Source organism: Alosa pseudoharengus, unplaced genomic scaffold (genome assembly GCF_046254945.1).
Source record: "Alosa pseudoharengus isolate Yale_2024_CS ecotype anadromous, Long Island Sound unplaced genomic scaffold, YU_APseudo_1.1 YU_APseudo_1.1_scf_7, whole genome shotgun sequence".
NCBI lineage: Eukaryota > Metazoa > Chordata > Actinopteri > Clupeiformes > Clupeidae > Alosa > Alosa pseudoharengus.
The window spans coordinates 30,687,393-30,831,571 of record NW_027468859.1 but is presented as its reverse complement, the minus strand read 5'-3'; the positions used below and the strand labels follow the sequence as shown (position 1 = coordinate 30,831,571).

Genomic DNA, 144,179 nt, shown 5'->3' with positions numbered 1-144,179 from the left:
AACTGTTTCAAAATAAAAGTCCTCACTACAATATTTCACTGTTAAACAATTTAACCCTTTAAACTACTGAACTTTTATCTGTTCAGCCATTGTAACTGTTACTTGTCATCAACTATGACTCCTACCCACTGTAGCTAGTTAGCTAAGATAGCTAAGTAACTTGGTTAGCATAGTTAGCATGTTAGCATGCTAGTTAGCATGCTAGTTAGCATTTTTAGCAAAACTGTTAAAAACGATTAGCTAAGTTAGCTAAGTCACATGGTTAGCATAGTTAGCATGCTAACATGTTAGCATGCTAGTTAGCATTTTTTGCAAAACTGCTAAAAATGATTAGCTAAGTTAGCTAAGTCACATGGTTAGCATAGTTAGCATGCTAACATGTTAGCATGCTAGTTAGCATTTTTTGCAAAACTGCTAAAAATGATTAGCTAAGTTAGCTAAGTCATATGGTTAGCATAGTTAGCATGCTAGCATGTTAGCATGCTAGTTAGCATTTTTTAGCAAAACTGCTAAAAATGATTAGCTAAGTTAGCTAAGTCACATGGTTAGCATGTTAGCATGCTAGCATGTTAGCATGCTAGTTAGCATTACTGTTAAAAATGATAAGCGAAGTTAGCTAAGTCACATGGTTAACATAATTAGCATGTTAGCATGTTAATTAGCATAGTTATCATAACTAATAAAAATTATTAGCTAGGTTAGCTAAGTCATATGGTTAGCATAGTTAACATTTTAATATTGTTAGCATGCTAGTTAGCATAGTTACTTGGTTACCATTATTATCTTTAACATAGTTAGCATAACTACTAGCAAACATTGGAGCCATTCCAAATGTTAGTTATCGTCAACTATCTGCCTAAATAATTTAACCATTTCAATTATCAACCTATTTAACTGTTCAGTCATTCCAACTATAGTAAACCTTATCTACCAAGCAAATAATTTAACCATATGAACTCATCATATTTTTGCATTTTCATGCACTGTATTTCCTTCAGGAAATGCTTTTCTAGTTATTATTACAGTGCATGAAAATGCACTGTACTGTTATTCCAAGGCATTTTATTATTATTCTTCTTCTAACGCACTTAATGCAGCTTCAACCGTTTAACGTAGAAACTTCATTCAAACTATGTTACGTAGGTCTTACTTAGGACATGGGTGCTATGTATTTTTCATCTTTGTAACTTTTATACTTTTTAAACTATTAATTAAAAACTAATCAAAATTTCCCCATAGACTTAACATGGGCTGATGACATCACAATAGAGCCGTTAAGCAATTAGAATCCTATGGCAGGTGTTCGGGCCACCTGCATCAACTGCCAGTCTCAGGCTTTAAAGCATACAAACTGGCCCTATTAAGACTACACATCCTGTTCAACTGCTTCCTCTGCCAAAAACTGTTTCAAAATAAAAGTCCTCACTACAATATTTCACTGTTAAACAATTTAACCCTTTAAACTACTGAACTTTTTAACTGTTCAGCCATTGTAACTGTTACTTGTCATCAACTATGACTCCTACCCACTGTAGCTAGTTAGCTAAGTTAGCTAAGTAACATGGTTAGCATAGTTAGCATGCTAGCATGTTAGCATGCTAGTTAGCATGCTAGTTAGCATTTTTAACAAAACTGCTAAAAATGATTAGCTAAGTTAGCTAAGTCACATGGTTAGCATAGTTAGCATGCTAACATGTTAGCATGCTAGTTAGCATTTTTTGCAAAACTGCTAAAAATGATTAACTAAGTTAGCTAAGTCACATGGTTAGCATAGTTAGCATGCTAACATGTTAGCATGCTAGTTAGCATGTTTTGCAAAACTGCTAGAAATGATTAGCTAAGTTAGCTAAGTCACATGGTTAGCATGTTAGCATGCTAGCATGTTAGCATGCTAGTTAGCATAACTGTTAAAAATGTTTAGTGAAGTTAGCTAAGTCACATGGTTAATATAATTAGCATGTTAGCATGCTAATTAACATAGTTATCATAACTAATAACAATGATTAGCTAGGTTAGCTAAGTCATATGGTTAGCATAGTTAACATTTTAACATTGTTAGCATGCTAGTTAGCATGGTTACTTGGTTAACATTATTATCTTTGTTAACATAGTTAGCATAACTACTAGCAAACATTGGAGCCATTCCAACTGTTAGTTATCGTCAACTATCTGCCTAAATAATTTAACCATTTCAATTATCAACCTATTTAACTGTTCAGTCATTCCAACTATAGTAAACCTTATCTACCAAGCAAATAATTTAACCATATGAACTCATCATATTTTTGCGTTTTCATGCACTGTATTTCCTTCAGGAAATGCTTTTCTAGTTATTATTATTCTTCTTCTAACGCACTTAATGCAGCTTCAACCGTTTAACGTAGAAACTTCATTCAAACTATGTTACGTAGGTCTTACTTAGGACATGTGAGCTTTGTATTTTTCAACTTTGTAACTTTTATACTTTTTAAACTATTAATTAAAAACTAATCAAAATTTCCCCATTGACTTAACATTATGATTATGACATCACAATACGGCCGTTAAGCAATTAGAATCCTATGGCAGGTGTTCGGGCCACCTGTTTCAACTGCCAGTCTCAGGCTTTAAGCATATAAACTAGCCCTATTAAGACTACACATCCTGTTCAACTGCTTCCTCTGCCAAAAACTGTTTCAAAATAAAAGTCCTCACTACAATATTTCACTGTTAAACAATTTAACCCTTTAAACTACTGAACTTTTTAACTGTTCAGCCATTGTAACTGTTACTTGTCATCAACTATGACTCCTACCCACTGTAGCTAGTTAGCATGGTTAGCATAGTTAGCATGTTAGCATGCTAGCATGCTAGCATGTTAGCATGCTAGTTAGCATTTTTTGCAAAACTGCTAAAAATGATTAGCTAAGTTAGCTAAGTCACATGGTTAGCATAGTTAGCATGCTAGCATGTTAGCATGCTAGTTAGCATTTTTTATAAAATTGCTAAAAATGATTAGCTAAGTTAGCTAAGTCACATGGTTAGCATAATTAGCATGCTAGCATGTTAGCATGCTAGTTAGCATTTTTTACAAAACTGCTAAAAATGATTAGCTAAGTTAGCTAAGTCACATGGTTAGCATAGTTAGCATGCTAGCATGTTAGCATGTTAGTTAGCATTTTTTGCAAAACTGCTAAAAATGATTAGATAAGTTAGCTAAGTCACATGGTTAGCATAGTTAACATGCTAGCATGTTAGCATGCTAGTTAGCATTTTTTGCAAAACTGTTAAAAATGATTAGCTAAGTTAGCTAAGTCACATAGTTAGCATGCTAGCATGTTAGCATGCTAGTTAGCATTTTTTGCAAAACTACAAAAAATGATTAGCTAAGTTAGCTAAGTCACATGGTTAGCATAGTTAGCATGCTAGCATGTTAGCATGCTAGTTAGCATTTTTTGCAAAACTACTAAAAATGATTAGCTAAGTTAGCTAAGTCACATGGTTAGCATAGTTAGCATGCTAGCATGTTAGCATGCTAGTTAGCATTTTTTGCAAAACTCCTAAAAATGATTAGCTAAGTTAGCTAAGTCACATAGTTAGCATGCTAGCATGTTAGCATGCTAGTTAGCATTTTTTGCAAAACTACTAAAAATGATTAGCTAGGTAAGCTAAGTCTCATGGTTAACATTGTTAGCATTTTAACATTATTAGCATGCTATTTTTGCATTTTCATGCACTGTATTTCCTTCAGGAAATGCTTTTCTAGTTACAGTGCATGAAAATGCACTGTACTGTTATTCCAAGGCATTTTATTACAGTGCATGAAAATGCACTGTACTGTTATTCCAAGGCATTTTATTATTATTATTATTATTATTATTATTATTATTCTAACGCACTTAATGCAGCTTCAACCGTTTAACGTAGAAACTTCATTCAAACTATGTTACGTAGGTCTTAATTAGGACATGTGAGCTTTGTATTTTTCAACTTTGTAACTTTTATACTTTTTAAACTATTAATTAAAAACTAATCAAAATTTCCCCATTGACTTAACATTATGATTATGACATCACAATACGGCCGTTAAGCAATTAGAATCCTATGGCAGGTGTTCGGGCCACCTGTTTCAACTGCCAGTCTCAGGCTTTAAGCATACAAACTGGCCCTATTAAGACTACACATCCTGTTCAACTGCTTCCTCTGCCAAAAACTGTTTCAAAATAAAAGTCCTCACTACAATATTTCACTGTTAAACAATTTAACCCTTTAAACTACTGAACTTTTATCTGTTCAGCCATTGTAACTGTTACTTGTCATCAACTATGACTCCTACCCACTGTAGCTAGTTAGCATGGTTAGCATAGTTAGCATGCTAGCATGTTAGCATGCTAGTTAGCATGCTAGTTAGCATTTTTAGCAAAACTGTTAAAAACGATTAGCTAAGTTAGCTAAGTCACATGGTTAGCATAGTTAGCATGCTAACATGTTAGCATGCTAGTTAGCATTTTTTGCAAAACTGCTAAAAATGATTAGCTAAGTTAGCTAAGTCACATGGTTAGCATAGTTAGCATGCTAACATGTTAGCATGCTAGTTAGCATTTTTTGCAAAACTGCTAAAAATGATTAGCTAAGTTAGCTAAGTCACATGGTTAGCATAGTTAGCATGCTAACATGTTAGCATGCTAGTTAGCATTTTTTGCAAAACTGCTAAAAATGATTAGCTAAGTTAGCTAAGTCATATGGTTAGCATAGTTAGCATGCTAGCATGTTAGCATGCTAGTTAGCATTTTTTAGCAAAACTGCTAAAAATGATTAGCTAAGTTAGCTAAGTCACATGGTTAGCATGTTAGCATGCTAGTTAGCATTACTGTTAAAAATGATAAGCGAAGTTAGCTAAGTCACATGGTTAACATAATTAGCATGTTAACATGTTAATTAGCATAGTTATCATAACTAATAAAAATTATTAGCTAGGTTAGCTAAGTCATATGGTTAGCATAGTTAACATTTTAATATTGTTAGCATGCTAGTTAGCATAGTTACTTGGTTACCATTATTATCTTTAACATAGTTAGCATAACTACTAGCAAACATTGGAGCCATTCCAACTGTTAGTTATCGTCAACTATCTGCCTAAATAATTTAACCATTTCAATTATCAACCTATTTAACTGTTCAGTCATTCCAACTATAGTAAACCTTATCTACCAAGCAAATAATTTAACCATATGAACTCATCATATTTTTGCATTTTCATGCACTGTATTTCCTTCAGGAAATGCTTTTCTAGTTATTATTATTATTATTATTATTATTCTTCTAACGCAGCTAATGCAGCTTCAACCGTTTAACGTAGAAACTTCATTCAAACTATGTTACGTAGGTCTTACTTAGGACATGTGAGCTTTGTATTTTTCAACTTTGTAACTTTTATACTTTTTAAACTATTAATTAAAAACTAATCAAAATTTCCCCATTGACTTAACATTATGATTATGACATCACAATACGGCCGTTAAGCAATTAGAATCCTATGGCAGGTGTTCGGGCCAGCTGCATCAACTGCCAGTCTCAGGCTTTAAGCATACAAACTGGCCCTATTAAGACTACACATCCTGTTCAACTGCTTCCTCTGCCAAAAACTGTTTCAAAATAAAAGTCCTCACTACAATATTTCACTGTTAAACAATTTAACCCTTTAAACTACTGAACTTTTTAACTGTTCAGCCATTGTAACTGTTACTTGTCATCAACTATGACTCCTACCCACTGTAGCTAGTTAGCATGGTTAGCATAGTTAGCATGTTAGCATGCTAGCATGCTAGCATGTTAGCATGCTAGTTAGCATTTTTTGCAAAACTGCTAAAAATGATTAGCTAAGTTAGCTAAGTCACATGGTTAGCATAGTTAGCATGCTAGCATGTTAGCATGCTAGTTAGCATTTTTTATAAAATTGCTAAAAATGATTAGCTAAGTTAGCTAAGTCACATGGTTAGCATAATTAGCATGCTAGCATGTTAGCATGCTAGTTAGCATTTTTTACAAAACTGCTAAAAATGATTAGCTAAGTTAGCTAAGTCACATGGTTAGCATAGTTAGCATGCTAGCATGTTAGCATGTTAGTTAGCATTTTTTGCAAAACTGCTAAAAATGATTAGATAAGTTAGCTAAGTCACATGGTTAGCATAGTTAACATGCTAGCATGTTAGCATGCTAGTTAGCATTTTTTGCAAAACTGTTAAAAATGATTAGCTAAGTTAGCTAAGTCACATAGTTAGCATGCTAGCATGTTAGCATGCTAGTTAGCATTTTTTGCAAAACTACTAAAAATGATTAGCTAAGTTAGCTAAGTCACATGGTTAGCATAGTTAGCATGCTAGCATGTTAGCATGCTAGTTAGCATTTTTTGCAAAACTACTAAAAATGATTAGCTAAGTTAGCTAAGTCACATGGTTAGCATAGTTAGCATGCTAGCATGTTAGCATGCTAGTTAGCATTTTTTGCAAAACTCCTAAAAATGATTAGCTAAGTTAGCTAAGTCACATAGTTAGCATGCTAGCATGTTAGCATGCTAGTTAGCATTTTTTGCAAAACTACTAAAAATGATTAGCTAGGTAAGCTAAGTCTCATGGTTAACATTGTTAGCATTTTAACATTATTAGCATGCTATTTTTGCATTTTCATGCACTATATTTCCTTCAGGAAATGCTTTTCTAGTTACAGTGCATGAAAATGCACTGTACTGTTATTCCAAGGCATTTTATTACAGTGCATGAAAATGCACTGTACTGTTATTCCAAGGCATTTTATTATTATTATTACAGTGCATGAAAATGCACTGTACTGTTCTTCCAAGGCATTTTATTATTATTATTATTATTCTTCTTCTTCTAACGCAGCTAATGGAGCTTCAACCGTTTAACGTAGAAACTTCATTCAAACTATGTTACGTAGGTCTTACTTAGGACATGTGAGCTTTGTATTTTTCAACTTTGTAACTTTTATACTTTTTAAACTATTAATTAAAAACTAATCAAAATTTCCCCATTGACTTAACATTAGATTATGACATCACAATACGGCCGTTAAGCAATTAGAATCCTACGGCAGGTGTTCGGGCCACCTGGATCAACTGCCAGTCTCAGGCTTTAAGCATACAAACTGGCCCTATTAAGACTACACATCCTGTTCAACTGCTTCCTCTGCCAAAAACTGTTTCAAAATAAAAGTCCTCACTACAATATTTCACTGTTAAACAATTTAACCCTTTAAACTACTGAACTTTTTAACTGTTCAGCCATTGTAACTGTTACTTGTCATCAACTATGACTCCTACCCACTGTAGCTAGTTAGCTAAGTTAGCTAAGTAACTTGGTTAGCATAGCTAGCATGCTAGCATGTTAGCATGCTAGTTAGCATGCTAGTTAGCATTTTTAACAAAACTGCTAAAAATGATTAGCTAAGTTAGCTAAGTCACATGGTTAGCATAGTTAGCATGCTAGCATGTTAGCATGCTAGTTAGCATGCTAGTTAGCATTTTTAGCAAAACTGCTAAAAATGATTAGCTAAGTTAGCTAAGTCACATGGTTAGCATAGTTAGCATGCTAACACGTTAGCATGCTAGTTAGCATTTTTAGCAAAACTATTAAAAATGATTAGCTAAGTTAAGTAAGTTAACTAAGTTAAGTAAAAATGATTAGCTAAGTAACATGGTTAACATAGTTAGCATGTTAGCATTGCTAACATGCTAGTTAGCATAACTACTAAAAATGAAAACATTAGCTAAGTTAACTAAGTTAAGTATTATCCACCTATTTAACCGTTCTATCATTCCAACTATATTAAACCTTATCTACTAAGCAAATCATTTAACCATATAAACTATCCACCTATTTAACTGTTCAGTCACTCCAACTATATTAAACCTCATCTACCTAGCAACCAATATAGTTTGTTTTTACTCTGTATGATATTTTACATCATATTTTTTGCATTTTCATGCACTGTATTTCCTTCAGGAAATGCTTTTCTAGTTCTTATTATTCCTCTTCTTCTAACGCAGTTAATGCAGCTTCAACCGTTTAACGTAGAAACTTCATTCAAACATTGACGCGTAGGTCTTAATTAGGACATGTGGGCTTTGTATTTTTCAACTTTGTAACTTTTATACTTTTTAAACTATTAATTAAAAACTATCAAAATTTTCCCATTGACTTAACATTGCCCTTTATGACATCACAGCAATTAGAATCTTATGGCAGGTGTTCAGGCCAGCTGGCCCAACTGCCATTCTCAGGCTTTAAGCATACAAACTGGCCCTATTAAGACTACACATCCTGTTCAACTGCTTCCTCTGCCAAAAACTGTTTCAAAATAAAAGTCCTCACTACAATATTTCACTGTTAAACAATTTAACCCTTTAAACTACTTAACTTTTTAACTGTTCAGCCATTGTAACTGTTACTTGTCATCAACTATGACTACTCCTACCCACTGTAGCTAGTTAGCTAAGTTAGCTAAGTAACTTGGTTAGCATAGTTAGCATGCTAGCATGTTAGCATGCTAGTTAGCATGCTAGTTAGCATTTTTAGCAAAACTGCTAAAAACGATTAGCTAAGTTAGCTAAGTCACATGGTTAGCATAGTTAGCATGCTAACATGTTAGCATGCTAGTTAGCATTTTTTACAAAACTGCTAAAAATGATTAGCTAAATTAGCTAAGTCACATGGTTAGCATAGTTAGCATGCTAGCATGTTAGCATGCTAGTTAGCATTTTTTACAAAACTGCTAAAAATGATAAACTACTTAACTTTTTAACTGTTCAGCCATTGTAACTGTTACTTGTCATCAACTATGACTCCTACCCACTGTAGCTAGTTAGCTAAGTTAGCTAAGTAACTTGGTTAGCATAGTTAGCATGCTAGCATGTTAGCATGCTAGTTAGCATGCTAGTTAGCATTTTTAGCAAAACTGCTAAAAACGATTAGCTAAGTTAGCTAAGTCACATGGTTAGCATAGTTAGCATGCTAACATGTTAGCATGCTAGTTAGCATTTTTTACAAAACTGCTAAAAATGATTAGCTAAGTTAGCTAAGTCACATGGTTAGCATAGTTAGCATGCTAGCATGTTAGCATGCTAGTTAGCATTTTTTACAAAACTGCTAAAAATGATTAGCTCAGTTAGCTAAGTCACATGGTTAGCATAGTTAGCATGCTAGCATGTTAGCATGCTAGTTAGCATTTTTTACAAAACTGCTAAAAATGATTAGCTAAGTTAGCTAAGTCACATGGTTAGCATAGTTAGCATGCTAGCATTGCTAACATGCTAGTTAGCATAACTACTAAAAATGAAAACATTAGCTAAGTTAACTAAGTTAAGTATTATCCACCTATTTAACCGTTCAATCATTCCAACTATATTAAACCTTATCTACCAAGCAAATCATTTAACTGTATAAACTATCCACCTATTTAACTGTTCAGTCATTCCAACTATATTAAACCTCATCTACCTAGCAACCAATATAGTTTATATAGTATATATTTTTTGCATTTTCATGCACTGTATTTCCTTCAGGAAATGCTTTTCTAGTTATTATTATTCTTCTTCTAACGCACTTAATGCAGCTTCAACCGTTTAACGTAGAAACTTCATTCAAACTATGTTACGTAGGTCTTACTTAGGACATGTGAGCTTTGTATTTTTCAACTTTGTAACTTTTATACTTTTTAAACTATTAATTAAAAACTAATCAAAATTTCCCCATTGACTTAACATTATGATTATGACATCACAATACGGCCGTTAAGCAATTAGAATCCTATGGCAGGTGTTCGGGCCACCTGTTTCAACTGCCAGTCTCAGGCTTTAAGCATACAAACTGGCCCTATTAAGACTACACATCCTGTTCAACTGCTTCCTCTGCCAAAAACTGTTTCAAAATAAAAGTCCTCACTACAATATTTCACTGTTAAACAATTTAACCCTTTAAACTACTGAACTTTTTAACTGTTCAGCCATTGTAACTGTTACTTGTCATCAACTATGACTCCTACCCACTGTAGCTAGTTAGCATGGTTAGCATAGTTAGCATGCTAGTTAGCATTTTTTGCAAAACTGCTAAAAATGATTAGCTAAGTTAGCTAAGTCACATGGTTAGCATAGTTAGCATGCTAGCATGTTAGCATGCTAGTTAGCATTTTTTACAAAATTGCTAAAAATGATTAGCTAAGTTAGCTAAGTCACATGGTTAGCATAGTTAGCATGCTAACATGTTAGCATGCTAGTTAGCATTTTTTGCAAAACTGCTAAAAATGATTAGCTAAGTTAGCTAAGTCACATGGTTAGCATATTTAGCATGCTAGCATGTTAGCATGCTAGTTAGCATTTTTAGCAAAACTGCTAAAAATGATTAGCTAAGTTAGCTAAGTCACATGGTTAGCATAGTTAGCATGCTAGCATGTTAGCATGCTAGTTAGCATTTTTTACAAAACTACTAAAAATGATTAGCTAAGTTAACTAAGTCACATGGTTAGCATAGTTAACATTTTAACATTATTAGCATGCTATTTTTGCATTTTCATGCACTGTATTTCCTTCAGGAAATGCTTTTCTAGTTATTATTATTATTATTATTCTTCTTCTAACGCACTTAATGCAGCTTCAACCGTTTAACGTAGAAACTTCATTCAAACTATGTTACGTAGGTCTTACTTAGGACATGTGAGCTTTGTATTTTTCAACTTTGTAACTTTTATACTTTTTAAACTATTAATTAAAAACGAATCAAAATTTCCCCATTGACTTAACATTATGATTATGACATCACAATACGGCCGTTAAGCAATTAGAATCCTACGGCAGGTGTTCGGGCCACCTGTTTCAACTGCCAGTCTCAGGCTTTAAGCATACAAACTGGCCCTATTAAGACTACACATCCTGTCCAACTGCTTCCTCTGCCAAAAACCGTTTCAAAATAAAAGTCCTCACTACAATATTTCACTGTTAAACAATTTAACCCTTTAAACTACTGAACTTTTTAACTGTTCAGCCATTGTAACTGTTACTTGTCATCAACTATGACTCCTACCCACTGTAGCTAGTTAGCATGGTTAGCATAGTTAGCATGCTAGCATGTTAGCATGCTAGCATGTTAGCATGCTAGTTAGCATTTTTTACAAAACTGCTAAAAATGATTAGCTAAGTTAGCTAAGTCACATGGTTAGCATAGTTAGCATGCTAACATGTTAGCATGCTAGTTAGCATTTTTTACAAAACTGCTAAAAATGATTAGCTAAGTTAGCTAAGTCATATGGTTAGCATAGTTAGCATGCTAACATGTTAGCATGCTAGTTAGCATTTTTTACAAAACTGCTAAAAATGATTAGCTAAGTTAGCTAAGTCATATGGTTAGCATAGTTAGCATGTTAGCATGCTAGTTAACATTTTTTACAAAGCTGCTAAAAATGATTAGCTAAGTTAGCTAAGTCACATGGTTAGCATAGTTAGCATGCTAACATGTTAGCATGCTAGTTAGCATTTTTTACAAAACTGCTAAAAATGATTAGCTAAGTTAGCTAAGTCATATGGTTAGCATAGTTAGCATGCTAACATGTTAGCATGCTAGTTAGCATTTTTTACAAAACTGCTAAAAATGATTAGCTAAGTTAGCTAAGTCATATGGTTAGCATAGTTAGCATGCTAGCATGTTAGCATGCTAGTTAACATTTTTTACAAAACTACTAAAAATGATTAGCTAAGTTAGCTAAGTCACATGGTTAGCATAGTTAGCATGCTAGTTAGCATAGTTAGCAAAACTGCTAAAAATGATTAGCTAGATTAGCTAAGTCACATGGTTAACATAGTTAGCATGTTAGCATTGCTAACTACTAAAAATACATTAGCTAAGTTAACTAAGTTAAGTATTGTCCACCTATTTAACCGTTCAATCATTCCAACTATATTAAACCTTATCTTCCAAGCAAATCATTTAACCATATAAACTATCCACCTATTTAACTGTTCAGTCACTCCAACTATATTAAACCTCATCTACCTAGCAACCAATATAGTTTGTTTTTACTCTGTATGATATTTTACATCATATTTTTTGCATTTTCATGCACTGTATTTCCTTCAGGAAATGCTTTTCTAGTTATTATTATTCTTCTTCTAACGCACTTAATGCAGCTTCAACCGTTTAACGTAGAAACTTCATTCAAACTATGTTACGTAGGTCTTAATTAGGACATGTGAGCTTTGTATTTTTCAACTTTGTAACTTTTATACTTTTTAAACTATTAATTAAAAACTATCAAAATTTTCCCATTGACTTAACATTGCCCTTTATGACATCACAGCAATTAGAATCTTATGGCAGGTGTTCAGGCCAGCTGGCCCAACTGCCATTCTCAGGCTTTAAGCATACAAACTGGCCCTATTAAGACTACACATCCTGTTCAACTGCTTCCTCTGCCAAAAACTGTTTCAAAATAAAAGTCCTCACTACAATATTTCACTGTTAAACAATTTAACCCTTTAAACTACTGAACTTTTTAACTGTTCAGCCATTGTAACTGTTACTTGTCATCAACTATGACTCCTACCCACTGTAGCTAGTTAGCATGGTTAGCATAGTTAACATGGTTAGCATGCTAGCATGTTAGCATGCTAGTTAGCATTTTTAGCAAAACTGCTAAAAATGATTAGCTAAGTTAGCTAAGTCACATGGTTAACATAGTTAGCATGCTAGCATGTTAGCATGATAGTTAGCATTTTTTGTAAAACTGCTAAAAATGATTAGCTAAGTTAGCTAAGTCACATGGTTAGCATAGTTAGCATGCTAACATGTTAGCATGCTAGTTAGCATTTTTTATAAAACTGCTAAAAATGATTAGCTAAGTTAGCTAAGTCACATGGTTAGCATAGTTAGCATGCTAGCATGTTAGCATGCTAGTTAGCATTTTTTACAAAACTGCTAAAAATGATTAGCTAAGTTAGCTAAGTCACATGGTTAGCATGCTAGCATGTTAGCATGCTAGTTAGCATTTTTTGCAAAACTACTAAAAATGATAAGCTAAGTTAGCTAAGTAAAATGGTTAGCATAGTTAGCATGTTAGCATTGCTAACAGGCTAGTTAGCATAACTACTAAAAATGAAAACATTAGCTAAGTTAACTAAGTTAAGTATTATCCACTTATTTAACCGTTCAATCATTCCAACTATATTAAACTTTATCTACCAAGCAAATCATTTAACCATTTAATCTATCCACCTATTTAACTGTCCAGTCATTCCAACTATATTAAACCTCATCTACCTAGCAAATAATTAAACCTTTTAAACTATCCACCTATTTAACTGTTCAGTCATTCCAACTATATTAAACCTCATCTACCTAGGTCAGTCATTCCAACTATATTAAACCTCATCTACCTATCAAATAATTTAACCTTTTCAACCATCCACCTATTTAACTGTTCAGTCATTCTAACTATATTAAACCTCATCTACCTAGCAACCAATATAGTTTGTTTTTACTCTGTATGATATTTTACATCATATTTTTTGCATTTTCATGCACTGTATTTCCTTCAGGAAATGCTTTTCTAGTTACAGTGCATGAAAATGCACTGTACTGTTATTCCAAGGCATTTTATTACAGTGCATGAAAATGCACTGTACTGTTATTCCAAGGCATTTTATTATTACAGTGCATGAAAATGCACTGTACTGTTATTCCAAGGCATTTTATTATTATTACAGTGCATGAAAATGCACTGTACTGTTATTCCAAGGCATTTTATTACAGTGCATGAAAATGCACTGTACTGTTATTCCAAGGCATTTTATTATTACAGTGCATGAAAATGCACTGTACTGTTCTTCCTAGGCTTCTTATTCTTATGCTTATTCTTATTCTTCTTCTAACGCGTTTAATGCAGCTTCAACCGTTTAACGTAGAAACTTCATTCAAACTATGTTACGTAGGTCTTACTTAGGACATGGGTGCTATGTATTTTTCAACTTTGTAACTTTCATACTTTTTAAACTATTAATTAAAAACTATCAAAATTTCCCCATTGACTTAACATTGCCCTTTATGACATCACAGCAATTAGAATCCTGTGGCAGGTGTTTCGGCCACCTGTTTCAACTGCCAGTCTCAGGCTTTAAGCATACAAACTGGCCCTATTAAGACTACACATCCTGTTCAACTGCTTCCTCTGCCAAAAACTGTTTCAAAATAAAAGTCCTCACTACAATATTTCACTGTTAAACAATTTAACCCTTTAAACTACTGAACTTTTTAACTGTTCAGCCATTGTAACTGTTACTTGTCATCAACTATGACTCCTACCCACTGTAGCTAGTTAGCTAAGTTAGCTAAGTAACTTGGTTAGCATAGTTAGCATGTTACCATGCTAGTTAGCATTTTTAGCAAAACTGCTAAAAACGATTAGCTAAGTTAGCTAAGTCACATGGTTAGCATAGTTAGCATGCTAGCATGCTAACATGCTAGTTAGCATTTTTTGCAAAACTGCTAAAAATGATTAACTAAGTTAGCTAAGTCACATGGTTAGCATAGTTAGCATGCTAATATGTTAGCATGCTAGTTAGCATTTTTTACAAAACTGCTAAAAATGATTAGCTAAGTTAGCTAAGTCACATGGTTAGCATAGTTAGCATGCTAGCATGTTAACATGCTAGTTAGCATTTTTAGCAAAACTGCTAAAAACGATTAGCTAAGTTAGCTAAGTCACATGGTTAGCATAGTTAGCACGCTAACATGTTAGCATGCTAATTAGCATTTTTAGCAAAACTGCTGAAAATAATTAGTTAAGTTAGCTAAGTCACATGGTTAGCATAGTTAGCATAACTATTAAAAATGTTTAGCGAAGTTAGCTAAGTCACATGGTTAACATAGTTAGCATGGCTAACATGCTAGTTAGCATAACTACTAAAAATGAAAACATTAGCTAAGTTAACTAAGTTAAGTATTATCCACCTATTTAACCGTTCAATCATTCCAACTATATTAAACCTTATCTACCAAGCAAATCATTTAACCATATAAACTATCCACCTATTTATCTGTTCAGTCACTCCAACTATATTAAACCTCATCTACCTAGCAACCAATATAGTTTGTTTTTACTCTGTATGATATTTTACATCATATTTTTTGCATTTTCATGCACTGTATTTCCTTCAGGAAATGCTTTTCTAGTTATTATTACAGTGCATGAAAATGCACTGTACTGTTATTCCAAGGCATTTTATTATTACAGTGCATGAAAATGCACTGTACTGTTATTCCAAGGCATTTTATTATTATTATTATTATTATTATTATTATTCTTCTAACGCACTTAATGCAGCTTCAACCGTTTAACGTAGAAACTTCATTCAAACTATGTTACGTAGGTCTTAATTAGGACATGTGAGCTTTGTATTTTTCAACTTTGTAACTTTTATACTTTTTAAACTATTAATTAAAAACTAATCAAAATTTCCCCATTGACTTAACATTATGATTATGACATCACAATACGGCCGTTAAGCAATTAGAATCCTATGGCAGGTGTTCGGGCCACCTGTTTCAACTGCCAGTCTCAGGCTTTAAGCATACAAACTGGCCCTATTAAGACTACACATCCTGTTCAACTGCTTCCTCTGCCAAAAACTGTTTCAAAATAAAAGTCCTCACTACAATATTTCACTGTTAAACAATTTAACCCTTTAAACTACTGAACTTTTTAACTGTTCAGCCATTGTAACTGTTACTTGTCATCAACTATGACTCCTACCCACTGTAGCTAGTTAGCATGGTTAGCATAGTTAGCATGCTAGCATGTTAGCATGCTAGCATGTTAGCATGCTAGTTAGCATTTTTTACAAAACTGCTAAAAATGATTAGCTAAGTTAGCTAAGTCACATGGTTAGCATAGTTAGCATGCTAACATGTTAGCATGCTAGTTAGCATTTTTTACAAAACTGCTAAAAATGATTAGCTAAGTTAGCTAAGTCACATGGTTAGCATAGTTAGCATGCTAACATGTTAGCATGCTAGTTAGCATTTTTTACAAAACTGCTAAAAATGATTAGCTAAGTTAGCTAAGTCACATGGTTAGCATAGTTAGCATGCTAACATGTTAGCATGCTAGTTAGCATTTTTTACAAAACTGCTAAAAATGATTAGCTAAGTTAGCTAAGTCACATGGTTAGCATAGTTAGCATGCTAGCATAGTTAGCATGCTAACATGTTAGCATGCTAGTTAGCATAGTTAGCAAAACTGCTAAAAATGATTAGCTAGATTAGCTAAGTCACATGGTTAACATAGTTAGCATGTTAGCATTGCTAACTACTAAAAATGCATTAGCTAAGTTAACTAAGTTAAGTATTGTCCACCTATTTAACCGTTCAATCATTCCAACTTTATTAAACCTTATCTTCCAAGCAAATCATTTAACCATATAAACTATCCACCTATTTAACTGTTCAGTCACTCCAACTATATTAAACCTCATCTACCTAGCAACCAATATAGTTTGTTTTTACTCTGTATGATATTTTACATCATATTTTTTGCATTTTCATGCACTGTATTTCCTTCAGGAAATGCTTTTCTAGTTATTATTCTTCTTCTAACGCACTTAATGCAGCTTCAACCGTTTAACGTAGAAACTTCATTCAAACTATGTTACGTAGGTCTTACTTAGGACATGTGAGCTTTGTATTTTTCAACTTTGTAACTTTTATACTTTTTAAACTATTAATTAAAAACTAATCAAAATTTCCCCATTGACTTAACATTATGATTATGACATCACAATACGGCCGTTAAGCAATTAGAATCCTATGGCAGGTGTTCGGGCCACCTGTTTCAACTGCCAGTCTCAGGCTTTAAGCATACAAACTGGCCCTATTAAGACTACACATCCTGTTCAACTGCTTCCTCTGCCAGAAACTGTTTCAAAATAAAAGTCCTCACTACAATATTTCACTGTTAAACAATTTAACCCTTTAAACTACTGAACTTTTTAACTGTTCAGCCATTGTAACTGTTACTTGTCATCAACTATGACTCCTACCCACTGTAGCTAGTTAGCATGGTTAGCATAGTTAGCATGCTAGCATGTTAGCATGCTAGTTAGCATTTTTTCACAAAACTGCTAAAAATGATTAGCTAAGTTAGCTAAGTCACATGGTTAGCATAGTTAGCATGCTAGCATGTTAGCATGCTAGTTAGCATTTTTTGCAAAACTGCTAAAAATGATTAGCTAAGTTAGCTAAGTCACATGGTTAGCATAGTTAGCATGCTAACATGTTAGCATGCTAGTTAGCATTTTTGCAAAACTGCTAAAAATGATTAGCTAAGTTAGCTAAGTCACATGGTTAGCATAGTTAGCATGCTAACATGTTAGCATGCTAGTTAGCATTTTTTGCAAAACTGCTAAAAATGATTAGCTAAGTTAGCTAAGTCACATGGTTAGCATAGTTAGCATGCTAACATGTTAGCATGCTAGTTAGCATTTTTTGCAAAACTGCTAAAAATGATTAGCTAAGTTAGCTAAGTCATATGGTTAGCATAGTTAGCATGCTAGCATGTTAGCATGCTAGTTAGCATTTTTTAGCAAAACTGCTAAAAATGATTAGCTAAGTTAGCTAAGTCACATGGTTAGCATGTTAGCATGCTAGCATGTTAGCATGCTAGTTAGCATTACTGTTAAAAATGATAAGCGAAGTTAGCTCACATGGTTAACATAATTAGCATGTTAGCATGTTAATTAGCATAGTTATCATAACTAATAAAAATTATTAGCTAGGTTAGCTAAGTCATATGGTTAGCATAGTTAACATTTTAATATTGTTAGCATGCTAGTTAGCATAGTTACTTGGTTACCATTATTATCTTTAACATAGTTAGCATAACTACTAGCAAACATTGGAGCCATTCCAACTGTTAGTTATCGTCAACTATCTGCCTAAATAATTTAACCATTTCAATTATCAACCTATTTAACTGTTCAGTCATTCCAACTATAGTAAACCTTATCTACCAAGCAAATAATTTAACCATATGAACTCATCATATTTTTGCATTTTCATGCACTGTATTTCCTTCAGGAAATGCTTTTCTAGTTATTATTATTCTTCTTCTAACGCACTTAATGCAGCTTCAACCGTTTAACGTAGAAACTTCATTCAAACTATGTTACGTAGGTCTTACTTAGGACATGTGAGCTTTGTATTTTTCAACTTTGTAACTTTTATACTTTTTAAACTATTAATTAAAAACGAATCAAAATTTCCCCATTGACTTAACATTATGATTATGACATCACAATACGGCCGTTAAGCAATTAGAATCCTACGGCAGGTGTTCGGGCCACCTGTTTCAACTGCCAGTCTCAGGCTTTAAGCATACAAACTGGCCCTATTAAGACTACACATCCTGTCCAACTGCTTCCTCTGCCAAAAACCGTTTCAAAATAAAAGTCCTCACTACAATATTTCACTGTTAAACAATTTAACCCTTTAAACTACTGAACTTTTTAACTGTTCAGCCATTGTAACTGTTACTTGTCATCAACTATGACTCCTACCCACTGTAGCTAGTTAGCATGGTTAGCATAGTTAGCATGCTAGCATGTTAGCATGCTAGCATGTTAGCATGCTAGTTAGCATTTTTTACAAAACTGCTAAAAATGATTAGCTAAGTTAGCTAAGTCACATGGTTAGCATAGTTAGCATGCTAACATGTTAGCATGCTAGTTAGCATTTTTTACAAAACTGCTAAAAATGATTAGCTAAGTTAGCTAAGTCACATGGTTAGCATAGTTAGCATGCTAGCATGTTAGCATGCTAGTTAGCATTTTTTACAAAACTGCTAAAAATGATTAGCTAAGTTAGCTAAGTCACATGGTTAGCATAGTTAGCATGCTAGCATGTTAGCATGCTAGTTAGCATTTTTTATAAAACTGCTAAAAATGATTAGCTAAGTTAGCTAAGTCACATGGTTAGCATAGTTAGCATGCTAACATGTTAGCATGCTAGTTAGCATAGTTAGCAAAACTGCTAAAAATGATTAGCTAGATTAGCTAAGTCACATGGTTAACATAGTTAGCATGTTAGCATTGCTAACTACTAAAAATGCATTAGCTAAGTTAACTAAGTTAAGTATTGTCCACCTATTTAACCGTTCAATCATTCCAACTATATTAAACCTTATCTTCCAAGCAAATCATTTAACCATATAAACTATCCACCTATTTAACTGTTCAGTCACTCCAACTATATTAAACCTCATCTACCTAGCAACCAATATAGTTTGTTTTTACTCTGTATGATATTTTACATCATATTTTTTGCATTTTCATGCACTGTATTTCCTTCAGGAAATGCTTTTCTAGTTATTATTATTATTATTATTCTTCTTCTAACGCACTTAATGCAGCTTCAACCGTTTAACGTAGAAACTTCATTCAAACTATGTTACGTAGGTCTTAATTAGGACATGTGAGCTTTGTATTTTTCAACTTTGTAACTTTTATACTTTTTAAACTATTAATTAAAAACTAATCAAAATTTCCCCATTGACTTAACATTATGATTATGACATCACAATACGGCCGTTAAGCAATTAGAATCCTATGGCAGGTGTTCGGGCCACCTGTTTCAACTGCCAGTCTCAGGCTTTAAGCATACAAACTGGCCCTATTAAGACTACACATCCTGTTCAACTGCTTCCTCTGCCAGAAACTGTTTCAAAATAAAAGTCCTCACTACAATATTTCACTGTTAAACAATTTAACCCTTTAAACTACTGAACTTTTTAACTGTTCAGCCATTGTAACTGTTACTTGTCATCAACTATGACTCCTACCCACTGTAGCTAGTTAGCATGGTTAGCATAGTTAGCATGCTAGCATGTTAGCATGCTAGTTAGCATTTTTTCACAAAACTGCTAAAAATGATTAGCTAAGTTAGCTAAGTCACATGGTTAGCATAGTTAGCATGCTAGCATGTTAGCATGCTAGTTAGCATTTTTTGCAAAACTGCTAAAAATGATTAGCTAAGTTAGCTAAGTCACATGGTTAGCATAGTTAGCATGCTAACATGTTAGCATGCTAGTTAGCATTTTTTGCAAAACTGCTAAAAATGATTAGCTAAGTTAGCTAAGTCACATGGTTAGCATAGTTAGCATGCTAACATGTTAGCATGCTAGTTAGCATTTTTTGCAAAACTGCTAAAAATGATTAGCTAAGTTAGCTAAGTCACATGGTTAGCATAGTTAGCATGCTAACATGTTAGCATGCTAGTTAGCATTTTTTGCAAAACTGCTAAAAATGATTAGCTAAGTTAGCTAAGTCATATGGTTAGCATAGTTAGCATGCTAGCATGTTAGCATGCTAGTTAGCATTTTTTAGCAAAACTGCTAAAAATGATTAGCTAAGTTAGCTAAGTCACATGGTTAGCATGTTAGCATGTTAGCATGCTAGTTAGCATTACTGTTAAAAATGATAAGCGAAGTTAGCTCACATGGTTAACATAATTAGCATGTTAGCATGTTAATTAGCATAGTTATCATAACTAATAAAAATTATTAGCTAGGTTAGCTAAGTCATATGGTTAGCATAGTTAACATTTTAATATTGTTAGCATGCTAGTTAGCATAGTTACTTGGTTACCATTATTATCTTTAACATAGTTAGCATAACTACTAGCAAACATTGGAGCCATTCCAACTGTTAGTTATCGTCAACTATCTGCCTAAATAATTTAACCATTTCAATTATCAACCTATTTAACTGTTCAGTCATTCCAACTATAGTAAACCTTATCTACCAAGCAAATAATTTAACCATATGAACTCATCATATTTTTGCATTTTCATGCACTGTATTTCCTTCAGGAAATGCTTTTCTAGTTATTATTATTCTTCTTCTAACGCACTTAATGCAGCTTCAACCGTTTAACGTAGAAACTTCATTCAAACTATGTTACGTAGGTCTTACTTAGGACATGTGAGCTTTGTATTTTTCAACTTTGTAACTTTTATACTTTTTAAACTATTAATTAAAAACGAATCAAAATTTCCCCATTGACTTAACATTATGATTATGACATCACAATACGGCCGTTAAGCAATTAGAATCCTACGGCAGGTGTTCGGGCCACCTGTTTCAACTGCCAGTCTCAGGCTTTAAGCATACAAACTGGCCCTATTAAGACTACACATCCTGTCCAACTGCTTCCTCTGCCAAAAACCGTTTCAAAATAAAAGTCCTCACTACAATATTTCACTGTTAAACAATTTAACCCTTTAAACTACTGAACTTTTTAACTGTTCAGCCATTGTAACTGTTACTTGTCATCAACTATGACTCCTACCCACTGTAGCTAGTTAGCATGGTTAACATAGTTAGCATGCTAGCATGTTAGCATGCTAGCATGTTAGCATGCTAGTTAGCATTTTTTACAAAACTGCTAAAAATGATTAGCTAAGTTAGCTAAGTCACATGGTTAGCATAGTTAGCATGCTAACATGTTAGCATGCTAGTTAGCATTTTTTACAAAACTGCTAAAAATGATTAGCTAAGTTAGCTAAGTCACATGGTTAGCATAGTTAGCATGCTAACATGTTAGCATGCTAGTTAGCATTTTTTGCAAAACTGCTAAAAATGATTAGCTAAGTTAGCTAAGTCATATGGTTAGCATAGTTAGCATGCTAGCATGTTAGCATGCTAGTTAGCATTTTTTAGCAAAACTGCTAAAAATGATTAGCTAAGTTAGCTAAGTCACATGGTTAGCATGTTAGCATGTTAGCATGCTAGTTAGCATTACTGTTAAAAATGATAAGCGAAGTTAGCTCACATGGTTAACATAATTAGCATGTTAGCATGTTAATTAGCATAGTTATCATAACTAATAAAAATTATTAGCTAGGTTAGCTAAGTCATATGGTTAGCATAGTTAACATTTTAATATTGTTAGCATGCTAGTTAGCATAGTTACTTGGTTACCATTATTATCTTTAACATAGTTAGCATAACTACTAGCAAACATTGGAGCCATTCCAACTGTTAGTTATCGTCAACTATCTGCCTAAATAATTTAACCATTTCAATTATCAACCTATTTAACTGTTCAGTCATTCCAACTATAGTAAACCTTATCTACCAAGCAAATAATTTAACCATATGAACTCATCATATTTTTGCATTTTCATGCACTGTATTTCCTTCAGGAAATGCTTTTCTAGTTATTATTATTCTTCTTCTAACGCACTTAATGCAGCTTCAACCGTTTAACGTAGAAACTTCATTCAAACTATGTTACGTAGGTCTTACTTAGGACATGTGAGCTTTGTATTTTTCAACTTTGTAACTTTTATACTTTTTAAACTATTAATTAAAAACGAATCAAAATTTCCCCATTGACTTAACATTATGATTATGACATCACAATACGGCCGTTAAGCAATTAGAATCCTACGGCAGGTGTTCGGGCCACCTGTTTCAACTGCCAGTCTCAGGCTTTAAGCATACAAACTGGCCCTATTAAGACTACACATCCTGTCCAACTGCTTCCTCTGCCAAAAACCGTTTCAAAATAAAAGTCCTCACTACAATATTTCACTGTTAAACAATTTAACCCTTTAAACTACTGAACTTTTTAACTGTTCAGCCATTGTAACTGTTACTTGTCATCAACTATGACTCCTACCCACTGTAGCTAGTTAGCATGGTTAGCATAGTTAGCATGCTAGCATGTTAGCATGCTAGTTAGCATTTTTTACAAAACTGCTAAAAATGATTAGCTAAGTTAGCTAAGTCACATGGTTAGCATAGTTAGCATGCTAACATGTTAGCATGCTAGTTAGCATTTTTTACAAAACTGCTAAAAATGATTAGCTAAGTTAGCTAAGTCACATGGTTAGCATAGTTAGCATGCTAGCATGTTAGCATGCTAGTTAGCATTTTTTTGCAAAACTGCTAAAAATGATTAGCTAAGTTAGCTAAGTCACATGGTTAACATAGTTAGCATGCTAGCATAGTTAGCATGCTAGCATGTTAGCATGCTAGTTAGCATTTTTTGCAAAACTGCTAAAAATGATTAGCTAAGTTAGCTAAGTCACATGGTTAGCATAGTTAGCATGCTAGCATGTTAACATGCTAGTTAGCATTTTTAGTAAAACTGCAAAAAATGATTAGCTAAGTTAGCTAAGTCACATGGTTAGCATAGTTAGCATGCTAATTAGCATAATTATCATAACTAATAAAAATGATTAGCTAGGTTAGCTAAGTCATATGGTTAGCATAGTTAACATTTTAACATTGTTAGCATGCTAGTTAGCATAGTAACTTGGTTAACATTATTATCTTTATTAACATAGTTAGCATAACTACTAGCAAACATTGGAGCCATTCCAACTGTTAGTTATCGTCAACTATCTGCCTAAATAATTTAACCATTTCAATTATCAACCTATTTAACTGTTCAGTCATTCTAACTATATTAAACCTTATCTACCAAGCAAATAGTTTAACCATATGAACGCATCATATTTTTGCATTTTCATGCACTGTATTTCCTTCAGGAAATGCTTTTCTAGTTACAGTGCATGAAAATGCACTGTACTGTTCTTCCTAGGCTTCTTCTTATTCTTCTTCTTCTTCTAACGCATTTAATGCAGCTTCAACCGTTTAACGTAGAAACTTCATTCAAACTTTGTTACGTAGGTCTTACTTGGGATAAGAGTGCTATGTATTTTTCATCTTTGTAACTTTTATACTTTTTAAACTATTAATTAAAAACTATCAAAATTTCCCCATTGACTTAACATTGCCCTTTATGACATCACAGCAATTAGAATCCTGTGGCAGGTGTTCGGGCCACCTGGATCAACTGCCACTTTCAGGCTTTAAGCATACAAACTGGCCCTATTAAGACTACACATCCTGTTCAACTGCTTCCTCTGCCAAAAACTGTTTCAAAATAAAAGTCCTCACTACAATATTTCACTGTTAAACAATTTAACCCTTTAAACTACTGAACTTTTTAACTGTTCAGCCATTGTAACTGTTACTTGTCATCAACTATGACTCCTACCCACTGTAGCTAGTTAGCATGGTTAACATAGTTAGCATGCTAGCATGTTAGCATGCTAGCATGTTAACATGCTAGTTAGCATTTTTTGCAAAACTGCTAAAAATGATTAGCTAAGTTAGCTAAGTTAGCTAAGTCACATGGTTAGCATAGTTAGCATGTTAGCATGCTAGCATGCTAGTTAGCATTTTTTGCAAAACTGCTAAAAATGATTAGCTAAGTTAGCTAAGTCACATGGTTAGCATAGTTAGCATGCTAGCATGCTAACATGCTAGTTAGCATTTTTTGCAAAACTGCTAAAAATGATTAGCTAAGTTAGCTAAGTCACATGGTTAGCATAGTTAGCATGCTAGCATGTTAGCATGCTAGTTAGCATTTTTTGCAAAACTGCTAAAAATGATTAGCTAAGTTAGCTAAGTCACATGGTTAGCATAGTTAGCATGCTAGCATGTTAGCATGCTAGTTAGCATTTTTTGCAAAACTGCTAAAAATGATTAGCTAAGTTAGCTAAGTCACATGGTTAGCATAGTTAGCATGCTAGCATGTTAGCATGCTAGTTAGCATTTTTTGCAAAACTGCTAAAAATGATTAGCTAAGTTAGCTAAGTCACATGGTTAGCATAGTTAGCATGCTAGCATGCTAGTTAGCATTTTTTGCAAAACTGCTAAAAATGATTAGCTAAGTTAGCTAAGTCACATGGTTAGCATAGTTAGCATACTAGCATGTTAGCATGCTAGTTAGCATTTTTAGCAAAACTGTTAAAAATGATTAGCTAAGTTAGCTAAGTAACATGATTAACATAGTTAGCATGCTAGTATATTAGCATGCTAGTTAGCATAGTAACTTGGTTAACATTATTATCTTTGTTAACATAGTTAGCATAACTACTAGCAAACATTAGAGCCATTCCAACTGTCAGTTATCGTCAACTATCTACCTAAATAATTTAACCATTTAAACTATCCACCTATTGAACTGTTCAGTCATTCCAACTATATTAAACCTCATCTACTTAGCAACCAATATAGTTTGTTTTTACTCTGTATGATATTTTACATCATATTTTTTGCATTTTCATGCACTGTATTTCCTTCAGGAAATGCTTTTCTAGTTATTATTATTATTCTTATTCTTCTTCTAACGCACTTAATGCAGCTTCAACCGTTTAACGTAGAAACTTCATTCAAACTATGTTACGTAGGTCTTACTTAGGACATGTGAGCTTTGTATTTTTCAACTTTGTAACTTTTATACTTTTTAAACTATTAATTAAAAACGAATCAAAATTTCCCCATTGACTTAACATTATGATTATGACATCACAATACGGCCGTTAAGCAATTAGAATCCTACGGCAGGTGTTCGGGCCACCTGTTTCAACTGCCAGTCTCAGGCTTTAAGCATACAAACTGGCCCTATTAAGACTACACATCCTGTCCAACTGCTTCCTCTGCCAAAAACCGTTTCAAAATAAAAGTCCTCACTACAATATTTCACTGTTAAACAATTTAACCCTTTAAACTACTGAACTTTTTAACTGTTCAGCCATTGTAACTGTTACTTGTCATCAACTATGACTCCTACCCACTGTAGCTAGTTAGCATGGTTAGCATAGTTAGCATGCTAGCATGTTAGCATGCTAGCATGTTAGCATGCTAGTTAGCATTTTTTACAAAACTGCTAAAAATGATTAGCTAAGTTAGCTAAGTCACATGGTTAGCATAGTTAGCATGCTAACATGTTAACATGCTAGTTAGCATAGTTAGCAAAACTGCTAAAAATGATTAGCTAGATTAGCTAAGTCACATGGTTAACATAGTTAGCATGTTAGCATTGCTAACTACTAAAAATGCATTAGCTAAGTTAACTAAGTTAAGTATTGTCCACCTATTTAACCGTTCAATCATTCCAACTATATTAAACCTTATCTTCCAAGCAAATCATTTAACCATATAAACTATCCACCTATTTAACTGTTCAGTCACTCCAACTATATTAAACCTCATCTACCTAGCAACCAATATAGTTTGTTTTTACTCTGTATGATATTTTACATCATATTTTTTGCATTTTCATGCACTGTATTTCCTTCAGGAAATGCTTTTCTAGTTATTATTATTATTATTATTCTTCTTCTAACGCACTTAATGCAGCTTCAACCGTTTAACGTAGAAACTTCATTCAAACTATGTTACGTAGGTCTTAATTAGGACATGTGAGCTTTGTATTTTTCAACTTTGTAACTTTTATACTTTTTAAACTATTAATTAAAAACTAATCAAAATTTCCCCATTGACTTAACATTATGATTATGACATCACAATACGGCCGTTAAGCAATTAGAATCCTATGGCAGGTGTTCGGGCCACCTGTTTCAACTGCCAGTCTCAGGCTTTAAGCATACAAACTGGCCCTATTAAGACTACACATCCTGTTCAACTGCTTCCTCTGCCAGAAACTGTTTCAAAATAAAAGTCCTCACTACAATATTTCACTGTTAAACAATTTAACCCTTTAAACTACTGAACTTTTTAACTGTTCAGCCATTGTAACTGTTACTTGTCATCAACTATGACTCCTACCCACTGTAGCTAGTTAGCATGGTTAGCATAGTTAGCATGCTAGCATGTTAGCATGCTAGTTAGCATTTTTTATAAAACTGCTAAAAATGATTAGCTAAGTTAGCTAAGTCACATGGTTAGCATAGTTAGCATGCTAGCATGTTAACATGCTAGTTAGCATAGTTAGCAAAACTGCTAAAAATGATTAGCTAGATTAGCTAAGTCACATGGTTAACATAGTTAGCATGTTAGTATTGCTAACTACTAAAAATGCATTAGCTAAGTTAACTAAGTTAAGTATTATCCACCTATTTAACCGTTCAATCATTCCAACTATATTAAACCTTATCTACCAAGCAAATCATTTAACCATATAAACTATCCACCTATTTAACTGTTCAGTCACTCCAACTATATTAAACCTCATCTACCTAGCAACCAATATAGTTTGTTTTTACTCTGTATGATATTTTACATCATATTTTTTGCATTTTCATGCACTGTATTTCCTTCAGGAAATGCTTTTCTAGTTATTATTATTATTATTATTATTATTCTTCTAACGCACTTAATGCAGCTTCAACCGTTTAACGTAGAAACTTCATTCAAACTATGTTACGTAGGTCTTAATTAGGACATGTGAGCTTTGTATTTTTCAACTTTGTAACTTTTATACTTTTTAAACTATTAATTAAAAACTAATCAAAATTTCCCCATTGACTTAACATTATGATTATGACATCACAATACGGCCGTTAAGCAATTAGAATCCTATGGCAGGTGTTCGGGCCACCTGTTTCAACTGCCAGTCTCAGGCTTTAAGCATACAAACTGGCCCTATTAAGACTACACATCCTGTTCAACTGCTTCCTCTGCCAAAAACTGTTTCAAAATAAAAGTCCTCACTACAATATTTCACTGTTAAACAATTTAACCCTTTAAACTACTGAACTTTTTAACTGTTCAGCCATTGTAACTGTTACTTGTCATCAACTATGACTCCTACCCACTGTAGCTAGTTAGCATGGTTAGCATAGTTAGCATGCTAGCATGTTAGCATGTTAGTTAGCATTTTTTACAAAACTGCTAAAAATGATTAGCTAAGTTAGCTAAGTCACATGGTTAGCATAGTTAGCATGCTAACATGTTAGCATGCTAGTTAGCATTTTTTACAAAACTGCTAAAAATGATTAGCTAAGTTAGCTAAGTCATATGGTTAGCATAGTTAGCATGTTAGCATGTTAGCATGCTAGTTAGCATTTTTTACAAAACTGCTAAAAATGATTAGCTAAGTTAGCTAAGTCACATGGTTAGCATAGTTAGCATGCTAGCATGTTAGCATGCTAGTTAGCATTTTTTACAAAACTGCTAAAAATGATTAGCTAAGTTAGCTAAGTCACATGGTTAGCATAGTTAGCATGCTAGCATAGTTAGCATGCTAACATGTTAGCATGCTAGTTAGCATAGTTAGCAAAACTGCTAAAAATGATTAGCTAGATTAGCTAAGTCACATGGTTAACATAGTTAGCATGTTAGCATTGCTAACTACTAAAAATGCATTAGCTAAGTTAACTAAGTTAAGTATTGTCCACCTATTTAACCGTTCAATCATTCCAACTTTATTAAACCTTATCTTCCAAGCAAATCATTTAACCATATAAACTATCCACCTATTTAACTGTTCAGTCACTCCAACTATATTAAACCTCATCTACCTAGCAACCAATATAGTTTGTTTTTACTCTGTATGATATTTTACATCATATTTTTTGCATTTTCATGCACTGTATTTCCTTCAGGAAATGCTTTTCTAGTTATTATTACAGTGCATGAAAATGCACTGTACTGTTATTCCAAGGCATTTTATTACAGTGCATGAAAATGCACTGTACTGTTATTCCAAGGCTTTTTCTTCTTATTCTTCTGATTATTCTTCTTCTTCTAACGCAGTTAATGCAGCTTCAACCGTTTAACGTAGAAACTTCATTCAAACATTGCCGCGTAGGTCTTAATTAGGACATGTGGGCTTTGTATTTTTCATCTTTGTAACTTTTATACTTTTTAAACTATTAATTAAAAACTATCAAAATTTCCCCATTGACTTAACATTAGATTATGACATCACAATACGGCCGTTAAGCAATTAGAATCCTATGGCAGGTGTTCGGGCCACCTGCATCAACTGCCATTCTCAGGCTTTAAGCATACAAACTGGCCCTATTAAGACTACACATCCTGTTCAACTGCTTCCTCTGCCGAAAACTGTTTCAAAATAAAAGTCCTCACTACAATATTTCACTGTTAAACAATTTAACCCTTTAAACTACTGAACTTTTTAACTGTTCAGCCATTGTAACTGTTACTTGTCATCAACTATGACTCCTACCCACTGTAGCTAGTTAGCATGGTTAGCATGTTAGCATGCTAGCACGCTAGCATGTTAGCATGCTAATTAGCATTTTTAGCAAAACTGCTAAAAATGATTAGCTAAGTTAGCTAAGTCACATGGTTAGCATAGTTAGCATGCTAGCATGCTAGCATGCTAGTTAGCATTTTTTGCAAAACTGCTAAAAATGATTAGCTAAGTTAGCTTAGTCACATGGTTAGCATAGTTAACATGCTAGCATGTTAGCATGCTAGTTAGCATTTTTTGCAAAACTGCTAAAAATGATTAGCTAAGTTAGCTAAGTCACATGGTTAACATAGTTAGCATGCTAACATGCTAGTTAGCATTTTTAATAAAACTGCTAAAAATGATTAGCTAAGTTAACTAAGTCACATGGTTAACATAGTTAGCATGTTAGCATTGCTAACATGCTAGTTAGCATAACTACTAAAAATGAAAACATTAGCTAAGTTAACTAAGTTAAGTATTATCCACCTATTTAACCGTTCAATCATTTCAACTATATTAAACCTTACCTACCAAGCAAATCATTTAACCATATAAACTATCCACCTATTTAACTGTTCAGTCACTCCAACTATATTAAACCTCATCTACCTAGCAACCAATATAGTTTGTTTTTACTCTGTATGATATTTTACATCATATTTTTTGCATTTTCATGCACTGTATTTCCTTCAGGAAATGCTTTTCTAGTTATTATTATTCTTCTTCTAACGCACTTAATGCAGCTTCAACCGTTTAACGTAGAAACTTCATTCAAACTATGTTACGTAGGTCTTACTTAGGACATGTGAGCTTTGTATTTTTCAACTTTGTAACTTTTATACTTTTTAAACTATTAATTAAAAACTAATCAAAATTTCCCCATTGACTTAACATTATGATTATGACATCACAATACGGCCGTTAAGCAATTAGAATCCTATGGCAGGTGTTCGGGCCACCTGTTTCAACTGCCAGTCTCAGGCTTTAAGCATACAAACTGGCCCTATTAAGACTACACATCCTGTTCAACTGCTTCCTCTGCCAAAAACTGTTTCAAAATAAAAGTCCTCACTACAATATTTCACTGTTAAACAATTTAACCCTTTAAACTACTGAACTTTTTAACTGTTCAGCCATTGTAACTGTTACTTGTCATCAACTATGACTCCTACCCACTGTAGCTAGTTAGCATGGTTAGCATAGTTAGCATGCTAGCATGTTAGCATGCTAGCATGTTAGCATGCTAGTTAGCATTTTTTACAAAACTGCTAAAAATGATTAGCTAAGTTAGCTAAGTCACATGGTTAGCATAGTTAGCATGCTAACATGTTAGCATGCTAGTTAGCATTTTTTACAAAACTGCTAAAAATGATTAGCTAAGTTAGCTAAGTCATATGGTTAGCATAGTTAGCATGCTAGCATGTTAGCATGCTAGTTAGCATTTTTTACAAAACTGCTAAAAATGATTAGCTAAGTTAGCTAAGTCACATGGTTAGCATAGTTAGCATGCTAACATGTTAGCATGCTAGTTAGCATTTTTTACAAAACTGCTAAAAATGATTAGCTAAGTTAGCTAAGTCACATGGTTAGCATAGTTAGCATGCTAGCATAGTTAGCATGCTAACATGTTAGCATGCTAGTTAGCATAGTTAGCAAAACTGCTAAAAATGATTAGCTAGATTAGCTAAGTCACATGGTTAACATAGTTAGCATGTTAGCATTGCTAACTACTAAAAATGCATTAGCTAAGTTAACTAAGTTAAGTATTGTCCACCTATTTAACCGTTCAATCATTCCAACTTTATTAAACCTTATCTTCCAAGCAAATCATTTAACCATATAAACTATCCACCTATTTAACTGTTCAGTCACTCCAACTATATTAAACCTCATCTACCTAGCAACCAATATAGTTTGTTTTTACTCTGTATGATATTTTACATCATATTTTTTGCATTTTCATGCACTGTATTTCCTTCAGGAAATGCTTTTCTAGTTATTACAGTGCATGAAAATGCACTGTACTGTTATTCCAAGGCATTTTATTATTATTATTCTTCTTCTAACGCACTTAATGCAGCTTCAACCGTTTAACGTAGAAACTTCATTCAAACTATGTTACGTAGGTCTTACTTAGGACATGTGAGCTTTGTATTTTTCAACTTTGTAACTTTTATACTTTTTAAACTATTAATTAAAAACTAATCAAAATTTCCCCATTGACTTAACATTATGATTATGACATCACAATACGGCCGTTAAGCAATTAGAATCCTATGGCAGGTGTTCGGGCCAGCTGCATCAACTGCCAGTCTCAGGCTTTAAGCATACAAACTGGCCCTATTAAGACTACACATCCTGTCCAACTGCTTCCTCTGCCAAAAACTGTTTCAAAATAAAAGTCCTCACTACAATATTTCACTGTTAAACAATTTAACCCTTTAAACTACTGAACTTTTTAACTGTTCAGCCATTGTAACTGTTACTTGTCATCAACTATGACTCCTACCCACTGTAGCTAGTTAGCATGGTTAGCATAGTTAGCATGCTAGCATGCTAGCATGTTAGCATGCTAGTTAGCATTTTTTACAAAACTGCTAAAAATGATTAGCTAAGTTAGCTAAGTCACATGGTTAGCATAGTTAGCATGCTAGCATGTTAACATGCTAGTTAGCATTTTTTGCAAAATTGCTAAAAATGATTAGCTAGGTTAGCTAAGTCACATGGTTAGCATAGTTAGCATGCTAACATGTTAGCATGCTAGTTAGCATTTTTTACAAAACTGCTAAAAATGATTAGCTAAGTTAGCTAAGTCACATGGTTAGCATAGTTAGCATGCTAGCATGTTAGCATGCTAGTTAGCATTTTTTACAAAACTGCTAAAAATGATTAGCTAAGTTAGCTAAGTCACATGGTTAGCATAGTTAGCATGCTAGCATGTTAGCATGCTAGTTAGCATTTTTTACAAAACTGCTAAAAATGATTAGCTAAGTTAGCTAAGTCACATGGTTAGCATAGTTAGCATGCTAACATGTTAGCATGCTAGTTAGCATTTTTTACAAAACTGCTAAAAATGATTAGCTAAGTTAGCTAAGTCACATGGTTAGCATAGTTAGCATGCTAGCATGTTAGCATGCTAGTTAGCATTTTTTTACAAAACTGCTAAAAATGATTAGCTAAGTTAGCTAAGTCACATGGTTAGCATAGTTAGCATGCTAACATGTTAGCATGCTAGTTAGCATAGTTAGCAAAACTGCTAAAAATGATTAGCTAGATTAGCTAAGTCACATGGTTAACATAGTTAGCATGTTAGCATTGCTAACTACTAAAAATGCATTAGCTAAGTTAACTAAGTTAAGTATTGTCCACCTATTTAACCGTTCAATCATTCCAACTTTATTAAACCTTATCTTCCAAGCAAATCATTTAACCATATAAACTATCCACCTATTTAACTGTTCAGTCACTCCAACTATATTAAACCTCATCTACCTAGCAACCAATATAGTTTGTTTTTACTCTGTATGATATTTTACATCATATTTTTTGCATTTTCATGCACTGTATTTCCTTCAGGAAATGCTTTTCTAGTTATTATTCTTCTTCTAACGCACTTAATGCAGCTTCAACCGTTTAACGTAGAAACTTCATTCAAACTATGTTACGTAGGTCTTACTTAGGACATGTGAGCTTTGTATTTTTCAACTTTGTAACTTTTATACTTTTTAAACTATTAATTAAAAACTAATCAAAATTTCCCCATTGACTTAACATTATGATTATGACATCACAATACGGCCGTTAAGCAATTAGAATCCTATGGCAGGTGTTCGGGCCACCTGTTTCAACTGCCAGTCTCAGGCTTTAAGCATACAAACTGGCCCTATTAAGACTACACATCCTGTTCAACTGCTTCCTCTGCCAAAAACTGTTTCAAAATAAAAGTCCTCACTACAATATTTCACTGTTAAACAATTTAACCCTTTAAACTACTGAACTTTTTAACTGTTCAGCCATTGTAACTGTTACTTGTCATCAACTATGACTCCTACCCACTGTAGCTAGTTAGCATGGTTAGCATAGTTAGCATGTTAGCATGCTAGCATGTTAGCATGCTAGTTAGCATTTTTTACAAAACTGCTAAAAATGATTAGCTAAGTTAGCTAAGTCACATGGTTAGCATAGTTAGCATGCTAGCATGCTAGTTAGCATTTTTTACAAAATTGCTAAAAATGATTAGCTAGGTTAGCTAAGTCACATGGTTAGCATAGTTAGCATGCTAACATGTTAGCATGCTAGTTAGCATTTTTTATAAAACTGCTAAAAATGATTAGCTAAGTTAACTAAGTCACATGGTTAGCATAGTTAGCATGCTAGCATGTTAGCATGCTAGTTAGCATTTTTTGCAAAACTACTAAAAATGATTAGCTAAGTTAGCTAAGTCACATGGTTAGCATAGTTAGCATGCTAGCATGTTAGCATGCTAGTTAGCATTTTTAGCAAAACTGTTAAAAATGATTAGCTAAGTCACATGGTTAGCATAGTTAGCATGCTAACATGTTAGCATGCTAGTTAGCATTTTTAGCAAAACTACTAAAAATTATTAGCTAAGTTAGCTAAGTAACATGGTTAACATAGTTAGCATGTTAGCATTGCTAACATGCTAGTTAGCATAACTACTAAAAATGAAAACATTAGCTAAGTTAACTAAGTTAAGTATTATCCACCTATTTAACCGTTCTATCATTCCAACTATATTAAACCTTATGTACCAAGCAAATCATTTAACCATATAAACTATCCACCTATTTAACTGTTCAGTCACTCCAACTATATTAAACCTCATCTACCTAGCAACCAATATAGTTTGTTTTTACTCTGTATGATATTTTACATCATATTTTTTGCATTTTCATGCACTGTATTTCCTTCAGGAAATGCTTTTCTAGTTCTTATTCTTCTTCTTCTTCTAACGCGCTTAATACAGCTTCAACCGTTTAACGTAGAAACTTCATTCAAACTGCGTTGCGTAGGTCTTACTTATGACATGGGTGCTATGTATTTTTCATCTTTGTAACTTTTATACTTTTTAAACTATTAATTAAAAACTAATCAAAATTTCCCCATTGACTTAACATTATGATTATGACATCACAATACAGCCGTTAAGCAATTAGAATCCTATGGCAGGTGTTCGGGCCACCTGGATCAACTGCCAGTTTCAGGCTTTAAGCATACAAACTGGCCCTATTAAGACTACACATCCTGTTCAACTGCTTCCTCTGCCAAAAACTGTTTCAAAATAAAAGTCCTCACTACAATATTTCACTGTTAAACAATTTAACCCTTTAAACTACTGAACTTTTTAACTGTTCAGCCATTGTAACTGTTACTTGTCATCAACTATGACTCCTACCCACTGTAGCTAGTTAGCTAAGTTAGTTAAGTAACTTGGTTAGCATAGTTAGCATGCTAGCATGTTAGCATGCTAGTTAGCATTTTTAGCAAAACTGCTAAAAACGATTAGCTAAGTTAGCTAAGTCACATGGTTAGCATAGTTAGCATGCTAACATGTTAGCATGCTAGTTAGCATTTTTAGCAAAACTGCTAAAAATGATTAGCTAAGTTAGCTAAGTCACATGGTTAGCATAGTTAGCATGCTAGCATGTTAGCATGCTAGTTAGCATTTTTTACAAAACTGCTAAAAATGATTAGCTCAGTTAGCTAAGTCACATGGTTAGCATAGTTAGCATGCTAGCATGCTAGTTAGCATTTTTTACAAAACTGCTAAAAATGATTAGCTAAGTTAGCTAAGTCACATGGTTAGCATATTTAGCATGCTAGCATGTTAGCATGCTAGTTAGCATTTTTTGCAAAACTGCTAAAAATGATTAGCTAAGTTAGCTAAGTCACATGGTTAGCATAGTTAGCATGTTAGCATGCTAGTTAGCATTTTTTGCAAAACTGCTAAAAATGATTAGCTAAGTTAGCTAAGTCACATGGTTAGCATGCTAGCATGTTAACATGCTAATTAGCATTTTTAGCAAAACTGCTAAAAATGATTAGCTAAGTTAGCTAAGTCACGTGGTTAGCATAGTTAGCATGCTAGCATGCTAGTTAGCATTTTTAGCAAAACTATTAAAAATGATTAGCTAAGTTAGCTAAGTAAAATGGTTAGCATGCTAGTATGCTAGTTAGCAAAACTGCTAAAAATGAAAACATTAGCTAAGTTAACTAAGTTAAGTATTATCCACCTATTTAACCGTTCAATCATTCCAACTATATTAAACCTTATCTACCAAGCAAATCATTTAACCATATAAACTATCCACCTATTTAACTGTTCAGTCACTCCAACTATATTAAACCTCATCTACCTAGCAACCAATATAGTTTGTTTTTAAGCTGTATGATATTTTACATCATATTTTTTGCATTTTCATGCACTGTATTTCCTTCAGGAAATGCTTTTCTAGTTCAATTTGCTCTGTTAAAGGTAGATATTTAAGAAAATACAAATAGTACAGAGAGCTAGAGGGCCAAGGGGAGCAATATGCTGAATGTGAAAAATGCATCTGAATAGAACATGCATAAATACAAAGTGTAGTGCCAAATAATAAATCCAGATCTGATTCTGGCTGGCATACTTACTGTGAAGAACAAAAAGGGGGACTTGAGCATCCTCTCCATATTTCTGTCCATTTGGGTACTGCTGACAGGTGTAGAGTCCAGCATCCTCAGTGGTGACATCAGTGATGTGGAGAGAACAGTTGGGGAGCAGACTCAGTCTCTCAGCTCTGTGTGTGTTGTCTGGTCTGATCTTCCCAAGGGTGACTTCCTCAACAGCGGCTGTTGATCTGTTCCTGCTGTAGATCCATGTAGTTGATGAACAGTTTCGGTGACCATATTGCACATTAGCACAGGGCAGAGTGGCGGCCCCTCCTTTAGTAGAGAACACAGTTGGGTTTCCACAGGCATCTGGAAAACACACAATGGCAATCAACATCACTAACAGACATGCAGTACGAGTGTAATTTTGCTCAAACATGGTCTAAAATCTTTTTATGTCACATCAATTCATTCTACTTCAAAATACATGGAAATGTGCACATTTGTCAGAGCATTTTGCTGGGATATCTGTTAAGAAGCATGGAGTAAAAGCTGAAGTGATTACAACTCTCTGAATTATCATCTTAATGCTGGTTACATTGTTAAACTTCTATATCCTGCTTGACTTTTCAATGTGAAGATGTCTCTGTAGAAGCTTAAAAGATGTTACTGTATGTGGTGTGTTAAAATAACCTTGAAATCGCAACAGAATATGAAGAAACAGATGCTTTCACATGGTGTCCAAAACGCCATGTAAAATCCAGTGTCCAGTTTTAAATACCAGTGTCGCTGTTTTAAATACAATGTAAGTCAATTGAAGTGTGCTCTGTGTCTGCATTCAAAACAACTTGAAGCCTACATAACTCTGCATAGCTACTTTAATAGATATGAAACTTGTTGAGTCTCACCTTGCAGTAGCAGCAGCACAGTCAGCAGTAGTCCCACTGTTGGGTTGTGCAGCTTTGCCATTTCCTCTGATCTCTGAGCTGGTGTGTGTCTACTCTGAGCCTCACACAGGGGGTGATGAGAATTAATCTGCTCGTCCCACATACTTCCTAATACTCACTTCCTAATAAGATGACATAGTGCTGTGTGCTGACTGTACCCCAACCACAAGCCATAGCTATATTTTAACTTCTCCATTAAGGGCATTATGTTTGTGACTTCTGTCAGGCTATGCTGCGTGCTTTACATTCTGCTTCTTGTCCCCTCATGAGATACACTACTCAGTATAAAACATCTCTTATTTCCCCACATAAGATATACTCACTATAAAACATCTCTTATTTCCCCACATGAGATACACTACTCAGTATAAAACATCTCCTATTTCCCCACATGAAATACACTACTCAGTATAAAACATCTCTTATTTCCCCACATTAGATATACTACTCAGTATAAACCATCTCTTATTTCCCCACATGAGATACACTACTCACTATTTCCCCACATGAGATGAACTACTCACTATAAAACATCTCTTATTTTTTTCACGAGATACACTACTCACTATAAAACATCTCTTATTTTCCCAACGAGATACACTACTCACTATAAAACATCTTATCTCGGTAACACTTTACTTGACGGGTGAGTTCATAACACATTCATAGCAGCTGTCTATAAACTGCACATAAAGCATTCATGACTGTTTCATGAGACATGACTCAACACTCATACCAAATGTTTCATGAATGTGGAAGACTGTGAGAGACTTCTGGACCCAAATGCATGACACAGGGTTGCCAAAACACTTTATTAGGGCCTATAGGGACAGACAGAGGTGAAATCCAAAACAGGCAGTCTTACACATATATCAAACTAATATTTGCTCATATTTATATGTTTATGTTTGTATCTCTGCATTGAGACTCACACAGTGCATAATCGCTTTAGGCTGTGAGAGTGTACTGCTGACATGTTAAGGGCAGCCGTAGTCTACCCCTCACTGCTCCCCGAGCGCCGCTGTTGTAGCAGGCAGCTCACTGCTCCGGGTTAGTGTGTGCTTCACCTCACTGTGTGTTCACTGTGTGCTGTGTGTGTTTCACTAATTCACGGATTGGGATAAATGCAGAGACGAAATTTCCCTGATGGGATCAAAACAGTTTATATACTTACTTAATACTAAAGTGCTAACCATTTCAACACTGTGGTGTGGCAGTTTAGCTTTTCTTTTTCCCTCTGATTTGTCACTTCTCTCTTCTGTCTCTGTGTCTGGTCTGCCTGTTTGCCCCATGCAATGATGCATGATGTGAGTGGATTAAGTGTAAATCTCAATATTGACAAAGCAACCCTGAATAAAGTATCAATTGAGCATGTTGTACATTCTCCATGAGCCTGAAGTAGGTTTTACTGGATAGGGTAAGCTGCACACACAACAGTATAGTAGATTCTTTGGGCTTTTAAGCTTTTCATTATTCCAATTTTAACCCTTAATTTAGACCTCTTACAGTCCTATTTATATTCTTATTTTGGGGGGAACGTCTATTGAGATTGGTGATCTAAAGTCTTCTGTAGGGGTCTGTACTCACACTTCTGCCATAGAAATGTTTATTTACATTTTACTTGACTGAATCAACAGTGTACTTTTTAGCCCTAGACGCATATGTGTCTTTCACACGTTTGAATATTTTTAGAAGATTCTGAGAACGAGTACTTACCACCTCTACCACAAACACCCCTAAAACACAGTTCTGCAGAATCATGTGACAGGCTCTGAATGCAAATGCAACAACAACAACTTCCCTATTCTGCAGTGTTTTACCCGTGGTAATAACCTGGGGACTACAACACATATCAGGGCTCTACAGTGCGCCCATTTCACTCGCACATGCGAGTAAAAATTATGCCGTGCGAGTGCAAAAAAATATTTAGGCGCACTGGTGCGAATGACTTCTAACCATGTCAATATTTGTCTACAAAATACACCGCAACATCGAGAAACATTACTGGTGCAAACCATAGAATCACGTTGCGAATGCAGCATAAAAACTACACCTCCCATCAACATTAGCAGTTTCGCGTTGTGACTCGCTAGTAGTCACTTCTATCAAATCCAAGAGCGCGCAGAAAAAGCGGAAAGTTAGACTAGCCAGCCAAGATGCAAAGATTGAAGAAATTAGTTCTTCTATCCACCGAATTCATTGGATATAGGAGGAACAGGATGAGATTCTGACAATGCAGTGAGACAAGGGAAAGGTAGCCTAACATGCCTTTTAGCCCAGTTGACGTATTGGCTGCAATATGCAAAATATAGCTGTAGCGAACCGGCACAAAAGTAGCCTCCCGTAATACTCCCATTTTATTCAAAGGTAGAACGCTACTGACAACTCCAGGCTTCCACGCATGCTTGTTTGTTTACACCGAATACAAGCTGAAGTGCAAAACGAAAGTAGGCCTAACGTTTGCCTACTGCCCCAATCAATGCAGATATTTCAAATAAAAACTAAAAGTAGCCTATAAAATATATATCCTTGATTAGCCTATGTTGGGTTTTGTGGAAGAGAAAATGGACTGTTTTAGTAGTAGTATTAGGCAGTCAGATAGGTCACCATGGGCATATTTGGATTAGCTATAGATGGATTCACAAATAAATAAATTAGCCTACATTTGGCAGGATACTTGATATACAGGCTAAATGCAAATATGGCAATGTATTATATTATTTTACATTAACAAAATGTAGGAAAATAGAACAGACTGAAAATAAAGTAGGCACTGATCTTTAAAATCCTTCCTGTAGCCTAAATGTTGTCAGTCATTCTTAATATTCGCAATTGGTGCACTGGCATGTTTAACTGTTAGCTGCAGTATAATGTTAGATTATGTGTAAATTAAGTACAGAACTGACTGTGCGCCCATATTTTTGTCTGTGCTCCTAAATTTTTTAACTTGGGCGCCCTGCATATGTGCCCGTGGTAATAACCTAAAGACTACAACACATATGTGCCCGTGGTAATAACCTGGGGACTACAACACATATGTGCCCGTGGTAATAACCTGGGGACTACAACACATATGTGCCCGTGGTAATAACCTAGGGACTACAACACATACATGTATGTGCCCGTGGTAATAACCTAGGGGATACAACAATTACAGGTATGTGCCCGTGGTAAAAAGCTGGGGGCTACAACATATGTGCCCGTGGTAATAACCTGGGGGATACAACACATATGTGCCCGTGGTAATAAGCTGGGGGATTTCTCTCCATTTGTTCGAACACACGCAACCCCTCTTGTTAGAATGGGATTTCTGGGGATAGAACATAAATGTGATCTACTTCCATGCAGTGTCCTCGTTATGCTTACAACTGAACTTATGGGTACGGTCGTATATCCTACTGAAAGGTTGGTGGAAGGTTGGTACTCAACACCCAATCAAATCAGCCAATCCCCCTCTTAAGGGTACTACATACTCGCCACTCCTGACCGGTAGCGCAACAATGTGACGTCAAAATTGTGTCATTTCCTCTGTCGCATGAGAAATTTCAGCCTCGTGCAGGCAGGTCGTGCACAGGAGATGCACGCGGCAACCAGGATGAGCTTGAAGCCAAGATCAGGGAGCTTGCATGCCCCTATATTCTTGAATTTCCCCTGGGGATCAATAAAGTATCTATCTATACAGACATCAACCACATTCAGGCATTTCATATAGCCTAGCCCACATCTTAGCATGATGTTTGAATAGTCAGTTTGAGAAGAGAGGGAAATTAACCTGGCTAGGTTACCAGCGAGAGTTTGTGATTTTTAAATAGTTTGCTGGGTAAGTTAATGAAGCTACCAGAGAGAGATGTAACACAGGGAATTAAGATGAAAGAACTAGGACCCAGGGACATGCCAATAATCCAGCAAAAGGTATTTTCAACCAAAGGATATCTAAGACCTGAAACAAATCTCTTTCCACCTTAGGAAATTACACAAACTCATCTCTCAGTACCAGCTAGCTAAAATTTCCCTCGGGATGAATAGTGTATCTATCTATCTAGCTGCACACACTTTGGAAACTAGATGGTAATGATGGTAGTTGTGAATAGCAGCAACCGAAGTCTGATCACAGAGGGTAGTTTTTACTGCCATTGAGGCCAATGCCAATTCAGGAGAATATTGCAACTAGTGTCGCGACCACCACGCGCGATATATAAATGGTTACGGCGCTCCCGTGACGTCACATTGCCGTGCAACCAGTCGGGAGTGGCGAGTATGTAGGTGCCTTAAAGCTAAATCCACATCACCAATGTTCACTCCCTGGCGAACAAAATGGATGAACTGCGACTGCTGATCACCACACACAGAATTACGTTACGGCGCTCCTGTGATGTCACATTGCCGCGCAACCAGTCGGGAGTGGTGAGTATGTAGAAGCCTTTACTCTGCTGAGGGGTCTGCATTTGTTTTCCAGGACCAGGACTATGCAGGACTATGCAGGACTTTGCCGGATTGTGCAGGACTATTCAAGACTGTGCAGGATTGTGCAGGACCATGCAGGTGTCAGGATCCTGCCTTGATTGGAGTGACTTTGTGCCACCCTGGTGGCAACTTTGTATAGTGTCCTGTGTGTGCTGTGTTTGCCTGGTTCCCCATGTGCTTTGTGTTACCTGCCTGTCACCCATCTTTGTCTCTGCCCCATCTCCTTATTTGGTCTGTGCTTCCTGTCTTGTTAGTTTTTCTCCGTTTCTGCTTCCACACCTGTTCCCCGTTATTGTCTCGTCCATCGACTCTGTTCAATTGTCGGATTGGCTCTCTGTTTTGTCTAGTCCAAGTCCTGTATGTATGTATGTAATTGTCAAGTTTGTGTAGTTTAAGTGTGTTTTCTGTCAGAAAGAGTCTTGCGCATGGGTCCTATATTCGTAACCCTGACAGCAGGATTGCAGGATTGGGCATGGGACCCAAAATTCCCCATGTTCATGAAGTCCCTATATATATATATATATGTGTGTAGTGTGACCTTGTACTGTGTCATTTCACTGAGGGACCCCATTCATACCCCATGAATAACATAACCCATGGTACATGATTGAGTGGCTCTATTAAGACATATCCCATAACGCTATGTTATTTGACCTACTCACAGAAGCAAAACAAAGACCAAATACTCTTTAATTATTTAATTAAATTATTAAAACAAGGGCATTGTATATTTCTGATACTAAATGTCCTTTTGACTTCATAGACACATATGTTAACTCTGATGGATAAGAGTAAGTAAGCACACACAGAGATAATCCTCAAATATCCTCATCCTGACTGATAAGGAAGCGGAACAATCCATCAGCACCTTGGAAATCGCTATTGCTGTAGCTGTAATTCTATTAAAATTAGAGCTGTCAAAATAACTGATTAATTTCGATTAATTAATTTGAGAAAAAAATAACTGATTAAACAAATTATTGCAGATTAATCGATTCCGTATGACCTTTGACCCGAGCCGTTCTAGTCAGTAAAATTTAGACTGTAAAATGAAGGAGAGAGAAGAGAACGTGCTGCCTGGATCATTGATTGGAACATTTACTTTTTAAAAACGGCCTGATGGTGATACAAATAAAGTGTTGAAAATAAAGTCCTCTGCAATGTCTGCAGCAAGGAATTTGCATATTACCGGAGTTCATCAACTCTATAGTCGCACATCAATGCAAAGAAATAAGTGTTGACATAGAGGGGAGTGTTAATTTATTTTCATTGTGTCCCCTAGGTTATATCTGTGGCCTGAAATGCCTTGTATGTGAAAAAAAAAAACTTCTTCCCGAAGCACTTTTGAATTTATTTCCTCAGCATATTAGGTCATATCATAGATTATGGCCATTATTTGAACAGTGAAAATAATAATAAAAGAGTTTTTGAACGTTAATGTCACTAATGCTGATTATTCAATGATTCAATTGAATTTAAATATTTAAAATACTTTCACAGCAAAAATTATATATGCGATTAATTTAGATTAATTAATCACAGAGTATGTAATTAATTCGATTATTTTTTTTAATCGATTGACAGCCCTAATTAAAATGCTTAAATGTTCAAATATTTACATTTTATTCTATTGCTGTAACTGTAGCTCTATAGCTTAAATATTTAAATGCTTAAATGTTAATAGCTTACAGTAAATGTAAATCTGGAAAGAGACAGTTTTGCCCACTGTAGGTCCGCCACCAGACGGAGGAAGCTGAAGCCATGTTTCGATAGCCTGGCGGGCCATCCTATATCATTGAAATGTATAGTCTGGAATCGAATCATTCACCTGCTTAATCCAAGGGGCGGGCAGAGAATTGTCTTTCAAACTGCCTAGGCATGCAATAGGCCAGCGCTACGACCATATCCGTATCCGGTCGGCAAAACGGCAAATACATCCTTCTTCGAAAGGAATGACTTAAGTGCATTGTGTTGCTCTACTTTCAAAGAAAAGCACAAGTCCAACTCCTCCAAAGTTAACGCCAACGCCGATTCAAACAACCGCTCTTCGTTCGCCATAGCCACCTTCCTTGTTGTTCACCGTCGCAGGATGTCGTTATACTGTTAAGCCCGCCTTAAGACTCTCTAACGAAATAGAGCGCTGTGATTGGAGAACATCCACGGTGTTAAGCCAATAGAAGTTCCTATGGTTCGATACTAGACGTACAGGCTGAGCAAATTAATTCATCCTGGTGATGGTGTAATCCTTAATACATCACATTAATTCAGCACCTGCAGCTCAATGGTCTGTGAAGCCTCGGTGAAATGACAGGAATTATTGACCGTATAAAGTTTATATGAAATTAATACAAATAAAACCACTAAAGCAGTCTGACACTACTACACATCTAAAATATAATGTGTGTACTGTGTGTGTGGTGTATGTCTGTGTGCACTGTGTGTGTGGTGTATGTGTGTGTGTGTGTGACTGTGTGTGACTGTGTGTGAGTGAGTGTGTGTGTGTGTGTGTGTGTGTGTGTGCTACTCTCACCTCTACAGGTCTGCTTTCTCCTCCTCACTAAATGAACAGTTCCAATGAGTCCAGGTACAATTAGCACCATGGAGAAGATGCTGAGTCTGATGGCAGCCTCTGGCGAAAATGGATAGAAGATGCTCATAAATTACATAAACACATACCCCACACATACACACACATACACACACGCACACACACAGTACACACACACCACACACACACTCCCACACAGTACACACACCATACATACACACACACACACACACACACACACACACACACACACACACACACACACACTGGGCCCCTGGGCACAGATGTAAAAAATGGGGCCCCCTGCCCGCCTCAGAAAGTCTAATTATATTTTGAAAAATATAAGATTAGATACAGTATAAAAACCTCTTCTTCTGCTGCCAAGCGGTTTTAGTATCGCCTTGGATACTGTAATATCAGATGCGATGTTGATGAAAACATGTGGCCTAACCCTGAAGACCGCAGAGATTAGATACAGTAATTTTGTGCTTTTTTTAAGTTTCCCCCCTTTTTATCTGGGCTTTTTGCTGTTGTTTTTTGTTCAGAATGCTCTTGTGTGTTTCATGGATATTTTGTTCACTGTAAGCAATACTGTAAATTTGTTCTGTTCTATCATACTGTAAACAGTATTTCTGCTGTACCTCCTGTAATAAACACTAAAGGATAAAACTGATTTGCTTTTTACTGGAATGCTTTTGAATGTGAACATTACATGTGGACATACCGACCGATTTGGACATACAGTTCTCAACCAAGAAATTTAGTGTAAAAACGGTGGATTGCATGTTTTGCATGCAAATACCTGTAAAAATGAAATATAAAAGTCTATGCAGTTTTTGTAATGTCAACAATAGGCAGTATTTTGAAACCTGGTGTACTTTGATTGACTGAATGTACCTTGTGAAGTGAAAACAAGTGTTGTTGTTGTTGTTGTTGTGGTGGAAGTGGTAGTGATAGTGGTCGTTGTTGTCCTTTTTGGTGTTGGCCTTGCTGTTGCAGAGAGGAAGAAATGTTATTGTAGAGAAGATTGAAGATTAAAATGATTACCAGGGCAATCAGTAGAAAAAGTGAAGTCAATGTGTAGCATTTTGCATAGTACGATAAATTACAGGAAAAAATATCTGAAGAAAACTATATTATGTACAACAGTAGACCAACTACTGTATATATTGTGAAGTCTTCAGTGAGAAAATCCCATAACCACTCACTAGTCTCTCCAATAGTGTGGGACACAGAAGCTTGAACGTGCCCTCCTGCAGTCAGCTGGCATCTCCAGGTCCTCTGAATGAGAACGGGGTGCTTCAGAGTCAAATTAATGTCACATTGAGTTACTCTGCCAATCATGACGTTGTCTGAGTTCTCCTGCACAACTCCTTTCTCATTCAACCACTGCAGATTAAGATGCATATCCTGGCCTAAACTGTTGCAGCCATCAAAGATGTTCAGGAGGCAGAAGATGATCACATCAAGTCCATTTCCAGCCAGTCTTGAGGCAGCTACAAATCGAAAACACAATATAACTAACTGACTGTGCTGAAAAAGAGACTGTGGACTGCAATTGCATTGTATGGTTAATCTGTTGGTTATTTTAATGCATATGTATTTCTTAGCCGCATCATTTTCAGGGTCAATGACATTTGAAGGGTAGTATAAGTGTGTAAAATCTAAACTAATTATATTAATACAGCTCTGGTGGAAAAATAAGAGATCACTGCACATTTTTCTGATGTCATCCTACAGTTGCTAAGTGACATTCAAATGACTTGACAGTCATATTCAAAATGAAGAGACCACTGCCAACTTGAATATGACCGTCAACTCATTTGAATGTCACTCAGTAACCGTAGGATGACATCAGAAAAATATACGGTGGTCTCTTAATTTTTTCCAGAGCTTTAGGTTCATCCAGGAGGTATTGTTCAATTTGCTCTGTTAAGGGTAGATATTTATGAAATATGAATGTGAAAATGCATCTCATTAGAATGTGCACGAATTCAAATCTAAAACTGTAGTGGCAAATAAAGTATCTGTCTATCTATCTATCTGTCTCTCTGTCTGTCATACTCACTGTGAAGAACAGAAAGGTGGACTCGAGCATCCTCTCCATATTTCTGTCCATTCGGGTACTGCTGACAGGTGTAGAGTCCAGCGTCCTCAGTGGTGACATCAGTGATGTGGAGAGAACAGTTAGGGAGCAGACTCAGTCTCTCTGCTCTGTGTGGGTTCTCTGGTCTGATCTTCCCAAGGGTGACTTTCTCAACAGCGGCTGTTGAGCTGTTCCTGCTGTAGATCCATGTAGTTGATGAACAGTCTTGGTGACCATATTGCACATTAGCACAGGGCAGAGTGGCGGCCCCTCCTTTAGTAGAGAACACAGCTGGGTCTCCATAGGCATCTGGAAAACACACAATGGCAATCAACATCACTAACAGATATGCAGTACGAGTGTAATTTTGCTCAAACATGGTCTGAAATCTTTTTATATGTCACATCAATTCATTCTACTAAATACATGGAAATGTGCATATTTGTCAGAGCATTATATGCTGGGATATCTGTTAAGAAGCATGGAGTAAAAGATGAAGTGATTACAACTCTCTGAATTATCATCTTAATGCTGATTACATTGTTAAACTTCTATATCCTGCTTGACTTTTCAATGTGAAGATGTCTCTGTAGATGCTTAAATGATGTTACTGTACGTGGTGTGTCAAAAAATAAACTTGAAATGTCAACAGAAAAGAAACAGATGCTTTGATATGATGTCCAAAACGCCATGTAAAATCCACTACATCCCTTCGGGTCCTACCAGTGAGTGTCGCTGTTTTAAATACAATGTAAATCAATTGAGTGTGCTCTGTGTCTGCATTCAAAACAACTTGAAGCCTACATAACTCTGCATAGCTACTTTAATAGATATGAAACTTGTTGAGTCTCACCTTGCAGTAGCAGCAGCACAGTCAGCAGTAGTCCCACTGTTGGGTTGTGCAGCTTTGCCATTTCCTCTGATCTCTGAGCTGGTGTGTGTCTACTCTGAGCCTCACACAGGGGGTGATGAGAATTAATCTGCTCGTCCCACATACTTCCTAATACTCACTTCCTAATAAGATGACATAGTGCTGTGTGCTGACTGTACCCCAACCACAAGCCATAGCTATATTTTAACTTCTCTAATAAGAGAATTGTGTTGGTAACTTTTCGAATGCTATAGCTGCATGCTTTACATTCTGCTTCTTGTCCCCATAATAGGGCCCACACTACTCACTATAAAACATCTCTTATTTTCCAACAGAATGAACTGTTTAGTCACCAGAGGCTGTAAGGTGGCACAGACTTTACATTTATAATAATTTCTTTCAATTAATAATTGTGCAACTAATATTTGCTCATATTTATGTTAATATTTGTACCTCTACTTCGGGATTCTTGCAGAGCTTTAAGCTATGAGAGTGTAGGCTACTGCTGACATCCTAACGACACTCTGGTTTGGCAGTTTAGCTTTTCTTTCTCTGGTGTTAGAGGGTCATCTCATAACTGTACTGTCTGGTCTGCCTGTTTGCCCCACGCAATGATGCGTGATGTGAGTGAATTAAGTACAAATCTCAATGCTGGAAAAAAACACTGAATAAAGTAACAACTGAAACAAATGTTGTACATTCAGAATCAGGTTTACCTGGATCCATAATGTATTCTTTGGGCTTCAGCAAAGATTTAATTATTCTGATTTCAACCCTTAATTTAGACCTATTCTTTAGAATACTTTTTATATTGGTGTTCCTATTGGGGTGGGGGTGGCGTCTATTGAGATTGGCAATCTAATGTATGTACCCACTGTGCAAATGTGTCTATGAACATTAGAAGATTCTGAGAATGAGCATCTCACTTCACACACCCTCAAACATCCCCAAAAATACACTTCTGAATGTGAAAGGCTCTGAATGCAAATGCAACTACAAGTACCTCTGCAGTGTCTTACTGTTGGTGATAACCCTAATGGGGGGACTGGTAACATCTTCACTTGATCAACATGCAATTACTTTTGCCTCTTATAAAGGCTGTTAGGATGGAATTTTAAAGATACATCAAATTCCATGCAGTGTTTTCTAAATGCTTATAAGTACAATTGAACTTAAAGGTGCTGTGCTGTGATCTTATATACTGTACAGTATATAGACCTATAGTAGGCCCGCACACGGCAAGTTTTCACATAGATCTCTTTTTCTCGAGGTCACCGAGTACTGTTGATACAAAAAACAAATGTTTATTTATGTATTGTAACCTCTTTATTGTAATACTAATTTTTGGTTTTCATGAGCTGTAAGCTGTAATCATCAAGATTACAACAAAATTGGCTTGACATATTTCACTTTATATCTAATTAATCTAGAATATATGAAAGCTCCACTTTTAGACCCACCTGTGTACATAGTTCTGTGCTCACCACACTACAGGGGGCAACAACTGAACAGAGCTGATGTGACAAGACTATTACCCATATGAGGCAGCTGCTCTGCCCCCAAGTGTCACATCCTGGTCACTGCACAGCCCTGGCCCAAAGCAGGAGAGTGGGGGACCCGCAGTCTCCCATTCAGCCCCGCAGGACGTCATTCCCATTGTTGTGTCCGAGTGAGGGCACGCATACACATTGATGGAGGCGGACATGAAACAATAAACTTGGCTTTATTAACTACGGTATAATTACAATACACATAGGCTTTCTGAGTCTCCTTGCAGTAGAGAAGAGCGTTGGATGGGGGAGCTCTACCTTATATAGCCCCCGCCTAAACGCATGGCATTATGGGAAATGAAGTTTGTATATCCATACACAACATTCCTCCCCGGAACCTTTAACCTCATCCATTTATTTTAAATCAAAACAATAGTGTTTACTTACACTTATAAATCATTGTCCATCCATTTTCAACCATAACAAAAAAAACCTCTGTATCTTTTACAGGATAACTTCATTAACTCATAACATTTCAGTATGTCAAACGTTCAGGAGCTCGCTTGATTCTCTGTGGTCGGGTGCTGACTGGTTCATTCACAATTTCATTTAATTCATCTCCTTCCAGTTCAAAACCAGGTACAATCTCTGTTTCAGGAGGATCATACAATTGTTCTGCCATTACCTCATCATTCTCAGTAATTTTGCATTCACCAGAAATCTTAGTAGCAATCAGTTGATCAATGTGCTTTTTGCTTATTTGTCCATCTATGTTTACAAGGTAAGTAAGAGGACCCAGCACTCGCTCAATTACACCATGTTTCCATTTCTTTCCTTCCCCTCCCTGGAAATTCTTAACCAGCACTGCTTGATTTGGCTGTAACATTCTCACACGGGTTTGGTTGTTTTTCACATTTGCTTGTTTTTCTTGCACTTGTGACAACCTGGTTCTGACATTTCTCTTTAGGAACAACTGAGAAGGAGTTTTCCCTGTAGAGCAGGGGTGTCAAACATACGGCCCGCGGGCCGGATGCGGCCCGCTAGATGGTTTAATCCGGCCCAGACTTGTAGAGAATAAATTACTGACTATGTCAAAAAAAAAAAAATCTCTAGCCCATTCCTGTGAGGAGTTATGAATTTTCAAAGAAATAACCGAAATGCTCAATTCAGCCGCTAGGCGCAGCCAAAAAACAACAAAAAAGTTCGGAGTTGACTGGTCCTGTGCTTTCAGTTTGGCTACATTGTCGGGAGAAAAGCAGGCGTTGCGACAAAATTCAGAGACAAAGTGCAGCCTGCAAACGGAGGACAAGATGTTTGGGCATTTTATTGTATTTTGCACCAGGAAGTGTTGTGTTGTAAAACACTAAACTTGGATCATGTTAAAGTGTGGTTGTGCAAACTGTAAATTTAATCAGGTCGCGAGGTCTGACTCACCGTCAGTTTGACTGTTTTCTTAGTGATAATGGCATTCTGTCTGGCTTACCATACCACGCTGTAGTACGGTGGTTAAGCCGAGGTGCCGTACTCAAGCGTTTCTTTGAACTACGAGAGGAAATTGGACAGTTCTTGGAGAAAAAAGGCAGACCAGTAGCAATTTAAATGCCCGGAATGGGTGCAGGATCTGGTCTTTATGGTGGATAGCCTATTACACAGCACCACCACCTAGCCTACAAAATTATTTGATCTGATGTAACCTAATCGTATCAGTTGATCGTATTGCTCATGCACTGCTAACTTATGTTTGTTAAATTCATTTTATTTTTCATACATTTGCACATTTACATTTTTAAGGCAGGATGTTAACTTTCTTCATAGCTCCCACTTGAGTTTAGTGTGGTGAGTTGGTTGAGGTGGTCAGATGTAAAAATGTAGGCCTATCCACTCAACTATAACAATAAACCAGTTGTTTATGAGAGTGAAATGCATTTTATTTCAATTTCATTGGCCTCTCTGAATAAATGTGTAATAATCTAATATATCCCTTGTGATTATGTAGGCTACAAATGTAGGCTGAAGGGTAAAGCATAGCCTACTGAAAAAAACTAAGCTGGAGATTTTGAGTTGTCAAAGGATATTTTGCAATTATTTCACTGGTCCGGCCCGCTTGAGATCAGATGGGCTGTATGTGGCCCCTGAACCAAAATGAGTTTGACACCCCTGCTGTAAAGGAACACGGAGTGTTTCGGTAACTGAATAGAAAACTATCTATGCAGTGTTGTAATGATCGCCCAGCATCTTTCTGTTTATCCAGTGACTGCTTAAAAGTTTGGACCAACCTCTCAGCTAATCCATTGGATGCTGGATTGTATGGAGCAGACTTGATATGTTTAACTCCATTCGCTTCCAAAAATGTTTCAAACTCTTTTGACACAAGCTGTGGGCCATTATCTGAAACAACCACTTGGGGGAGCCCATAAGCTGCAAACAGACTCCTCATAGCTTCAATAGTAGCTGTAGCAGTGGTACTTGTCATTAATTTGACCTCTGGCCAACGTGAATATGCATCACTAACCAACAAAAACTGGTGTTTCCCTTTTTCTGCAAAATCTATGTGAATTCGCTCCCATGGCAGCTCTGGCCATTTCCACGGGTGCACTGGTGCTTTGTTAGGTGCATGTCGGTTGTTTTGACAGGTAGGACAGCTATCTACCATGGCTTCAATTTCATTATCCAAAGTGGGCCACCAAAAATGGCTTCTAGCTAAGGCCTTTGTCCTAACAATACCCAAGTGCTCTTCATGTAGTTCCTTCAACATCTGAGGTCTCAATGAGGTAGGTATTATTACTCTTAAACCCCACAAAACACAATCTGCTTCCACTGTAAGTTCATCACGTCTGTTCCAGTATGGTTTTAAGTCACCTTCACTCACATATTTTGGCCATCCGGCTTGTGTTAGATGTCTCACTTTGGTAAGTATTTTGTCTTTGTCTGTCTCTTTCTTTATGTCTTTTGCTGACACAGGGATTGATTCTAGCCACGACACTCTGAATTTAGGGTTGCTTTGTGGCGCCTTTTTCTGCAAAGGTAAACGTGATAAGCCATCAGCATTGGCGTGCTCTAAGGAGGCTTTGTAGACTATGTCATACTGATAAGCTGACAGCAATAAAGCCCATCTCTGTAAACGCGCAGCAGCTAATGCTGGTACTCCTGTCGTTGGTCCCAAAATTTTCACCAGTGGCTTATGATCAGTAACCAAAACAAATTTCCTGCCATAGAGATAATCCCTGAATTTTTTGTACACCAAAAATGATGAACGCTTCCTTCTCAATTTGTGAGTAGTTAATCTCCGTTTTACTCAAGGTACGTGAAGCGTATGCTATAGGTCGTTCACTACCGTCTGTCATTTGGTGTGATATCACTGCTCCTAGACCATAGGCACTAGCATCGCAAGCCAGTAAAATCGGCAATTGTGGATCGAAGTGTGTGAGAACACTAGACGATGCCAACTGTGATTTAGCTTTCTCAAACGCTGCTTGACATTGGCTGGACCAGTTCCACTGACTGTCCTTCTGTAGCAACACTGTCATTGGTTTGATAACCGTTGAGAGATTCTCAAGAAACTTCCCATAGTAGGTCAGTAAGGCTAAAAAAGCCCTAAGCTCTGTGACATTTTTAGGGACTGAAGCGTTGACTATCGCTTCCACTTTCTCAGGTACAGGGTGTAACCCTTCACTGTCAATTTTGTGCCCCAAGTATGTTACACTTGGCTGACTGAAGCTACATTTGTCTCTGTTCACCCGTATGCCTCTGTCTTGTAAGCGTTGTAACACCTGCTCCACATTTTCCCAGTGTTCGGCCTCGGTTGACCACGTAATCAATATGTCGTCAAGGTAGCATACCACTTTTGGTAAGCCCTGAAAAATCTGATCCATAATACGTTGGAATATTGCTGGTGAGCTAGCTATTCCATAGGGTAACCTGTTCATTTGGTAAAGCCCTTTTGGTGTGTTAATGATCAGGTACTGCTTAGATTCGTCATCTAGCTCCACCTGCTGGTAAGCTTGGGTAAGATCTAGCTTGGTGAAGTATTTTCCCCCAGCTAGCTGGGCAAACAGATCCTGTGTTTTAGGAAGAGGGTATTTGTCTACCTCTAACCCTGGATTTATCGTTACCTTGTAGTCACCACAGATTCTGACATCACCATTTGTTTTTGGAATGCACACAATTGGGGTTGCCCATTCACTGTACTCCACTGGAGTGCAAACTCCCACTTCCTGTAATTTGGCTAATTGTGTCACCAGCAGCACTAAGTGCATAAGGCACAGATCTAGCCTTGCAGAATTTTGGATTGGCATTTTCCATGACTCTCAGCTTTGCTTTCACACCTGAAATGACCCCACGATCTGCATTGAACACAGGAGAATATTTATCATACATCTCTGAGAGAGGATCAGTAACTGGTAAGTGATTCACTCTAGACCAGTCTAAACGCAGGTGCTGAATCCAATTTCTGCCCATTAGTGTTGGACCACTTCCTTTTGCCACTAATAACGTGAGTTGTTTTGTTTGCTCACCACACTGTACTTTCACTCTAATGTGACCCATGAGTACAATTGGCTCTGAGGAGTACGTTTTAAGCCGCACATCACATGGCTGCAGTTTACACTTTTTAAAACGCTTGTTGTACAGCTTCTCTGACATTACACTCATTGCTGCACCTGTGTCAACTTCCATCTTAATCTTAATACCATTGCATCTCACCATACCATGTATGGCTTCACATAGCCTACTCACTGTCACCTTTCACTGTAAACAGTTCATAGTCTTTTGTGACCCCTGGTAATTCAGTGTCTGCACAGTTCTCAGTTCCTGGTGGCTGTCCTGGCGCGTATGCCGCTCCCTCCAAGGGCGATGCTGACCGTTGGCTCCGCGTTGCACTTGTCCCCTTGTCTGGCGGTTCTCTCACGACGTAGAGGGTGTCTCGCTCGGCTGGCGCGCCCCTCGCTGACGGTCGCTGTCCGCCGCTGTGCTTGCCGGATTCCTTGGTTCTGCATGCTCGCTCCAGATGCCCTTTCTTGTTGCACGCTCTGCACCGGAAATCTTTGTATCTGCAGTTGGCAGGCGAATGCCCTTCTCGCTGGCAACGGTAGCACACGTTGTCTCCGCCGCTCGTCGCATTTGGCTTTTGTTTCCTCTCAGATTATTTTTGCCGCGCGTGAGCCTTCCCCTTGTAGCTGCTCACGCTGTCGGTTCTAAGCGGCAGGGGCGCCTGCAGGAATTAATGCTATGGTACGCACACTCGACCCATCGCCCCCCCCCGCAAAAAATACAATACAAAATACGCGTGGACAATATTTGTCCGTTTCCCGGTTTAGCCGTGCATTGGTCAGCAAAAAATTAGCCTACATAGCATAACAACATCCACATGCAATAATACAACAACGTCTACTACCCAGATAGCAAGCATAGTCGGCCCGATTCTGGCTGAGTGCTGGCAGTGTCGGCTGAGGTCCGAGTCGGCTGAAGCACAGTAAACACAGTCGGCCCGATCCTGGCTGAGTGCTGCCACTGTCGGCGGAGTTTCAGGTCGGCTGAGGCGCTGTCCCCTTGAATGGGCCTACACTGACACGCAGTAGTTGGGCTGATTACTGAGTGTCTTATTTGGCCCGATTGGGGTTTGATGGGCTACTGCCAGTTTTCGAATCAATCTCGGCAGACGGATTTCATACAGTGTGTGGCCCGATACTTCAGGTACGAACAATGATCAGTATCGCGGCTGTTGGCGGCAAAAATTTAGTGACAGCCGGACGCTAAACGTACATGGCCCAATTCTGTAAAGTGACTGTCGGCCCATTACATGTGGAAGAGCCACGAGCAGAGCAACTGTTCAGTTTGAAACCAGGACGGCGCGAAACTGTCTTGTTTTGGACACTGCCTGTGGTAAGTAGCATGCAATTTTACCTTTACCTGTTATTGCATGTAAATCATTATGAATGTACGTAGGCTTATTATTGCAGACAAAGTTTAACAAGTAGCATAACAAGAATGGGTGTTTCAACCCCCTTGACGATGACGAAGCTAGCGGTAACATAACGTTATGATTTCTTAGCCTACTTTGTTGGCCTAATTACCGTTAACGTCAGTGTTGGTGGTTAGTCAAAAACGTTCAGTGCTGTAACGTTAGCTATACTTGCATAATTATGTGGTTTTCAAAGAAAAGTGTGATCTAATCATTTTAGAAATAGCTTAACAGTTAACCAGTATTGCATGACTTAGAATATAGCGATTGGTAATTGGGCATTTCATCGTTATCTATCCAACTTCAGACACTAGGCAGGCAGGACTGAGACTGTATGCCTTAAGAGTGTGTGTGTGTGTGTGTGTGTGAGAGAGATGGTAGCAGGGTGGGTCCTGTGTCTTGCTCTTGGTGATTGTTAAATGCTAATATATTACCAATGACAATCACACAATGTCTTGTTTGCCCAAAATAACTACCGGTGTTACCAAGACAGCTACAGAGTGGCAAGACTGGGCTTTAGTAATATTTTGTCAGACAGTAAAGGATAAATAGTTTAATGTTTTTTTTCTTTTCTTTTGAAATGACATGCTGTCCATGCATCTCAAATTGAAGGATGGATGGAAAGAACTCTTTTATCAACCCCCAAAGAGAGCTGAGGTGGCTATCTGTAAGTATATTTGAGTGGACAAACAGAACTTCTCTGACAGATGACATGTTGAAATCTTGCTTTAGACCTCATAATGATCTTATAATATTCTTTTATACCTAAATGCAGTTTGGAGACACCCCCGGCTGGTAGTGCTGCTGAAACTGGTGGAGGCAACAATGAAGCGGCAACAGAAAGAGAAGGCAGGTGGCAAAGGTTACTGCTATTGAAAAAATACTTTGAGAGTGAGTGTGTGTGCATGTATGTAGCTGGGTAGGTCATGGTACATGGTACAAAAATACAGAATTTAAAGCACTAGCACAACACTTAACTCACAACCCACAACTACTGACAATGGAATTACTCTTTTAGAGTGAGTGAGTGAGGGAGAGAGATAGAATATTTCTGTAAATGTTTAATGTTAATTTAGAATAATTTATTTCTTTGAATCATTATACAGTTTTAAATTGTTTGTGTTTTTGTATATGAAAGATGTCGATTGTTGTAGATAAAAGTAGCTTGTATATTTTAACTTGCTTAATTTCTAAAGTGTATATATGTAAAAGCTTGTATAATTTTTAAATGTGTGTTTTATTTGCAAGGTTGTGTTTGTTAAACTTGTTAATAAAAGTAGCTTGTGCTTTTAATTACTAGTTCTGGATTTGTGTTTATTTTCAAGTACTTTTGGTAGTTAATGCATGTGGCCCGGGGACCCAGCCGACATTCAGCCAACACTCAGTCAGATCAGTTTTATAGTGCGTGGGCCAGTACAGGCCCAGAGGCCCAGCCGACACTCAGCCAACACTCAGTCAGATCAGTTTTATAGTGTGTGGGCCAGTACAGGCCCAGAGGCCCAGCCGACACTCAGCCAACACTCAGTTATTTAGTGTGTGGGCCAGACCTGGGCCAACAGAATGCATGACAGTCATTTCACAGTGTGTGGGCCACACCTGGGCCAACAGAAACAATAAGAGTCATTTCACAGTGTGTGGGCCACACCTGGGCCAACAGTTCCAATAAGAGTCATTTTACAGTGTGTGGGCCAGACCTGGGCCAACAGAAACAATGAGAGTAATTTTGCAGTGTGTGGGCCACATCTGGGCCAGAGGAAATTCTTTGTGTCAGTTATCAGTAACTGGGCCATTGTTGGGCCGGAGGCCCAGCCAGAACTGGGCCAACACTCACAAAACCCTGATGCAAGGTAGTGGGCCAGAGGTGGGCCGGTCAAATTTTGCTATCTGGGTATGACCTATTCATTTGGACAACTTGATACAGCCCTATACAGGCTAAAGTTACCTTGTTTTGTTCTTGACGTCTGGCTGTAATGCAGTCTAACGTTCTGACAAGCACACCAATTGCCTACCTTGTTCTTGCCCATCTGGAATAACTCCTCTAGCTTTGCTGCCTCCATACTTTCTGTTGTTTAAACTTGTGATCCACCATGAGTATTGAATTAGTGAATTAGCTCAACATTGTGTGCTGATAACCACATATAGATAGATAGCCGAGTAAAAGAAAACAAGTAGCCTACGTGCCTGCATGCGTATTGTGTCTCCTGCTCAAACAAAATGTGTGCGCGTTAATTTTGAAAGTGAAGTAAAGTGTTCACTAAGATACGTAGAAAATTGTAAATAGCTTGATGGCAGCTAATGGGATACTGTGCATAGTTGGGAAGGTATGGTGGGGCAATTTGGTGTGAATACACACACACACAGGGAAATTTTCTCTCGTTGTAGAGCCTGATTGTACGCATGCGTACGGACGTACACCTGCAGGCGCGCCTGCTAAGCGGTGTTTGCTGAATCGTTTTCAGACTGCTGGTGGTGGACTCAAAATTGTGCACAATGTCCATGACTTTTGCCCACTTCCGCTTTTCTCCATATGCAGCACTCAACAGCTTAGTTCGTAGCTCTTTACTGCTAATTCCATAAACTAGCTGGTCCCTGAGCTGCTCATCCAACTTGTCACCGAACTCACAGGTTGTTGCAAGTCCTTTTAGCGCAGCCACATATTCAGCTAGTCTCTCCATTTTGCTGCCTTCGAACACGGAATGAGTAACGTTTACTTAACACATTTTTCTTCGGCACATAGAATTCTCTCAGTGCTTTAAACAAGTCCTCTAATGTGCAGTCAGACAGCTTTTTCGGTGCTAGCAAGTCTGTCAGTAATGAGAAAGTTTGCACCTACCACGGATAAGAAAACAGCCCTTTGTTTCCCTTGCTCAATTCCGTTGGCTTCCACAAACTGTGCAAATCTTTGCTCATACGTCTTGAAACTTTCATTGCTTTCATCGAAGCACAAGCCCGTCTCGCTGCTGTACACTGCCATCGTTGTGCTTTTTCTGCTAATTTCACCGTCGTTCTAGCATCTTCGTCCCGCTTCCAAAGTCGTGGTTAACTATTCCACACCTCGTCGCCAGTATGTTGTGTCCCAGTGAGAGCACGCATACACATTGATGGAGGCGGACATGAAAGTGCTGAACAATAAACTTGGCTTTATTGCATTGCATGTAAATGCAATGGACTATTATCGCTGTTCTTCTTAATATTATTGCATTGCATGTAAATGCAATGGTCTATTATCGCTGTTCTTCTTATAATTGCATTGCATGTAAATGCAATGGACTATTATCACTGTTCTTCTTATCTGTTTTTACAGTGCATGAAAATGCACTGTACTGTTCTTCCAAGGCTTTTTCTTCTGATTATTACATTGCATGAAAATGCACTGTACTGTTTTTCCTAGGCATTTTATTACAGTGCATGAAAATGCACTGTACTGTTCTTCCTAGGCATTTTCTTCTTCTTATTCTTCTTCTTCTAACGCAGTTAATGCAGCTTCAACCGTTTAACGTAGAAACTTCATTCAAACTATGTTACGTAGGTCTTACTTAGGACATGTGGGCTATGTATTTTTCATCTTTGTAACTTTTATACTTTTTAAACTATTAATTAAAAACTACTCAAAATTTCCCCATAGACTTAACATGGGCTGATGACATCACAATAGAGCCGTTAAGCAATTAGAATCCTATGGCAGGTGTTCCGGCCACCTGGACTCAACTGCCAGTCTCAGGCTTTAAGCATACAAACTGGCCCTATTAAGACTACACATCCTGTTCAACTGCTTCCTCTGCCAAAAACTGTTTCAAAATAAAAGTCCTCACTACAATATTTCACTGTTAAACAATTTAACCCTTTAAACTACTGAACTTTTTAACTGTTCAGCCATTGTAACTGTTACTTATCATCAACCAAAGACACACTCTAAAAAATGCTGGGTTATTTTTTCAACCCAAACGCTGGGTTGAGGCTGTTGGGTCGTTTTGTTTGGTTGTTTTTACTCATATTGGGTCATTTCTGTAACCCAGCTTGCTGGGTTGATAGTTTATCACTGCTGGGTTGATAGTTTAGGGCTGTGCTCCCCCCTGTCCCCCACCTGACGTGGAGTACACTACCCAGCACCAGGGTGACTTCAACTGCATAGTTATTTGAAGGTTGAGAGAAAAAAATCGGCAGGCAGGCATATTCTTTCAACCGTCCAGTCCAGCAGCTGTCAACATGCAATGGAAATCAGGTGATTTCGGAAGGTATGTATCTGCTTTTATTTATTTATTTTTATCCAGACGGATTTTAAAAGTCCACCCAGAGACATACCCTTCGTGATATCAAGGAATATTCTGCCTGCCATTTCGTTCAGCTTCAAGCAGGTTAGCAGGTGTCATTCATTCCAGCTAATATTAGCTACTGTTAATGTTAAATCTACACAAAGACAGACTCATAAAACATATTTCTGTATTCACTGGGTAGGAACTGCTGAACAGAAACAAAACAAACTTTTACAACAAACTACAATTAGCATACCAGCAGCTGGTAGGTAACGTTAGCAGACTTGGAAACTTTATGCTAATTAAATATGCTTCGTGGCTAACGTTTGTCAACTAACGTTAGCTAACACAGTCGAAGTAGTCTCTTCACAACACACGTAACTTACGATAATAATCATGCCAAACAACATCTTATTAAATCATTCAGGGTAGCCTCATATTATAGCCATGTAACTTACTGGGTGGTTCTTGGTGGTAACATTAACTTGGATTCACTAAGAATGTGTTAACATAGCTAGCTAACGTTAGCACTGCTGACTGTCAGCCTAATGTTAGGCTAACGTTAATGGTAATGTTACCTGCTAGTGTTATCAAGCTCGTCTGACATAAACGCACGTTTTGTATTACCGGTATTATGTTTAAAACAACTCCATAATATAAGGTGGTCATGGTTTCCGAGTGTGTTGCACTAATAATTTGTCTCCTGGTGGATTTTTATGTCTGTCAACATCATTCACTGGTAATGGTTCATGCACGTCTTGATATAAAGTTTTGTAGGCTAACCATGATTAAAATGCAATCTTTTTTTCTTTGATTGACAGGACTGACCCCCAAAACGGACTTTGGAATCTGCCTGCCTTCATGGAAGTATCACATGCATTTTATACTAGGCTATCTATTCAAAAATAAAGAAAACTATCAAATAAATAATTATGTTTAACTGTTTTATTTCATTGCATGGCTTTTGATGGACATTTAATATAGACTGTCTATATCAGGCCTAAAGCTGTTAACAGAAGGTGTGACTTTCAAGTAAGTAAATACAAACTTTTAGTTATTACAAGTTTGTACAAGCAGAGTATTTGAAAAATCAACCAGTAGTTTTGGGGGGATTTGGTTACATAACCCAAACGTTACGTAACTTTAACTAAACAGTTGTGTCAACATAACCCAACATATTAGTTAAATGTCAACCCAGTTGTTGGGTTAAATTTAGTAACCCAATTTGCTTGGTTAAGATAACCCAATGCTGTGTTGGACCACATTTTACTCAGCGGCTGGGTTGAAAACAACCCAGTTTGGGTTGTTTTCAACCCAGCATTTTTTAGAGTGCATATACACTAGATGTCGCCTTGACTACTGCTGTTCATTGGAACGAATGCGTCAATCGAGACGCCATCTTGCTTCAGTGATCCACTCCTCTATAATGCATTAGCGTCAATCTGGGCAAAGATCTAGCGAAAATAAAATCACCATAAATCGTCAAAATCTCAAGCAATTATCTAGTTTTTTGGGTTGTTCCAACTGACAGGCATGTATTTATGGTTGAGTCTAGAGAAAACTAAGCTTAAGACGATCATAAAGATACATTTTACCCGTCTAGCCCCATAGACTCCCATTCATTCTGCACTAGCTAGCGGCGGCCCCTAGAGGAACAATGAGTAAACTGCAACCAGGTTCGATACAATGAAAGTAAACAGGCTCTGGTTGAGGCCACATACCCCTCGTCTCGTTTACTCATGTAAGTTGTAATCTCACCAGAAGTTGCTGTAGATCTGTAGAACATTTACCTCTGCTACTACATAGGCTACGCCAGTCGTTACTTTTATAATCATGATAATTAAGTTCATCGAAACTTAAACAACGTAACTCACTCATCAAGACTGTGATAGACGCTACCGTCGTTTTGTATGCATTCATTTTTGCATGTTCCGGTTCGTAAGAAAAATCCGGAATCATAAAAAATGATGCCCTAACTGCTCGCGAGTCGCGTGCATATCCTCTTAATAAAATCCCTGAGGACTTTAGATCTGCTACTGTCGCTAAACGCAAGCATTCATCAGTGTATTTAACACTGTTTGCACCTACCACGGATAAGAAAACAGCCCTTTGTTTCCCTTGCTCAATTCCGTTGGCTTCCACAAACTGTGCAAATCTTTGCTCATACGTCTTGAAACTTTCATTGCTTTCATCGAAGCACAAGCCCGTCTCGCTGCTGTACACTGCCATCGTTGTGCTTTTTCTGCTAATTTCACCGTCGTTCTAGCATCTTCGTCCCGCTTCCAAAGTCGTGGTTAACTATTCCACACCTCGTCGCCAGTATGTTGTGTCCGAGTGAGAGCACGCATACACATTGATGGAGGCGGACATGAAAGTGCTGAACAATAAACTTGGCTTTATTGCATTGCATGTAAATGCAATGGACTATTATCGCTGTTCTTCTTAATATTATTGCATTGCATGTAAATGCAATGGTCTATTCTTCTTATAATTGCATTGCATGTAAATGCAATGGACTATTATCACTGTTCTTCTTATCTGTTTTTACAGTGCATGAAAATGCACTGTACTGTTCTTCCAAGGCTTTTTCTTCTGATTATTACATTGCATGAAAATGCACTGTACTGTTTTTCCTAGGCATTTTATTACAGTGCATGAAAATGCACTGTACTGTTCTTCCTAGGCATTTTCTTCTTCTTATTCTTCTTCTTCTAACGCAGTTAATGCAGCTTCAACCGTTTAACGTAGAAACTTCATTCAAACTATGTTACGTAGGTCTTACTTAGGACATGTGGGCTATGTATTTTTCATCTTTGTAACTTTTATACTTTTTAAACTATTAATTAAAAACTACTCAAAATTTCCCCATAGACTTAACATGGGCTGATGACATCACAATAGAGCCGTTAAGCAATTAGAATCCTATGGCAGGTGTTCCGGCCACCTGGACTCAACTGCCAGTCTCAGGCTTTAAGCATACAAACTGGCCCTATTAAGACTACACATCCTGTTCAACTGCTTCCTCTGCCAAAAACTGTTTCAAAATAAAAGTCCTCACTACAATATTTCACTGTTAAACAATTTAACCCTTTAAACTACTGAACTTTTTAACTGTTCAGCCATTGTAACTGTTACTTATCATCAACCAAAGACATATTGGAATGAATGTGTCAATCGAGACGCCATCTTGCTTCAGTGATCCACTCCTCTATAATGCATTAGCGTCAATCTGGGCAAAGATCTAGCGAAAATAAAATCACCATAAATCGTCAAAATCTCAAGCAATTATCTAGTTTTTTGGGTTGTTCCAACTGACAGGCATGTATTTATGGTTGAGTCTAGAGAAAACTAAGCTTAAGACGATCATAAAGATACATTTTACCCGTCTAGCCCCATAGACTCCCATTCATTCTGCACTAGCTAGCGGCGGCCCCTAGAGGAACAATGAGTAAACTGCAACCAGGTTCGATACAATGAAAGTAAACAGGCTCTTCTAGACAGGCTCTGGTTGAGGCCACATACCCCTCGTCTCGTTTACTCATGTAAGTTGTAATCTCACCAGAAGTTGCTGTAGATCTGTAGAACATTTACCTCTGCTACTACATAGGCTACGCCAGTCGTTACTTTTATAATCATGGGTCAGTGCCATGGGCAAACGAGATGTAGCTGAATTCATAAATGACAAAGCCATGAGAAAGGTGATTTTCTTACGTTTCAACAACAAAGAAGCCGATCTGCCATCATTGTGAGAAGTTCCCAAATTTGTCGCTAATCGCTAAAAAGGTTTTCTATCGCTGGGGATGGCCAAACGTCGCTAAATAGGTAACGCTGACAATACAGGAGAACTAGTTTAGCGCTTCAGATCCCTGTACAAAGATGGCGGCGGTGTTGACGCATGCTGAGAAGCAGAAGGCGACATCTAGTGTATATATCTATGATCATCAACTATGACTCCTATCCACTGTAGCTAGTTAGCATGGTTAGCAAAACTGCTAAAAATGATTAGCTAAGTAACATGGTTAACATAGTTAGCATGTTAGCATGCTAATTAGCATGTTTAGCAAAACTGCTAAAAATTATTAGCTAAGTAACATGGTTAGCATAGTTAGCATGTTAATTAGCATTTTTAGCAAAACTGCTAAAAATGATTAGCTAACTTAGCTAAGTAACATGGTTAGTATAGTTAGCATTTTAACATGTTAGCATGCTAGTTAGCATTTTTAGCAAAACTACTAAAATGATTAGCTAAGTTAGCTAAGTAACATGGTTAACATAGTTAGCATGCTAGCATAATTAGCATGTTAACATGCTAGTTAGCATAGTTAGCATAACTGCTAAAAATGATTAGCTAAGTAACATAGTTAGCATGTTAGCATGCTAGTTAGAATAGTTAGCATAACTACTAAAAATGAAAACATTAGCTAAGTTAACTAAGTTAAGTAACTTGGTTAACATTATTATCTTTGATAACATAGTTAGCATAACTGCTAGCAAACATTAGAGCCATTCCAACTGTCAGTTATCGTCAATTATCTACCTAAATAATTTAACCATTTAAATTATCCACCTATTTAACCGTTCAATCATTCCAACTATATTAAACCTTATCTACCAAGCAAATCATTTAACTATATAAACTATCCACCTATTTAACTGTTCAGTCATTCCAACTATATTAAACCTCATCTACCTAGCAACCAATATAGTTTGTTTTTACTCTGTATGATATTTTACATCATATTTTTTGCATTTTCATGCACTGTATTTCCTTCAGGAAATGCTTTTCTAGTTATTATTATTCTTCTTCCGACCAAATTCGACGATTAATGACAGTAAAACCACTGAACCGTCTGACGTCATTCAAACACTCCTACAAAGGTCTTGTAACGGACAATTGTACAATATAATTTTTACATTTGTAAACTTTATACTTTTTGAGATATTTACGATAAAAGAGCAATAAATTCCCATTGACTTAACATTGACCGCCTTGGCGGCAACTTTTAGCATTATGACGTGACCTACAGCTGAAAGAAATAAGCAATCAACAGCTGAACGCGAGCTACCGCTGGAGCTGTGAATCTGCTGAACGTCTTCGCCTGCTGTGCCGTGGTCACTTTGTAAAACTCTCCTTCAGAGGCACATTTCTCTAATTACAGACAAGGTAAGTGTTCCGGTTTTTGGTATTTGAGTAATTTATGTCGTCAAACATTATGTAACGTTAGCGTTATATGTATGAAATGATGGGTCACACATAACTAAACTAACGTTATAACGTTAGGTAGCGTTAACGTTAGTGAAATAGTTGACGTTAGCACCTTGCTACGTTGATATGTATTATGTAAGGAAACCCACTGTTAATCAACGTTAATATGTCGTCAACTTTACAGTGACCTATTAGCTGTGATTTCGATAGCTAACGACAATCAAACGTAACGTTACATTTGTTCATAGGGAGGGAAAGTGAAAACCAGCGCCCCAAGTGGTTGCGTTCCTATCGAAGAGCAGCTCCAATGTTAAGTCCCATAGACCTATTTTAAAAAAAATACTGTGAAGCCAAATCAGCGATCTTATCCACCAAAAATATTTTTCAGTGTCTATACAGTAATAATCTTCTAACTGTGAAAATGTCAGACCCTATTTTGCCTTATTTAAAAAAATCGAAATTGCTCCTTTAGTTTCATAAACAAACTACAAAAAAGCCACGTGACTTTACCCTTCGACGTTACTCACGGTAGCATGGTTTGTTTATTAGCCTGGTTAGCATTGCCACTTAACACTTACTGCCAGCTCTTCATGTGAGTAGAACCACAACTCCAGTTATCCAGATATAAAGGTTATCACCACGCGGTTTACATCACCTACCGTTATTACAAAAATATGTAAGCCAGTTAAGCAAATTGCCGTATTGATCAGTTAGAGATTAAGCGCTAGGGCTGGGCGATATGGACCAAAACTGATATCCCGATATTTTGGGGCTGATTGGCGATATACGATATCGCTACGATATTGATATTTCAAACAGAAAGAGCAAAGTCCTTCATATATTCACTCAACACAGCCAGTTTTAATTATATTAATTTCAGACTGCTCTAACAGAGCTGTGCAAAAAAGTGTAAACAATAACATAGGCCTACAATAGGCATAGGCTACAGTTGCTCTGATAAAGCTGTGCAAATAACAAAAGACCAAAAGTTGACCCTGACTGACAACACAGGCCTACATTGTACTGCACAATGCAATAGGCTATTTTGGGCACAACAATATTGAAAAAACCTGCAGTTTTGTCACACAATGCAGTTTTTTTACCTGTAAGGATTTGATAGGGCCTAGATGACTATGATGGCCTAGACATGTTATCAACAACAAAAAAAGTTTTACAAAATTAGGCTACTTAAACAACGTAACTCACTCATCAAGACTGTGATAGACGCTACCGTCGTTTTGTATGCATTCATTTTTGCATGTTCCGGTTCGTAAGAAAAATCCGGAATCATAAAAAATGATGCCCTAACTGCTCGCGAGTCGCGTGCATATCCTCTTAATAAAATCCCTGAGGACTTTAGATCTGCTACTGTCGCTAAACGCAAGCATTCATCAGTGTATTTAAATCAACTAGGCTATGTACCAAAAATGACATTTTACCGTGAGTCGAAGAGCTGTATAGCTGCTAAACAGTGTTGTAACTTAAATCTGCGTACAAAACCGCTTGGAGCTCCAGTGGAATTTTGATTTCACAACGAGAATTCTCGGTCTAGCCGTTGATGTGCCGACGGAATAGGCATCAGCACCAACCTCTGATCAAGGTAAACAAAATCTGACTCAGTGTCCGTCATGTTTGAAAGTTTGTAGTGCTGCGAGGGAGAACGTGCACACGCAAGGGGCGCAGTTGAGCAGAGCTGCGGCTATCTGAATGGTCTGAACACAGAAGAGCAAGTGGCTTTGATAAAATGGCCCATTATTTGACATAATACCGGTATTACGATATTGTCTCAACTACATATCGTTTTCAAAAATATATCGGTCGTAGTCGTAATACCGATATATCGCCCAGCCCTATTAAGCGCCCAAACCTGTGACGTCACATGCAACTGTAGTTTGTTATCACCATGTTACGACAAAAACTCAAAACAATTCAACTGACCCTAAAAATAAGGTATGACTACTTGAAGCAATAGAGGTGACCCCAGTGCCTAACATATGGAAGCAATTCAATTAAGATCCCAATGTGCACCGAGATATATTTTTTCTAAAAAAAAATCCCATCCCCTCCGCTAAACTCTAGGAACGCAACCACTAGATGGCGAAGAGATTACTTTCCCTCCCTATTAGGCCTACTAACCAGCTAAGCAGCGTTTTAACTAGAACGTTAACGTAAACCAGAGAAGTAACGTTAGGCCTACAGATACTAGGCTCTGGTTCTATTCAACATCAGGTCACTTTCCACAGGTGTATAGAATCAAGCACCTAGAATAGATTATGAATGCAGATTGCGTGGTGCTTGATTATAGCCTAGGGCTAGGCTGTGTGAAGGGTCCTGATGAAACCCAGCCAAGTTAGCTACTTGTTGATGGTCATAACATTATAGCTTCTACCGTTCACATTTTAGTTAAAGTTAACAAATATATGCTCCTGTTTTTATTTTAACAAATGTTTAACGTTGTACACCGCTTGTTTGTGTATCAAATAGGCCAGGCTACGTGTCATTCTACGCTCCTGATTCTTACGTAGAAGCTAGCCTAAGTAAACACTAACGTTATCACGGTATAGTTCGTCTATTGATGGGTTTCATCAGGTCCCTTTCCACAGGTGTATACAATCAAGCACCTAAATTATGAATGCATTGGTGCTTTATTAATACTCCTGTGAAAAGGGACCTTATGAAAGCCGTGAATAGGCTACTGTTAGGAAATGGACAATACGACTAAGTCTTGTTAAAACACACAACAGAAGTTGAGCTAACTTATAATGTTTGTGTTGTCAACATAGGCTACAATGATTACTTGGCCTACTCATTTCTGCATTGTTCTGGTCTATAAATTAAAGTGTAGCCTGGCACGTGAATCAAACTTTTCAGTTGTAGTACATTGTAATCTGTAGGAAAAAATGTGGCTGACAGACCTAGCAAGCTGTTTAAGTTATAGGCCTAGCAGTTGGTTATCAAGATACTTAGTATCAGAATGATCTGTCCTTACTCATATGATTATCAACAGCAACAACAGACCCTTTGCCTGCAAAGTTTTCTAAGCTGTTTACGTTTTATATTTTTTAAAAAATTTGATTAGCTATCACCTATACTAAAACTGAAAACAATAAAACACAGAATTCTGCTTTGTCTGCAATTTAATATTATAGGCTAGTATTTAACTACCAGTAGCTTGATGGTGCAACAATTGTATTGTAGGCCTACTCTACCTTTTTTTAATTGTCCTAGAATTGTTGAGAATTGTTTAAAAAGCTTTAACTGTTTACCATGTTAGTCGTTAGGTTATAATGTGTCAGCCTAATGTAATGTAACAACTTCACTTAAATACCTTAGTTGTATTGAACAATTGTACAATTGCAGACATTCCTTGTTTTGGTATAAGTGTTAAACTTGTTTGCTTTTGCCTTTTAGGTTCCAGACCAGACCAGTGGTGATGACCGTGTATGACATTACGTGTGTGCCTGTCTGTGTGCACACCTGTCAACCATACATCTCTGACAATGTCGCTAGCAACATACCTACTAACATACATTCTTACAAACATGTGACCATATCTCAACATATCTGTGCACATACCATTTAACCGTACTGAGACTTATCTGAGATCTACACTGAGACATTCTGAGAACTATATTTACTATACTCACTAACTATATGGAACATGTATACCTGTGAAATCATATTAGTCAACCATTCATACCTTTGAATCATACCTGTGCTGTAACATCTGTGAAACATAGCTGTGCTGTTAGACCTCTCTTTTTAGACCTGAGCTGTGCTGTGTGAAAAATAAGATTCTAACCTAAGTTCTGTATAAAACTGATAATCTGAAGGGCTGACTCTTTTATTCTTCAGTGTATATATCACCATCAAATTTGACCTAATACCATTAACTGAGGCCTCTAGCTGTTGCTGCCAGTTCAGAGTTACCACTGATAAATAGATCTGTCTTAGGATAATATGATTGGTATTATCAAGTTCTGTACACAACTGTGATTTTTACTTCAAGCTTACATTGGTAAGTGTTCATTAGTGTATTCTGAGTATCATTCTGCTGTATTAAAACAAAGAATGTTGATCAATATGGAATTGACTATTTATTTTTACTGACTGTCATATACTCTAAGCTAACATCTAACCAAGTAAGTGGTTTTCAAGAATACTGTAAGACTGTGTAATCTGAATAATCATACTGTAAGTAATATAATGTTATACACAGCAGCTTTTTTGCATTTACATGCAATGGTAATTCCCTGGAATTGCATTTTCTAGTTAACTACGGTATAATTACAATACACATAGGCTTTCTGAGTCTCCTTGCAGTAGAGAAGAGCGTTGGATGGGGGAGCTCTACCTTATATAGCCCCCGCCTAAACACATGGAATTATGGGAAATTAAGTTTGTATATCCATACACAACACCCATAGTCTCCAGTAGCCTACTGCTGTCTTTCACTGAGACACACAAACGCTCTAAAATCAACAGAACACTAGTCAGTCAGGGAGCACAAAGGGCTGAACATTTTCTGTAGAGGAGGTCCTACACTAGATAGATAGATAGATAGATAGATAGATAGATACTTTATTGATCCCCATGGGGAAATTCAAGAAATACTAGCCTGGCCCCGCCCACCTAGATCTTCTTTCTGGGAGATCTGGGGCTCTGAGCCCTATTTTAGCGATCTAAAGCACATCAGTGTGTAGCTTAAATCAATTTAGTGGGTTGTCCAGTCCACATTGGGAGTGGTTTTGTTATCAAACATTATCTAATGTCGGGCGGATGACGCAACAAGGTGTTCCTATGTTTCTTAATCAGTCATGGGGGTGTTTTGGCCGTATTTAAACCAATGAGAATGACATCTGTCATTCCCTTCACAGCAAGCAGCGCAACTTCAATCAGCGCATCAGTATTTTGCCAGTCAGCGGCGCATTTGAAGGAATCTGCATGCATGCGAAACCATGTATAGATAACAGGGATTCCAAGTTTAGTGGAATCCCTGTGTTTTATACACGGTATACATGCATTCTGCACTCACCTATTATTTGAACTCAAAGGCAAAGTGAAACTCATCACCATGGTCTCGGCAAAACAGTTTAACACAGTTATTTACTTTCACTATTGACTGACAAGGGATTACAATCGAAAACGTTGCCTGAAAAATTTTCGAATGACTGAATAAAAATGGCTATATATCCTGCAGAGAAGTTGTTTGGGATTGCTTGCTAAGGGCTGTTTACATCTCATGACAGTGCGTCTTCAGCTGTGCTTTGCATGCGCCTTTCGCTAAAGACCAGGGTAATGATTTTATGATCAGTGGCATAATGATTTTTAGAGGGTGTAAGATAGCGATTTTTGGATCATGCGCCAGACAACACCTTCTGCCACACCCCTGGGTGCAAGGCTTAATAAAAGTGAAGTGCATGGCGCAAAATCTGCCACTGACTGGGTGTAAGATCAGAATAAGCTTTGTGTCACGCTTTGCGCCACTTTGTATCACGTTTCTGATCGCCAATATTGAGCCCCTAGTCTGAAACACCATAGTTTCTAAAGAAAAATGTCAAGCCAATCAGTAACAAGAGGGGAAGACGAAACCGAAACTTATTGTGATAAACAGTATCAGCAACACCTGCAAACATCAAAAAATGCAGTTGGGAAAATGCAGAAATGTATTTACAGCAAATGAAGACCCACATACATTGTTTCCTGACTATTGATGCTGTTTTTTGTCAGTTTGCAAAGTTTAGGCAAAGTAGGACGTAACGTCAGGAATCTCTGATCAATGTGATTGGTAAGGCTGGACCAATAATTTCAAAGTTAGTGCCTGACACGATGCGAAGTGTTGGAATCCCAATAATGAGTCACCAGACTTTATTCGCTTGTGAATGAGTCTGGATTCTTCCAGGCTAGTCCTCCACCCCCCACCAAATCCCTTAAAACAACAAACAATTGAAGGCAGTATAGGTGTACTCAGACAAGACAATATACAACCCCAAATCAGAAAAAGTAAGGACATTGTGTAAAATGCAAATAAAAATGTAATGTAATAATCTGCACATTTCTTAAACTCATATTTAGTTGCAAACTCATATTTAGTTGCAAAAAGGACACAAACAGCATATATCAAATGTCAAAAATGACAAATTTGACTATTTCATGGAAAATATGTTCATTTTGAATTTAATACCAGCAACAGGTTAAAAAAAAAAAACAGGGGTAACAAAATGCTGGAAACATTGTGTAATGATACATATTAGAGTAGCTGACAACACGATTGGGTATGAAAAAGCATTTGCATTTCACACAACATCCCAACTTTTTCTGATTTGGGGTTCCACTCTTTAACAAAAGAACCTTTTTAACAGAGATGTTATATGATAACATGTCATGTACACATTTCTGGCAAATTCTTCATTAAATACTAAATGTCTTTCTCACTTTGGTATAGATACATGTGCTGTAACTAACATGGCATGGGAACAGAAAACCAGTGAGATCATAAGAAATAAGATCAATAAATTCTGAAGCAGTACAATCCATCAGCACTCTGGGAAAATCAGGAGAGACACTGCTCTGCTCTACTGTGTGCCTGATGGAGCAATCTGTATCACACAAGTTTCAGGGAATATCATAGAAACACATTCACCCGGGTAACCTGTTAGAATAGTCTGATCCTGGGTTAGGGTTAGGGTTAGGGTTAGTCATCCTGAGTCCACCATAATTCAGCACCTGTAGTTCTATAGCTGGGGGATCCTATATGGAATGACGGAAACTAACACCGGTAATAAAATGAATTTGATTGTTTTATGAATACATCTACTGAAGCAATCTGACACTACTATACATCACAAATATAATATGGGAGATTACTCAGACCTGTGTGTGTGTGTGTGTGTGTGTGTGTGTGTGTGTGTGATTTAACTTTATTAGAGTGCATGAAAATGCACTGTACTGTTCTTCCAAGGCTTTTTCTTCTGCTTCTTCTTCTTCTTCTAACTCATTTAATGCAGCTTCAACCGTTTAACGTTTGTCGTTTGTCAGCTTTGTAACTTTTATACTTTTTAAACTATTAATTAAAAACTACTCAAAATTTCCCCATAGACTTAACATTATGATTATGACATCACAATACGGCCGTTAAGCAATTAGAATCCTATGGCAGATGTTCAGGCCAGGCACGGCGCTACGGGTGGGCCTGGATGGGCCTAGGCCCACCCACTTTTCAACAGGCCCACCCAAAACTTTTCTTAAAAAAAAAAAAACTTTTAATATAGTCGTTGTTTAGGTACCTTAAACGTGCACAAACGGTCTCGTTGTATCGCTGCAACCAGGAGATGAAGGATAGTTGAGATCCATAACACCTAGCACATCTCTATGGCTTAATAATGGCTTCTGAAATGTTTTTTTTTTTGCAATGTAGCTTGTTGATATTGTGATCGTTGATCCGATTTGCATTAAAGAGCCTAATGGGTGTGATTGATCTTTATGAGCTCTCTTGGAGCATGTTTTACATGACAGATGACGTTGTCAATGAACAAGTTCTGTGCCCGAGGGGTAGGCCTAGTAGCCAGCTGATTTTGCCAGGGCTTCAGCCCCGAATGTATTTTGTACAGTTGACTAACAAATATGAAACCATTATTCCGATCGCGCATTGAAACTTTGAGGTGAGATGGACGTATTTAACATACAAGCGGACACGGGTGAACTCACTCTTCTTCATGCAGCAGATTTAACATGAAAGTTACCTTCCATAACACATAATTTGGAACGTAGGCTACGTGCGTGCGCGAGGTTGGGCATGTCATTGTTTGCATTTAATATTTGGTATAGGCCTACGTTACAAGGAAATCATGAAGTCATCAATAACAAGGTGGTGGTGGAGTTATCCTGTTCTCGTCATTTAGACTAGCCTACAAGTTCAGGTTTGTTATCAGCCTCTAGCCTACAGTCTCGAGCTGCCCAAACAGTGGTGGCCTGCTTTGCCTAGTTCGAATTAGTCAGTCTTCAATGTTCCCTTCTCCCTAAGCTAAGCATAACAAACCATATAATGCATATTGCTATTTAAAAGCCACTCTGCTAGGTGGCTATAAGTTATAGTTAATAGTTATAGTTATAAGTTATATAGTTTGTTTCTAGCAAACAGAAAATGTCAAGATAGCTAAATGTCATTACATCCTCTAATTGTCAAAATTTTATTGTCCATAATATGTAATAAATGTGGTGCAAATGAGGCTTGAGTCAGTGGATTCATTTATGAAAAGTGAGCAGCAAGTCAGGCAAAATGGGAATTATGAAAACCATTTAGACTCTATGGGCTAAGCCCTGAATGTTTTCAACTGCCCTGCATATTGATTGAAACTATCGGGCAGTGTGATTGATCTGTATTGTTGAAAACCTAAAACAAATGAAATATTCGACTTCATGTTATACAAGCAGAGTTACCAAAGCGCTCTTATTTGGTCAGAACCAAGGACAGTGATCGAGGATAGGTACGTCCGTCCTTTTTACAATGCAACAACTATTTAAAGAGCATCAAGCTATTCAAATCTCTATTATGTAAGCACAAATAATATAACAGTATATTAGTCAGTCATTTTTATTAGGTTAAACAGTGATTTGATAAAGTTTTTTTTAAGGCCCACCCACAATTGGTCTGGCCCATCCAAAACTGGAACCTGGCGCCGTGCCTGGTTCAGGCCACCTGGATCAACTGCCAGTCTCAGGCTTTAAGCATACAAACTGGCCCTATTAAGACTACACATCCTGTTAAACTGCTTCCTCTGCCAAAAACTGTTTAAAAATAAAAGTCCTCACTACAATATTTCACTGTTAAACAATTTAACCCTTTAAACTACTGAACTTTTTAACTGTTCAGCCATTGTAACTGTTACTTGTCATCAACTATCCTTGTATCAACTGTGACTCCTAGCTAGTTAGCATGGTTAACATAGTTAGCATTGCTAACATTGTTAGCATTTTTAGCAAAACTGCTAAAAATGATTAGCTAAGTTAGCCAAGTAACATGGTTAGCATAGTTAGCATTGTTAAAATGTTAGTTAGCATAGTTAGTATAACTGCTAAAAATGATTAGCTAGGTTAACTAAGTCACATGGTTAACATAGTTAGCATGTTAGCATAGTTAAAATGCTAGTTAGCATAGTTAGCATAACTGCTAAAACGATTAGCTAGGTTAGCTAAGTCACATGGTTAACATAGTTAGCATGTTAACATTGTTAGCATGATAATTAGCATAGTTAGCATAACTACTAAAAATGATTATTTAAGTTAGCTAAGTCACATGGTTAGCATGTTAGCATTCTTAGTATTTTAGCATAACTGCTATACATTATTAGCTAAATTAGCTAAGTCACATAGTTAGCATTGTTAACATAGTTAACAGCATTAACATTATTAACATTTTTGAAAAAACTGCTAGAAAACATTAGCTAAATTAACTAAGTTAAGTAACTTGGTTAACATTATTATCTTTGTTAACATAGTTAGCATAACTGCTAGCAAACATTAGAGCCATTCCAACTGTCAGTTATCGTCAACTATCTACCTAAATAATTTAACCATTTAAACTATCCACCTATTTCACTGTTCAGTCATTCCAACTATATTAAACCTAATCTACCTAGCAACCAATATAGTTTGTTTTTACTCTGTATGATATTTTACATCATATTTTTGCATTTTCATGCACTGTATTTCCTTCAGAAAATGCTTTTCTAGTTGTAATTTCTGATGCATTGCATACATACAATAACAAAATTGCGTTTATCAAAACCCACCCCTTTGATAGAGACAGTATAAAAAGGCAAAAAGCTGTAAGCTTGTGAATAAATAATTTTTAAATATTCAATATAATTTAAAAAAGAGTCCTTTCACTCTAAATTGTGTATACATGCATTGCTATGCTTGTTGTGGTGCAATGTGCTGGGCTTTCAGAAGTCTAACAGCCTGGAGGAAAAAACTAGCCTGACGAGCCAGACCCACATTAAAATGTAGGGTCTGGGCACTCACCATTCGCAGTGCTCAGTCCGAGGGGCGGGAAAATCGGTTGTCTTTCAAATTCCCTCTGCACGCAATAGGACAGCGCTATGGGTCCCATGCATTTCCCACCAGCGGAGCTAGTTGGCTAGTTCAAACTTTTGCCAACTTAATAAAAGCTTAACTCATGTCACACTGTTCGCCAACAGCAACATCAATCTTATTGGTTTTCAAGTTGCAGGGAATTCAAGCCAAACCATTGCAACTCTGCCATCAATCATTATGTTAAGCCCGCCTAACGACTCTATACACGATTTGATTGGCCTGATAGAAGTTTAATTTTTCGAGCTCACAAGCCAACGGAGAGTTGCTAGACTAGCCCTGGCAGCAAATGTAATTTGCTGCCGCTAGGGTGCGTCTAGATTTCTAGGCTAGGAAAAAACTGTTCAGAAGCCAAGTGGTTCTGGACTGGGTACTCCTGTATCTTTAGCCAGACTGCATGGAAGAAAACAGGTTGTGAAAGATGGGAGGGGTCTTTGATAATATTGCAGGCTCTTCTGATGCAGCGTTGGTGGTAAATGTCCATCATGGATGGCAGGGAGGATCCAATGATTCTCTCTGCTGCCTTCCTGACCCTGTCTAGCTGTTTCCTGTCCTCCACTGTACTGTTACCATACCATGAGGTGACACAGTATAGGTGCGCAGGCTTTCAATAGTGCCAGATTGTGGCACTAAAGGCCTGATGTGGGGAGGTTTGCCATTTTCAGCCCGCGGACGAGGTGAAGCCGCTTATAGGCCTTCTTGCTGATGGAAGTGATGTGACTGTTGGTGGATAGGTCCTCCAGCAGCTGAACTCCCGAGAACTTGGTGCCCTTCACCCTTTCCACCACTGGCCCGTCAATGATTGGCGGCTGGTGATGATCAGAATGGGTCTTTCTAAAGTCAACAATCATCTCCTTCGTCTTATTTGTGTTTGTGGGCGAGATTGTGTTCTCTGCACCAAATTATGAGCTGCTCCACCTCCTGTCTGTAGGCGTCCTCCACCCATCACCTGCTGATAAGGCCGACCACCGTTGTGTCGTCCACTAACTTTATAATGTGGTTGCCATCCCACCTGGCAGAGCAGTCACGAGTCAGCAGAGTGAACAGTAAGGGACTTAAGACACAGCCCTGTGGCGAACCTGTGTTCACAACAGCAGGTCTGAACATGTGTGTGTCTGTGTGTGTGTGTGTGTGTTTGTGAGAGAGAGTGAGAGAGAGATAGAGAGAGAGAGAGATTATGTGTGAGCATATACTGTCTTCTGTCTGTGTCTCCCAGACTGCATTTTCTCCATAATGCTGATTGTACCTAGGCTCATTGTTCTTTTAGTAATGTAGCTTTGCTATTTGGGGGTCTGGTTTGTTCTCCAGTCTCAGTGAGGGATATAAAAAACCCACACCAGGGTACAGTGAACTGACTTTTTTTACTCAAGGACCACATCCAACACACCAGTCATACCGCACTCTCCAACTCCCTCTTTTCCAAAATGAAAGTTCTTTTTTGTATTAAAAGTAACCTAACAAAATCCTTTCTACAGTAGGAAGGAGGAAGCAAACATGTATAGGAGAGAGTCACACCTTGAATTATAGTATTATCTGCTTTGTTTTGTATGCATCGACGTATCCAGCCTGCCTATTTTATCACCCAGTGTTAAGTGAACAAACTGTGTGTTTGAATGATTCAGTAACATAAATATACAGAGAGATTGTGAGCCCAACTCCATTTGTCTGGTTCTACTGTCCACAGTCTGACTCTCTGTACATAAATAGTCATTAGGGGCTTTCACCTACAGCTTATGGTGACACCCGCCACTTGTATACCCTGTGACATCAGAATGTTTAGTCCAGTTCTCTCCATTCCTCTGTATGGGCTGGGCAGGGCTTGGTGACATATATGTTGAAACCAAATCAGCCTATTCTCCCTGTAGTTCTCTGTGCAAGTACTATGCTGATGTGCAGTTCTCTACTCACCACGCTACAGGGAGCAGCATGTGGTCTGAGGGGAGAGGATTGAGGCAGCTGCTCTGCAGTAGCTCCCTCTAGTGTCTGATTATGGTCACTACATGTCTCTGGGTCAGAGCTAGAGAAAGGGAGGCCCTTCGACCACCAGTACTCTACAGTGTCAGCCTCTTTCACAAACTCAGACTCACACACGGCCATCGCTTAAATTAAGGCCCTTGGAGTGAGACCAAGAAGATAACAAATGGTGACAAAGGGGACAAGCTCTCACCAATACCACAACCCCAAAAAATCACCAATGTAACCACTGGAAAAAACAACAATACCATCACAACAATACCATCACCACCACAAGAAAAAACGACCAATCCACATAACATAGCCCAGTCAAGTTGACTGAGTTACGTGTGTGCACGTCTGCCAAGTTTATGTGTAATTCTTGCCAATAGGATAACCACTGGATTGGCACCACCCTACATAAGCGCTGTGATTCCACGTTATTCCCTTTCTCAACCACATCAGCCCTCTGATGAGATCTGCTGTCTCTGCCCTCCCTTAGTATCAAGAGTTCAGTCAGGATTCTTTGTGCACAGCGCATGTTGTAGCCTACATGGGCCCTCAATGGTGAATGATCTATGAAATGCTGTCTGTTAAAAGTAGCCTTGGTAGGCCTATTCACCCTTTTTTTTCAACAAGGGAGAGCCATAATTGTTAATGTTGTGTTAAACTTCACCTTTCTTTTCTAACCACCATCTGTCTAATAACAGATGTAATTGAGCCTTACTGTAAACTTTACTGTATGGTTATTATTGTTAGGCTACTATGGAATATTACTGGGATTTAATTGGTTGTTTTTCTAATAACTGATTCTCTTAATGCATAACCATTTCAGAAATGGGAGGCCTCCATTTCTGTAATTAAGTACATTGCATGCAGACTATTCAGAGGGTGTTATCCCAATAATAATTCCAGATATTTTCCCCCAAACTAATTACTTTCCCGTTTAGACCAATTTCTAGACTTCGTTTTACCCACCCAACTTTCCTCGTTTTGCCAGATCTGGAAAACAATCATTCCTAATTCCGCAAGCCTACTTTTCTAGACTTTCCAGAGCCCTGTTTGCAGACCTGTAGCACAAACCAGACTTGCAGTTCAAACCAGTTTACCCAGACCGTCCAATGGGCCAATCTGTAACCACAGACAACACATTCTGACCATTTTCATATGCGCAACTTTAGCGATACCCAGTCATTCTGATCCGCTCCCAAATGTAATTGGTTCTTTCTTAGTAGTTTATAGGCCTAATAAGAGTTTGGTAGCTACTACTCAAATGTATTAACGTAGCCTAGGCTAAGTGTTATAATATCTAATGGGGTTAAAATAGCCTACAGCCTGCCTGTTTGCGTAGATTAGTCAAAAACGAGGACACGTGTTTTGTTTTTACTGTCGTATAGTGATAACACATTTTAATATGCCACACTCACACTTTCTGTCCTGTTCTGTCCAATGGAAGACACAAGTTTGCTGTGTGTGTGTGTGCGTAGCTTCTCTAGGCTATTTCATCCTCACCGACGACTTTTGCCACTTGACGATTTCTGAATGCAAACCTAGCCTACTTTGTAGTGTCGTCTACTTAAGACATGTTCATAATAATATGGGATGGCATTCACCAACAAAATGTGTTGTATTGTTGAAGCCTTTAACGCTTCTCTTCGAGACCTAGGCAGCGCTTAGTGGTCACTAATACAGTGGTAGCCTACGAGTCACCTCTGGAGGGAGCCTGCGTATTGTTCGAAAAGCCGCCATGGTGCTTCTTACGTCACTCCTTGTGAGCACGGATGTGTGTGTGATCTGTGTGAGTGTGAGCGAGAAAGAGTGGTGGAAGTGTGCCTAGTACTACTGCTAGTGAGAAGCACGGCGAAAAGCCCGTGAGATTGTAAACGACAGAAAATAACAAGGATTTGAACTTCCGACAACTTAATCCACAAGACATGTTTATGGGTAAGCAACACACGGTTTGTATGCATGAGTTTTTGACGGACTTTGGAGTGTGGGCGAGTGGAGCTCGGTGGTGGTGACCACCACGGGATGGACTCACGCTCCAATCGCGGCACTGCAGGAGGAAACACGCGCCATTGAGGTTGATGTGCATGCGCTCTGACTGGCCTTTGCAGCCTAAGCACGATCTGCGAGTGGCGGCCTCCATTGCTGAGTTGGAGGTGTTCGTCGAAGAACAGAAGTCAAGAGACCTTTCAGCGAGAGAACTATAGGCAACAGTTCGATTTGGTTTGTACCCACAACAACATGTAGAGAGAAATAGGGGCATGGAAGGCGAAGCGCGGTGATATTCTGGACTAAAAAGTTAGACCACACCTGGCTAGCTCCAGGGCGGGCCTGGCAAAGAGCTACACGACGAAATTACGCGGCCAGTGTTGGGGTTTCGATGGGAAATCTAATTGGGTTTACATTAGATACGTTTAGAACTTACTTGTGTGACCACTGCTGAAATTGACTGATTGCAACTCGCTTTTAAGAGCCCGTGACCTTGCATTCACCAAGTCTTCGTCAACACAATTTTAGGCCTAGCGTAATCGTGAAGTGGAGAGGCTTGACAGTCGAACAGGAAGTGAACTGAATTGTGTTTTGTATTTTAGCTACGCTTTGGTGACTTTTCGAACATATTCTTTTATTATGTCAGTATTCAACTTCTAATAACGTCTAATAACGAAATTGGTTTAACTGTCATTTCGGCGCTAAATTAGTCATAAATGAGCCTCAGGGTAAAGGCAAATTAGGAGAAATCCATGTTTACATGTTGTTATACGCTTATAGCAAGCTTTTCCCCAATGACTATTATATCGATATTTGCTCTCCATTGAAAATGGCACATGAACCTCAGTTAGTGTATGCCATAGGTGATATGGTTCCAGTGCGTTGGGGTCCCACAAATTTGACCAAGAAATTAAGTTGTTTAAACATGTATTCACCATAGTATTGGATATTTAATTGTGGTGTATGAATCACTCAGTGGGAAAAAGCATTCCACGTTAGAGGTAATTTCCCACACTATGCCTTTGCATTTAAGCGTGTATGCATTTACACTTGGCCTTAATTAATGCTATTTGTAGCGCTTAACTGTATAATGCAGACATCTAGCCTACACATTGTTTCAATGTTATGTAGGCCTTTGGTCAAAGTTGTTATCTGACATTTCTGTAAACTGATTTTCATTAATTACTCTCTTATGTTTGTATCTTTTCTCTCTCCTCTTACAGAATGAGTCACCAACACCTCTCAGGACTTCAGATTTGTAGTCCAGAGCTGAAGCTGTGTGCAGCTTTGAAGCACCATTAAAAACACTCCACTCAGCTCTCTGCTTCAGCCACAGACAACAGACTCGGAGACATGACTGTCTCAGGTGATGAGGAAGAGGTGTAGGACGTGCGCCTCTCATCCTTTTTCTCTCCTCTGTCTGCTGTTGCTACGCCACTGACAAAAAAAACAGCACTGTGATAACCAAGGATTAGCATCTGCTACTAAATCTAAGATGGCCAACCGAAGTGGCACTCTCTGGCCCTCGGAACACGACATGGACAGTGAAATCCGTGTCATGCTGGACAACGACTCAGTGTGGCAGGAGTTCCACAGCATCGAGACGGAGATGCTCTTGACGAGGAAGGGGCGCCGCATGTTTCCTTTCTGCCGCTACAGGCTGACAGGTCTGGCCCCCCGCGGCCTCTACTTCCTCGTCATGGACTTCCAGTTACTGGACGAGCAGCGGTACCGCTGGACAGTCGAGGGCCGGGTGCCATGCGGGCCGAGTGAGACGCATGAGGCGCGCGGCCGCGTCTACACGCACCCATCGTCACCCACCACGGGCTCGGTCTGGATGGAAGATCCGGTAGTGTTCCGCGCGGTGAAGCTGACCAGCAACCTCCAGAACAACGACGGCCTTGTTGTGCTGCACTCCAACCACCGGTACATCCCGCGGCTGCACGTGGTGCCCTTTGACCCCTATGGGAGGAACACGGTCGACCTGGACAGCCCAGAGACGCAGACGTTCGTGTTCCCGCAGACGGAGTTCTACGCTGTCTCGTGCTACCAGAACCCCAGGCTCATCAAGCTGAAGATCAAGCACAACCCGTTCGCCAGCCAGTTCCGCCATGAGGAGATGCAGTCGGACCAGCTCATGCAGTTACCAGCAGGTGGCGCTCATGAGTCCAGCGTTTCTCTCTCCCCCGATTCCAAGCACGCCAAAGGCAACAAGTGGTAAGAGGGGTCGCCACGCAACACACAAGCACAACAAACCAGACAGATGCTGGCTCTGTAGTGAATTTGTTATCAGGAATGAGGGCGGGGCACATTTCAGTCACACTTTCTGTGGGCATGAGCACATCTCTCATAGCAACAACTCCTGCGTCTGAGGCTAAGCAAAACAAAAACATTTTATTTAAGCAACTGATGTTATTTAAGCAATGTGATGTTATATTCTCCTTTTTCAAAATATATCAAACATATATGTGCGCTTGCTGCAAAGCAAAATCCCAACATGACATGCAGTGGGTGGTGGCTAGATAGTAAATTGGCTTGTTGTCGTAGCGGCAGGCAATTGATACAAACAAGCTATTCACTGTAAATGAACATGTCAACTTTTTGAGAAAGAAGCTTATTCACCATCTAACCCCAGAGTAAGATAGGAGGATACATACCCTTCTTGTCTCTGTGTGTGCAATAACCCAGTCTGACACCATTAGCCTAGCTTAGCATAATTCACTAGAAGTGGGTTAGTCCAGTTAGCCTACAGCCCCCTTTTACATTACATTACATTTGGCTGACGCATTTTAGCTATAGGCTAATTGGTCTAACCCACAAGTTGGCATGTTCCTTTAATCCATTTCACTGATATTGCAAAGAGTGTAAATCCACTGATGACAAAGTAGTTAGAGCGGACCTCCCAGATTCAGGAAGTAAAGAATTCCTGTGACATATTTGATTCAACCATTTACCAGCTAATCCTTATTAGTCATTATTAGTCTTATTAGCCAGCTAGGTTAGCAAATTAGTGATATCGCCTGTGTTAAGCACATAGGCAGATCGAATACACGGCAGGACTTTCTTTCTGAACCCGGGATACCTGCCTCTGAAAGTAGTGTTTTGTGTTTGGTTAAACAAGCCTTCCTCTTCTGACTTCCCCAGGGCTAAAAAGCGCTCATCTCTCCCCTCCTCTGCCGAGTACGGACTCGGTGCATCTCCGGTGTTCAAGAAGAGGATGCACCTCTCAGAGCGGTCATTAGGCAATGACTCCTCGCGACTCTCAGGAGGCCTGAACTGCACCGAGGAGATGTTCTGCACGGACGACGAGAGTCAAGATGGTGACGGTGACGACGAGTCCACTCAGTGGCCTCTAAAAGGCCGACCCAGCGCCCCCTCTCTAAAGAAGCAAGTCCCTGCTAAGTTCAAGTCGCGAGCCACTGCTTCCAAAGTGTCTGCACGCACCTTCACCTCAACGCCTCGGGTGATGAAAAGGCCCTCACTGACCTCTCAGAAAACACCAAAGATGCCCCCCCACAGGCGCAAGAGCACCGGCAGCGGGAAGAATGCCAGGGGTTCTAACGCAGTCACGGAAGCACCTTCAGAACCAGCGGAACCATTGGCTTGTGAGCTAGCTGTGGATGACGTAGAGGGCATGCTGTTTGTCTCGTTCTCTAGCAAGGTAATGAGCAGAGACCCTGTCTCCAAGGCTTATGAGAAATGCAGTACTGTGCAAAGTTACTTGTTTCCCTTGCATTAGACTTTCTATGTGTAGATTTTTATACATTTTGTTCTGTTGATTAATACAAAAAACTATTCATGTGATTTCTTTTCACAACTTGCCTCAAACATTTGCTCTTGTCGCTGTAAGTCGCTTAGGATAAAAGTTTCTGATAAATTAATTAATGTAAGCGTAATTGTAGGTAAATGGTAGATGACGTCTGTATACACTTGCTGATCCTGAACCCGTGGTTTAGTCTGTCTGCATTCTCAACACTTCCTCTGATGATTCATGATTCCTCTTTTGTGTAGCTTGCTACCTTTTTATTTTCTGAAGTTGTAAGTGGTGTACTACACGATTCTCTGAGACTCATCCATGATCATGTATGTGTGTGTGTGTGTTGTCTGCAGGATTCTCACGATACCCACGTGCCTTTGAAGAGGCAGCCACCTCCGTTGCCCCCACAGCCTCCGTTGCCTCCGCCACCCCCGTCGCCTCCATCTAAGTGCCCCCCTGTCCTGCAGGTCCAGGTGGCAACCAGGGCAACAGAACCTGAGGAAGTTACTGGAGGTAGAAACAACCCTCGGCTCTATTTGTAGCCCCCTGACCAAAGCATATCAGACCTGTTCTTCTTCCATCGCCTGTCGACATCTTCCTCCCCTGTTGACAGCTCACTCTTTTTCTCCCTTCCTCTTATTCTGTGTGTGTGTGGGTGTGGGTGTGTGTGTGTGTGTGTAGAAGGTCCAGAGGTCCAGCAGGAGAGTATTGTGCAGCTGCAGAAGGTGTTGCTGTTGGATCTGGGGTCTATCAAACACAGACAGGTCATCCATCCTGCTCTGCAACAGGGTGAGTCAACATCAGTTTCTGTTCGCTTACACACACACACACACACACACACACACAGGATGGTGCTGGTGGGGGCAAAAAACACCAAGGCCATCCTCGGAATTCTGCTCCAAGAAACTTCTTGCACACACACACACTCCCACACATGTATCTGCCACCCATTGTTGATATTGTCTGTGCTAATGTGTAGAAGGTCCAGAGGTCCAGCAGGAGAGTATTGTGCAGCTGCAGAAGGTGTTGCTGTTGGATCTGGGGTCTATCAAACACAGACAGGTCATCCATCCTGCTCTGCAACAGGGTGAGTCAACATCAGTTTTCTATCAGTTTCTGTTTGCTTACACACACACACACACACACACAGGATGGTGCTGGTGGGGGGAAAAAACACCAAGGCCATCCTCGGAATTCTGCTCCAAGAGACTTCTTGCACACACACACACTCCCACACATATATCTGCCACCCATTGTTGATATTGTCTGTGCTAATGTGTTGTTTTCTGCTTACACGTTGAATGGAATGTCCACTTGATAATGGACCCATAGTGTTGTACCTCCACATGCATTCAGGCTGATTAAAGGTGTAATTCATGATTTTATGGACACATAGTGCTGCACCTCCTCATGCCTTTAGACTGATTAAAGGTGTACTCCATGATTTTATTGGACCCATAGGATTTAGTAAACTACTCCTTGTGGCCCTTTGTCTATGCTGTCTATGCAGTATGAGCTGAAAAGATCTCAGGTGTTTGTACTGGTCTACCTCAGGAAGTGGCTTAGACCAAGTGATTCCAGCAATGAACACATTGCTCTAGGGGCACAGGAGCAGGGGGATTTAATTGGCTGTTGAGTTTAAACAGAGTGCATACTGAGGCCACTGGTAAATCACCCAGAGAGGGTAGAGGAGTGCCGCACGCTCTGGCTCCTTATCAAGGATTTTATTCATGATAAGGTTTTGGCTTTGGGCCTTCTTCAGATCGTCAGAGTTTTAAATTGAGGCGCTTTCTCTATCCTCAATTTAAATGTTCAAATGTCATATTTCAGAAGGATTGTAGATTGTGCCTGTAACATTTTAATAATCCAGCACACCATCACTCACATGCCATGAGTGTAAGAGCTTCATTTGTGGTGCTTCAATTCTCTCCCTCCAGTTGGCCTGAAGCTGAATCTGGTGGATCCTGAAGTGGCCATAGATCTGCAGTACCTGGGCGTGGCCCTGCCCCTGCCGCCCTTCCCACAATCCTGTGCAGGTAAGGACAGGGTGATGTCACCCTTCTGCTTGTATTGCAAATGTATGGATAGTCAGTTTATATTGCAAAAGTATGGGTTTTCAGTTTATATTGCAAAAAGAATTGATAGGCTGTTTGTGGTGTGACTGTATATATGGATAGACAATGTATAGTGCAATGTATGGGGAGACAGAAAGAGGACATCAGGTGGCTACTTGGGTGAATATAAATGTATGGAATGGAATAAAACACAGGAGAGTGTTTTAATTGGACACAGGGGTAAACTGAAGAGGAGATCATCATTTGTTTTCAGGCTAGACAGTATTCAGTCAGTATCACCACCGAGTTCCCCATCAACAGACACCAATATATAGTTTTAATTTTGTCATCTATTATGGGAGTTTTATTTGGTCTGCTTGACCTGGAAGTTGATTGGGCAACCCGGAAGTTGATTGTTTGTTTTTCTGTGAAACCATTCTATGCAGAAGGGACCATTCCATTTGTTTCGCGCACAGGGAAGACCAATGACCTCACTAAGATAAAAGGCTGGAGAGACAAGTATAGCAGCTCTTCAGACCTCCCCTCTGGCCCGCCACAAGGTGAGTCGGCCCATTGCTGCAAGCAAACAATTCTTGAAAAGAAAAACAGTTCAGTGTTTCCCACAGAATTGAATTCTATTTGTGGTGGCAGGTTTTCAGAATTAATTTGAACAGTTTTTAACAAATTAGCGCAGCATGGTAATGATACTAACTAGATTTAAGCACAATTTTTAGTACAGCCTGGAAACTCATTGTGTGGTAGTCAATGTTGATATTGTGGTTGGCCGCCACAAATAAGTCAATGTATGGGACTGCAGTTTGTGTTGATTTCAGAGACAGGATATGTTGTGTTTCAATGGGAGCTTTGCAGTGCAATGGTGTTTGTCACAGTGATGTGTGTGTTTAAAAAGTAGCTGTGTGAGTGTTATATATGCAGAGTGTTATCTATGTGCCTTGATCTGTGTGTGTGTGTGTGTGTGTGTGTGTGTGTGTGTGTGTGTGTGTGTGTGTGTGTGTGTGTGTGTGTGTGTGTGTGTGTGTGTGTGTGTGTGTGTGTGTGTGTGTGTGTGTGTGTGTGTGTGTGTGTGTGTGTGTTTCAGATGTCAGTGCTGTCTGTATTTAGCATGCTCTTTACTCTTTCTCTGTGTCTGTGTGTGTGTTTCCAGAGAGAGCGGTGAAGGTGCCGTCTGCGTTCAGCAGTGAGCTGCTGGATGAGTACCTGGAGAGTGAAGGCCAGAGCATCAGTGAGCGGGCCGAGACCTTCTCCTCCTTCTCCGACCCGGCTGCTGCTGCAGCCGCCGCTGGCGTGGCCTACAGCTTGCCCTCCACGGGCAGCAGCTACGTGCGCACCTTAGACAGCGTGCTCAAGAGCCACGCCGCAACCGCCAGCGCCATCGCCACCACCAGCACCAGCGCCAGACCAACAGCGGCCACGCGCAGTCCCACGTGGCCAGCTGGTCCCGGTAACGCCAAGCCGAGTCCTAAACCCGGCCCTAGTTCTCACCAAGTGCCCGTCCACTCACTCAAACACAGTCCCATCCCGGGCGGCATGTCTCCAGGCGTGTCGCAGTCGTGGGGCTCCAGAGTGCACCCTGGTGGCAAGGCACCGCTGAAGCGGGACGCCAGTTTAGGCGTCAGCCGCTACACGGGCTTCACGGTGTCACAGCGCCACCTTCAGGCCTTGGAGAAGCATGCGTTCTGCCGTGGACACACCGACACCTACATCACCACGGAGAGGGCCACCGTCGCTCTGAGCGTGCTCCTCACGGCACAGGTGAGGCATTATGGGAGAGTGATGGGGCAGTGTTTCCCATACATTGACTTATTTGTGGCGGCCCACCGCAATATCAACTTGTGAAAAACTATTGTATTCAAGGTAATTCTGCAAACCAACCACCACAAATGGAATTCAATTCTGTGGGAAACACTGTGGGGTGTAGGGAGGCTGTCACTACAGAACACGTATAACTTCCACCTCAAAGGACTACCATCAAAGTGTCTTTATTCTTGTCTAGTATAAGTTTTCCTCATATTTGTTTAGATTCCTCAGTTACTGCTGTGTTGTTCTCCACAGGACTCATAAAGATGTGCCTCATTAGTCTGGTGTAGTTCGCAAGCATACACACAGGCTTTTCCTTATAGTTTTACAACTTATTGCAACACAATGTCCTTCTTTTACCTTAAAATGACTTCAAACTCTTTTTAATGGCACATTGACTTACAACGAGGAGAATGGAGAGTCTGAAATGGTCATTTTGCACTTGGAATTCCTAGTATCGTAATGTTGTTGTCGTAGTGTAGGACCATGACCCTTTTCATCTGTTTCAGACAAAGTGGTACTAAATGGGTACACGGTACATTGACATGTGATGAAAAGGGGAGTTCCTACATTGATGTACTGTAATGAGTGACCCTGCTCTCTGTGTCCTCTCAGGGCTCCGTGAAGGCGGACCGCGTGAGCTGGACGACGGCGGACGTGCTGGGCCCGTGCCAGAGGGACTGCTGCAGGCTGGGGTGTGTGTGTCTCAGCCTGACCAGGGAGCCGCGCGGCCCCACACACTGCCGCAGGCCCCAGTGCATGTTCGAGTGCGCGTGCTTCAGGCACCGGGTGCTGCTCATGAGGCCTCATCCCGACAGCAACACCAGAAACAGCACCAAGACCGGCGCCCAGGGGTGGAGGAAACAGCACGTAGAGAAGACCGCCGACGAGGACCCGAAGTTACTGGCTTACCGTAAGTCTGCAGATATGATGAAGTTACTGGCTTACCGTAAGTCTGCAGATATGATGAAGTTACTGGCTTACCGTAAGTCTGCAGACGTGTTGAAGTGTGAAAATGTGTAGAACTGTATTTTAAGTTCTGAATGAACATAGTTTTCTCCTTACCCAATCCAACATGAAAACCGGTTTCACTGTCTTTAAAGACCCCCTCCAACAAAAATCAAGCTTTAACCTGTAAAATATGCCCATTAGGTGTGTTTATATGTTACAACACTTATCAACAAATTTAGCAGTAAACTTAAACTTATATATCATCATCCCCAAACCAGATACCCTCTCTACTCTCCTATTTAACTCTAGATAGATACTGTAGATAGATAGATAGATAGATAGATACTTTATTGATCCCCAAGGGGAAATTCAAGGGAAATTCAAATTCTCACCATCCCTCCCTCCCTCCCTCCCTCCCTCTTCCAGCCATCTCTGACGCTGATAAGAGCCCCAGGCCATCCCCAGGCCAGCGTGTGCGTGTGCTGTGGGAGGGCAGAGGCAGCGAGACGGACCCTGAGCCCCTGTACAGACCGGAGAGGCAGCGTGTCGACACAGACAGGACCTCCGTCCTCTCAGCAGCGCTCTCCAAACCAGCCAGCAGATCCCAGCCCAGGGTAAGAAGCATGGATGTTTCTGGAACATTAACTTGTCGGAATGTAAGAGTTACCTTCTTCTGTACTTTTAAGGCGCCTTAAGTGATGTTACTAAGCTAAAACACATTTTGTCACATACAGCAAACATCGCCTCACTATCCGCTAGCTGCCTGTGCCCTGAATACACTGTAAAAAAAAAAAACGCAGTGCCTGTGGACTGCCCAGGCTCCAAAAACGGCAACAAAAACAACCAGGTCCAGCCTGGACCATAAAAACATAAAATGTTCCAGACAATAACCGAGGAGATGCGTGTTTAGGAAAGTTTCAATTGCACAGGAGGGAGGGGGAGGGAGTAGTGAGCTAGCTCTCTGTTTTGTTTGAACGTCAACAGAAGTGACGTTACCCAACATCGCTTAGAGCGTCTTTAAACTCCTTGTGAGTGCTTAGATGATCATTTCTGACTTCCAGAATTTTAATTAGTTTAATTAGTTCAAATTATTACATAGTAGTAATTTTATGTTAATCAGTGTTTTTAATAATAAATCACAGTCAATTGTGTTGATTTAGAGTAGAGTAATGCACATATTTATCATTACTTAACTCTATAGTGCTCTCACCTGTGGCGTAATATTTGAAGCCCTCTCTCTGCTAGCTCCCATCTACTGCATGCTAGCCCCCCACCTACTTCACTGTCATCATGTGGTTAGCTTTGGTCAACATTTAAATTGAACTCCCATTGTGTGTACTGGTCACATATTGTATTAGTCCCTGCCTACTGTGATGTGTTGTTGCGGGGTGTGCTCTTGTAGGGTGGTGGTCGTAGGGTGGATGAGGTGGAGAAGGACAGTCCGGTGTACATGTACTTTGACAGCATGATGACGTGTGCGCGCGTGCGGCCCATCAATAGCATGCCGCCGCCCCAGATGCACATCCTACCTTTCGCCATGAACGACAGAGCAAAGGTGAGGTGACCAGTCCTCAAATGTGTTTTAAGTGTGTGTGTGTGTGCTCCATCGACAGTATGCCACATCCAGCATGCATATCTGGTCCAATGTCAACTGTAATGGTGCCAAAGTGAGACACACTGTGTGTGTGTGTGTGTGTGTGTGTGTGTGTGTGTGTGTGTGTGTGTGTGTGTGTGTGTGTGTGTGTGTGTGTGTGTGTGTGTGTGTGTGTGTGTGTGTGTGTGTGTGTGTGTGTGTGTGTGTGTGTGTATGTTTTTCAACAACATGTCATGGCCACAGGTACACAATTCACATTCAGTGTTTACAACAGGGCAGAAGTGAGACACTGTGTGAATATGTGTCATTGTGATTAACATATATGTTAGTGACACATTGATTGTCTTCTTCTCCTAGGAGAAAGCTCATCATTCTCCTGAGACTTCTGTAGGCAAGTTAGACGCTGCACCCTCCCAGAAGTCTGCACAAGGTGAGACATCATAACCCCATTGATTTGTTGAGTTGTCACAGACCAGCATTGGTCACACTGTGTAGGATCTTTTTTAATTAGGACATCCTAGAAGTAATGTAATCTGTGTGGAGTAGTGAATCAACTTTCTCATTTGGCCTTTATGTAGACAGCCAAACAATGTCAGTTACACAGACATTTGGACATACAGACATTCCCTGCTTTATAGTTAGACTACAGTAAAAACAAAACATAGTGATATGTTTTTAGTTAACAGTATTAAATCCAATTTAAAGGAATTATTATTAACTTCAAAATGCTTTAAGCTTTTGATGCCACACTGACTTATAATGAGTAATATAGTGGGTACCCCCTGATTAATATACACTAAATGACACTAATAATAATCACTAAATGGGTTCCCAGTCCATTGATAATTAAATGAATTCCTACATTGTGTGAGTCTCAAAACGAGGTAGACTTTGTGCTTTATGTGTGAATGTGTTTTCTTTATCTGTTGCAGTGGCCCAGAAGCAAGTGCTGGAGACGGAGGCACAGCCAACCAAACTTCTGGAGATCGTCTCCGAGTGCAACTGGGAACCGCACCGCAACCTGGTCCTGAGCGCGCTCAACAGGCGCCTGAAACTGAACCTACTGACGCCGTCGTTCCGGCTGGGGTTCTACCGCGTGCGTTTGCTATCCACCGACCGGCAGAAGGGTCTGAACCACTCCACCATCACCTACAAGCTCAGCATCTCACACATCGACAATGACAGTGACGACGCCGCGGAGAAGGAGAAGTCGCAGAAGAAATTGAAGCTCCAGCCGCCACAGCCCCCAAAGCCCGGCTACCTCAAGGCCTTCAAGCTCAGGCCCAGTGGCTCCCCCAACAGGCTGGTTGAGGTAATTGCTGAATGCTGATTCATTCTGATTATTTGAACAAAAAGATTATTTGGCAAAAACTTTGTTTCCTTGAAACTGTTTTATTTGAACATTATTAATGTGAATATTCCATTCAATAAGAAAATGAATTACAAAGGTTTGCCAAGTAATCAAGAAAACTGAATCAGAAAACTGTTTGTGAACGTTTGCGTTGTTCCTTTGGCGCAGTTGGCCGAGGAACTGGTGGAGCAAAGTGCCAAGATGGCACTCCTAGCAACACCAGAGGTGCCAAGCGTGCACTCCTAGCAAAACACCAAGGTGCCAAGCGGGCACTCCTAGCAAAAAAACCAAGGTGCCAAGCGTGCACCCCTAGCAGAAACACCAGAGGTGCCAAGCGTGCACCCCTAGCAAAACACCAAGATTTTCCAGGAGTGAGACAATCAGTGAGGGTCTCTTATTCTAAGTAGGTTATAGCAACTCAAAAACTGCACATAGAAGAAGGCTTAACCAAGTCCAGTCTATTGTTGGTCAGCTCTGATGTGTAGCAGGCAGATCATGGTGTGTTCTTGAAGCTGATGTTTTGTGTATTTCAGGTGAACGGGAAACACTATGCAAAAGCCAGACTCATGCTGGGTCGAATGGGAGCACTGCATCCAGCCAATCGGCTTGCAGCGTTCGTCACGGGCCGGATGGTGACCTTACCTCAGACGGAGGCTGAAGAGAGGCTCAGGGCAGCGGTCAGAAAGACCTCCGAGGCTCTAGGCTCCTCGGCAGCGTCCTCCCAAACCCAAGAGTCCTCCGTGAGAGAGAGTGCAGCGGTCAGAAAGACCTCCGAGGCTCTAGGCTCCTCGGCCACGTCCTCTCAAACCCAAGAGTCCTCCATGGGAGAGAGGGCAGCACCTGAACCACTGGGTGAGTGGGTCTCAGTGTAAAGGCCCATTCACACCAAGAACGATAACGATAGCTATAAAGAAATATCGTTCTCGTTAATGACTATGTTCACACACAAACTATAACGATAACAACATGAAGAACGATATCGATGGGGATCACTTTCAGAGCGATTTTCAGAACGTTAAAAAGCTAATAGCCAATCAGAACCCATCGGATTTTAACCGTCACATTCATTAACACAAGGAGAGACTTTGTTTATTGGGTCATTCCACGTCAATTGAACCAGGGCCCACGCACTTAGGTCTCAAAATATTCTGAAAAAATTACCAGGTGTACCTATGTTACCCAGGAGACACACTGTAAAATTACTCTTATGTAAGATCAATACTTTCCAAGATACAGCCAGTTTTACAGGGAGAGGGGGGTGTCGATTTTGGTCGGCCTCTTTTTTTTGTCAAAGTCTACAAGCCCACAGCGCAAGAACTAAACCATGTAGGAGGCTCAAATTTTGCATTCTGGTACATAAATAGGAATAGTACGTAGCAAAATCGTCATGTTTGGTCTGGATAATCCTGCATGGTCATAGCTGTCCCTCAAAGTTATTGGAGTTTTTGGCTGGGCTCTGTTTAGGCCTTCAGAAGACATATTTGTACTCAACATAGGCTCTTGATTTATTTTCCTTACTGAGATAAGTAGAAACACTCTCACAAAAAACAATGAACAGAAAATAAATTCCTTCAGGGTCTGAACAGCAGCAGACCTTACAAGTTTGAAAAATTATTTTGGTTCTCATTTTCAGAGCACCCAAACACCCAAACACCTTGTGGGTTTTTATACCTTTTATATTTTTTTCTTTATTCTCCATGATCCTTTCTTTTTAAAAACACCAATTTGACTTGTCTTATGCAAATCTTTCTTTTTCACTTTCCACCCTGAACATGGGCAAAATGTACCATTGAGATCAATATGTTTTGTATAGAGCTACCACAGGTGGCACTCTATACAACCACAGGTGGCACTGTGGTAACTCTAAATAAAACATATTGATGTCAATAGGGCATTTTGCCCATGTTCAGGGTGGAAAATAAAAAAGAAAGATTTGCATAAGACAAGTCAAATTTGTGTTTTTAAAAAGAAGGGATCATGGAGAATAAAGAAAAACATATAAAAAAAATATTTGTATATTCCCACAAGGTGTTTGGGTGCTCTGAAAATGATAACCAAAATGATTTTTCAGACTTGTGAGGTCTGCTGTTCAGACCCTGAAGGGATTTATTTTCTGTTCATTGCTTTTTGTGAGAGTGTTTCTACTTATCTCAGTAAGGAAAATAAATCAAGAGCCTATGTTGAGTACAAATATGTCTTCTGAAGGCCTAAACAGAGCCCAGCCAAAAACTCCAATAAAATTTTGATCAACTTTGAGGGACAACTATGACCATGCAGGATCATCCAGACCAAACGTGACGATTTTGCTACATACTATTCCTATTTATGTACCAGAATGCAAAATTTGAGCCTCCTATATGGTTTAGTTCTTGCGCTGTGGGCTTGTGAACTTTGACAAAAAAAAGAGGCCGACCAAAATCGACACCCCCCTCTCCCTGTAAAACTGGCTGTAACTTGGAAAGTATTGATTTTACATAAGAGTAATTTTACAGTGTGTCTCCTGGATAACATAGATTTTTTTGAGACCTAAGTGCGTGGGCCCTGGTTCAATTGACGTGGAATGACCCTATTGTTGTTCAGTGTGAACGCTTTTATCGTTATGGTTATAATTATCGTTATCGTTCTTGGTGTGAATAGGCCTTAACATCGGTCATTGTAGCATCACTGAGAGAAACTACTGATGGAAACATAAATGGCTGGCTGTGTATGTTGTTTCAGCAATCTAAGCAATGATTCCAGCTTTGCATTATTTAGGCTTTGTCTGTTCTAACATTCTATATGGAGTTGTTATTTGGGTCCATACCAATTTATTCAGATGCCTGATCATGCAGCCCAGAATAGCTGTCAAGATGCCTGCTAAGAAGCATTTTTCCTCAGATAGACATATCCCACCAAAGGAGAACTCGCGCTCCAGATGTTAAACAGTTCCAAGAATTTCTTGACCAAAAATAAATCGAAAAGTTGGTTTGGAGCTGGCAGTTATTGTAGTTGAGTGTGTGTGAACTGGAGTGGGCGTGCCATTCTACAGTTGATTTGCCTATGAACTGGAGTAGGCATGTAGCCTGGCGGGCCATCCTATATCATTGAAATGTATAGTCTGGAATCGAACCATTTACCTCGCTTAATCCAAGGGGCGGGCAGAGAATTGTCTTTCAAACTGCCTAGGCATGCAATAGGCCAGCGCTACGACCATATCCGTATCCGGTCGGCAAAACGGCAAATACATCCTTCTTCGAAAGGAATTACTTAAGTGCATTATGTTGCTCAACTTTCAAAGAAAAGCACAAGTCCAACTCCTCCAAAGTTGACGCCAACGCCAATTCAAACAACCGCTCTTCGTTAGCCATAGCCACCTTCTTTGTTCACCGTCACAGGACTGTCGTTATCCTGTTAAGCCCGCCTTAAGACTCTCTAACAAAATAGAGCGCTGTGATTGGATGAAGTCCACGGCGTCAGCCAATAGAAATCCCTATGGTTTGATACTAGACGTACAGTCTGAGCAAATTAATTTGCCGCCGCTAGGGTGCGTCTAGATTTCTAGGCTAGTAGGCGTGCCTTAGTTATGTACGCAAGACCCTCTGCTGATGAGGTATTCTTGGTTCCGTTCAAGACTGATGGAAATGCGGGCTAGTTCACAGGATTCTGAACGGAACCAACTCAAGAACCAGATCTCTAGAGGCCATTATACTCACATATGAAGACATTAGCTGTTACCATGTACGGTAAATGATAGAAAACTGCAGTGTTTAGATTAACATTGATGTTGATCTTCATAAACAATGTATAGATCTCAGTGTGTGATTTTGTTCATGTTTTGTTTCAGCTGATGCTCCTCCAAAAGAACCTTGTGCCTCTCAGCTTCTCTACATCCCCATTGGTTCTCCCGATGGAGTCACGCCTACTGCCCCATCGACCCTTGATCCTTCCGGTTTGGTGACCCACGCCCAGAAGGTCATGCTGAAGCCAGTGGGCAGCACCCAGAAGGGCGCCCTCTACCGTCAGCCCAACGGCCAGCTGGTGCAGCTGGTGCCCCTGAAGCCGCTCCAGGCCATCAGGCCCAAACCCACCCCAGGTTCTGCTCCAGGTCAGTTCAGTGGGCTTCATCACACAACCACAAGCCTGGCCTCGAATTCAACTGAATTACACAGTTGGGAATTTAATTGAAATTAATTGAATTAAACAAAATGTAACTGAATTGCACAGTGTTGAATTGAAGTGAGAGGCTGGTTCTAGAGCTGATCTAGTGGTTCTGCACTAGATTAGCGTAGGGGCCTTTAAAATGTTATGGAATGAATCGAAAATGAACTAGTTTTAGATTAAAATTCATGTTATTGATCTGATATTGCTGGCTTGTCACATCATTGAACGTGGTGTCAGATGTTAATGTCCGGCTACTTGTGCTTGTGCCTTTTGAACAGGCATTCAGAGTGGCTTCCTTACACCCAGTGGTCCTTGGCCAGAAAACTCCTCTTCCTCTCAGGACGGAAGCACAGACCCAGACACTCCTCCTGTCACTCCAGACGCCTCGGCTGTCGTAGCCAAGCGTTTCTCGCTGTCAGGGAAGAGCACCATGTGCATCTCTCAGGGTTCCGCAGCCGTCAGAACCCTGCCTGGAGTCGGAGCCTTCTCCTTCAGGATCTGCCCTCCCTCGGAGCAGTCCAAACCACAGGAGCTGGACTCGCAGGTGCTCGGGGAGGACCAGAACCCTTCTCAGAACATGAGCTCCTCGCTTGCCCTGCCAGGGGGGTTCACGCTGATTCAGCTGCCAAAGGCTTCTGACGGGGAGGTGAAGATGTCTGTGGGGGGTGCTAAGACCGCTGCAGCAGCATTCCCTCAGGCTACTGACAAATCATACGGAACGTTGTCCAGAAAGGGTTCTAAAATAGCTGGAATGTCTAAGCTGGATACTCAAATCACCGGAACATTGGCGAAAGAGAGGAAGACGATCGTTGCCCCTGTGGTGATTCCTAAGACCGCTGCAGCAGCATTCCCTCAGGCTACTGACAAATCATACGGAACGTTGTCCAGAAAGGGTTCTAAAATCGCTGGAATGTCTAAGCTGGATACTCAAATCACCGGAACATTGGTGAAAGAGAGGAAGACGATCGTTGCCCCTGTGGTGATTCCTAAGACCGCTGCAGCAGCATTCCCTCAGGCTACTGACAAATCATACGGAACGTTGTCCAGAAAGGGTTCTAAAATCGCTGGAATGTCTAAGCTGGATACTCAAATCACCGGAACATTGGTGAAAGAGAGGAAGACGATCGTTGCCCCTGTGGTGATTCCTAAGACCGCTGCAGCAGCATTCCCTCAGGCTACTGACAAATCATACGGAACGTTGTCCAGAAAGGGTTCTAAAATCGCTGGAATGTCTAAGCTGGATACTCAAATCACCGGAACATTGGTGAAAGAGAGGAAGACGATCGTTGCCCCTGTGGTGATTCCTCCAATGGTCTTGGGAACACCGAAGCCTAGCTACATATCACCTAGAACAATTAAACAGGCTTCTGAAACACCTCAGGCTAGTAACACATCAATTAGAACCTCCAGACAGGCTTCTGAAACACCTCAAGTTAGTAACATATCACATAGAACATCCCAACAGGATTCTGGAACACCTCAGGCTAGTAACACACCAATTAGAACCTCTAGACAGGCTTCTGAAACACCTCAAGTTAGTAACATATCACATAGAACATCCCAACAGGAATCTGGAACATCTCAGGCTAGTAACACATCAATTAGAACCTCCAGACAGGCTTCTGAAACACCTCAAGTTAGTAACATATCACATAGAACATCCCAACAGGATTCTGGAACACCTAAGGCTAATGTAGCTGCAGTTCCTCCCAAGGCCACCGGGACAATGCACAGAGGTCCTGAAATCCAGCAGTCCTCAGAGCGGGGCACAAAGGTCCACCCCACACCGGAGCCGCTAAATCACATCATTAAAGAACGGCAGCGCCGCGTGGTCCAGGAGAACGGCTTCAAGAGGCTCAAAGAGGTGCTGCGCATCAGCAACCTCAAGGTCACCCAGCAGGACATCCTGGACCAGGTAGGCTGCCATCCGTCCCACGCCGGACATCCGACACATCGCCCTGTGCTCTTCAACTCCATTTGCACATTCATGTGGCGGGTCTGTACACTAGAAAGGCTGCGAGGGGTCATTTTGAGAAATGACTTTCTTAAAAAAGAAAAAATAGTTCTGCTGCTTTTGAGTTTAAATTCCAACGGTCAAAATGAAAAGTTCTAGTAGTTTTGAAATTGTAGGCAGCTCTAGTGTTAAGTGTCACCCTAGGGCAGGGGTCTCAAACTCCTCAAATCCGGCCCGCGTCCGGCCCAATTCCGGCCCGCGACCTATGTCAAAATAATAATGTAATCCGGCCCTTGAGGGTACCGGTATTTTTAATTGCGACAAACAACGATACTGATTAAAATAGACGATAGATCCAAGTACGGTGACAAATCTCATTTGTACTCTCCTCCATTATTTGCTAGACATCCAGAGCTTGATTCAAACCAAAATTGCTGCACAACGTTTTCAGGAAATACTTGTATTACACACGAGAAACACGAAGACATGCATTTGTAATGACACGGAAGCGATGCAATAGTTTTGCACAAATTGAAGCAGACATAGCAGGCCTAGACCAACTGTTGAAAAACGTTCACGTGTGATGAAGTCTTGGGTAGGCCACGTTATTCACCTATTCTGATTCTGAGGGAGAATATCCTGTTGGAGATTATGATCAATCGTCTATTGACAGTGATGGTCACGATGTGAATGGAGGTGCGTCTTTTCGCGTATACCACGGTGTCCACTAAGCATACCATGCTTATTTCGACCCTCTGCCCAACATAGCTTGGAGGTTGCAGTGTAATCGTGATGATGGTGTCCGTAATGGACGTGGTACAGACAGCAGGGGTTGTAGAAATAGGGCTCTGAAGAGAACTACAAAGTCACCGGCGATATAGGAACTGATTTGACCAGGATACTTTATTGTAGGCCTTGTGGTTATAGGCTAGTAATAGTTTACTATCGTTGGTATACATCTTAGGTGTTTTCCTGTTAATTTGTTATGTGGGTAATATGACAAAAAAGAAAGTAAATCTGCTCAAATATGTTCATCCAGTATTTACTGAAAGGTGCATAATTTGCTTGCTATCCAGTGGCAAATTAGATGGGTAAATGTACAACTTTTGTTTATACTCAAAGATTTTTACATTTACAGTAGGACTTTATCTCTGACCACTTTCAAGCCATGGCCTTTTGAAGTTTTGATATAAAAATTCAATGGTGTTGCTTTCTTAACCCTGACCCCTAGTTTGCCAGGTTTAAAACAGTTGAGAGGGGAAAAAATTATTTGGTGTGAAACACACACATAGGCCTACTTGTTTTTATGCTTTTTTGTTTGTTTTTATAATTTGTATTAATATTTATTTAATCATTATTTTATTTATAAGCTAAGGTTGCTAGCACAGGTGAAAAATAGATAAAAAGTCTTGCACTTTCTGTTTGTAGTTTTGTGTTTGAAAATACAGTATTTGAAAAAAAAAAACATAGCATTTTAGGAAATAGCTGTTCTTTTTTTGTATTATTCTTTAACACTGACGTGGCCCTCCAATGAGATGACATTGGCAGAAGTGGCCCCCAGCTCATTTGAGTTTGAGACCCCTGCCCTAGGGCAACAGGCAGCATGTGTGTTTGACTGTTGTTTCCTGTGTCTCTCTCTCAGGCCCGGCTCATCATTGGCGCATTGAAGACCAGAGAGAGGAGCTTGGAGAGGAGGAAGGCTGCCCTGCGTGAAACACAGTCCGTCTATATCAAGACCATCTCAGACCTGTCCGGTAAGGATCTGTGTGTGTGACTAACAGGCAGACTGCACCAGGCATGTAACTGAAGTATTCCATTTGCGGAGCGTACAAATAGTTTTGGAGGACTGGTCTAATTTGTTTTAATGTTCTCGCTGCGGTCATGTCTGGTGTAGCCAGTTCCATTGATTTTAGTGGAAGCTGTTGTTGCAGCATATGAAGCAAACAAAACGCTTCAGCGGGGAACTAGCTGCAGCAGATTGACCCTGACAAACCAGCAGTAGCTTGACCTATTGGAAGCCTGCCTATGTGCTCAGCCAGCTTTAATCAAATTAAATAATACATGTGTAGCTGGTAAACTATTAAAAAGAGAAAATTCTCCCATGGTTAAATTAGATTCTGTCAAAGTTTAGGGTGTTCATCAAATGGGGTTTCAAAAACGGAGGCTCTCATGTAAAAAGATATATAGAGCAGCGGTCCTCAAACGTTTTCTTCATAGGGCCAGCTCACTATGCCTGGCTCTAAGAGAGGGCCAGAGACTCGGAGTATGTCAGTAACTGTAAATAGCTTAGTGCTGTGAACAACAGCAGTCTACCTTAGTTGAAAATTAATCCATTACGTTTAATCATAGGCTATTGCAATCTAATACCATTGTTAGCTGTGTTTATTTTATATTGCCATCATGCCATATCAATTTAAAATGCAGTTCAACATGGAAATAGCTCACTGTTTCATCAATGCCCTTGCACTGCTAACACCCAAAACTACACAATATATATATTTTGTATATTCCATAATCTGCCCATAAACATGTGCAATATACCTATTAATTATGTACAGTACAACAGTGTATAGTTAGGTAAATACAGGTTTTCATGTCTACAGTGACAGAAAAGGAGTATAGAGGGCTATGTACTAGTGTTGCACGGTGCACTGATACTACAAAAGTATCGCAATACCCTGAAATTAAAAATGTCACGATGCCTAATTTTATTAGTATCGATACTTTTGAGAATGACCGTGTTCTTTTGAAGTAACATGCGTGTGCACAAGGCATGCTTCTAGCACCTCCTCCCCTAACCTGTGGCTGTGCGTCTTTTCTCCTCACACACACATAAGCAGAGCTGTCGTGCTATAAACAGCGAGACATGGCTGCTAGTTCAAGTGATGCTATGGTAACACATAATAATAGGCTAATATCAAGTTGATTTGCTCACTTGCATCTCTCAAGTTTGTGTTGCTAACCTACCTAGGCTGTGGGATTTTGGTCATTTAGGCCTACTATTTGGGTTCAATGTAATTTAGAAATAGGCTAAGCAACCATCGCAAACTTTTACATCTGAAGGGAGATCCTTGCTAACTATCCCGCTAGCTCAGGTCATGTTTGACAATAGTGCTCGCTAAAATCATTAATGGACATTGCAAGACACTTATCTCTTCTCTGATCCCAGAAAGATTTTCTTGGACTTTTATTTTATCTAATGACATACAAAACATAATTAATTGCATCCACATATCCTTATGCGCTATGTGCAACTTTTATTCACTAGACTAAAACCGTGAGTCAAGGTCAATTACTCTCACGTATCTCTTAAAGTGACAGGCACTCAATTACACCTACACATCACCAATGTGCACTCAATTAGACCTACACACCACATTAAAGATATGCCTAAGTGTAATAGTTTAAAAATATGTATAGTTTTAGAATAGTTTTCAAATTGCTAAATATATTTACTAGTAATTATGCAGAATATATGAAATATGACATAAGCCATCATTTTCCATGTGTGTTTGTGTGGAGAGAGTCAAGAAGAATCTGGGATGGCCACTGGTGTGAATGATCACACTACAATATATTCAATATTACTGATGATGATTATGTCAAGGTGGTGGGGCCCCCAAATCAAATACTGTACATTTTTTAAAAAGTAGAAGTATCGAAATCGCAATTCTTGACTTGGTATCGGTATCGAAACATTAATTTTGGTATCGTGACAACACTACTATGTACAGAGAGTATAAATAGAAATTATATATAAATTCTATAAACTCACTCTGAAGAAGACGCATGGGCGTCGAAACGTTAGTCGATTTGCACTAGGCTAATAAAAAATCACTTAAAGCGTTGTGTGCTCCGGTCCTGCTCCTTGATTAGTTAGACCTTGGTTCTCCTCTTTTGACTTCTGTGTCCTGTTCCGTGAGCACCAACCAGGCTGAAGCGCAAGTGACCCCCTTCTACTATATATATTATTGTACATAATTAATCTCTCGTTTACATAACTGCACAGAATACTGTACGCAACCTGCACTTTGGTATTTAATGCTTCTGTTTCACATCTGGTTGGATGTCAACTGCATTTCATTGGCTCTGTACCTGTACTCTGCTGAATGACAATAAAGTTGAATCTAATCTGAAAAAAAAAAGTTGTGAACAAGCAATATCCTAAAAATAATTTAAAGTTCTCAAACTATTAGAGTTTTATGCTATGGTCACAAAATACCCTTCTAAATAGAGTAGCCATCAGAGGACAGAAATGCGTCATTTGTAGCGATACAATCTGTCACATCAGGTAGGCTGCTACATTGTTGGCAGGTAGGCCTACATTTCATTCCGTTTTCAATGGCAAACTCGAAACAACCACCAGTGGACACAAAACGTACTACATGTGTACTGTTAAGACTCGCCATAGAGAATGAATGGCCTTGTCCTCCTCAGGGAAGTCGGAGGAGCAGATCAGGAAGAAGCTGCAGGAGACGAGCAAGCGGCAGCGTCTGCTGGAGCAGTACCGCCAGAGGCAGAGCGAGCGCAACAAGCCCAGCCAGACGCAGCTCACGGCCAAGGAGTGCGACTGGCTCACCGAGCGCTTCGCCATCTGGAAACGCCACAAGAGGAAGCGCAAGAGGAAGCAGCTGCTCGAGGACCAGGAAGAGGAAGCTACTGGAGTGGAGCCCGCCGTGGGGACCCTCAAACCCAGCTGGCGCTCAGGCAGGTTTTTAGGGGGACCCCTCATAGGGGGTTGGGGTGGGCCTGCCGAGCTGGTTTCCAGGGTCTGTCAAAAGCAGTAAAAAATATTAGGTTTTGAGGTGTTGGTAGGACTGTTAGCCTAGCTCACACCATTTCCAAGGGGCGTAACTAGCAGTGAAATTAAACAAAGTCCAGAAAACATATTTTTCCTGTAATACTTAAGCTATTAGCGCAGCCATCGTATTTTGTAAATCACTGTGAATTGGGGAATTGCCACACGGAGCTGCAGAGCAAATTCAAATGCTGTTCACATGGCTCATCACAGCTTGGCAACCAGGCATGAGGTTTCGGTTGCCAAAGCCAACCAAATCTAGTTGCCACTTGTAACAATTTGATAGCCAAGGGCAACCAGGCAAGCATTAATGTGGAGCCCTGGATGGTCACCAGGAGTGTGTGTTAAAGTTTGCTTTGCTGTTTTACAGACGTGAAGGCCAGAGACTCTCCTGAGCTCAGAGCTGCTCTGCTGACGCCGGGAAGCAACGGTAGGCAAAACCTTACACTTTTAACACTATTAACTACTTAATCGTGGTTAATATGTCATTTAATTCCACTACCTGATAAGCAAGTTTTGCTAACCCTAGTGTATGTGGCGATGGTGGATTTTATTCCATTTAATTTATTTCTGGTTGTTTTGTTAGCAGCGCAAGTTAGCAGTTCTAGCCAGCTGTCATCACCTAGCAACAGTGGTGCACAAGGACAGCAGAATATTCCATCATCGGGATTAGGTGAGATGAACTAGCCCCTTTATGGAACGCTGGTCATTATCGGTAAAATAAGTCCCTTCAGGGCAAAGCAAGACCCCTCTGCTTGCCCATCAGGGTCTGGTTCGTTCTGTCAGAACTTATTTTCCCAATAATGACCGGCATTCCATACGTTATCCCTTACATAACTATTGCAGGTTTCTAAGTGTGTGTGTGTGTGTGTGTGTGTGTGTGTGTGTATGTGTGTGTGTGTGTGTGTGTAAGCATGATATAGAAAAGTATGTAACTAGAGATTTCCGATAATATCGGCCCACCGATATTATCGGCCCGATATTAGCATAAAAATGTAATATCTGTTAATATCGTTATCGGATTTTTTTGCCTTAAAACCGATAAAAATAATGCTTGCGTTACACCCAAATAGTGCCTATGCGCTCCTGAAGCGTTTACCGGCGGACAGATGATGACCTCATCAAGCTGCGTCTTGAAGCATACAAACAGAGAATGTCTAATAAGGAGAAGTCTTAGAAGGGCTCTGATACAAACAAGCGTGGATGGCTGCAGTAACAAACTTGCTCGCTCTGTTTCAACATTATGTCTGTGGTTTGGAATTGGCCATGGCCGTCGTAGCCCCTTGAGTTGGCCGTGACGCCCCTTTGAAAATCAGAGGTTTACAGGCCACGGTGGCCTTGGTGCCCCCTTCTTTAAATATTCTGCTTTGCGTCCTACTAATAGCGATATATATTTAGCCTATGGCCAAATTACGCAGTGGAGAAAGTGACAGCGCAAGAAAGTGCGTCCAAATTAACCCATTCTTCTCAGTTGAACTACTCGCGAAGTAGCCTACTCATCACACAGACATCACAAGTATCACATGAAAGAGCTTTTTCTCAGCTTTTAAACGATGTTAGCCGCTAATTGCTGTGGTGAACGGTTCGCGAGAAAAGTAAATAATATCATTCAATCATAAATTCTACTGAAGGTTTTGCGTCCATCTCCCTACCCATTCATCTCGGTGGAATACAGAACCCTTCGTTTAACATATGACAAACCATATATCAGAATAAACAGCAGACCTTACCGAACAGAAAGGTGTAAATCAGTCCCCTGTACAGTTAGCCGTTCCAGGCTAATCCCGTTTTGAATTTGCAGTAAATTTCAACATACATGGATGTCTCCAAATTTGGGATTTAAGTTTTACACTGTGTTTAAATTGTTACACATTATTTCATAACGGGCCAAATACAAAACAAATATTACAAATGTCGCCTAGATATCGGTAAATCAGAGGACAGCTGACTGTAAGAGTTTGTGAAAGTAGCCTTAATGATCACAAAATGCTAAGCATGCATCTAGGCTATTTGAGTTTCTTGCTGAGCTGTGCTTAAATTGTTCAATACATGATTTCATAACAGGCCAAATATAAAATAAATGTTAAATATAGCCTAGATATCTGAAAATATTAGATGATCAGATGATTTACAGTTATATGTAATATGTCATGTTTTATGTTTTTGTAAACAGTGTGATGCAGGTCTACTGCAGTGAATACAACTTTGATCATTTTTATAGCCTACTACTGTATAGTTAACTTTGGCCTTGGTGCCCTGACATGTGGCCTTTGTGCCCCCCACCAAATATGCCCAACTGAAGGCCAAGTGGCCTTGCCCCTAAAATGGTGAAATTCCAAGCCTGATTGTGGGTATGGCCCGTTATGTACTTCACCTCAAGCCTGAAGTATTTTTTGTAGCTCAAACAAATGTTTTCAAAATTGTGCAGTATAGTTGCTTGCCACATTGTAATTGACTCATATTTGTGCATTCATTCAATTTAGGTGATTGAGTTTTAGTTAAAGAAACAGTTCATGAAGCATCCTACAAATGCAGGCTCATTTAACACAGAAAATGGGTAGCCTGTCATACACTATGCCTGTTATTTTAGTTGGCTTTACATTCTGCTATGTTGCACATAGTTGTTCAGGTGCAATGTTTTATCATTTGTGAAGAAGTCAAATTTGCCCTATTTGTTGTGGGCATTGTCAAGATTATCTCAGGGAGAGTGTAATCCAAACTGTTGTTTGAGACAATTAAAAAATAAACATGGCACTTTTTCCCTAAATTTTTCTTATTTTGCACAGACAATGTTAACATTTGGAAAGCCTTGTTGCATTCAAGAATGCATCCAGTGGGGCATCACAATAACATTAAGCATGTTGTGTTAATTCCACAACAGGAGATATGTGATGTTACCTAAATTAGTTTTGAGGAAAAATAACCCACATATCGACATCGGTATCGGCTGATATCGGAATCGAAATTTGAGAGTTGGACAATATCGGCATATCGGATATCGGCAAAAAAGCCAATATCGGACATCCCTATATGTAACTACTACAGGTTTTTAAATGTGTGTGTGACCCTTAGCTTTACAAAAGCAGCTCCACCCACACAAATGAACCTAAAAACTGTAGACTGCACTATATAATACCACTTTAATGCTTTATTTTCTTTTACAGATATAAACAAGGTGCTATCGCTACTCAAGGTGAAATCCCTGCCCCCTCAATACAGCCATTTAGGTAATGTCTTTTCTTAGCATTCCTCTGTTAATTGGTAGTGTCACCCCGCTGCTTAGATAATGACTAGATTTTTTTGCTTTGCTTTTTCACTTCACCAAGAAAATGATATTGTAGGTGTGACACATTTGACAGTCTGTCTGTTTGTTTGTCCATCTGTGTGCAAGATCGTACAAAAATCACAAGTTCAGTTTTCATGGAACTTGATAGAAAGGGGTGGCTCCAACTCATGGGGTGACTCAATCTTACTTCTCTTCTAGTGTGTCTTTGCCGTCGTTTCGTTAGAAGATATCTGTTTAACCCCCTTTCCCATTCAGTTTTTAACTGATTGTGAACCAGGGACCACCATTCTGACTAATTCTTGCGTAACCCCAGGACCACCACTGAATTCCGAACCACTGAAATACTGATTTCTTCATTGCAACTACATTACTGAATCCATGGTCAGGGACCACCAGCAATGTCCTCACGGACCACAAGTGGGCCGCGGACCAGTGGTTGAGAAACAGAAGATATGTGTTTAACTCCCTTTTTTATTATTTTGTTTATCCTCAGGCGGACCTGTGAAACTGCTCCTTGTCCCAGTCTTGACAAACGTTGGCAAACCTGATGAGAAAGCTGATGCAGAGGCCAAAGACCCGGCAGCGTTGACGGACACCCCGAGCACTGCCGACGCCACGGAGACATCCTCTGTGCATGCTGGGAAAGTCACCTTCAGTCCTTTTTCACTCAAACCTGGGACAACAGAGGGACCATCCGTCTGCAATGGCAGAGATCTGAAAGGAAATTGCCAGGCTGTGGACAGCTCTGATGACCACTCCTCCGAGTCACTGGCAGAGGATGCTGGGAACATCTCCCCTAGTGGGCCGGTAGATGCCTCAAGCTCGGAACACAAGAACGAGAGTCGGCCCAAAGAGGTCCCTACTCCAGGGGGAGGGGAGGTTCCGGGCTGCAACATTGAGAAACCGGAAGAGCAGCCATGTTCAGATGTTGCCATCGCCACGGAGAAGGCAGAACATCAGTGTGTGGACGAGAGCGTGTCTGCAGCTGAGGCCAATATGGCGAATGTGCATGCAAAGCAGCCAGCTCCAACACCAACAACCCTCGTGGAGAACGGTGTCCCAAAACGCAAACGAGGCAGGCCACGCAAGCATCCCAAGGCTGAACGAGGCAGGCCACGCAAGCATCCCAAGGCTGACGACCCCACACCCAAAACCCAGCCTGCACCGCCACCACCACCCAAAACCCAGTCTGCTGCACCTCCACCCAAAACCCAGTCTGCTGCACCTCCACCCAAAACCCAGTCTTCTTCCAAACACTCTCCCAGGCTGCAGGCTCGTCATCTACGGAGCCACTTGCCGGTGACCACACGTACACACACACGAAGAGGAAAGAGGAGGGGACGGAGATGAGAAAACACACACACACACACACACACGGAAGGGATACTGAGGAGCCCACACACTAAGCAGCAAAGAAAGACATGACAGACATACACGAGCGAAGAGAAGAAGTTCACTACTGGAGAATAATGCTTTGACAAGGAGAAAACTGTCGGGGGGGGGGGGGGGGGTTGCTTTTGAAATGAGTTTTCCATCCATCCCACAGACAACAGGAAGCTCGCATGAGTGTTACATTTCCCTTTATTTACATAGCAGATGACCTCGAGCCCTCTGATTTCTATAAGCTAAATTATGCCTGAATCTCAGTTCAGAGACAACACAGCACTGTACAACTGCAGGAATCCATAACCACTCAGGAATGTTTCACACTGAAAACAACTCTAAACAAATGTCTGTTGCATTGATGTGTTTTTTGTTTTCTACTGAATTACTAAACCAATGTCTTTGAGTTGATGTGTTTTGTTTCCTACTGAATCACAAGGAAGAATACTACAGCAAAAAATAGAGCAGACCCTATTTCTCGAGTGTTTTTGTAAAGCATTAAATTAATGTGTTGCTAATGCATGAATCATTGGTGAGCACGAATGTTAACTCTACCCCATATTGGGGACTTCCTTTTTGCTTTAAACATTCCGGTCTCTACCTACAAGAGTGCATATTTAAGTGCCTGAACAATAAATTGTGATGATACAGGTTTCTTCTTTAGACACATGAAATATTGGGTTGTAGATTGTATTGTAAACCATAGAGGAGTTGATCATGCCTTCTGTAGTTGTGAGAACGCCACTGTGATTTGTTCAATAAACTAACCCTGAAAAGTGGTCAGTGGTGAGGGAGTGAATGTAGAGGAGTCACACGCTTCAGTCAAAGTAACATGCCGCTTATCCTGATGTGATCACGTTTGATTCAACCTGTTTGTGAGAGCATTTGCCTTGCAGTCCTCGCCCCCAGATCTGCCTCTTATAGTATGGTAATGGCTAAATTGGCTTGAAAGTGTGCCTCACTGAAACATACTTTAACCTGTTGAGAAGTGAATTATTTCCCTGGTTACTTCTAGAATTCTACGCAAACAATCTATAGTTTCAGTGTTCTTTATACAGTCTATGGGGAAAATCTCTGAGGGTAATTGTCGCATCATAATACGGAACTCTCGGATTGCGAACATTCCAATCACATATTTGTGACCTTACTCCTCAACAGGTTAAGGATGGGGAAATGAGCTTATTCACCGTCTCCCCCAGAGTTAGATAAGATGATATGTACGCATCTCGTCTCTGTGCGTGCAGTAACTCCGTCTGAAGTACCCACATATAACCTAGCGTAGCATGGCTCATTGAGGTGGGCAGAACCAACTAGCCTATTTCCCAAAAGTGACAAAGGAGTAATTGGCATGGGTATAAGGGGGTCAGAGTTGGGAGCGTTAGCTTTAGCTTGTTAGCGTCAAAGTCCCTCCTTAAAAATGGCATTTCACCCACATTTTCACAAATTGGTACCACATCATGATTGGGGATGAGTCGTCGGCTACTCTGAGCCCTTTAGTATTGATGTTGGTCAAGGACTGATGTTTGGTCACCCAGATGATAATGAAATCCATACAGTAGATGCCGAAAGCCTCAAGCAGTAATAGGTGGGTCTCAAAAATACAAATTAAAAAAATATTCATTTTTACGCCCTCATTTTATTCATTACATTTGAAGTAACTTATTTCAAGAATTAAAGCTATATCAGAATTAAAAGTTCCTACAACAGAAATGTCAACCTGAGAAGATCTTAATTAACTCAAAACACCCGTGAAGGTTTCCTGAGCCTTAAATGTCCCAGTCTACCTCAATACACACAGCCACAATCATGGGGAGGACTGCAGACTTAACAGTTGACCAGTAGACAGTCATTGACACTCCACAAGGAGGGTAAGCCACAGAACCTAAAGGGCAGGCTGTTCACAAAGTGCTGTATCAAGGCATATTTGTGGAAAGTTCACTGGAAGGAAAAGGTGCACAAGCAAAAGGGATGACTGCAGCCCGTAAGAGGATTGTGAAGTGAAGACAATTTAACAACTTGGGGGAGCTTCACAAGGAGTGGACAGAGGCTGGGGTCAGTGCATCAAGAGCCACTTCACACAAACGTGTCCAGGAAATGGGCTACAAGTGTTGCATTCCCATTGTCAAGCCACCCCTGAACCAGAGACAGCGTAAGAAGCGTCGTACCTGGGCTAAGGATAGAAAGAACTGGACCGTTGCTCAGTGGTCCGAGGTCCTCTTCTCAGATGGGAGCAATTTTGAATTTCATTTTGAAAGCTATGTCCCAGCGTCTGGAGGAAGAGTGGAGAGGCACAGCCGCCAAGTTGCTTGAAGTCCAGTGTGATGTTTGGGGTGCATCTGCTGGTGTCCACTGTCTTTTACTGTATCAAGTCCAGAGTCAATGCAGCCGCCTACCAGGAGATTTTAGAGCACTTCATGCCTCTGCTGACAAACTTTATGGAGATTTTGATTTCCTTCTCCAGCAGGATCAAAAGTACCACAAAAGTACCCCATACCGCATTGATGGAGTAAATTGTGTTCAAGGAGCCCCAACATAACATGCATAAATTGACTTATAACTTATTGACTTATTTTTTCTGAAGGTTGACATTACTTTTTATACCCGTTTTGTTTATGAACTGTAAGCCCGTAATCATCAAAATTCAAACAAAAAAGGCTTGAAATAGTTTACTTTATATGTCATGAATATAGTCAACATATTCACTTTTTAATTAAATTAGGGGGTAAAAAATTACTTTTTCACAATATTCTAATTTTTTAAGACCCACCTGTAAGTCCAGGAGCATACTGACAGGGGGCACTGTGGTGCAGCTGGCTATAGAGCATACGTATCAACCTGAGTCTAGGTGCCCACAGGGATTTGTTTGTGTCCAAGGATGGTCCAAGGGGTCAAAGGTCAGCTGGTCTTGAGATCAGTGTACTGTAGGTGGGTGACATGAGATAGAAAGATTTTAACATATTATGTGTTAGTATGTATATAATATATTTATATTAGGCTATATATAATATAATATAATATAATTTATCTTTAACTAACTCTATGAATATTACAAAACATGAATTGAGACACATCATGCACATACCCACTATAAGGCAGGCATGTATTATGCACTATGCCATAGCCCCCCTACACCACCTTGCTTGGTGGATTTCATTAATGTTCGGGTCAAAAACCTTCTGAACTGATCTGTGCACTGCAGACATGTCTATTTTGGGGCTGAGGTGTGAGAAAGCATCTGCAATGTAGAAGGTGTCAGACCAGAACCGCATGAGGACATTTAGTTAACAGAAACTCTACCACTAACTCTATAGGTGAGAGGTGCACTGAAACCACAGCCCCATATTGAGCATATGCGTTATCACAGTGTGGTACCTGGGACATGAATGAGGCTTGTTAATGTTTAAATGATTAATACATTGCAGGGGTGGTAGGTTTTGTAAGGGTTTGCAGTACATTACATCTGACGACTGTGCCAACAAGGATGATAACCAGAGGAGATACTTAAGATGTGCATGTCAGACAAGAAGCATCATGCAGTCTGAACAGCATGGAGAGGGTCACTAACGATGATGCACTTGAGGAAGTGCTGTGTGTGTGTGTGTGTGTGTGTGTGTGTGTGTGTGTGTGTGTGTGAGATGGGCATTGGACAGATAAATCGTCGTAACACCCTATGTGAGGCTCATAGCAGAGACACACCAGCTCAGAGATCAGAGGAAATGGCAAAGCTGCACAACCCAGTGGGACTACTGCTGACTGTGCTGCTGCTACTGCAAGGTGAGACCATGAGAGCTACAACTGTTGAGAGGATGTTACAAGTATTTAAGATGGTTGACATAAAATAATATGCCTGCAAACAGCTGATGTCATTACCCTTGATTTAATATTTTTCATTCCTATTCTCATCCCTTCGCAGGTACCAGAGGAGACTTCACCTCTGTGTTTTCCAGTGCAGGAGGAGCTGTCACTCTGCCATGTAATAATGTGGTGACCTTATTCGCACGCTGTTCATCAACTATATGGGCCTACAACAAGAATAAGGTTACTGTGGAGGAAGTCGTACTTGGAAGGGTCCGACCAGGGATCAACCGCAGATCTGAAAGACTGAGTCTGCTTCGTAACTGCTCTCTCCACATCACGGACGTCACCATTGAGGATACTGGACTCTACATCTGTCAGCAGTATGCAAAAGGCAATAAAATCAGAGAGGCTGCACAAGTCTTCCTCTCAGTTATTCACAGTAAGTGGGGTCACTCATGACGCTGAAAAAATCTGTTTTTGTCCTTAAGCCAAACCCCCTTATTGGGGTCCCAGTAGTGATTTTTGACATGGTATATCACTCTAAGAGTTAGAAATAGCATTGCATTTTGGATAGCTTTTTGTGTTTTATTACCATGTTATTCCTATATTATGTCTATGCATGAATATATTACAGATGAATAGGCTGCAAATATTAACTAATATATGTCCCCACAAAACTTGCACAGCTGATTCTTTATATTACGTCAAATAAGACATTTATGTCGTACATTTTTGTGTGTTTTATAGTTACTAAGAAAGAGTCAGGCAGTGAGGTGACCCTGGACTGCCACCTGCATACCCATAAAAACTTTCAGAGTTTAGATTATAACACAAACACAACTCTGAGCTGGGTGGACGAGGCAGGCCTTGACCTGCAGAACTTCGACGACCTCCAGGTCAGACGAAAATCCCCCTTGCACACCACACTGACTGGGAAGCTCAGGGCTCTTACTCCAAGGACTTGGACATGCCAGCTGACTTCAGGAGGACAGGTTCAGACCTCTGCCACCTACACCATTGATGAACCAGGTCAGTGATTATTTCTCAGATGTTCCCCTGACATTATACTACAAATATACTGCTCTCCACAATTGTTAAAACACATTTTTTGAAACCTTCCACCCTTTTCTCCATTCTCAAACTACATTCACAGAATGTCTGACAGTTCTTGCAAAATAAAACACTTGCCTCAAAAGTTTTACTTGTTCTCAGAGCCAAACAGTGTTAGAGTACCGATCCAGTGGATGATTGAACCGTTCCCTTAATTTTTTGAGCAGTATACTTGTACAGGCAACATTGGACATCATTTTCTCAAATGTAAACGTAAGCAATCACACCTCAAACATAGACTGAATCAACACACTCATGGCTTGGCATGCACCAAGTGTGCACTGGGTGGTTAGCTTAGAGTGGCAGTTTGAGTGACAGTGAAGTTTATTGTCCAAAAGGAAGAAGCATGCTAGCAGGCTAACTTCAGTAACAACAATTTAGCACTCTATCAATAGCCTGGAAAATTCAGACCCTGATAATCTAGAAAGATTAAGGGTCTGGCAAAGAGCAATGTAATGGTCCTCGAGGGGCGGCAACAAGCATGCATTTAAAAATCTCACTGCACGCAATTGGATAACACTAGATCATGTTTACTCTGAATGATTTCGGACTTCAACGCAATCGGATAACACTACGACCAATGTGTACTGTCCTCCAACGTTGCAGCGCTGTCTTCATCAGTTTAGCTGGTTCCCCGGAATGCAAGGGGAAAAAGTAACGTGCATCATTGCTCTTTGCCAGAGACTGTCTCGCAGAGACAATTCCATTGTGCTCTCGCGAGAACTCTGGATTTCCAGGGTACTCTATCAAGGCATCGAAAGCAAAACAGTGAAGCAGGAGCCTCACTAACCACCACCAATGTGTAGCTGCCACAGTGCTCACCACATACAGCTTGAGATTAAAAAACAGGGAACGTATGAATGAGCCAATGAAACTGGGGGGGGGGGGGGCAGATCAAATAAGCAGGGAACCAATGCTAAATTGTCCTAAACAAATGCTATCTATGTATGGTATGAAATCCAGCACAGATTTCACTCTTCTTACACCTTTGCAGTGAAACGAGCACGAACCACAGTGGTGATGAGAAGACCAGCACCATCAACACTTTCATCAGCAGCAGCAGCACCATCACCACCGGAGGCAACAACAGTAGCAGCACCACCACCAGGAGCCACCACGGCCCCAGTGTGTGTGTGTGTGTTTTCCATAGAGATCCCCATCAGACTCAGCATCTTCTCCATGGTGCTGATTGTACCTGTTCTCATTGGAACAGTTCATTTAGTGAGGAGAAGGAAGCAGACAAGTAGAGGTGAGAGTGACACACACACACACACACACACACATACACATACACACTCACACACACGCCATGTTGCTGACCGATGGTTTGAGTGACCTACATGTTATATTTCAGATGTACATATTGTCAGATTCAGCTTCAGTGGTTTGTTCATAATAATGTAATAATATTATTCATAATGTTTGTCATTTCACAGAGGCGTCCCCAGCCATTGAGCTGCAGGTGCTGAATTAACATGGAGCTCTCAGGATGACATCCCTGTTACACTCTCTCCAGATCCAGATCCAGGATATTCCTGCTACATGCTTCATGTGTATCCATCCATCAGGTGAGAGATCTGCCCTGGACAAAGCTGCCCCTCTCCTGATTCCCCAGGGTGCTGATGGATCCATCTGCTTCCTCATCATGCAAGTTCAGACTGTATTGATCTGATCTGTGTTCTTACTAGTTTGTACAGTGGAGTTTAGTTATATGTTTATACTTATACTTATGTTTACCATTTCTGTTGTAAGTGCATGTTGTGTGTGATGTCTGTATGCTACTGAGACCCTTGAATTTCCCCTTGGGGATCAATAAAGTATATATCTATCTATCTACTGAATGTTTGTTCTATACAAGTTTATACTGATCTGATCTCTGTTTGTACTACTTTAACTGTGCTCGTGACCACTGCTGTGTGTGTGTGTGTGCGCTACCCCAGAATAGGTAAAATGCAGAGGACACATTTTCTATAGGACAATTAAAGTATATTGACATTATCATCTTTGGTTAAATACTAACTGAAATCAGGCATTTGTCAGCAGCCACCGTGAACACCTGAGCTTTGTTGAGTTGTTTCAGAAGTTCCTGTGAAACTCTGCTTGGGTGCGATACCTCACCTGGCCTCTAGTTGCTGGAAGGCAGCCTTCTGACTGATGGAGTTTACATGCAAAACCAAAGTTGCAATTTGTTGTACTATTTGGCTACTGTGTATTATTGTGGGGTGTTTTTGAGGGTGTTTTTTTTCCTGTTTTTTTATGTATGACCTATGAAGAACTACACACTTTTTAAATTAAACTGAATTCATTAATTTTTGCTGCATGTGTCTCTTTTGTATTTTGCTATAATGTAGTACCACATGTACACAAGTAGAATAGTTGGAACTACTTGCAGGACCATTTTTTTTAAATATATATCTTTTGGTGCTTTTTATGTCTTTAATGTGATAGGATAGTTAAGAATGACAAGAAGCAAATGGGAGAGAGAGTCATGGTGGGATCCAGAAAGGACCACTGGGCAGAAATCAAACCCGGGTCACCAGCGTACAGTATAGGTGCCCCAGCCAGTTGCACCATGGCTAGATTTATGCCCTCAGGATCATTATTTAACGTGGTTAGATTTCTCCCATGGGTGGCTTTATTCTCATGGCAGATTGGCAGTGTCTACATGACATGGGCAGACACAGGACACATTTTCATGTGCCAGCATTTGTGTTTGTGTGTATGCAAAAGCTGTTTTGCATGATTTCTTATACTTTTTAACAAACTTTATGAATTATAAAAAAAACACAGACACATGCATACACTCACTAACACACACTCAAAGTCATGCTTTATGTTTACACACTATGCCACAGGCCTTGCTTGGCTGTTTGATGGTTTCATTATTGTTCAGGTCAAAAACATGCTGAGCTGACCGGTGCGCAGCAGACATATTGGGGCTGAGGCGTGAGAATGCATCTGCAGTGTAGAAGGTGTCAGACCACAACAGCATGAGGACATGTTGTTTAAATTTAGTTCCTAACAGAAACTCGACCACTAACGTAGATCAGAGGTGCACTGAGACCACAGCTCCATATTGCCCATATACGCTTTATCACAGCACGGTACATGAGCACATGGGACAGGACCGATACACGGAGATGTAATGTTCTTGCAGGGTTTGCAGTACATTACATCTAAAGTCTGTGCCAACAAGGAGTATAAACACAGTCACTGATTCAGAGGATACTCCTACGCACACTAGGACTATATGTAGACTTAAATAGTCCTTAAAAAGCCCCATTATGTCTGTAACAAGACTCCATTTACTTGCATGTCAGACCAGGGCAAGAGTTATCATGTAGAGCAATCAGAACAGCACCAGGCGGATCACTAACTCTAACTGATGCACTAATGGGAAAAGAATACACAGAGCGGTCTATAGTGGTTGAGTTTCAGTGGTCAGGACGCAGCACTATGTCATCTTATCAGGAAGTGATGTATGTGTGACAGGCATTTTAATATACATTGCCACCTGTGTAAGGCTCAGAGCAGACATGTGCGTGTCAGACAAGAAGCATCGTGCAGTCAGAACAGCATGGAGAGGGTCCCTAACAATGATGCACTAATGGAAAAAAATAATACACAGAGCCCCCTAAATAGATACAGTGGTAAGTACGCAACACTATGCCATCTTTTGAGGAAGTGGCGTGTGTGTGTGTGTGTGTGTGTGTGTGTGTGTGTGTGTGTGTGTGTGTGTGTGACGGGCATTGGGCAGATAAATTGTCATAACACCCTGTGTGAGGCTCAGAGTAGACACACACCAGCCCAAAGATCAGAGGAAATGGCAAAGCTGCACAACCCAACAGTGGGACTACTGCTGACTGTGCTGCTGCTACTGCAAGGTGAGACCAGGACAGCTGAGAGGGCGTTACAAGTATTTAAGATGTCTCTAAACAGCCAATCTCATTACAAATGATTTAATATTTTTCATTCCTATTCTCATCCCTTCGCAGGTACCAGAGGAGACCTCATCTCTGTGTTCTCCAGTGCAGGAGGAGCTGTCACTCTGCCATGTAATAATGTGATGACCTTATTCCCACACTGTTCATCAACTACATGGATCTTCAGCAGTAATAGAAATGTTTCTACTGAAGAAGTCATCCACGGGAACATCAGACCAGAGAACACACACAGAGCTGAGAGACTGAGTCTGCTCTCTGACTGTTCTCTCCACATTACTGATGTCACCACTGAGGATGCTGGACTCTACAGCTGCCAGCAGTACCCAAATGGAACGAAACACAGAGAAGATGTTTTTGTCCTCCACTCAGTTCTTCAGAGTAAGTGTGATCATTGTTATTGTCTTCACAGTTAGTGTGATCACTGTTATTGTCAATGTCTTCACTGTTAGTGTGATGAGCCCTGAAGCTCTTGATATAGTGTTGCATGTATCCAATCACAAATATGGATGTATTTTAGGCTTGTTGACACAAGCCTTACTCAATATATGCCTACATGTTGGCTATACACACACCAGTCAGAAGAAGCAGATTGCTGGCTAGAATAAGTCGTAAATCTCTGATTTGCGGTGGTTGTGTAGTGGCTAAGGAGCTGAGCTATCTAAACATAGCCTACAGTGCTTGATGATCTTTTAGGTCCCCACCGTCGACTTCAAGGCAACACTGCCACAGTCAACTTCAAGGCACCTAACCCTAACCTTAACCCTAACCCTATCCATAACCCTTGACTAAGCCTAGTGCCTTCCAAGCAGCGCTGCCTTGAAGTCGATGGTGGCGGCCCAAAAGACCATAGATCGCATTGAGTAGCCTGAAAAGTTGTTGGTTAAAGCAGCACAAAAGAGTTTTTTGTACCTTAAAATAATGTTTCCAAAATTGTTTCCGTGGTTCGTCAACTCGTAACAGGGTGAACGGCACTTCTGCATTCGCTTCGCGGCCCTCTATCGGCTATAACCGCACTATGTAAGTTTGCCAGATCGGGTAGCAGATCTGTAGTTCGATGGAATGAGACATAAGAAACTACAAATTTGACTTGCATGATGTCTCAATACATCGTAGCCTACTTTCATAAAATCATGCAACATATTCTACCTTGTCTATGGACATCGTTATTTACAAAGCCGTTGGATTAAACAAATAGCGTGCGTGCGACAGAGGAAAAGTTCTTTGGTGTTGCTTTAATTTCCCAGCTTCCACCGTTGTGGCCTTGAGCAAGGCATTTAACCCTGAGTTGCTCTGGGGAGAATGGTAATATAATTGACATATGTAAGATGCTGTTTACATTTTCAGTGTTCAATGATCTGTGACACTAAAATAATTGCATTGTAAGTTACAAACTTTAATTTCTTAAAGCCGGTGGAAACAGTCAATAAAACATACATCAAAAGGAAGTCATAGAGGATGTTGCATATTCACCTGCGTCACCAACCTTTTACACTACTTCTTTTGATGAGCGCAGACCAACCTGAGTGTCATCTGCAATTTTTTATCAAACATATTTTTGATTAGAAGTAGATTATGCACTGTCTTTGGTGAGCAAGTAGATTATGCAGTCTTTGTTGAGCAAGTAGATCATGCAGTCTTTGGTGAGCAAGTAGATTATGCACAGGTCTTTATGTCTTTGGTGAGCAAGTAGATTATTAAAAGATAAATAAATATAAATGAATTGAATACATGGTTAAACATGTAAAGGTTTTAAGATGGTCTGTTTCATTTTCATTTGTGCTCTAGTTTTCCCAAGAGGGACAGAGAAAGGGGTGGGCAGTAAAGAGTCCCTCCACTGCCTCCTGCACATGTATTATGACTGTGAGACTTCAGTCTACAACAGAGAAGTCCATCTGAGCTGGGTGGATGAGGGAGGGGCTGAGCTGCAGAACACCAACAGGCTCCAGATCAGCAGAGACTCTCCCTGTTCCACCACACTGACTGTGCAGCTCAGAGATTCAAACCCTGTTCATACTCTGTGGACGTGGAGGTGCCAACTCACAGATAGAACTGCTAACAAAATTATTAGTGTACCAGGTCAGTGATTATTAGGTCTCAATGGTCTTTTGTATATACTGTACAACAAATACTACTGTATACAGCATTAATGATTTGTTTTCTTTTAACAAATGTAAACACAAACAAACACACCTGAAACAGAGAGTGAGTTAAGACACTCATACCCGGATAGCAAGAGGCTGGTGAACCACTGTCGGTCCACTGGGGGCAGATCTGGCGGTCCGCTGGCGTTTTGCTCATCGGTTCTCTGGGGGTCTGCTGGTGGGTTGCAGACAAATGGCCCAATATTTTTCCACTATTATTGGGCCAAGGCACTTAAGGGCCTGCCTCCCAGGGTGGAGAGTCTGGTGCGGGGTATAACTAAGAGGTTTTGGTGAGCAGGGATTAGGATTAAAGCATTTTTCTGTGCAATTCTGTGCATTCACAGTGACGAAAGGACCAACACCATCACCACTTCCATTAATAGCAGCAACAGAAACACCACCACCACCATCAGTAGCTGTCACATCTTCAGTGTATGCGTGTGCGTTTTCCATAGAGATTTTCATCAGACTCAGCATCTTCTTCATGGTGCTGATTGTACCTGGACTCATTGGAACTGTTCATTTAGTGAGGAGGAAGAAGTAGAGGTGAGAGTGACACACACACACACACACACACACACACCATGTTGCTGACCGATGGTTTGAGTGACCTACATGTTATTTGAGATGTACAATAGTGTCAGATTCAGCTTCAGTGGTTTTGTTCATATTAATGATGTAATAATATCATTCATAATGTTTCACAGAGGCTTCCCCAGCCATTGAGCTGCAGGTGCTGATTTAACTTGGTGCTCTCAGAAGGACGTCCCTGTTACACTCTCTCCAGATCCAGATCCAGTCGGATATTCCTGCTACATGCTTCATGTGTCATGTGTATTCATCCATCAGGTGAGAGATCTGCCCTGGACAAAGCTGCCCATCGCCTGATTCCAGGGTGCTGATGGATCCATCTGCTTCCTCATCATGCAAGTTCAGAATGTATTGATCTGATCTGTGTTTATAGTTTATTTGTGCCAGTGACCACTGACCACATGTTAAAGTGAAAATTGGTGCAATACCCCACCTGGCCTCTAGGTGCTGGAAGACAGACGTCTGACTGATGGACTTTACATGCAAAACCAAAGCTGTAATTCTTTGTACTATTACTGTGTATGATTTTGGGGCGTTTTTTGGGTTTGTTTTGTTTGTATATGTATGACCTTTGAGCAAGTAGGCACTTTTTTTACAATAAACTGAATTCAGTGGCATTTAACTGTATCTTTATTTAATCAAATTAGTTTTTTCCATATATTTCATTGATTTTAACTGACCCGCCCGCAAATGACCCGAATATCATTAAAATATTAATGATATGAGTCATTGTTATGACTCGTAACCGCGGGTGACCGCTCAATTTAGGGCGGACCGCGCAACACTGGTGTGTATACAAAAACTGTGTTGCATCATCATTTCTTTTACTTTTTGACAAACTCAGAATTATACAAAACACACAGACACATGCATGCACTCACATGAATACACATTCACAGTCTTACACACCATGCTTACACACTATGCCCCCCCCCCCCACCACCACCACCACTGTGGCTTGCTTGGTGGTTTCTTAACGTTCAGGTCAAAAACCTTCTGAACTGACCGGTTCTGCGAACGTGTCTATTTTGGGGCAGTGGCGTGAGAAAGCATCTGCAGTGTATGAGGTGTCAGACCCCAACAGCATGGACATGTTGTTTAGTACTTAACAGAAACTCTACCACTACATTTGTGACAGGTGAACTGAAACCGTACATCACCCCTGATTTATCACAACTGTAGAATTATAGCGGTTTGTGTTTAAATGATTGGAAGAGTGCAGTGACTTGAAAGGCTTGCAGTTCATTGCATCAACATGGCCAGTTAAACCAGCAATGTAAGACCAGCAGCACCAGCTAGAATGACCAGCTTGAGGTGGTATGACAAACAAAACAAGCTAAATTACCATTGTAAACTAGCTAGCTAACCAACTGAAGGTATGTTTTGCTGTTCTAGCTGGTCAACCAAGGTGGTTAAACAAGCTGGTTAACAAGCTGGTCAACCAGCAAACCACCTTAAGCTGGTCAGGCTGTTTTTTCAGCAGGGCTGTGTGAGAAAAGTCACAAACAGAGATGGAAAAACAAGAAAGAACAGAGCTCTCTAAATAATGATGGTGGCATGGACTTACAGGTGTCAGTGTAGCGTGTGTTACAACAGGAAGTGATGTAAGTGTGCCAGGCACATTTAGTATCTTCACCCCCTGTGTGAGGCTCAGAGCAGAGACACATCAGCTCAGAGATCAGAGGAAATGGCAAAGCTGCACAACCCAACAGTGGGACTACTGCTGACTGTGCTGTCACTGCAAGGTGAGACCAGGATCGCTACCAGTGTTGAGGGCGTGTTGCAAGTAAATAAATGTTCAAATGTTTAAGTGACTTAAAATAATATGCTTCTAAATAGTCGTTGTCATTGCCATTTATTCAGTTTAGTGCATTATCATCTTCATGTCCCATAATGTCTACAATGTGTGGTAATAAGAGTGTGTTTATAATGTAAGTTTTATTTAAGCTTCTTAAAATCTAATTTGACACATTTTCCCTTTACAGGTACCAGAGGAGACCTCCTATCTGTGTTCTCCAATGCAGGAGGGGCTGCCACTCTACCATGTAATAATGTACAGTTACATTACCCAAACTGTTCATCAACTACGTGGATCTTCAGCAGGAATGGAAATGTTTCTACTGAAGAAGTCGCCCACGGCAACATCAGACCAGACAACTCACACAGGTCTGAGAGACTGAGTGTGCTCTCTAACTGCTCTCTCTGCATTGCTGATGTCACCACTGAGGATGCTGGATTCTACACTTGCCGGCAGTATGCAAAGGGAAATAAAAGCAAAGATGACATGTTCATCTACCACTCAGTTCTTCACAGTAAGTCTGATTATTAATGACACTGAAGAGATCTGTCTTAATATTATGGCGTCTCATGTCCAAACACATACCAGTATAGGTTGTACTGTTTCAGGCTTGAAAAGGTTGAAAAAACCTTTACGACACAATACAATGCTAATGTCTGAAGTCTAAGTTAATTTAATAATGTGACAAAATCAATCTGCTAATTTAATACCAAGAGAAAGATCCTAAGATGAAACACTGGTCAATACTCCCACACACGATGGCTTTAGTAGAATTACACACACCACACGATGGCTTTAGTACATCAGCTCAGTACTCCCACACACCACACGATGGCTTTATTACATCAGCATAGTCACACACACCACACGATGGCTTTAGTACATCAGCTCAGTACTCCCACACACCACACGATGGCTTTAGTACATCAGCATAGTACTCCCACACAGCACACGATGGCTTGAGTACATCAGCTCAGTATTCACACACAGCCCTGCCCATTATTTAAATGAGACCCCTTTGTCTCTACACACACAGGGAAGGGAAAAGAAATTGTTGACTTTAGTACCCTCTCCAATTTAACGTGTCATAAACATTTATGGCATAACACTTCTGTCATTAAGTGTCATTCGGTTTTTGTCATAACAAGTTAGGGTTAGGTTTAGGGTTAGGGTTAGAGGTTAGGATTCATGTGTCATGACAGTGTCATGTGTTCATGACAGTGTCGTGTCACTCTTATGTCGATACTGTCAAGTAAAGTGTTACCAATCAAGATATTTATGTTTTGTTTTCATTTTTTGTAGTTACCTCAAGAGGGACTGACAGAGATGTTGGCAGTAAAGTGACCCTTCACTGTCTCCTGCACACACATTATGACTGTGAGACTGTAGTTTACAACAGAACTGTCCATCTGAGCTGGGTGGATGAGGAAGGGGTTGAGCTGCAGAACACCACCCACCTCCAGATCAGCAGAGAATCTCCCTGTTCCACCACACTGACTGTGCAGCTCAGAGATCCAAACTCCGTTCACACTCAATGGACGTGGACCTGCCTGCTGACTGCAGGAGGGCAGGTTCAGACTTCTGTTGATTACACCATCATTGCACGAGGTGAGTGATTATGTCTTAAATGTTCTCAAATGTAGTCCTGTCTCCTGTAGCCTACTATACAACAAATGGCACTGTAAACATTATGCATCAGTATCACAAATTGAGGCTCTGCACATGGCTTAGCATGCACCAATTGCACTGGGTGGGTAAATTCAGTTTAGAGTGGCAGTTTGATTTAAAGTTACAGTGTAGTTTTTTTAATGGGTCCTGACCTGTTCCAAGTAAAAGGTGAGCCTTAAAGCAGAAAATGTTGAGAACCGCTAGTCTAACAGATTTCACTTTTCTGAAACTTTTGTAGTGAAACCATTAAGAGCACAAGTGGTGACAAGAGGACCAGGAGCTGCCACAACCCCAGAGTGTGTGTTTTCCGTAGAGATCCCCATCAGACTCAGCATTTTCTTCATGGTGCTGATTGTACCTGGGCTCATTGGAACTGTTCATTTAATGAGGAGGAGGAAGCAAACAAGTAGAGGTGAGAGTGGCACACAAACACACAGGGTTGGGTAGTAATGGATTACATGTAATCTGGATTACAAGTCCGAAGCGCTCGGCCACAGCTGCCCCCAAAGTGTATTCGGTTTATACTGTAGTTACATTGTTGGGGATTACTTAATTACATTTTATCAGGCAAACAATGCAACGTTTTTATAATAGCCTAGCTAATGTTTTAATTTGACAAGCAGCCAATTCATTTGTCCACTAGATATCATTATCATCCAATTGCCTGTGTAGTTTCTTGACAAGAAAAAGGTTCAAACCAAAACCTAAGATGGAGGAGCCGTCGACGTTGACCAATAGACCGCGTTCGTAAAAAATGCATTCAGTACTTCAGTAGTTCAATATTGCCACAATTTGAATTAAATACAGTGGAAAATAAGATTGTGTATGTCTTGTGCAAGTTGTGTAAAAAGTAATCCTAAAGTAATCAGATTACGTTACATGTTTTGGCTAATCCAATTGATTATGTTACTGATTACAAAAATTGCCATGTAATCTGTAGTCAGTAATTACATTTCAAAGTAATCTGACTCAAACCTGCAAACACACACACACACACACACACACACTCACTCACACCATGAGGCTGACAGATGGGTTAACTTGATTTGAACAAATACCAGTTCATAAGTCACAAATTGACTGATATACTCTAAGTTTATATTGCTAGATTTAATAGAAGCCATCATTTGGTTTGAGTGACCTGCATATTATATTTTGATTATTATTTATATTATAAGTACTGTAAATGTAATAATGATGTAAATTATGTAAAACAATAATTGTATTGATAATTTCTGTCATTTCACAGAGGCATCCCCAGCCATTGAGCTGCAGGTGCTGAATTAACATGGTGCTCTCAGGATGACACACTCTCTCCAGACCCAGTCTATGGTATTCCTACATGCTTAATGTGTATTCCTTCATCAGGGGAGAAATCTGCCCTGGACAAGTCAAGTTACTTTTATATTACAGCGCATTTTTGTATGCACACAGTGCAAACCAAAGCTGCCCTTCTCCTAATTCTCCCAGTTGGCGATGGATCTATCTGCAGAATGTATTGATTTGATCTCTTTATTCTATGTAGTACTTATTGCTGCACTCACATGTCACACTGTCCTCATCACACTGTAGCTTGATAGTTCCCCTTGTTGCTTCGGATGAATACGTTAGCTAAATTACTGAATCTATGTATGTATATCCCTTGGGGATCAATAAAGTATCTATATCTGTATCTACATCTATCTGTATATATATTTATTGGTTTGTGTATGACCTATTAACAAGTACTTTTTGTAATAAACTGAATTTTTGCTGGTAAGTGATTTCTTATAATTTTGTATCACATGTTGATTTTATCACATTTTCACTAAGTTTGAATTACTTTTCTCAGGATCTTTATTAAGCCAACTATTTTGATCCTGTGAGGGAAATTTGGTCTCTTTATTCCAAATGTATCCCAATCCGTGAATTAGTGAAACACACTCAGCACACAGTGAACACACAGTGAGGTGAAGCACACACTAATCCCGGCGCAGTGAGCTGCCTGCTACAGCGGCGCTCGGGGAGCAGTGAGAGGTTAGGTGCCTTGCTCAGGGACACTTCAGCCGTGCCTACTGGTTGGGGTTCGAACCGGCAACCCTCCGGTTACAGGTCCTAAGTGGTAACCAGTAGGCCACGGCTGCCCCACATCCCCAGCATTACATGTGAATGAGCACTGTTTACACACCTGGTCCTCAGGTGGGAATGGCCATAGCTCAACCTATAGGAACTCCACAGAGGAGCACAGGTGTGGGGTGGGGTTCAGGTGTGAACTGAATGGGCATTCATAAATTCATGTATTTATTTAAGTATGTTAAACTGTGTGTGAGTGATTGTATTGTTTTCTAATATGCAGTGCCCTCCTCGTGGTTATTTGTAAAAAAAAAAAAAATCTTTTGGCGGATTATCTTGGCCTGACTGAAAAAGAGAAAAATCCAGCCATGAAGTAAAGAGAATTTATTTTGGAAAAACAAAATACCTCATCAAAAAGACAAACAAAATCAAAACATCTCTTCAAAAAAGATAAACAATAATGCGTGCCAACTTTACTGCATCCCTGCATTTAACATGAAACACTTATTTCATTCTAAATCTCAATTCATACAGTTGAGGAATTAGGACAAGCCTATTTTCTACCCATCTTCTTGTGAGCGGAGAGCTGAGTGGATTGGACACATCTTTTTCTCTGATGTTTGTTGCGATTACCAATTTGAGTAAAGCCCCTTCCACAGTAACAACACTGGTAAGGCTTTTCTCCTGTGTGCGTCACCTGGTGCATAGCCAGATTTGAGCTGTAACTGAAACCCCTCCCACACGTGGTGCACAGATAAGGCTTTTCCCCAGAGTGGACCCTCTGGTGAGTCATGAGGTGTGCCTTGGTCCCGAAACCCTTCGCGCACGTCGAGCATTTGAAAAGGCTCACGCCAGTGTGTTTGCCCTCGTGGGCAGCGAGTTCCGATTTACTCCTGCACTGCTGTCCACACGTAGCACACGAGTACGGCTTTTTCCCAGTGTGGATCCACTGGTGTCTCTTGAGACCGTTACTCCGCTCAAAGCCCGCTCCGCACTGAGAACAATGAAATCGCTTCTCGCCAGTATGTGTGACCTCGTGGACGCGGAGAGATAAATAGCTCCTAAAGCTCTCCCCACATGTATCACACTGGTTTTTGTTATGAGTAAGCCGATGTTTGCCCAAGTCCCCACTACACGCGAAACCCTTCCCACACACAGTGCACTGATACGGCTTTTCCCCGGTATGGGTCCGCTCGTGTCTGTTGAGATTGGGGACTTGACTGAAGGCCTTCCCACAATAAGAACACTTGTGTGGCTTCTCTCCAGTGTGGGTGCGCTGATGCAGAATGACATGCGAGTCTCTCTTAAAACATTTCCCACATATGTTGCACTGAAAGGGCTTTTCATCTGTGTGGATTTCTTGATGAGCTCTAAGAGCGGAGGGTAGAGAAAACGTTTTGGAACATTGGGGGCACTTGTGCGGTTTCTCCCTGGTGTGCGATGGCTGCCGTGATTTCTGGTCTGAAGTCCTCTGGTGCTGGGCTGGCTTGTGACGTCTCTCCCTGTTCCTCTTTGACTCCGTGTCCCCTCTTCTGTTACACTGGATCCTTCGAACGTCTCCTATAATATTAGAAAAAGGAATTTTAAGAAACATCCTTTCTCTTTTTCCTGTATCTGATGTGCAAGTCCCACAATACTCAAAGTCCAGGTCAACCAAGAATAAATATGTGTTCAGGTCTTCTGAGTCATATTAGATGTCATGATTTCAAACAGTTTAGCCCATATATATACTGTGTGTATGTATATGTATGTTATATATATATATATATATATATATATATATATATATATATATATATATATATAGTGAGGCTCATAAGTATTTGAACCCATGCTAAAGTTGACTAAAAAGAAAGATAAAGTTCCCTTGGCCTTTGGAATTAAAGGTGGTCTAAGGGATGCTGGGTAACGTCACTTCTGTTGACTTTCAAACAAAACAGAGCTAGCTTGCTACTTCCTCCCCCTCCCTCCCGTTCTGCTCCCGAGCAATTTAAATTCTCCTAAAAGCGCATCTCGTCTGTGATTTGCTGTAACAGTTTGTTATGTTTTTATGGGCTAGGTTTGCCCATTTCTTTTTGTATTTCAGGACACAGACAGCTAGCGGTTGGTTAGGTGCAGTAAGTGACATAAAGGGCTCTATCTTGCACTCCAGCGCAATTGACTTTGTATACTCGCGCTTTTGTCTTTCCTATTTTGCAGTCGGCGCATAATGGAATTTCCCTCCACAGGTACATATCCGTAAATTAGGAAATTCAATTGCGGTTCAGCGAAAAGATGGGGCATGTTCCGGCGCGTTCCCTGTTGATATTTTGCAGTTTCAGAAAACAATTCCGCCACAGACTAGGAACCTCCTGGTCGAAATTCAGTGGCACAAATTCAGATGCTATTTTAAGGGCGCATGCATGGCCACAGGCCTGCAGGAATTAATGCTATGCACACCGATCTACAGACACCCCGTGCACAGACGGAAACATTGATAATATTTGTCCGTTTCCCGGTTTTGTTTGTGCATTGGTCACCTGAAAATTTAGTAGCCTAACATCTACATGCAATATCTTTACATAAGTATAAGTATATATACTCTTTTGATCACAAAGCCCGTTTGCCGTCGTTAAGATAAAGCCCAAAATGTTTTAGCCTAAAAAACACGTGGCATCGCTTAGAGCACCTTTAAAATAGCCCATCATCACATACCCTTCACCATACGTTGCTAGGTTACGGGGACGCTGGCGTGACACGCCGCTCCGTCTGGCATCATGTTTTTGTTTGTTTTTATGTAATGTTCGTAATTTTATGTAATGTCATGTTTATTTTTTGTATTGGTTTGTCTAGTTAGATGTTTTCCCTATTTATTTACGCTAATTTTGATGGTTTTCGTGTTATTCTTAGTCCTTTTTACTGCTTCTAAGTCAGCTGATGTCGTTGACATTTGTCCATTGGGAGCTTGCTATGGCTAGCTTTTGCCCTAGCTGGGCATCGGACATCCTTCCATCTATCTGTGAGCGGTGCAGCACTTCACTGTCTGGTCGAGGGGATCTCTCGGGACAGCTGGACCTAGGCTACTGTGCGAAAGATCTGCCGTGGCCGCCGAGCTGTTGCTGACCTGTGAGCTGCCATGCCAACTGCAGACTAACTGGGCCTCTGACATCCTTCCATCCATCCGTGAACAGTGCACTTCACTGTCTGGTCGAGGGGATCTCTCGGGACAACTGGACCTAGGCTTGCTACTCTGCGAGAGATCTGCCGTGGCCGCCGAGCTGTTGCTGACCTGCAGGCTGCTTTGCCAACTGCAGACTAACGTTAACGGTGAAGAGCTGCAATCTCACGGAGCAACAAACGGTCGCTGTTAAGTCCACCGAATTGCGGATCTACACGATCGCCCAGTACTTTGGACTGTGCTTCCAGTCATCTCCAGACTGCAGTCTACAAGGCCTAGCTTCTAACGTTAACGTTATCTCCAGACTGCCAGTGAATTCCCCGGGTTGGTCAGTTGCTAAAGAACTTTGTTGGCATTGCATCGGTTGTGAAGACACAGCTCTGTGCGCAGTTTTCACGGATCATCATTGCCCTTGGACATTTTCAGCTGCTTTGGAAATTGGACTAACATCACTTTTCCCCCTTTTTAAATATATTTTCTTTTTTATTTGTTTATTTGTTTTGTTGTCGGTCTTGTATGTCTTGGTGTCACGGGTACGCTGGCGACTACGCCGCTCCGTCCGGCATTTTTTGTTATTTTTTTAAATGTATTTGTCATGTCTTGATGTCATGGGTACGCTCAGGGTGCGATTTGTGTAAAAACCAGAGGGGGGGGGTGATTTTGAATAAGTTTGTAACCCCCCCCCCACCACCCCACCCAAAAAAAAAAAAAAAAAAAAATGAACGAACGATTCATAGCCTAGTAATGTCATGGCTAATAATACCCTATATTATTTTTGCCACCTTTGTAACAGTTTACAGTTTAGTTTACCGTGGTGTATGACTTTAAACAGCGAGTGTGCTTGGTATGATGATCAGCTCCTCTAATGCAGGGTAGGACTACGTTTTGACAAGCATACAAATTCACCTTGTTCTTGCCCCATCTGAAATTACTCCTCTACTTTTGCTGCCTCCATTCTTTCTGTATTTGTTGTGTAAAAAAAACGTTGTATATGATGGCACTGAAGTCTTAAGTTAGTGAATTGGCTAACAGTGTTAGTTGGTAACCAAATAGCCTACACATTGTGCTACACGCTGCAGGCTACGTGCATTCTCTCTCCTGCTGATTTGCGTTCAGTAGCCAAGTGCGTAATATTGCAAAAGTTGAAAAAATAAATGTGTTTATTGTAGCCTACAGAAAATAAATAGCCTATCATACTGTCAGTTAATTGCCTACAGTGCAGTGAAGAGTTTGGAGAGTAAAGTTATAGGGCAACTTAACTTGAAGTTTTATGAAAATAATTTACGAACCAGAACATAAAGACCATGAAGCTTCTATTTCTTGCAGCTGTTAAAACACCCGTTAGATAGTTTAAATACCCACCAACATTCGTTTTTGCAGTACAGATTATTTCTAAAAGTTATTTGTCTACTAGGCCTAGCCTACTGGCTGATTTATCAAACGCGTGCTTTCTCGTTCGTCCTCCGCAAACTACAGGTGTTTCGGTAGAGAGCCATTGAATAAGCGATGCCAAGCAATTTCTGTAACACTTTTTGTGACATTCAGCAAATATCTCCTCATTTAATGTAAGTTCCTTCGGACAATAGGCCTACGTTCTACTCTACGTGCAGTTGTCCTCCATCTCAGTTGCATCAGTTTTCTAATTTTGAAGGTTCTAAAACATTATTATGCTTCACTGAATCCTTCTCGTTTTCTTTCATTTGTCCAGCTAACTTTTCCGTTGAAACTAGCCATTTATGATGGATTACACACTGGACATTCTGAAATGTCCTGCACGATCAAGGCCAAATTAAGTTACCACACAGCCACTGTGTCAGCAGCATGAGTGCTGACTGTGACGGTGCGTTTCTGATGTCATATTATTATGTAGGCTAGCCTACTAGACTGTTCTCACGTTGCAGCGCTTTATGAAGTAGCATTAATCATTATGAGGGGCAGAGGGGGATAAATGTTGTCCCCACCGGGGATAAAAATAATTTTGCAGAGATAGGGATAGGAAAACCAGAGGGGGGGAAATCCTCACCATCCCCCCCACAAATCCACCCTGGGTACGCTGGCGACTACGCAGCTCCATCCGGCATCTTTTGTCTTGTTGTTATGCGTCTTGTTTGTGGAGCGATTTGGGTTGCACTATGTGCATGTTAAAGGCGCTTTAAAAAAAAATCTGACTTGACTTGACATACCTAAAGATTGGCATGGTGTGTATTTCAATTAGCCTATTAGCTGGTTTGATTTGCATTGAGCTCAATGAGCATCAAACATGTTCTAACATGTCAACGCAGGTGACAGCAGTCGCCACGCTTGCGGTCTGAATAGGCCTGAAGGCTATGTTCACACTACCAGGCCAAATCTAATTTTATCACTTGATGTGATGCAAATCTGATGTTATCCGATCAGTTTAGACACATGGCAATCACATGAAATCTAACTTTTTCCATTCTGATTCAGGCCAACTCCATAAGTGAGTAAAAATCATTCTACTTTTAAGTTCTTGATCAACATTCGTCAGAATTTTACACAGGCGGAATTCCAAATATTTCACTGGAGCAGGTTGTAAGGTCTTAAGGAAAGTGCCTGGATGACATTGGTCTGGAACATTGATTTGATCAACTTTGTAACATCTGACCTGTAAAATCAGACCAAGTAGGCCATACTAAATTTGGAGCACATGTTTCAAGTAGTGTTAATTTCGTCAGACGAGACGAGAGGAAATATGTTCGTCAACGACCTTTTTTTTCATGACTAAGACGAGACGATGACGAGACGGCAGTAATGTCCTGAAACACTGACTAAGACTATCTTAAGATGCATTATTGTTGACAAAAAAAGACGAGACTAAAATGTTTTGCATGAAATAAAAACTAAGATAAAATCTCTCTTCATTTTCGTCTACAAAATGAGAAGACAGAATATCTAGCTGTTACGTTTTCAAAATATTCCGGATGAGTTCATACGCAACAGCTTTCCTGTAGGCTAGTCTACATGCTGTTGCTGCAACCCTGTGGCTGCAACACAAAACTACATGGAGATTTCTGCCAGAGTTAGCAAGATAACTACCTAAGCTTTATGCCACAATGCTACATACCCAGAAGTTGAAGCTTCTCTCATACAAATTAACATCCCCCAGAATGTCCATACGAAAATGTTCATCATGTAATGTTAACTATTTAACTAGTTAGACTGATGATGCAAAGTTTGCTAGCAAGTAAGCTAATATGGAAAGTTTGCTAGCAAGTTAGCTATGGCTAAGCTGGAGAGTCTGTTTGGGGAATGTGTTGTGTTTGGGCGCATATCGCCATCTAGCGAGGCAGAGTAAAACATTAATACTTTGGTCTACGACAGTGTTTCTCAACAAACTTTTTTCAGTTTTAGGACCACTTAACTAACCCTAGCTAAAAAAAAAAAAAAAGATTAGACCTACTTCAACAGTAGCCTATAATTAGTCTACACAATAGGCTTACTCACTGAACCACCTTGCTTATTGTCTTTGCACTTTGCTTATTGTGTGGATTCATACTGTATGATTTAAACTGGCATATCTTACATAGACAGTGTTGCAGAACTGTTTTTACATACAAGTTGGTTCAATATTGCAAACAACTCATCTATATTATATTTTACCACGTCTGCTTGCGGACCACTTGGGATAGCTTGCGGACCACCAGTGATCCCCGGACCACACTTTGAGAAACACTGGTCTACGAATATGACAGTGGTCCAGTCAAATCTTTTACTGTCTATGGTAGGGGTGTAACGGTACACAGAAGTCACGGTTCGGTTCATACCTCGGTTCGGACATCACGGTTCGGTACGAGTTCGGTACAATGGAGGGAAAAGCAAAACAAAAATGCAGAAAGCATTTTTTTTTGTACATGTCTCAGGCTGTACCACCTAGTGTCATACAGTCTCTTCCCTGAGCTATCTGAACAGCCTGAAGTGTGTAAGATACAATAAGTACCCATACTCCATCTGTAACTTGTAAACAAAATAAGACAATCAGCTATAAAACTGAAAATAGGCCTACAGCATCTCTTATTTCTGAAAGTGCAAATTACATAGAAAAATGATTTTTAAAAATCCACTTAAGCAAGACCTTCAACATCTGTGTTTAGTTGTATATGGAAGGGTCTACAATTTGCCTCAATATTTTTTTGTATTGTGTGTAAAGTAATAATCTAGCCTACTAACTGTGAAAATATCACAATATTTTGCATTTTTAAAAAAAGCGAAATTGCTCCTTTCATTTCATAAACAGACTACAACTAGAAGTCACGTGACTTTGCCCTTTGACGTTAACTCACCGTCCGTAGCATGGTTTGTTTATTAGCCTGGTTAGCGTTTATTTTGCTGTCTATGCACTTAACACTACCAGCTCCTCATCTGAGAAGTTACAAGTTACCCCAACATAAAGGTAATTACCACGCGATTTACATAGCTTTCTGGGTCATTCTACGAAACCGGTGCCTTTTCACTTTGACATTTTTTTAAAAAATCATGTAGGACAAACCATATTTTAAGACATCCACATGATATAAGACATATATGACCTGCATAAAAAAATATTTTCCCACCTCAGGCATAAATCCCTATTAATATTTTCCTTTTTATTGTAGCCCAGGTGTCTTTTTTTTTACCACCCCGTAACGGACAAGATGCGCTCCATTTTAGACATAATGCATACATTGAATTCAGAACATTTCATGTTTTCCTGTCATAAAAATGTCCTTAATTTGATATTAAAAGTTATAGGTTTCTTTTTTAATTGGAGATTTGCAGAATTTAGATTCTAATCTTCAAACTGTGAATTCCGCATGCCCATTGGTTGGTGTTTTGAACAATATTGGCTATTTTACTCCCTATTGTCAAATTAAAGCTACATGTGTAAATAGGCCCACTTCATCACACTATGATCAAACATTTATTTATGGGCTATTTCACTCACTCTCTAGTATTTTTTTAAAAAAACACACATGTTATGGGGTGGTAAGTCATGTTACAGGGTGGTAAATCCTGTTACGGGGTGGTTAATTTTGTTTGTTTCCATAATTTAACAATAATTTGATTAGTTCTGGACATATGTGTGGACTGTTAATGTCGTAATAAGTCAAGATCCAAAGTATATATAAACATATTTATTGATATGAAGTTCAAAATGCATGTTATGTCATGTAATACTGGGTACATTCAACATGGATAGATTTCAGAAGATTGAGTACATTCATTTTGATATATGATCATAAAATTGAGTACATTGAAAAAGATAAAGTACTCTCAGGAGGGGTGTCAAAAGCCTTCATTCTAGCCTTCGCCTACCCTGGAAATCCAGAGTTCTCGCAAGAGCACAATGGAATTGTCTCTGCGAGGCACTCTGGCAATGAGCAATGATGCACGTTACTTTTTCCCCTTGCATCCCGTAGAACCAATCAAATCGTATCTGACATAGGCGGGCCAGAGGCGAGCTAAACTGATGACGACAGCGTTGCAACGTTGGAAACATTGATCGTAGTGTTATCCAATTGCGTCGAAGTCCGTAATCATTCAGAGTAAATATTGGTCTGGTGTTATCCAATTGCGTGCAGTGAGATTTTCAAATGCATGCTTGGTGCCACCCCTCGAGTTGGGCCATTACATGATTGTTCGTGGCCAGACCCTTAATCTTTCTAGATTATCAGGGTCTGGAGCAAGTGCATAGGCTACTAAACGCTAGGCCTACCCAAGTTCTAGGCTATTCCGTCGCCAGATTTATAATATTGCTATAATACCTTCGTTAGTAACATTTAAACTTACACCGCACTTCCCTAATAAATGGACGGGGCCTCATTTTGTTCCTTCCACTTTTTCCTTAACTGTCGTTGGTCCCTCTCACTCAGGTCTTTGATCAACAACTTCTTCCCTCTTTCGACATCTCGTCTCCTTGCCGCTCCATCTCTAGATACTGCTGCCTCCTCTCTGGATCGGCATTGCGGCGAGCACGGAACAGTCGCTGTCGTTCAGCATTGCTCATTGGAGCCATAATTGTCTGCAAATTATGAAAATTATCATAATTATTTACACTGACTAGGTGTGTGTGCCAAGTTGAGAGAGACAGAGAGAGAGAGAGAGAGTTCATGACTGGGTTGTCACTAGATACACAAAAAAGCTAAGTACTCTACATTTTGAAATGCATTCATTTGCTGTGATGACCACAGAAACCTCCTTTCTGCTTGTAGTTAGCCCTTCCCAACAAGTCCATCACAACTAGTTAAGCTGTTTAATAATTATTTCTCACCACAATAGTCTCCAGTAGGCTAACATTGGCATACAATATAGTCATAAAATATTAACAGTGACCAATGCATACTGATGAACCAGCATTCAACAGATTAGCTGGTTGCTATGGACTTATTGCTAAGGGCTCACTGCAGAAAGAACAGAGGTTTCCCCCAGTCATCACAGTATGTAAAACTATATATAAATATAATTTTTATGAATTGTGTAATCTAAATGGCAATGGCAACCACTCTGCATTCCCCTTATCACCCCCTCTACATTCCCCTTACCACCCCATAACGATACAAAGTGTTATGGGGTGGTATGTTACGGGGTGGTAAATTTCACCTCAGAATGACTGCAGCTAGCACTGTTATTGACTAGCTAAGATAGCAAATATATCATTCAGTTTAAAATTTCCTTCACTTTACATTACAGTTGAAAAAAAAATCCTAATTTAACAGTTTCCCTATCTATTATACGTTATGGGGTGGTAAGGTTAAGCTTAACGGACCCTATCTAACTACCAAAAAGAGCAAATAAATCATATCAAATTGTGTGGGAACTTGCCTGCTTGAGACCTTGGCTCCTGCAAGGGTTTGAGTGATGTCATCTGCTGTCTGTGAGGTCACTTAAAGAAACAGTGTCTTTGTAATAGCCAGAACATGTAAGCGTTATGGGGTGGTATGTAAAACTACGGGACGGGCATAAATCATGATTTTTGTATAGGAAATCATACTTTTATTTAAAAAAAACATATAGTATAGTATCAAGAGCATATTTTTAATCATGACATTAATGAAAATTTGGTTAAAAAATGAAATGTTCTAATTAATATATTAGGTGCGAATTCCATATGTGACTTTCCGGACATGGGGAAATTGGCCATGTCCTTGGTAAAGATGACTAAAAAGTGTAGGATTTATATTTACAATGACATTGAAATATGCATTATGTAATTCATAACACTTAAATTAACAGGTTTGATCCTTTGAAATACATTTTGACACATTTTTACATTGTTGAGAGCTCATGAAATGGACCGGACGCAAAAGGCACCGGTTTCGTAGAATGACCCTTCTGTCATTACGAAATCATTTAAGTTTTGGCCCTATTTGTGTATCCAAAGGCTGCTGAAGCGCAGGGTAAGTTTTTTCCCCATGTTTCAGTGATTGGTAGCCTACATCATCTGGGTGATGGCTTCGAATATGTGTAGCATTTTTTCCACTCACATACCCAACAACTGCTGATCAACGCCGATACACAGTTTCATCTTATCCACCACTCTTTCGCCTTTACTAACGTTACTGTAACTGAAGTTCTCAAACTTGCGATCTTAAAGAGACCAGCGGATCCTCTAACTCTTGTGGGTCTAACCTTAGTGCTGCTAATGACTGACGGACTCGACCGACGACCTGACAAAAAAAACATAGGTGCCAATCAGAGCTTCAGAGCTAAGGCGAGGCTAAAGATTAGCGTTAGGTGTCGCTAAAGAACTCCCGTAACTCTCGCTACTTAACAGTAATTGCGCATGACATTAATTAATCCGCACACGAGTTTTATGTATTTTTATATCGTGTATTCTCCGTGTAAATTAATGCACCGAACCGTGACGCCCGTACCGTTTCGGTTCAATACGAATACATGAACCGTTACACCCCTAGTCTATGGTCAAATCCCAGCCGAGCTGTAGCTCGACTTACCTGTGCATGTAAACATACTGACTGACAAAAAATCAGAATGAGTAATTATAACAGACGAGTAGCCCTGTGGACACACAATATTGTTGGAAAATTGAGATGTGTGAAACACTATTTGACTCAAATGGTAATCAGAAATAATTTGTTATAAAAAAAAGACTAAAATGTGTTGACTAAAACTGACTAAGACTAAGATACTTTTAGTTTTCTTTTGACTAAAAGTAGACTAAAATGACGACTTTTAGTCGACTAAAACTTGATTAACAAAAATGATATTTGAATGACTAAATATGACAAAGACTAAAAAGGACATTTCGTCACAAGACTAAGACTAAGACTAAATTAAAAATAGGTGACAAAATTAACACTAGTTTCAAGGCATATAGCGTTCACAAGAATTGGATGTTCATGGTCAAAGTGACCTGAAATTTTGACTTCTGACCTCCAATTGAGCATTTGCATCAAATTTAGAGCATGTGCCTTGAGACGTAGGCCGCGTACTTGAGTTACTGTGTTCACAAGATCAGGACAAGCACAAGTACGTACAAACAACCATATTCCTCTGACCCCAGCTACCACCAGCATGATACAACGTTATGGTCAGTCAGCGACAGTTAGTCTGATAATCTTTGAACAAATTTTAATTTGATCATACAACTTTGTTTTAACTACTATTGCTGTGCTACAATAGAGCATGATACTCTGAATCACTGATTCACTGAGAAATGATTTGGCTACTATAGTTCCAAAGGATATCAATCTACGGAGAAAATAATCTTTTTGCAGATAAATCTCTGTGAGGGGTCCATAAAAATGTTCCAAATATTTATAAGCTGGGACTTGATTGATTTCTGAATTGTGAATCTTCACTGGGGGCAGTTGACAATTAGGGGGTTTTCCAAAGATAACTTCCTCTTCACAGTGTTAAGTTTTTATCACACCACAGACTGTAGTATCCTTTCTTGATTAAAGCACCCCCCCCCCCCCACACACACACACACACACACACACACACACACAATTCAGATGTTGTAAATATATAAAGTAGGCTAAACAATTGCAGTTTCATTTACTTTTGTTCAAAAAGTTCACAGACAACTTACTTCACAGCAACTTACTTGCAGGAGAAGTGTCATGACCACATCCTCTTAAATCAGACACTTCCTCTTGTTTCGTTTCCATAGGTGAGTGTTTTTCTTCTTTACAGGTAAAGGTTGATGACGTGCACATTTCAGTCTCAGGCCTGCAACAGCCATGTTCCAGCCTGGGGTTTTCTACTGTCTGAGATCCAAACAGATAGTCTTGTAGAAAATCATCAAATTCTTCTTGTTTTATCTCCTCAGCTGATAACAGCAGTTGTGATGATGATTCAGTAAATCCTGCCATTGCAGACTTCAGGTCTGTTTTGCAAAATAAATCCAGTCAAACTTCCCCTCAATGGAAAGATAATGTAGTGAACACGTGTACAAAACAAATATATTTACGGATGCGTTACACACTTAAGTATATGTAGACTTTTATAAGTGACCTACACAGGTGTAGCTTACCTTCTGTCATCAGTGTTTTACAAACGTCTCGCTACGTTCAGCAAACCATGCTTCTTCTCTTCTATCCATAGACTATAAAAAATATCCCATTAGCTTCCTGGATTTAATCGTAGCCAATCCGCTGCAAGGACTTTTACCATGCAAGTGCGTTCCAGTGCCCATCCAAACCAATGGGACGAGCTCCCCCGAGTTCGCCTGTAGGAGGTTCCACTTCGACAGGCATTCCGCTTTTCTCAGTGGGTCTCACGTTTGTCATCGTGCAATTTAAAACAAATGTAGCTGCTTATTAATGACAAAAAGATGAGTCATTGCCTCATTGTACTTGAATTATATACTATGCCAGCTTTAATGAGAAGTTGATGCTTGTGTTGCATGTTCTAATAGGATCGCGTTAAATATGCTAACTGTATGAGAACAAAATAATGTCACCTGTTAACAAGATCATTAGAAAAACCTCGTGTTCCACAGATCTAGACAAGGCTAGTCTAATTCAATTCGTATGATGTGTAGTCTAAACTGACTTATTATTAAATTGGCTGACACATTAATCAAAGCGACTTACAGACGTCAGGCCGTCCTCAATCAAAAATAAGTTGAGTAGGCTAAAATGGATTATAAAAAATAGCCTGCCTACTCTTCTGGTGCATTATGATTAGTTGATAAACAATGATTTGAAAATCTAGCTTCGAGGTGAAGGCTAGGCCTAAGAGTCTGAGACAACACTCGTCAAGAAACAATTATTTATACAAAAACGCATGTGTCATAATAACAGACAGCTTAGATATGATATGCCAATTATGGCATGGTTCTCAAAATAGGGTTTATTAAAGGAATTGTGTCTATTTTCTCCCACCCACAAAAAAACGTGATAGGCCTAAGGCTACATGTTCCTCTGTTTGCAGCACAAAGGACAAATATGACATCACTCATAGCCTACACAGTAAACAATAAACAATAAAGACACTACAATAGACACTCAAGGGAGATAGGATTTGAGTGTGTTAGGACAATCGGACCAGAGATAAGTCAGTGGCTGCCGTGGCTATGCTTATGCTTTTTTGAAAGGTGTGATAAGAGTTCCGATGTGATAAGTAATCGCATTCCATATTTTTTTGTCTGTATGGAAAAAGGATCTCTGACCCTCTGTTGGAAGAAGCGCTTGAGTAACTGATGCGCCCCAGAGGTTTGCACTGTTGCGTTCTGGACTGGAGCAGTTACATTTTTTCATATATATCTCAGGTCAGGTCATAGGGTACGGTCAGTATGGGGGGGGGGAATGAAAACATTTTGCCTACATTTTGCCTACAGCTAAAGTAGCCAGGCAGCTACAGCGCTACACTCTAGGAGCATGTTCATAAGCCCCCATGTTCATGCCCCCAGAGTGTAGCGCAAAAACAGAGATCTATGTGAAAAATCTCCAGAATTCTCCTTTAAGATGATTCAAAATCAATTGAAAATGATAAATGGCAAAAATACACATTATTTCTTACATGTTATATCTGTTACATTTGGAATAACACCGAAACATTTTGGACCTTGTATTCCTTTTATCAGTGTTTAAATTACATTACTAAAATAACATTCTAGGTATGCCAAACCATTTTTAACTTTAATTTCATCTAACCATGAAACACTGTCACAGTCAACCACTGCAGTCTGAATACATAAGAAGATCAGATAATGTGTTGACCCAAGAGAAGAGAATCCCAGGCATTTATTTACCCCTGTTCAACAGTTTTTGTTAGTTTACTTTAACATTGGGAGACAGTAGAGCATCTTCTCTGCTAGAATATTTAATTTCAGAAGTTTAAATGTGAAAAGAGCAAAGTTATCTGCAGTACATTCAGACTATTTTAGGGTGAAGGGAACCTCTTCATACGTGACCGCCGTGGATTGGTCCTGTCTCTCATATGCCTTTTCTGGTGTGTGTTGAGATTACCCCTTTGAGTAAATGTCTTTCCACAGTGATGACACTGAAATGGCTTCTCTCCTGTGTGTGTCAACTGATGAGTTAGGAGGCCAGAGCTAACACCTGAAACTCTTCCCACATGTAGTACACGGGTACGGCCGCTCTCCCGTATGGATCCTCTGATGAACCATGAGGTTTCTGCTGAAACCCTTCCCACAGGTTGAGCATTGGAAAAGGCTCACGCCAGTATGTTTGACCTCATGGGCAATGAGCTCTATTTTGTGCCTGCATCTCTTCCCACATGTAGCACACGTAAATGGATGATTGCCATCGTGGATCCACTGGTGCCTCGTGAGAAGATACTTACGATCAAAGCCCGCTCCTCACTGAGAACAGTGAAATAGCTTCTCGCCTGTATGAGTGACCTCGTGGATGGCGAGACTTCTGCTGAACTTGAAGCTCTCCCCACATATACTGCACTGGTTTTTGTTATGTGTGAGCCGATGTTTGCTCAGGTCCCCACTACAGATGAAACCCTTCCCACACACAGTGCACTGATACAGCTTTTCCCCGGTATGGGTCCGCTCGTGTCTGTTGAGATTAGGAACTTGACTGAAGGCCTTCCCGCAATAAGAACACTTGTGTGGCTTCTCTCCAGTGTGGGTGAGCTGATGCTGTTCCACGTGTGAGTCTCTTAAAACATTTCCCACATATGTTGCACTGAAAGGGCTTTTCATCTGTGTGGATTTGTTGATGAGTTCTAAGAGCGGAGGGTAGAGCAAACGTTTTGGAACATTGGGGGCACTTATGCGGTTTCTCCCTAGTGTGCGATGGCTGCCGCGATTTCTTGCCTGAGGTCTTCTGGCCCTGGGAGCATTTGGGACGTCCCCTTTTCTTCTTTTTGTCCTCAGTGTTCCCGCTTCTGCCAGACTGGATCCTTTGAACGCCCCCTATAATATAAAAATTTAAATTTTTAAACAATATTCTCAAACACAACAGGAAAACTATGTTGAATTCAGAAGTACCGATAAATTGTCTGCTGTGCATGTTGTATCGCTGAAAGGCATTGACCAAAACTGTACAAATACAAATACAGACGGACTCCTGACCCTGAACTTGACCTTTTGTTGTGCTGAATAGAAAAAATAGAAAATAAAATTTTCGTTCTGGGTGGACCTTAAAGGATAATTCCGGTGTGATTTTGATCTAAAGTGTGTTGAAACATGATACCGAGTGTGAATGTATGTCTCATAGCTCACCTCGGCTTGTCCCCTGCACTCAGAAATCTGGCGCTAGTGAGGGGCGCTGCTGAGCAAGTAGGATGCAGACGTGAAACTTGGCAGCTCCCAACAGGTGAAATTTCAATCGATTAAAAAGACCATTTAGCCTTAATTTTTCTCGGGAATCAGTTGTGGGACCTTTATTTAAGTATCTCAAGGTTGTAGCAATATCACGTTAGAGCGCCAGACATGTCGGGTTCAGGCAAATCCACCAAGTCGAAGCAGCGGGCTACAGCATCTGCTAGCCAAATGGCTCATGCTAGCGATGAAGAGGAGGTAACTGCGACTATGCTCCGTGATATGATGCAATCATTAAAAGCAGACATTTGTAACACCATTGAATCTGCGGTCAAGGGCCTCCAAGCTGATGTCGCAGCTGTCAAGTCGGAGTTACGAACAACAGCGGGAGCCATACAACAGACCATCAATCTTCAGGAGGAGAGGCTAGCTGCTGTGGAGGATTCAGCCACTAAAACTAGCGATACCATAGTTGAAATGGAAGTAACGGTGTCAGCTCTAAAAAAGGAGGTCCTCGCGCTTCAAAATAAATGCGAGGATCTAGAAAGCAGGTCGAGGAGGAATAATCTGCGGATAATCGGCATTGCTGAAGGAGAGGAGGGTAATGCACCGACTCAGTATATCTCCAGCCTCCTTAAGGACCTGTTGAATCTCGACGAAAAGCCACTTCTTGACCGAGCTCACCGATTAGCTCTACCCAAGCCCAGGCAGGGGCAACCACCCAGACCGTTTATACTGAGGATTCACTTCTTTCATGTTAAAGAACAGATTCTCCGCCTGGCTCGAGAGAAAGGACGACTTCTACATCAGGATAAACAGGTGCACATCTTCGCAGACTTCACGGCTGCCGAGGCTAAGAGAAGGGCTGCGTTCAACGAAACGAGGAAGGCGCTCCAGAATATATCGGGTGCTCGGTTTGGCTTCAGACATCCCGCCACATTCAGAATCACGCTACCGGGTGGGACTGAGCACCGTTTTACGGATCCACAGAAGGCAATGGACTACATCAAATCGACCACGTCTTTGGATATTCCGGACCCAGATTAAACGCTGGCTTTGGGTGGCTTCAGAACTTTAAGGTTAAAACAATCTCTACTACATTTATAATTAGCACCCGTTTTCCTAAAATATGGTAACCATAAGCCACATTTTCTTATAGCTATTTTGTTCGCGTTAATAACTTGAGGGATAGGGTTAGCCTAGCCTACTCCTTCACTTGTATTTTTCCTATAATAGAATTAGTCATGTAGTGGTCTTTGCAGTCATTCATTTCCCTTTTCACCTGAATTTTGACTGATTTTTTGTTTTACGGTTTGAATTATTCGCTGATCTGTAGTTAAGCAGCGATAAAGCTGAAGCTTTCTATGTTGTGGTATAAAGGGAGTTCACACCCATGTTGGGGGGGTGTATGGGTGGGTGGGCGCTATGGGGTACATGTAGTAATATGCTTTTATGTGTTTTATGAATGTTTTGTTTCTTACCTCCCTTGTGTGTTGTGGCCACGTGAATCTTTCTATGTTTTTGTATGCTGTCTCCATTATAACTATATATCCTTTCGGCAAATATATGGGTGCCTGTCTTAATTTTGCGAGTTGGAATGTCAAAGGACTAGGCCGACCCAATAAGATCAATAAGGTTTTAGCTCATTTGGATAGCTTAAACATACAAATTGCCTTCCTTCAAGAAACACATTTATCTCTTTCTGACCATGCAAAACTTAGAAGGAAGTGGGTTTCCCAAAGTTTCCACTCACTTTTTAATACTAGAGCCAGGGGGACTGCTATCATCATGCATAGAAGTGTTGCTTTTACGGCCTCAGATGTCATTTCGGATAGAAACGGGAGATATGTTATTGTGACTGGAACCCTGTTTAATACTCCTGTGGTGTTGGCCAACCTCTATGCTCCTAACTATGATGATGAAGGTTTTTTTGTTAGATTTCTCTCATCTATCCCAAATCTTGACTCTCATTATCTGATCATTGGAGGGGACTTTAACATTTGCCTAAACCCAACGCTGGACAGGTCATCCCAGAGACAAATAGCCACATCTAGATCTGCCAAGGTGATTAACAACTTCCTCAAAGACTATGGAATGACTGATGTATGGCGTACCCTCAACCCATATACAAGGTCCTACTCTTTCTTCTCTCATGTTCACCAAACCTTTTCTCGTATAGACTATGTTTTGTTAGACAAAAGGCTTCTGCCATTAGTTAGGGATTGTTCATACAAAGCAATTGTCATCTCTGATCACTCGCCACTTTCTCTCACATTGGAATTTAAACATATGCCCCTCATTCGTCCACGGTGGAGGTTTAATACCAATATGCTCTCAGCTGAGGATATGGTCCAGTTTATTGCCACCAACATTGATGTTTATATCAAGACTAACTCTCTTCCTGGTGTATCCCACAAGACAGTCTGGGAAGCTTTCAAAGCATACATGAGGGGTCAGTTAATATCTTCGTCATCCTTTGCTAAGAAGCAGCGTGAACAAACATTAAATCAGCTTACTAATAAAATCTCTCAAATTGATAGTCAGCTCGCCAATGCCCCATCATCCGACCTTTTGAAAGAACGCCTTCTTCTACAGACAGAATTCGACTCATTCACATCTCAAGACATAGAGAAACTAGTGCTAAAATCCAAGCATTCTCACTATGAGTTTGGCGAAAAAGCACATCGAATCCTGGCTCATCAGCTTAGACAGTCCTCTGCTTGTAATGTCATCCCTGAAATTACAACACAGGACGGTCTAACCCGGGACCATCTAGAAATTAATATAGCATTTAGGGACTATTATATATCTTTATATACCTCCTGAACAAACATGCACCCTCCATGAGATGGAACAGTTCTTTGCCGATATCTCTCTCCCCCAGGTTAAACCAGCCACAGTACAGTCTCTAGACAGCCCCATATCTCCTGCTGAGGTAGCACATGCAATATTTGCCCTGCAAAGTAACAAAAGCCCAGGCCCCGACGGATTTCCGGTTGAATTTTATAAAAAATTCTCTACGGAATTGGTACCTTTATTATTAAACATGTACAATGAATCATTTGAATCAGGCCATCTGCCCAAAACACTATGTGAAGCCTCCATCTCATTAATACTAAAGAAAGGTAAAGACCCCCAGTCATGTGGCTCATTTCGTCCTGTGTCTCTTCTATCAGTTGATTTCAAGATCTTAGCTAAGGTTCTGGCCACACGTCTAGAATCTGTACTACCACACATTGTTTCTACAGACCAAACTGGATTTATTAAAAATAGATTCTCTTTCTCTAACGTACGTCGACTTCTAAATATAATTTACCACCCCTCACAGTCTTCAATACCTGAAATTGTACTCTCTTTAGATGCCGAAAAGGCATTTGATAGGGTGGAGTGGAGCTATTTGTTTTACGCGTTAAAAAAGTTTGGCTTTGGGGATACATTTATCTCCTGGGTTAAGCTATTATATACAGATCCTGCCTCTTCAGTACGCACAAACAACATTTCCTCTGAACTCTTTCCAGTCTCCCGCGGCACACGTCAGGGTTGTCCTCTGTCGCCTTTGTTGTTTGCGCTTGTAATTGAGCCATTAGCATTAGCGTTGCGCCAGACGCCACAACTGACTGGGATCTTCAGAGGTGGTCAAGAACACAGGGTTTCCCTATATGCGGACGATCTTCTGCTTTACATTTCTGACCCCCTCCTCTCCCTACCATCAGCCCTTAATATATTTGACACATTTGGTAAGATCTCTGGGTACAAAATTAACCTGTCTAAGAGTGACATATTCCCAGTAAACAGATCAGCTCGTACACTCTCATTTAATACCTTCCCCTTCAAAGTAACTCGTAAATTTATCTACCTGGGAATTACTGTGCCGGAAGATTTTTCGACACTTTTTAAAGAGAACTTTCCTCCTCTAATGACAAGGGTTGAGCATCTCTTAGAACGCTGGGGCCAACTTCCATTGTCTGTTGCAGGCCGAATTAACTCAATTAAAATGTCTATACTCCCAAAATTCACATATCTTTTTCAAAATATTCCCGTCTTCATCCCAAAGTCCTATTTTCGTAAACTGGATGGAACTATTTCATCATTTATCTGGAATCATAAACCTGCCAGAGCTCGGAAGAGTTTCTTAACGCGACCCAAGTGCTCCGGTGGCATGGCTCTCCCTGATTTCTTGTTTTACTACTGGGCCTGTAACACTCGCTCCATAATACACTGGTTATTTGAGGACCCTGGAGCAGATGCTCTGTCTTGGCAATCTATTGAATCCCATTCTTGTCGATCATCTTCACTGGCTGCTCTTGTTTACGCCCCTCTCTCCTCGTCCTTTGCGGCTCACACAACAAACGTTTTAGTTAGATCCACCCTGAAAATATGGAATCAGCTAAGAAAGCACTTTGGATGGCAGTCTTTTTCATTTAAGTCTCCTGTCCATGCTAATCATTACTTCAAACCATCCGTAATGGATAAGGCCTTTCTTATTTGGAGCAACGCAGGTATTAAACAATTCTATAATCTCTATCATAATGGAACTTTTGTCTCCTTTCAACATTTGTGCGATAACTTCAATATCCCAAAAAGCCACTTTTTTCGTTTTCTTCAAATTCGTGACTTCACTAGGAATATATCCTCAGCATTTCCAAATCAACCCCAATGCACCCCCTATGATCATATACTTGATCAACCTCCATCATTTAAGGGAATTATATCAGCCATATATAGCAAACTGATGGCACTCTCACACTCTACTCTTTCTGATATAAAATCTCAGTGGGAAGGGGAGCTGGGGGAGCCTATCCCCGAGGCATCTTGGGAGGCCACCTTAGGCAGAGTACATAACTCATCAATCTGTGCAAGGCATGGACTATTACAATTTAAGATTGTACATCGCATACATTGGACTAAACTCAGATTATCCAAAAGGTTCTCGGATGTAGATCCACTATGTGATCGATGTAAAAGCCACCCGGCATCACATACCCACATGTTCTGGTCTTGCTCAAAGCTGGACTACTACTGGACTTCTATCTTTAACACTATTTCAGGCTTCCTGGGTCAATCGGTCTCACCATGTTCTGTTACTGGGTTATTTGGTATTATGCTCGAGTCCAGTAAGCTAACTAAGGCACAGTCTGATAGCGTTGCCTTCCTCACCCTCGTTGCTAGAAGGCTGATTTTGATCAAATGGAAAGACAGCAAACCCCCAACATTTACACACTGGATCAAAGATACCCTTTATTTTCTTAAACTTGAAAGAATTAGATACTCTTTGAAAGGATCAGCAAATAAGTACAATAAAATATGGGCACCTTTCTTAGACTATGTTAGGGAACAAATCACATTGCCTGACTCCCAGTAGAATGAGCAGAGACATGCTTTATATTTTATTTTTTTCATTTGTGGTGGTGTATACAAGCATCGTAATGTATAAGGCAGCAGTGTTAACCTTACTACAGTGATGGTTCTGTAGACAGTGGTCACTCCCTTCCCTTCTCCTTTTTGTGTGATTTTTTTTTTTTTTTTTTTGTATACTTGTCCTTATTGTCTTCCTTATTATGATTTTATATTTTAATTTATTTTTTTAGTTTCTCATTTTTATTTTATTTTTTTTGTCAGTGTTTGTTAGTGTTGTCAATATGTTTAATGTAAGAATGTCTTCTTGAAATGGACAACTTGCCATATCCAGGTTGAACTGAAATAATGATAATAAAGAAAATAAACAAAAAAAAAAAAGAAATCTGGCGCTAGTTAGCCAATGCTACCAACAGTGTTTCGTTGTGGTGCCTCGGGCATCGGCCTAGCCATGCAAATAAACAAATAAAAAAATAGTTCCGTGGAAATGCATGGATTCCAGTTGGGGCTACTGGAAGCAACTGAATCCATGCATTTCCACTGAATTATGTTTGGAATCTGATCCCTTATCATACTGTTCGTTCGTACTCGTCGCTCGACTTATCGTGACTAAATTCAAGATGGCGTCGAACGGTAAAATTCCTTAAGGTACCAAAGATTGTTAAGGCGGAGCAAGATACTTCATCATAGTTCATGTCTATGGGCGCGAAATGGGGATCGAATCCTGTCTGCATAAAGAGGCGTGTCGATGACGTATTGACGAGCGTACGTTGCAACCGGCCAACAGCAGCGGCATAAATAACCGGCGCACACCTGATATAAGGTCGATTTTCTCCAGACTGGAATGCTCAAAAATGCTAAAAATGTACCTGAAATGTTCAGAAGGGTTTGAGGATCACGAAAATGTGCCCGAAATTCACATTCCTAACTCTATAGAACCAAGACCTTAGCATATGTGGTGAAATTCTGAGCTATGCCCATAGACTTCAATGGAGCAGTCGCTGCCTCTGCTCTGCATAAAGGGGGATTTTGACCCCCCCTCGTGTGAGCCGGGTTCCCGGAAGTGGCTCCTGATGAAATATCTTGCTCCGCCTTAACAATCTTTGAAGGTACTGTCTGTATAAATCGTCTTGTAAATAAACTACCAAGTAACTTGTGAAACAATCAACAGAGAAACTTAAAGGAGAAGTTCGGTGTGATATTGACCTTCCAGTAGCAGCAACTAGAATCCATGCATTTCCACAGAATT

The 144,179-nt window shown here is 39.9% G+C and overlaps 5 protein-coding genes and 1 pseudogene across 6 annotated transcripts in view; 3 read left to right on the top strand and 3 right to left on the bottom strand.

The window, feature by feature from the left end:
• The window catches only part of LOC143109441 (uncharacterized), a 56,520-nt gene extending 9,840 nt beyond the window's left edge, over positions 1 to 46,680 (bottom strand). The window contains exons 1-6 of the mRNA XM_076272179.1: positions 46,562 to 46,680; positions 45,691 to 46,017; positions 44,831 to 45,118; positions 44,520 to 44,612; positions 43,605 to 43,703; positions 35,706 to 36,032 (exon numbers count right to left, since the gene is read on the bottom strand). Coding sequence (XP_076128294.1) covers positions 35,706 to 36,032; positions 43,605 to 43,703; positions 44,520 to 44,612; positions 44,831 to 45,118; positions 45,691 to 46,017; positions 46,562 to 46,622 — 1,195 coding nt within the window. The 5' untranslated portion in view covers positions 46,623 to 46,680. The remainder of the gene's footprint in view (positions 1 to 35,705; positions 36,033 to 43,604; positions 43,704 to 44,519; positions 44,613 to 44,830; positions 45,119 to 45,690; positions 46,018 to 46,561) is intronic.
• A 30,873-nt stretch (positions 46,681 to 77,553) lies between these two features.
• On the top strand, positions 77,554 to 105,386 carry LOC143109701 (uncharacterized). Its single transcript, XM_076272503.1, has 23 exons — positions 77,554 to 77,761; positions 78,751 to 79,744; positions 80,672 to 81,188; positions 81,638 to 81,797; positions 81,966 to 82,073; positions 82,264 to 82,371; positions 83,222 to 83,320; positions 83,785 to 83,898; positions 84,504 to 85,111; positions 85,772 to 86,069; positions 86,534 to 86,721; positions 87,510 to 87,662; positions 88,059 to 88,131; positions 88,634 to 89,013; positions 89,586 to 89,904; positions 92,876 to 93,136; positions 93,471 to 95,107; positions 96,789 to 96,900; positions 99,584 to 99,853; positions 100,315 to 100,374; positions 100,531 to 100,617; positions 103,109 to 103,171; positions 103,724 to 105,386. The coding sequence occupies exons 2-23, from the start codon at positions 79,023 to 79,025 to the stop codon at positions 104,578 to 104,580; spliced, it is 7,194 nt and encodes a 2,397-aa protein (XP_076128618.1). The 5' UTR covers positions 77,554 to 77,761; positions 78,751 to 79,022; the 3' UTR covers positions 104,581 to 105,386.
• A 7,694-nt stretch (positions 105,387 to 113,080) lies between these two features.
• Positions 113,081 to 116,814, top strand: LOC143109363 (uncharacterized). The gene is made up of 6 exons (XM_076272076.1): positions 113,081 to 113,405; positions 113,517 to 113,843; positions 115,251 to 115,541; positions 115,665 to 115,784; positions 115,951 to 116,152; positions 116,456 to 116,814. Exons 1-5 carry the CDS (start codon positions 113,099 to 113,101, stop codon positions 116,148 to 116,150), a joined length of 1,245 nt encoding a protein of 414 aa, XP_076128191.1. The 5' UTR covers positions 113,081 to 113,098; the 3' UTR covers positions 116,151 to 116,152; positions 116,456 to 116,814.
• A 1,059-nt stretch (positions 116,815 to 117,873) lies between these two features.
• LOC143109680 (uncharacterized) lies at positions 117,874 to 121,422 on the top strand. The gene is made up of 5 exons (XM_076272479.1): positions 117,874 to 117,942; positions 118,183 to 118,509; positions 119,298 to 119,603; positions 119,902 to 120,075; positions 120,913 to 121,422. The coding sequence occupies exons 1-5, from the start codon at positions 117,885 to 117,887 to the stop codon at positions 120,948 to 120,950; spliced, it is 903 nt and encodes a 300-aa protein (XP_076128594.1). The 5' UTR covers positions 117,874 to 117,884; the 3' UTR covers positions 120,951 to 121,422.
• A 705-nt stretch (positions 121,423 to 122,127) lies between these two features.
• On the bottom strand, positions 122,128 to 134,435 carry LOC143110065 (uncharacterized). Of its 2 annotated transcripts, none has more exons than XM_076272898.1 (3): positions 134,369 to 134,435; positions 133,940 to 134,221; positions 122,128 to 123,275 (listed from the first exon to the last, which is right to left on the bottom strand). In XM_076272898.1, the coding sequence occupies exons 1-3, from the start codon at positions 134,376 to 134,378 to the stop codon at positions 122,269 to 122,271; spliced, it is 1,299 nt and encodes a 432-aa protein (XP_076129013.1). In that variant the 5' UTR covers positions 134,379 to 134,435; the 3' UTR covers positions 122,128 to 122,268. The 2 variants fall into 2 exon arrangements, 1 of the variants encoding a protein (XP_076129013.1); XR_012984038.1 differs by having other exon boundaries at positions 123,173 to 123,275; positions 133,925 to 134,221.
• Positions 134,436 to 136,010: 1,575 nt separating this feature from the next.
• On the bottom strand, positions 136,011 to 137,324 carry LOC143109281 (uncharacterized; annotated as a pseudogene).
• Positions 137,325 to 144,179: the final 6,855 nt, after the last annotated feature.

What these genes read in the sequence shown, in the direction of transcription:
- LOC143109701 (XM_076272503.1), top strand. Translation starts at nt 79,023, where the DNA reads ATGGCCAACCGAAGTGGCACTCTCTGGCCCTCGGAACACGACATGGAC. An exon ending in GCGTGCTCCTCACGGCACAG is followed by an intron (nt 85,112 to 85,771) that starts GTGAGGCATTAT and finishes GTGTCCTCTCAG; the next exon opens with GGCTCCGTGAAGGCGGACCG. An exon ending in GGCAGCACCTGAACCACTGG is followed by an intron (nt 89,905 to 92,875) that starts GTGAGTGGGTCT and finishes GTTTTGTTTCAG; the next exon opens with CTGATGCTCCTCCAAAAGAA.
- LOC143109363 (XM_076272076.1), top strand. Translation starts at nt 113,099, where the DNA reads ATGGAGAGGGTCCCTAACAATGATGCACTAATGGAAAAAAATAATACA. An exon ending in CAAAATTATTAGTGTACCAG is followed by an intron (nt 115,542 to 115,664) that starts GTCAGTGATTAT and finishes CACCTGAAACAG; the next exon opens with AGAGTGAGTTAAGACACTCA. An exon ending in GGTTCTCTGGGGGTCTGCTG is followed by an intron (nt 115,785 to 115,950) that starts GTGGGTTGCAGA and finishes GTGCATTCACAG; the next exon opens with TGACGAAAGGACCAACACCA.
- LOC143109680 (XM_076272479.1), top strand. Translation starts at nt 117,885, where the DNA reads ATGGCAAAGCTGCACAACCCAACAGTGGGACTACTGCTGACTGTGCTG. An exon ending in CTACCACTCAGTTCTTCACA is followed by an intron (nt 118,510 to 119,297) that starts GTAAGTCTGATT and finishes CATTTTTTGTAG; the next exon opens with TTACCTCAAGAGGGACTGAC. An exon ending in TTACACCATCATTGCACGAG is followed by an intron (nt 119,604 to 119,901) that starts GTGAGTGATTAT and finishes AAACTTTTGTAG; the next exon opens with TGAAACCATTAAGAGCACAA.
- LOC143110065 (XM_076272898.1), bottom strand. An exon ending in TCATGACACTTCTCCTGCAA is followed by an intron (nt 123,276 to 133,939) that starts GTAAGTTGCTGT and finishes CTAATATTATAG; the next exon opens with GAGACGTTCGAAGGATCCAG.